This window comes from Euleptes europaea, chromosome 14 (assembly GCF_029931775.1).
Source record: "Euleptes europaea isolate rEulEur1 chromosome 14, rEulEur1.hap1, whole genome shotgun sequence".
In the NCBI taxonomy this organism is placed as follows: domain Eukaryota; kingdom Metazoa; phylum Chordata; class Lepidosauria; order Squamata; family Sphaerodactylidae; genus Euleptes; species Euleptes europaea.
Window position 1 is genome coordinate 30,826,538 of NC_079325.1, and position 124,240 is coordinate 30,950,777.

General features: G+C 44.7%; 2 protein-coding genes across 2 annotated transcripts; one reads left to right on the top strand and one right to left on the bottom strand.

Moving 5' to 3' along the window:
- The first annotated feature begins 59,673 nt into the window (after window positions 1-59,673).
- On the top strand, window positions 59,674-112,515 carry GPAT2 (glycerol-3-phosphate acyltransferase 2, mitochondrial). Its single transcript, XM_056860086.1, has 20 exons — window positions 59,674-59,787; window positions 62,610-62,683; window positions 65,446-65,556; window positions 71,237-71,377; window positions 73,375-73,474; window positions 76,690-76,826; window positions 79,359-79,458; window positions 83,111-83,320; window positions 85,115-85,225; window positions 87,037-87,122; window positions 89,508-89,626; window positions 98,715-98,785; window positions 100,157-100,418; window positions 101,256-101,404; window positions 103,092-103,169; window positions 103,744-103,875; window positions 107,835-107,955; window positions 110,141-110,206; window positions 111,304-111,359; window positions 112,390-112,515. The coding sequence occupies exons 1-20, from the start codon at window positions 59,674-59,676 to the stop codon at window positions 112,513-112,515; spliced, it is 2,364 nt and encodes a 787-aa protein (XP_056716064.1).
- A 1,041-nt stretch (window positions 112,516-113,556) lies between these two features.
- On the bottom strand, window positions 113,557-119,478 carry LOC130486972 (fumarylacetoacetate hydrolase domain-containing protein 2). The gene is made up of 7 exons (XM_056860286.1): window positions 119,188-119,478; window positions 118,151-118,367; window positions 117,342-117,401; window positions 116,743-116,905; window positions 115,909-116,017; window positions 115,017-115,104; window positions 113,557-113,701 (listed from the first exon to the last, which is right to left on the bottom strand). Exons 1-7 carry the CDS (start codon window positions 119,472-119,474, stop codon window positions 113,639-113,641), a joined length of 987 nt encoding a protein of 328 aa, XP_056716264.1. The 5' UTR covers window positions 119,475-119,478; the 3' UTR covers window positions 113,557-113,638.
- Window positions 119,479-124,240: the final 4,762 nt, after the last annotated feature.

A 124,240-nucleotide genomic window follows, 5' to 3' on the forward strand; every position in this document is an offset into this window, starting at 1 on the left:
TTAAAGGTGGCCCAAGGGAGCCTCTCCTGATGAACAGTTGGGTGCTGTTTCTGTATTAACTGAGAAACATCCAGAAGTTACAGAGTCCAAGGACAAGCCTCCCCACCATATGCCTACCAAGAATAAACTCCCAGTTTAGGCTCCTTTGCCTTTTTCTCCTTTCAGCTCTTTGCTTTTTGCTTTTCAGCGGCGCAGAATGGTTAACTCATTAAAACTTAGCAAAGGTTTGGCAGGGCTCATGCTGAGACTCCTCACGCAGTTTGCTTGTCTCTTTTGTGAAGGTAGAATATAATCAGATTTATTTAAAAAAAAGAAGAAAGGGAGTTAGGGCTTAGGGGAAAAAAACACCTTTCCCGCCCACTTTGTTATGATCCCGGATAATCAGTTAAATGCCAGCCCTTTCATATGTTCCTGTAGGGTTAGTAATAACCACTGTTGGAGGGTTTTGTTTTCAAATTGTTCAGAAGCTTTGTTAAGTTAACAATAGTTGTGGTGGGTCGCTTCTTAGGCTGGGCCAAGTACATGGTATATTTTTCACTAGCTCCCACGTGCAGTAATCGGTGATTGACATGAGGAGGGAAGGAGAGGTGCAGATCCCCAGGGGCTGAATGGTGGTTCCTCTGGCATGTCAAGTGGGGAACCCTTGAGGGACACAACAGAATGAGGGGTGACATGAAGGGAGGCAGCACACTGCCCCAGAATTAGGGGTGTATGGCCACATGGGGCTTGTGGGGGTGTGGACCCTTGGGGGTGTTCCAGTCCCCCTCTCTGAATTTTTCAGCTTTTGCTTTTAAAAAGAGATTAACCCGTCTCTGCCATTGTGTAACATGTGAAGTTGGAAGGAAATATATGTCAGCAGTGGGTGCCTAATTCTGCCTTCTGGTGTTTTACCCAAAGAGTGCAAAGGTGGTAGAATAACTAACCAGCATTGTTTCAACTTTTTAAAAGTATATGAAAATGCAAATACAAAATAATAACAGACCACTATTATTTTAAAATTATATGTTATAAAGACCTAAGATAGGGTTTGGGGGTACATGATCAGTGACCACTAGCCATAAACAATTAAAGGGAACCTCCATGTTCAGAGGCAGTATACCTCTGAATGCCAGCGCCAGGAGGCAACAGCAGGGGAAGGCTTCGGCCTCTGCCCTGTGGTTGGATGTCCAGAGGGACTGGTTGTCCTCTGTATGGGCCAGTATGCTGGACTTGATGGACCTCTGCTCTGATCCAGCAGGGCTGTTCTTATGTTCTTATGATCTAGCAGTTTTGCTAAAGCTAAGCAGGTCTGTGTCTGGCCAGCACACAGCTGGGAGACCCTCTAAGAGCCCTATATCTTGGCTTCCATAATGAAAGAAAAGCAGGAGATAAAAGAAATAGTACATAATAAAAATAATAATATGACACCTAACATGAAATATAGTCATCCTTGTTTGCTCTACACTGATTTTCCAGTCTCTTTTGGTGTGTTGTTAAGGTCCCCTTCAGAGCACAGTGTCTGGCCATGAGCTTGCTCACTTTCCCTCTAATCCACAGAGAACTGATGGAGAGCACATGGAAGAAGAACCGGCAAAAAGAGCACCAAACTCTCCCTCAGTCCGTGTGTCTTCTCCCCTTGCTGCTAAGAGGGCCAAATGATGGGTGTCTTTCCCACCCTCTCTTATTGCTTTCCTGTGCCTAGGATTAGGGTGTTCCTCCTCTTTTAGTCAGGATGTCTGTCTTCGAAAGCACACTGCCGTGCCGCGGGGAAATGCCCAAAGAGAATTCAGCAACACCGTAGAAACATGTTCCACTGGGATAGCTGTACTAGCGGTCAGCAAAAACAAAAGTTGCCTGTGGCATCTAAAAAAGGATCACATTCATTCTGGCATAAGCTTTGGTAGTCTCGAGCCTCCTTGTCAGATGCAGTGAAATAAATCCCTAGTCAGCAAGGTTTTTTCATATGTATTTTGTATAATAGGCAAGGTTTTTGTGCATCTGACAAAGGGGGCTCAAGATCACAAAAGCCCGTGCCAGAATAAATTTGCTAGACTTTATGATGCCACAGAAGACTTCCTTTGTGTTTTTCCAGTAGAAACATGGAAATGTAGGAGAAGGAGAACTGAAGAAACTTTTGAGAACATGAGAGAAAGGTGTCAGTTACTCTGAAAGCAATTGTTGTCCGTCCCCCCACCCCACCCCAGAAACTGCCAGATTCATAGAATCTGTAAAGCCCTCTTGGCTTCATCTAAGTATGAGTCTTTTGGACAGTCATGGCAGGCAGTGTCTTGAAGGTGATTTCCCCTTCCTGTCACTGTGGCATGGCTTTGGACCCAGTAAACTTGGGCTTGAGGACTGTACACGTTGCAAAAACGGATCTAGAATACTGCCCTTGACCTCCACTGCCTGAGGCAGGGTTTTCAGACCACACGATAGAGTCAGCCTTGCATGGATCTCTTTGATCCAAGCAAGTTGGCAATCTCCAGCCCCCTGCAAGGTTAAATTTTATTTTCATTTCAACCCAGATATTAATGGTTACTGCATTTGAGCTGAAGGGCAAACCTAATATTACATGCAACTGAGTGTATCAAAGCCTTGGTAGTCTTTTTTTTTTTTTTTTTTTTTTTGCAAGTGAAGAGGAACTTTGAGATGGGATCACTGGAACAGGGGAATGGCAAGATAGAAGGGCTGTGGGGAAGGGGCTGTGGCTCAGTGGTAGAGCATCTGCTTGGCATACAGAAGGTCCCAGGTTCAATCCCCAGCATCTCCAGTTAAAGGGACTAGGCAAGCAGGTGATGGGAAAGACCCCTGCCTGAGACCCTGGAGAGCCACTGCCAGTCTGAGTAGACAATACTGACTTCGATGGACCAAGGGCCTGATTCAGTATAAGGCAGCTTCATGTGTTCAAGGGCTGCCTTTTATTGGTTCTAAGTTACCCCTCTTGTGAGGAGGGTGTTCCCAAACATGTTTTTGTAAGGTTATTCACAAGACAAGACCCTGAGACAGGAAAAGCAGCTTTGAAGGGCAATTTGGATTGGATAGTGACTGCCTGGGAAATACACACACACAAGCAATTTATTTACATTATTTATAGTCCACCTGTCTCACTGGGACTCAAGCTGGATTACACAGAGTGAGCCAATACAGTCAACAAGATGGGACATTCAATAAACAACAAAATAGGATTTGGGTTGTAGAACCAACCAGGAGTCTAAAAACAGAACTGAAGCAAAACATAAGTTTTAACATGACACATTAAATGATGCAAAATTACACAATGGGATCCAACCAACAGCAAACTATACACAGTAGTACAGACCACAATCCCTAATAATTTATCCAAGTAACTTTGTGAAACCTTTTGTACAGTGCTACCCTATTGCCTGAGCAGGAAAGCCCTCTTGAATAATTCCATTTTGCATAGTTTGCCAAAAACCAGGAGAGTGGGAGCCTTTCTGATCTCTTTAGGCAGGCCGTTCCATAAGGTGGGGCCCACAATGGAGAAGGCACATGTATGGGCAATTGTTAGGGTTGCCATCCTCCAGTTACTAGCTGGAGATCTCCTGCTATTACATCTAATCTCCAGCCAATAGAGAGCGGTTCACCTGGAGAAAATGGCTGCTTTGACAATTGGACTTTAGGGCATTGAAGTCCCTCCCCTCCCCAACCCCGCCCTCCTCAGGCTCCACCCCAAAAACCTCCCACTGGTGGTGAAGAGGGACCTGGCAACCCTAGCAATTGCTGATTTTGCCCCTTTGCAGGTTGCCACTGGCAGAAGGCCTTGCTTGGATGACTGAAGCTGTCGTGGGAGAGATGGTCTTGCAGATATGAGAGTCCAAGGCCATGAAGGGCTTTGTATATGATAGCAATGAGACGGATAACTGATGGACAGTCAGTGGAGTGACTACAAAAGGGGAGTAATATGCATGCTCCATCTAGCTCCCGATAATAGCTGAGCTGCAGCATTCTGCGCCAACTGGAGTTTCTGGATGGATTTTGAGGGGAGACCAATGTAGAGTGCATTACAGTAGTCTCAATGTCACTGTGGCATGGATCCCGGTGGCCAGATCAGCCAGATCAAGGTTAGGGGACATTTTTCGAGCTATGCCGAGTTGGAAGAAAGCCCTTTTTTGCAACAGCATTAACTTGCTTTCCAGCAATAACATTGGGTCCAGTATAACCCCGAGCCTCTTAACTGAGTCGGCAGGGCTTAGCTGAACCCCACGGAAGGTGGGAAGCATTGTGTCCTTCAAGACTTCTGCCTTCCCAACCAGCATTACTTCTGTCTTTCCAGGGTTTCGTTTCAGTTTGTCCACTCTTACAGCCCATTCCTGAGCTGAGTGGGCGAAAGTGGTGTGGAGGCGGGCAAGGGCCCACGCTGGCGACTGAGCCACTTGCACCGGCACCCAGGCCCCTTGCGCCACCACGACTGGCACGGTTGCTGGTGTTGGGGCGCGTACGGCAGCCTCCCAGTGCCGTCATGGCAGCGCGGCCCCGGGACACTGTCTTGGCCTCCTGCTGGCCTCCTGCCGGTGCACATCTGTACACCATCATCAGCATTCCAGGGAGGCAGCCTCCTAACCCCCTTTCAGGCTGGGAATGCCCCCCTTGCCCTTACTTGCACTTACACCACCTTTGTAGGTGGCGTAGCCCCGTGGAACGCTATGGAGCAGTTCCATGGGGCTTGCAAGTAAGGGCAGCTTCCTGGCTTAAGTGGGGGGGGGGCTGAATCCTCCTTTGCACCGGCTCAGCCCTCCCCCTCCGGAATGGGCTGCCCGCCATTTAACCACAGCAGCCAGGCAGCAGTTTAGGACATCATCCTCAAAATCTCCCAGCAGTTGCTGAGGCAGTACTGGCAACCCTAACCTGGAAAGCGGGAAATTAAGGAAGGATGCTGTGTGATGCATTAAAAAAAAAAAAAAACCAAGGCAGCAAAAAACCTCTGAGTGGAAGCAGCCAAAACAAAAGGACCTTTTCATGTAAAGTGCAGCTTGCCCCCCAAGTAGTTCATATCTCTGTGCTCAGCCTGCTTATTCCCGTCTACCCTGTCCCATAATAAGTCTAAGCTCGCAGACTGACTGCGTTAAAACTTCCCTGGCCCAAGTTCAAGACCAGGTTGAACTGCATGCTGCAAAATCAAAAGGTCTCATTGTCTGCATTAGCAGAGCTGACCAGCCGTTGCTGCCGCTCATTAAGGAAGAGGCTGCAATTGAATCTTGATTCACGTCCCTGGCAGAGAATGTCTAGGGCTGCGTATGCGGCTGCTTCTCTCAAAGATCTAAAACACGGTGATTCAATTAGAGAAGGGCAGCACCACACCACAGACCAGTATTGCTTGCATCCTGTCCCCTCTGGAGAGCAAATTATCTGATCTGATGCCTCACCCCTACAGACTTTTGCCTGTTTGAAGCTGCACACATAATCAGATATGAGCACTGGAAATAATGGGAGAAAGCCTTGTAGAGGAAGTTGAGAGAAGCGCTTGGTGTCTTTTGTAGGGCTATAATACTGTATTGTGGAGCTGTGTGTAAAGTGCCATCAAGTCGCAGCCAATTTATGGTGACCCCAGCAAGGGGCTTTCAAGGCAAGCGAGAAGCAGAGGTGGTTTGCCATTGCCTTCCTCTACAGAGTCTTCTTTGGAGGTCTCCCTTCCAAATACTGACCCTACTTAGCTTCTGAGATCTCATGAGATCAGGCTATGCCATGTTGCCTTCCCTTCCATCTTGTGTGGCTAAAGGGGCTAAAAAGAATTGGGTGTGGTGTCTCTGCCAGGAAGCACAGGTTGCCAACTGGCCAGGAAACAAAATGTGATGACCCTTTAACAGAGGTTTTATATAGAATCATAGAGTTGGAAGGGACCACCAGGGTCATCAAGTCCAACCCCCTGCTCAATGCAGGAAATTCACAACTACTTTCCCTCCACACCTAGTGACCAGAAGATGGCCAAGATGCCATCCTTCTCATCATCTGCCTAAGGTTATAGAATCAGCATTGCTGACAGATGGCCATCTAACCTCTTCTTAAAAACCTCCAGGGAAGGAGCGCTTACCAACTCCCGAGGAAGCCTGTTCCACAGAGGAACCGCTCTAACTGTTGGAAAATTCTTCCTAATGTCTAGACGGAAACTCTTTTGATTTAATTTCAACCCGTTGGTTCTGGTCTGACCTTCTTGGGCAACAGAAAACAACTCAGCACCATCCTCAATATGACAGCCCCTCAAATACTTGAACATGGTTATCATATCCCCTCTCAGTCTTCTCCTCTTCAGGCTAAACATACCCAGCTCCTTCAACCTTTCCTCATAGGACTTGGTCTCCAGACCCCTCACCATCTTTGTTGCCCTCCTCTGGACATGTGGAAACAGATAGTTGAAACTTTTCATGACATGGAGCTAAAGAACATCACCTGTTAATTTGCTTGCAGATCAAACTGTTGTTATCAAACAGGCTATAGAACTCTCCCCACCCACGCAGAGGAAGGCAATGACAAACCACATTTGAACATCTCTTGCCCTGAAAATCCTACAAGATGGCCATAAGTCGACTGTGACTTGACCAGCTTATGTACACACACACACAACGGATCAGTTTAAAAGTTAGCATCCCTAATGAAACAAGATGTGGCAGCTGCCTCAGGCGAAAGACTCTGAGCATACTTAAGAGCAACAGGTTGGGAAAGAGATAGATCTAACCTTAGGGGCTTGAGCCATTGAGAAACTTTCCTGTGTCAGCTCTATTGTTAATGAATGGGAGCACAGCAGAAATAACAATTGGGGTACTATGTATGTACCATGGCAGATGAGATTTTCAACATTCCTAAAAGCTATGTCTTGTATCTAATCTACCTTTCAAGAATGATGTCATCAATCTGTTGCAACTTCAGGCACCTATCCAGAAGCTGAGATCCTCTGAAAAGAGGTACAGTTGCAAACACAGTCTCTTCCAGCGCTCTATCAAGAGTCATCCATCAACGGCTGGTGATGCTTTGTCTTTTTTTAACCTTTGGGCCATCAGCTGCTGATTTTGCAGTTGTGTACACAGGCAATTTGCTCAGCGGCCAGCTCTGTTATTATGCCCAATTAGTGCTGGCCAACAGCTGTTAAGCCAGGCCAGCCATTCTCCTAAGACTGTGAGTATCATATCTAGGCCAGGCATGCGGCTGCTAATTGTCACTACTTGCTGTAAGTGGGAAAGGCAACTTCCAGATTGGTCTGTAGGATTGGTAAGGCTATCATCCAATTAAAGACAGCTTAGTCTATTAATCATATTTGTTTTAATTGATTAAATATGCATAAATCTGCCTATGCATAAAGCAGTAGTTTGGAGGAAGAGAATGTTCTTTCTGGATTGGGCTGCTTGGAAGTAAATCTAACTGATTTCAAAGGGGCATACTCCAAAGGCAATCTGCAGAGTTGCAGTCTCATAATATGCTCAGCTGTCCCTAATGGGATCACTTATCTTGGTGGTGGGATGGGATAATTATTGTTTCCCCTTGCTGAGATAATTCATCCAGGAGGCTGAATGAAGGCCAGCAAAAGGGCTAGCATGTGAGACAAAGGCCTGGCTCCGTCTTGACTTCCTGAGGTGTGGTGGACAACAAGGATAGGGAGGTTCAGAGGAACATGCTGCAGCCTGATGCCAACATATGCAACACAAGAGGGGCACGTGGGTGGGGGGAGGGACTCGTTGCTATGGACTTTAATTGCTTCTATGGTTCCTGGCCTGCAGCAACCTGAAATGCGATTCTTCTTTGACTGCCAGAAGATCCATCATTGCTGGCATGACAAGGTCTGAAAATCCCAACCTGAAAAAAAATCTGCCTTTTCCCTCTTTATTTGTAACATCTGGCCTAATGAAGGGTTGTGGTGAACTTGAAAGCTTGCATACTGCTATGTGTCGTTGGTAGGGTTGCCAACTGCCAGGTAGTAGCAGGAACTCTCCTGCTAATTCAACGGATCTCCTGCCGATAGAGATCAGATCACCTGGAGAAACATGGCCGCTTTGGCAATTGAACTCTATGGCATTGAAGTCCCTACCCTCCCCAAACCCCGCCTTCCTCAGGCTCCTCCCCAAAAATCTCCCGCCGGTGGCGAAGAGGAACCTGGCAACCCTAGGGTTGGTCCTAATAAAAGGTTTTGCATGGACTGTGTTCTTGTTTTTTTGGATTTTACCTTTGGAATAACATGGCTGTGAAGAATTTGTCTAGACCAGGTTCATCCTGTGCATGTATGCATGTGTGATAGAATGGGAATATGGGTCTTGGTTTTATTGCCTTGATGAGTACAAAGTGTTGTCAGTCCCCCATGGCCACAGGTTGGGGGGGTTGAGGGATAGGGTTGCCAGATGCAAGTTGGGGAACTCCTGGAGATTTGGGGATGGATCCTGGGGAGGACAGGGACCTCAGTGGGGTACAATGCCATACAGTCCACCCTCCAAAGCATCCATTTTATCCAGGGGAACTGATCTCTGTAGTCTGGAGATGAGCTGTAATTCCAGGGGATTGCTGGGTCCTACCTGGAGGCTGGTATCCCTATGTGCGTATGTGGTACATCTTCATGGACACAGAGAGAAAAAGTCTGTGTTTCTGTTATATGTTTAATTCCTCGACCATATAGTGCTTATGTGTGGCTTAATTTATGGCTTACTTTATTTCTTACATTCTCCTGGAATTACAACTGATGATCAGATAATAGATATCAGTTCCCCTGGTGAAAATGGTTGCTTTGAAGGATGGACCGGAGTCTCTGGCCCTATACCCTTCTGAAGTTCCTCCCCAAATCCTACCTTGTCCAGGTCCTACCCCCAATAGCCAGGAGTTTCCCAACCTGGAGCTGGCAACCCTATATGGCAACCCTTTTGAAACAGAGTAATCCTCCCAGTCTACAGGAACTGGTGTCATGGTGTGATAATGTGAACTATTATAGGCAGAAGGCGGATATAGACTGAAGACGATGACATTTAGGGAATGGAAACCATTGTGAAGATACCTTAATTGTTGTGAAGTGCTTGAAATACCAGCTGGTGGGTTCTGCTCTTTTAGCCAATCAGCTTAGATTATGATATTATAGCCTTTTACGTCTCCATTTCCCATTAGCTTCCATTTTGGGAACACACCTGGATTATATTCTTGATGGCATTGTTGCCTAAGATTGTGGCATCTTTTCTTTGCTCTCCAAATAACCCAGCTGTGTAAAATGAGCTTTTATGACACATTAATGAGACATAAGCTATTTTCTTCCTGTCCAGTGTTCACGCCCCCGACAGTTAATCAGCTAAGTGGGTGCACAAAAATGTGGGCTGCTAGCAGGAGGGAAAGGGTGATTTGCACATTGCAGTTTGGATTTGGAAAGAATAATAACAGATAAATAATGCACCCATTGATAGTGAGGAGAGCTGGAAAAATCCAGTGATGGCATCATCTCCTACTATGAGTTAGGCCTGTGTGAAAAAGTTTGGTGGGATGTATAATAAATCCATGTGAAATACTGAAGTAGTTGTAAAACTAGAAAATTAAAGTAGTTGAATACATTTAAAATGATTTATTAGCAAATGGAACACATTAGCTATATTTATTTAAAACATTCATACATCTGCCTTTCTCCCAGAGGACTGATACCCAAGGTAGGTAGCAATTAAAAACAGAACAAATTCTAACAAAACAACCATGGGGGGGGGAGCTTTAAAATTTAAGGCACCCACAAAGTGATATTCTTGAGGAACCAAAGGCTCTTCTAAACAGCTCTGTTCTGCAAGCCTTCTGAGAGACATAGATACTCTAATTTCCTCTGGAAGGCTATTCCATGACATTGGAGGAAACATGGTAATCAGTTTAGTGTGTCATTGGTGCTTTAAGCAGTGCCAAATGGTGTCCGTCATCCTAGCGCTTTCACATTCATTGGCCAGAACACTGGAAGGTGGGAGCAATTAATTACCATACTGCCTGTGTGGTTTCCTTTATCTCTTCATAAATAAGATGCTAGAGAATTTTTTCTTATATAAATAAGCACTGAAATTCATGGGAAAGGCACACGGTATCTCTGGGAGCCAACATCAACCCTTGCAACTGCCAGGGTGACAGTCCTACCAATAGTGTCAGTTCTCCATGTAACTGGGTTACCATACTCCAGGTGTGGCCTGGAGTTCTCCTGGAATTACAACTGACCTTCAGACTATAGATTTAAGTTCTCCTGAAGGAAATGGCAGCTTTGGAGGGTGGACTGCATGGCATCACATCCCTGCTGAGCTCTCTTGCCTCTCCAAACTCCATAGTCTCCAGGCACCGCCCCAGATCTCCAGAAATTTCCCAAGCCAGAGCGGGCAACCCTACTCTCATATCTTCTCCATGTATCTGAAGAAGGGAGCTGTGGCTAACGAAAGCTCATACCCTGCCAGAAATTTTGTTAGTCATGAGATCATGAAGCTGCCTTATACAGAACCAGACCCTTGGTCCATCAAAGTCAGTATTGTCTACTCAGACAGAGGTCTTTCACATCACCTACTTGCCTAGTCCCTTTAAGTGGAGATGCCGGGGAATTGAACCTGGGACCTTCTGCATGCCAAGAAGAGGCTTTACCATGATCTGGACTCTTGGTCTTTTCTAATGCTATTGACAGACTAACATGGCTACCCATCGTGATCTACCTTCTCCATGTGTGTACATGGAATGAGTTGAGAGGGCTGAGATGGATTGTTGTACCAGGCTCAACCTGTGATGTCCCTCTGGTCAGCTGAAAGCATGCATAGAGTCCTTTACATACACAAAGCTGTGTGTGCATAGGATCTGTCCATGACTGGAGTTCTGGCTTTTTCGGGTTTCTCAGTCATAAGGACATAGCCTCATCTTAGGTCCATATGCTATATATACCCAGACAGGACTCGATGCACATTTTCAGCCTACCAAGTGGTGGTCAGGGGACATCGACTGCCACTGCAATTCCCCTCGCCACATGTTACTGGAAGAAGTCCTCAAGTTTCACCTTGAAAAGCCAGCTGAAGCCCAACTCCTGGCATGGGATAAAGTCAGGGACAAAAGCTTCAGCTGCATCATTCCAGCATCAGGCAGCTATTAAAGGCACAGAAGTAGGGCCAAGAAAAAAGGTGGTGACCGCACATAAGAGATGCATGTGGTTTCCAGTCTACAATTCCACCCCTCCACTGATCAAGTTGCCAGCAATTTGGAGAAAAATGCTATTCCCTTCTAAGGGAGGCTTAAGGGGATGTTATTTACCTCTGTGCCATGAAAAGCTTTAACTGCATATTAAACAGTTAAGGGGGAAATAATCAGTTTCTATCCAAGTTATTGGCAACTCTACCTCTCCATGGCAGACTTTACATTCTTTCACACAGTTTGCATTTCTGACTTGACTGCTAAGACGTTAGAGCCAACAAAATCTGAGAAATAAAGGCATGATTCAAAGAATGTTTATAATTTTTGGAAGGCAATTAATGTTTCCTGGTGGTGAGTTATTACTGATGTACCCCAACCCCATATTTCATTTGGGGAATAGAAACAAGCCAACTATAATCTTAATGTGTGAATAAAACAAAAACACTTAGTCAGATTTCTCAACTGGTTTTAAAGGGAACATTTCCAAACTGCTGTAAGGAAAAAAGATGAATTTTGGAACATGAATATTTATCCCTCCCCCAAGCATCTTTGACATTCTTTTGACTTCTACGAATATCCCTGTCAGTGAAAGCTTGCTACAGTGTAGAGTAGGGTTGCCAGGTCCCTCTTTGCCACTGGCAGGAGGTTTTTGGGGCTGGAGAGGGGCAGGGTGTGAGGGCCATCTGGTTTTGGCTCTTATCTGTTTCTATCTCTACCTCTTTGAACTCGTACAAGCAGTTCGCACCTCTGTGTATCTTCCTGAGTCCCCCGCCTCGTCCTTCTTGCCCAGGTGCCACCTCTCCTCCCCTGCTGTGCTTTCTGCCTTCACTCCCTCGGGCCGAGTCCGGCCTTGAAATGCAGATAGCCCTCACTGTCTCTCTAGGACTGTTTGATGTTTTATGCTGCACCGGTTTGTCTTGTAACCTCCCATGCCTCCCATGCGTGTGAACCTTTGTGCCCTGTAGTAGATAAATACTGTAACCCCGATAAGCTAGTCACTCGCAACTTTGTATCCATGAGCCTGTCTTCTCTACCTGAAGCCTTCAATAAATCTTTTGTTTCTGCATCCAAGTCTGAGCAATTGATTTGGCGAAGTTTGCCCAGCTAGGTTGGGGACTCTCACATTAAGTTGCGAGTCCTTGCCTCTTCGTTCTGCATCTGTACCCTACGGGACAGCCATGTCAGGCGACGAGGACAAAACTACCCCTCCGGCCTCGCCGGACGGAAGCGGTGCACCGGACAAGCCGGCCCCGAAGGACAGACCGGACCAGAAGGTGCCAGGTGCGCCCCGCCCGGGCCCGGGACCGGGCACACGTCCCAAGACCACTTTTAACACTTGGCTGGATTCGCCGAAAGGTTGGTCGCTTTCCCGGACTGAGGCAAAGCACCGCCGCTTAGCCTTAACTGGTACGGGGTTCGAGGACGACCCCGCCCGTCGGGACGCTCTGATGGATGAGGAGCGGAGACAGTGGCAGGAGGAACGCCAAGCGATGGTGGAGCGCATAGATGCCATGCAACTGGTGATGGAGGAGATGGCCGCGGCCATGGACGCGCTGAAGGTACAGCCCCCGCCGGGTAACCCTCCGGATGGGACACCGGCGGCTCCCCCCGCGCCTCCTCCCAGCACCCCGGCCCGCCGGGACCTGAAGATCACGTATGATGGGTCGGGGGACCAGTTGACCTTTTTCATGGTCCAAGTGGACATTTTTATGCGGGAGCAGGGCCGGACCTTTACCTCCGAAGAGTCCCAGGTCCAGTATGTGGCCTCCCTCCTGCAAGGCGAAGCGGCCGCGTGGATGGTGTTACAGTACGAACTCCGCTCCCCTGTGCTACGGAGTTTGGATGACTTTATGATCGCACTCCGTAACCGGTTTGAGGACCCGAATCTGGGGGAGCGGGCCAAAGCCGCTCTGATGCAACTGCGCCAAGGGACCAAGTCGGTGGCGCAGTATGCGAGCGAGTTCCAGTCCTTATCGAGTCGGATTCTGGACTGGAGCGAGGCTACCCGGGTGCAGTTGTTCAGGGAGGGCCTAAACCCGGACCTGCAGCATTGGGCCTTTATGCAAGGTAACCCCCCTGACGTTGAGGGTTGGGTGCGTCACGCCGCCGATATCGAAAATAGGAAGCAGCTCCTAAACTTGTCCAAGCAACGATCCGGCCGCGACTTTAAACCGAGAGGAGACAAGGCAAGTGGGATCCGTGACCCTCGCACCCCAGGTGGCGGCGGCCCCACGCCAGCGGAGCGCCGCAAGCGCTTCGAGGCAGGGGTGTGCCTGGTTTGTGGAGGAAAGGGTCACCTCGCCTCCCAATGCCCATCCCGCTCCGGACGCCCGGCTTCCAATCGTCCCGTCCCGAGCGAACCAGAGAAAGCCCCCGCAGAGGGTCAGCCGCGACGCCGAAGCAACGCTCCAGGACGACGGAGCACTCCCTCGGCACTACACGCGCACGCCCTGGATGGGATCGCCAGTTCGACCGGTCCATCGGGACCCCGGATTACCAGTGCAACCTCTGACTCTGCCGAGTCACGGATTACAAATACCTCGTCCCCCTCGTCCAGCGAGGAGGAAGAGTGGGATGTGCCGGCAAAAAACGCCGTCGGTCTGCTGTAAGGGGGGCTCCTCAGCAGACCGCACCGTCCCCTGTGCAAGGAGCTCCACCGATGGTAAGCGCCCAAGAAGATAATGTTTATATCCGGGTTCACCTCTCACTACCCAAGGGGGGCCCAGGTTTAGAATTCCCCGCGCTCGTGGACTCGGGGTGCGCCCGCACTTTGATTAGTGAGGAGGCGGCCCGGAAATTACAAGTCCGCCGCAAGCGCCTCCCGGGTCCCCTCCGCTTCTCCCAGATGGACGGGAGTGACTTTAAAAAGGGGCCTGTCACTCACCGGACTACCGCGATAGTCATGACTGTAGGGGAGCATTGGGAACAGTTGTACTTTACCATTGCCCCCATAGTTGCCCCTGTAGTACTGGGAATGAACTGGCTACGGGGCCACAACCCTTCCATTGATTGGGTCAAGCGGACCCTTACCTTCCCAGAGGATCCCTGCGCCATGCATGACAGGGACCGCATGACCGGGACCCCGGCGGCCGCCCTAGTGGGTTCCCCAGGACCCGTTTCCAATACCCCCAACCTACCCTCGGAATACTCCCAATATTCGGATGTGTTTGATGTGCGGGAGTGTGACGAACTGCCACCGCACCGGGAGACCGACTGTGCGATTGAAATAGTTGGAGACGGCAAGTTATCCAAGGGAAAGGTGTACCCCATGAGCCCCAGTGAAAAGGGTTTGGGGAGGGGAGGGACTTCAATGCCATAGAGTTGAATTGCCAAAGTGGCCATTTTCTCCAGGTGAACTGATCTCTATCGGCTGGAGATCAGTTGTAATAGCAGGAGATCTCCAGCTAGTACCTGGAGGCTGGCAACCCTATGTGTTTCCTTTTTAACATATGTTGCTCTTTTAGAGCACATTCAGATACCTTAATTGGGAGTGGGGCTGGGAGAAGAGCTGCCAAGTAATCAGAAAAATAAAATAAAACATGAGCTTTTCGGAGGGATGTCTGAAAAACAGCAGGTCCAGGCCACTTATTTGTTCTGTTTTTAGCTGTACTTCTTAGATCATCTTTTGTGCTGCCCCAGAGTGTTGGGCTTTGCCCATGCTCCAGAGTCTAGCACCTGACGGGATTGGGACATTGCCTGATCCACTGAGCTCTACCCTCAGGCCAGCCCTGGGTGGGTCTTGGGTGTTCCAAATCCTGTAGTCCAGATATGAGCAAGCAGGATTTTTTAGCTTGTGTCTCTCATCCTCTTTGAATATGAAGCTGGGCAAGCATTAGCTCGCTCCCCTTCCACCTTTCTCCCTCTCTTTGCTCCTGTTCCACTGTATGTTTGGATGGCACTGTATGCATGTGTGTGTGTGTGTGTGTGTGTGTGTGTTAAGTGCTGTCAAGTTGCTTCCAACTCATGGTGACCCTATGAATCAATGTCCTCCAAAAAGTCCTATCTTTGACAGCCTTGCTCAGGTCTTGCAAATTGAGGGCTGTGGCTTCCTTTATGGAGTCAATCCATCTCTTGTTGGGTTTTCTTTTCCTTCCTTTATGAGTCAATCCATCTCTTGTTGGGTTTTCTTTTCCTGCTGCCCTCAACTTTTCCTAGCATGACTGTCTTTTCTAGTGACTCTTGCCTTCTCATAATGTGACCAAAATACGAAAGCCTCAGTTTAGTCATTTTAGCTTCTAGGGTCAGTTCAGGCTTGGTTTGATCTAACCCACTGATTTGTCTTTTTGGCAGTCCATGGTATCCGTAACACTCTCCTCCAACACCACATTTCAAAGGAGTCTACTTTCTTCCTTTCAGCTTTCTTCATTGTCCATCTTTCACACCCATACATAGTAATAGGGAATACAAAGGCATGAATTAACCTAATCTTGGTGGCCAGGGACACATCCTTACACTTCAGAATCTTTTCTACCTCCTTCATGGCTGCCCTTCCCAGTCTCAATCTCCTTCTGATTTCTTGGCTGCAGTCTCCCTTTGGGTTGATAAATAATATTATAAAGGTGACATTTTCAGCTGAGGGGGTTCCGCCTTTTTAAGTGGGTTTTCTAGTCTGCTTCTAGCTTGAGGACTATTTTATGATTATTATTTTATGCTGTTGAATGTAATTCTATGCTGTTTTATGCCGCTGGCTTGTTTTGTGGCTTACTGATAATTGTGTAATGTTTTTTTATGATTTTTATTGCAATGTTTTACTTTGAGCTGTCTTGGGCAGATCTCTAGAGATGTGGCATGTACATTTTCTTAATAAGCCACCTTTAGATGCCCCTCAGGCGGACAATATATTCCTTCTGCTATTATGCTCTTTAAAGCAAAAATAGTTACCCAGTTTCTTTATGGTGTTCCTTTGTGGGCTGCTTTAGTAGGCGACCATCTTGATGCTATTCTGCAGAGGTTTCTAAGAAAGTTACTGGGTGCTCCATATTGCAAGGCGGGGATTGCTATTACAGCTGAGGTGGGGATTCATTCCCTGGAGGCAAAAGTATGGGCTTTAATTTTTAGTTATTGATTAAAATTTCTCTTTGCTCTTCCTGAGGGCAGCCTTCTAAGTTGTTATTCAAGGACTTGTATGTTAATCCCTGGTTTAGATATGTATAGGGTTGCCAAGTCCCTCTTCACCACTGGTGGGAGGTTTTTTGGGGGGGAGGGACTTCAATGCCATAGAGTCCAATTGCCAAAGTGGCCATTTTCTCTAGGGGATCTGATCTCTATCGGCTGGAGATCAGTTGTAATAGCAGGAGATCTCCAGCTAGTACCTAGAGGTTGCCAACCCTAGATATGTAGATGCTAAACTTCAGAGGCTGGGGTTGGAAAATACCTTTTTGTCAACTATGTCTTTTTCTACAGCTTGCTCTCTGGTGCAAAAAAGTTTGTTCCAGTGGAACCTAAACAGCCCTGCTCTCCGAGCCCACCGTGTGTGCTCTCCTGCTTTTTTCGGGTTTACACATTCAAATTCTTGTTGTCCGTATATTGGATTTTTTAACCATCCTAGTTTACAGAAGAACCTTCTTTTTAAGCCAATAACCCATGGCCGTTCTGAGTGGGCACTATTCTAAAAAGCCCTACTCTGTCTATGTGGATGTGGTACGGATTCTACTGAAACCATGGAGCATGTCTTATTTTATTGTAGAAGATATCAGCAATTAAAAACATATCTGATTAATCTGTTAATTCCTGATATAGACATGCCTGTGGCTAATGAGCTCCAATTGCTGCTGTGTGGTTGTGATCCAGCTATTACAGTTCCAGTAGTCAAATTTATTTTGGGTTTATTTCAATTTAAGAGACATGAGAAGAATTTAAAGAACATATATATGATCAAATAAATTACATAAAATATCAGCTAGGAGCTGTACCTTTAGAGAGAGAGAGATGCCTCTCAAGCCGTTCTTTGAGCCAGTAACACATTACAAGGTAATTTATTTGACTTCCTCCTTAGCAGCATTTGAGAACATTGAATAGCAGTGTGCTGTTGTTTCTTTAGTTGCCAGCAGGTGGCAGTATAGCAATGGAGGGCAGTGTTGGGATATACCATGCAAGGTCAGGGCCTTCAGCAGGCAGTTACAAACCCACCCAGCCACTACACACAGCAGAGTTGCTATCAGGAAAAAGAGACCTTTCTAATGCACTCCTTGATATGCCTCTTTTTGCAAAGCTTATCACCCAAGCCACACCAGTGTGGCTTGTCATGTCTGGCACGTTCTCAGCCTGAACCAAGACAGCTGCAGGCAGTGAGGATTCTTCTGACACCAGCTGAATTTTCTAAGGGAGGTTGCAGCTCATGCGGGTAGAATAGAAAGGAGTTCATCTTTTGCTCGGGACTTTCCTGATCTTTCTCTCTCTCTCTCATTCTCTCTCTTTCTCTCTGTATTTGCAAAGGATCTGACTGAACTCTATGAAATAATCATGCAGGCATCGAGCCCTGGCAGTCTGGTGTTTGCTCGTCTTCAGAAGATGCTTTTGCATCAAAAGAAAAATCCAGCTCCAAGGGGGAAAAAATTATTAACTTGTCAGTGGGAGATAAAGAGGCAAACAGATTATGGCTGAGTGGCAGGTGCTGGACTTGCCAAAAAACAAAACAAAAAACACGTCCCAAACCCAACTTTGAAGAATACATTATGGACCAAGGCAGCCGGGAGGGCTTTAAATGCTCCGCTATTGGCCATGGCTCTGAAGAAGGATGGCGAACTGCACATCCGGCATCGTTGAACCCAATCGGAGTAGGCACATCAAGGCCAAAAGTTATACTAGATGGAGACGAATGTTATGAAAGATGTGCAATAAGTGTTGAGGGTCCAATAAGGTTGGCGACGCAGGGAGGTGAAAGGTTGCATAACACTTTGCAGTGGCAACCTGCCTAGGCTAGGCTGCCTTGGCCTCTACAATTATGTGGTGGAAAGTGCCATCAAGTCACAGCTGACTTATGGCAACCCCGTAGGGTTTTCAAGGCAAGGGAGGTTCGGACGTAGTTTGCCATTGCCTTCCTCTGTGTGGGCTGAGAGAGTTCTGTGAGAAGTGTGACTGGCCCAAGGTCAGCCAGCAGGCTTCATGTGGAGGAGCAGGGAATTGAACCCGGTTCTTCAGATTAGAGTGCACCACTCTCTCTCCAACTATGGGGGAAGAGAAATGTGATATTCAAATTGGGGCTCCAAATGCATTCTTCCAATAAGCTGCCAGCTTGCAAAGATGAGCCGATCAAATGCTTGTGTAGGAGTCAGCCTTCCCCTCCCCATCCATCCCTCCTCTCTCTTGCTTGAGTCCTGTCTTGCTGCTGCTTCCTGCGCTGTTGGGGGAAAGTTCACACAGCGCCCTGCAATTGCTGCTCAGGGTGGTGGGATATTCTTCCCATTCCAGGCACCTTCCTACAGGGAGCCTTGTGGTAATATTTTGCTGACTGGACCGGACGGCAGCAAGCCTCAGGAGTGGATGGAGATTCTCAGATTTATCAGATTTATGCAGTGCCCTGGGGTTTCTCCTTCTTGGGCTCTTTCCAGGCGTTGGGAACCCTTGGCAAGACGACATCCAGTGGGCCCCATCCCAGGTGCTATCATGACACCAAGAGACAGGGAAAGCAAGCAAATGAGCTTTTAACTTGCCCACTTGGGTGCGTCTGCCTCTTGGAGAAGCAGCTGCTCATTGCTCGCCAGCTCTCGCTTTCTAGTTGGCAGCTGCTCCTAGAGCAAACAGAGGCCAGTAGCATTCCACTGTCTGGGTATCTGGCAGAGGTGGAGCCGCTATATCCACCTTTGGTGGTGCCATGCGTACCAAGGGAGGAAGGTGGGGCAAGAGGGGAGTTTAAGCCTCCCCCAGGTGCTGTTCTCCAGTCCTGAGATTCTCCCTGGGAGCTGCTATTTGTCCCATTTCAGGTTGGGAAAAGAGTAGAGAGGGGAAGGCTTTGAATTGCCGCCGCCCCCCCCCCCCCCACCACACACACACCTGATAACTGGGTTTTAAAAAATTGCTGGGTGCTTTAGCCGGAACTTCCAGCATCTCTGGTGTAGCTGTCTGAGTCTAGGGGAAAACCTAATTTAATCTGATTTTACAAGACTGGAGCTGAAAGAAATGTTCTCCCTACAGATTTTCTTCTCAAATACTGATGCTGATTATTCACCAGATTAAGAGAACGAAAATCTTTGCTGTGCCTCTGATGTTTGGGTTTATCCTATGATACTTGGTCTCAACAGACGATATTTGTCAGTATTAGATCACGGACACATAGTGGTATTTGGTGACTAATAACCAACATTAAATCATATCTGATAGATGGCACACGTTGGTCAAGTATCTGATAGCTGCCTGTTCATGAGCTCTTATATTTGATGCTTGTCAGTACAGTCTAGAGATGTCCACAATTTTATTTATTTACTCCATTTATAGTCCTGTCTCACTGTGAAAATCAAGGCAAGATGCAAAACTAAGGCACTTGGAACTTGATTTGCTGTGATAACATTTCACATTCAAAGGGTTCGCTTGAATTCAAGATTCATGCTCCATATCTGAGCAACAATATTTGAATATCTGCAAATGTGCATTTCTACTCTGCACAAGGCACGCACATTGTTCTCCTGTGTCTTTATGGTAGCATCACACAACCTGATCAGAACGAGGTAGTATCATGCCCTTAAATACCAAGAGGCAACACATGATCCTCTCAGACCGCTAGAATATGTGCAGTGAGAGTTTGCTGACCAGGAACGAAATCAGCTTTTTTTTGGCTTGGAGATTTTTGCTTTTAAAAAAGTTGTATTTCCTGCATATTAAAGTTTTTTTCCCCACTTCTGTTACAGCTCATGGTCTGGTGGCCCACGAGCAGAGGCTGCGTATAATTCCTTTTGCGGCCATTTAAGAGAACAGAAGGTTCCCTTCTCATATCTCCAAAACAGTTTATATGAAGCTGGGGATTCAAAATAAATTATGAGCCCGCTCTTGAAATAGTATAGGTCTTCCAAATATTACTTGCAAATATCAGATTGGATTACTAAAACTAGAAAAGTATGAGCTCTCCCCAACTAGCTTTCTGGTTTTTGTTTTTGGGAGCAATTCAATATTTTTAATAGATGCATGCACATATTACCCATCTCTGGTCAGAGATGCTTGCAGGTTTTTCAGGCCTGCGATCTCTGCTTCTAAAACTGTTTTCCCAATCTGAACTGACCCTGGGGAGCTAGTGGCCCCACGGGGAAAATTTACAACTCCTGTTTCTGTTAATTGGGACTGAAGCTCCCTGTCTTTGCATGCTGCTGTCGGGATCCAAATGGAGACCTAACATGTCTGGGAATTGAGTTCCCCAAAGTCCCAGACTGTGTGTGCTGAGAGTCCACGTGTCTGCCACGTGGACTTTGTAATATGCGAGTTGGCCTTGAGGTAGACTGCTGCTCAACTTGGAGAATCCATTCAGTAATCATGGCTAGCAGTTGTTGACAGATCTATCCCCTGTGAATATGTCTAAATCCTTTTTGAAACCATTTAAGCCAGTGGTTCCCAAACTTCATCGCCCTCTTGGTTCCACAAACTCAACCCCAGCGCCTCCTACCCTATCCAGCAACACAATTGAAGCCCCCCCCTCTAGTGCCCCCCTTGCCTCTTACTGCCCCCCTAGGTAATCCCACTGCCCACTTTGGGAACCACTGATTAACGGCCCTCACCATATATCTTATTACTGAATCGGATATGTTAATTGTACATTATATGTCAAGTTATTTTATTTTCCTTTGACCCAAACATGTCCATTTCAGTGAGTGAGCCTGAATCCTAGTATTACCAGCAAGGAGCCTTAATCCTAGTATTACCAGCAATTTCCAAATGCAGAATTTAAAAAAAAAAAAAAAACTTATACTAAAGGGAAATGGGGTCATCTTTCTACCACCACACAACTACACACAAACTGTGGAACTTACTACTATGAGCCATCAATGATGGCAGGTTTTGAGAGGACTGAGCTGTTATGCCAATATGGTATAAAGAGCCTATGGAATCACAGACAAAAATCCAAACAAGATGGAGGTGGTGTTGGTTGGCAAGATTGAGGCCCTGGAGGGTGTTATTTTGGGCAGGCAGGTCAGGATTGCCACTGACCATTTCAGAGATTTGTCTGTAGCAGCTCCCTCTGTTTGGAAAGGACTTTCTGTTATTATTTTTTAAAAAGGGAAATATTTTAAACATGTATTCAAAACTGCTTCGGGATGGGAAAGGGGGTAAGGTGGGATCATAGGCATCACCAGACACCATCTAATAGTTCAGCCTCGGTAGGCAAATCTCCCCCATTCAAGTGTGTTATGTTGAAAACCTGCAGAACCCAGTCCCCCCCCCCCCTGCAACCCTTCGGAGCAGGTCTGTCTGTCGACAATGCTGTGCCTCCACTATTCTCACAGTGGCAAATCTGAACGCACCCTCAAGCAATGGCACCAGAGCCCCCTTCTACAAAGTTCCCTCCGGGGATCAAAACAAACAAGCCCCTATAACTTTCTGTAATCGCTGGAAGTTTGAGCTGTTTTGGAACACAGTTACAAAAATAGGGTCCAATCTTAGTGGCTGTCTCTATGCTGAATGAAGTCACTTTGGTTAGATATGCAGAAGTCCTTAAAAGCTGCTGTTTAATCAAGAAAGGGCCTCTTTTTCCAGCAGCTCGCAGCCCTATAAGGAAAGGCCTGTCACTTCCCGGTTGACATCATCAGCAGTGTCTTTCCTACCAAAATAGAGCTTTCAAAACACAGTAATCTATACGGCCAAGGAGCAATTTCAGCTGCACTTGGTTCCCGGCTTTCAGCCATCTGTGCTTAAACTGGGAATGAGGCAGGGCTCCTCCCCTTACAAAGATGCTTGCTGTGTATGTAGAGGTGTGATTTACAAGCCTTCTAGCACCACTGATGTGAGCCACTGGGTGGACCAGCTGATCTTTACTGAGAGGAGGTTTGTTCCAGTTTCATCTTGAGCGTATCAACACCACACACTTAGGCCATTTATGCACGGGAGGCTTTGCCTTGGATTTGCTGCTCTCTAGATGCACATTTTCCCTATCCCAATTCTCAGCACTCAAAAATAAGCCCCCATGCAGAGTTTTGAGAATTCAGATGGGGAAAAGGTGCATCTACAGAGCAGCCAATCCAAGGCAACACCTCCAATGAATAAATGGCCTTAACAGTTGTCCCCTCTCCTGAAGGGATCCTGGGATCGGTCATTCTTTGAGAGAGGAGGTAGGATCTCTATCAGAGAATCCTCAGTAACCCCATCAAAGTATAATTCCCAGGATTCTGTGAGGAGGGCAATGGCGTGGCAGTTAAAGTAGAATAAAACCAATAAAAGTTTGTAGTGTAAGTGTAGGTATACTCAATGTGATTTAAGAAATAGTTTGACATGGTAACAGTCTAAGTCCATATATCTCTCAGGTAAAGTTATTATTGGTTTAAAAATCAGTGTATTGTATCTGTGACATTTTCCTATTTAGGGCACTTCTACACATTGCTGTGCAAAACACTGGGGTTATACTGACTGGCCGGTATGCATGACATAATGAACCTCTTTCTCCCACTCAGTCCCTAGAGTGGATTTACTGGTTTTTGTGTTAGGGTGAAAGCTGGACATGTGGGTGTGCTTAAACCTATATTTCTTTAAAAAAGGAGATAAAACACCTATCTAATGCACAAGCTATGTATCAGAGGAGGAATCTGATTTTACTTCATTCGTCTGAAAGTAAAAAACAAAAAACATAACAAAAAAACCCCACCAAACCCCCAGCGGAATTTTGTTTGTTGTGAGGACAGCAAATCCACTATCAAACCATCTCTGCCACTCTTGAAACGCTACATCTATTTTCACCCTTTCTAACTTCCAAGTGAGTCAGCCCATCTAGTTACAACCTTGTAAACAGATTGGCCCTCAAATTGCCATAATTATGGGCTGTGTGACGCATTGGTTCATTGGGGGCTGCATCGCACATCTGCACATACCAAGAAGCACGGTAACAGGAGAAGACAGGAATCAGGGCCCCTTTTAGGCATTTTGTTGCTGATGCTCCTGTATTGTGTACCAGGAGAGTGTGCTAAGTGTGATCATCACCAGTACACATAGTCGCTTATTTGTGTAGGACACTGTGCATATTTTGCAGCTTCAGTGTAAGCAAACCTTGAAAATCCAGGGTTTGGGTAGTATGTACTGCCATGAAAATATACGCGTTGCCTGTTCCACACAAAATGGCAGTTGCATGTACCAAGACGATTGCATGTAGCATGCTCTCCTAGAACATGAGACACGAGCACTAGAAACATGATGTTTGAAAAAGTGGCTAAGTGTAGAAGGAGACTCTGATTGCAGGTATACTGGAGAGGCAGCACAGGGCTCTCACAACAACCAGGGAGAGATGGAACAAAGCCGAAGCAGATCTCTTTGCTTTTTCACACTTTCTGAAATATGCAAAGCCATCCACATGGTAGCTTCATGCTTTCTCCTGCAATTGTGTTCATCAAAGGATAGATGCTGCACCAATGTATCATGTGAATGACAGGCATGTGTGCATGGGCATAAATCAGGATGCTATGACCCAATCAGGGTTTTCCAATGCATGCACTTGAGTGTGCTTCGATAATTCACTGTCCATTTATGCTTGGTTATTAGCTGCGCGATCCCCGTGAAACTGCCCCAGGTCTTCTTTTGAGTTGTTTATGATTTTTTCATCTTCCTGGGGTCACTGCTCGGCCACCCCGCAGTTGTCCCGTGGTTTCAGAAACCTCTTTTATCACAATTTTGAATTTAGCTTCGATGATCGCAAAGCGAAGCTGATCAAGGCAATTTCCATGAATAGTCTCACCTTCGGGTTTTATCTTCCCCACCCATTTTCGCTTGTCCTGCCCCGAGAATCCCTCCCAGAGAAGCCATTTTTTCCAGTGTTGTCTTCTCCCCCACCCCTTTCTCTGCCATGTTACTCAGACCAGCTGGTGCGTCCGGGATCCAGGCATGGGAGGTGGGATGGAGAGGGATTTCCCCTGCTCTGGATCAGGGGCAGTGCCAAACTTTGTTCTCAGCAATGGATCTGAGTATAGCCAACCAGCCAAAATTGGCTAGCCAGTTTGCAACCCTATTCTTCCTTCCCAGTCTTGAATGCTCAGTGAACTAAGGTTAGGAAAATTGGGGGGGGGGGCGAATTGCACATTTAAACTGGGATTCAACAGAAAGTTCATTTATAAAACTGTAACAAATATTTCCTCCTGAGATGGACAGCTCCAATTTCCTTTAGCTGTGTTTTTAGCCTCCTGTGTTCCAAACGGCCTGGAGAATTTCAATAAACAGCCTTGATAAGTCCAACATATATCTCTTTGTGCAACAGAACATGAAGAATGCTTTCCAACTTGAGCTTGTTTCCAGCCAAGCTTCCTAGAGCACATGCCATCCAAGCAAATGTATGCACACACAGCTTAATTGCAGCCAGGGTTTCTCTGGGCCTGAAACAGCTTCACAAGAAGAGAGGCATCTTCTTTGCCACTGGGTAATCACAGCCATCCAGCTGAGCCAGCTTTCACACATTTTGGACCAAGTACATGTCTCCCTCCCCCCTACCATTTCCATCTTATGCCAATTACCTTATGGGCAAACTTGAAAAAGTTATCCCTGCGGAGCCCACCTACAAACCATCCACCTGGAGGTGCTATATTTGCTTGTAATGTTGATCAGCAGTAGAGGAAGTTCAGAGAAATTCTAGAACTAAATCAGCTCTGGCCAACCCACAGCCTAATTTCGATGCATCAAAAATTCATGCACCCCCTTCTTGGACAATTCTCCTTCCCCCTCAAGCCAAACAAGATAACCACGGACTTTTACAGTCAGCCCACCGACGCTCACATTTGCTTACAGTGGAATTTTGTCATCCAAAGCAAATCAGGAAAAAGCTTGAGTGTGGTGCATCTCTCAGAGCTGAAACTATTTGCAAAAGGAAAATTATCTCTAAAGTATAAAGAGGTCTTTTCAGGTGCCAGTTGTAAAGGGGAAATTTTAGATGTCACATTGTCATTATAGTTACTACTAGCCCAGTTGATTACAGAACGAAGATCAAAGCTTCTGTGTCGTCCAAGATAATTTCTTGAAATGAAACAAAGCAATCATACCACTGATTTGTCTTACGGGCTCATCTCACAATGGCATCACAGGAAATCTCCTGGACATTGCCTCAAGACTCAGAACATTCTTCCTTAACATGCACCTTTTAAAGGTAAAGGTCAAAGATGGGAGGTGATAATTCTACAAGAGTTTGATTTTCATAAAGAGGAAGGACTAACAGCTAAACTAATAGCTAGAACCAGCTTTGATTCCCCACTCTTCCACATGAAGCCTGCTGGGTGACCTTGGGCTAGTCACAGTTCCCTCAGAACTCTCTCAGCCCCACCTACCTCATAAGGTGCCTGTTGTGGGGGGTGGGTAAGGTGATTGTAGGCTGCTTTGATACACCTTACGGTACAGAAAAGCAGGATATGAAAACCATCTCTTTTTCTTCATTAACAGATGTGGTGATTTAGAGGAGCAGAATTCTTCAGACTTGGAACATATTTCCCATAGAAAAACCATCCAAAGCTGAGACAAATAAGAGAGTTTCTAAATTAAATGCCCTCACATGCCTGGAAAACAGTTATACCCCTGCTTATAACTCTTGTTCAAACCTCGCTTACCTCTAGGACCCTTTACAAAGGAACACGAGCAAAAGATAGATTCCTGCCCTGGAGAGCTTGCAAATGTTGTCAAAGAAGCATCATGCTGTGTATCTCATGGCATTTGCTGGCCAAGTGACTTTTGTGTTAATCAAGTGTGTGGGGTTTTTGTGTGTGTGTGTGTGTGTGTGAGTGCTAGTTTGCACCTGGGCATGAACCCAGCCCACCCAATTGGGTATGATTCAGCACCCTCTACATGGGATGGGAGCCAGGTATTGTTTCTCTCTTTCTCTCTCTCCTGTCTTTTCTTTTCATCCCTCACTTCACAAAGTAACTGAGCACTATTTAGCCTTCACGTTGGAACAATTGGCTCTTCACGGGAACAATGGGAAGAGCGAGGCAAGGATGGGCACGAGTGAGGGGGAGAGAGGGAGGCAAATTAATCTGTTTGAAATGGCATTCAGCTCCTGAGCTTCATCAGCTGATGTTTCTCAATGGATGTTCTCATTTAGAGCCTCATGCAAGTTTTAGTTCGGAAAACACGGCAGGGGATCCTGTTTTGTGGGGAAGGAAGAAGGCCTGGAGCCAGATATCTGAAAGTGGTGCACACTTCAACATTTTACAGTTGTTGTTTTTTTAAAAAAAGAGCATGCATATTTGGAACTCCTGCTCTCACACAGGGGCTCACCGAGACACTCCTTCCCCTTCACGCCCTTTCTGTCTGCTATTTATGTTCGTCCATTTCCTTTGCCTGCCCTGTACTGGCAGGTTAAGAGTGGTGGTTTGGAGCGGTGGACTCTGATCTGGAGAGCTGGGTTTGATTCCCCGCTCCTCCACATGAAGCCAGCTGGGTGACCTTGAGCTAGTCACACTCTCTCAGCCTCACCTACCTCACAGGGTATCTCTTGTGGGGAGGGGAAGGTGATTGTAAGCCGGTTTGATTCTGCCTTAAGTGGTAGAGAAAGTCGGCATATAAAAACCAACTCTGAGTCATTCTAGGATTGGCAGTCCATGGCTGGAAACTGGTGGGAGATTGTAGGGGGACTTATGTTGTTGGTGTTGTGCCGATGCATCTGGCACAAGCCGGAAGTAATGTCACGGCGTTGGCATGACGCTGATTCTCTCCCTGTTTTCTCCAGCATTCCCCCCATCCTAGCTGAGCGGCAGCAAACAGAGGGTGGGAGGCCTGCAGCTGAAGAGGGAAACCTGGTCTCCCTACTTAGATTTATTATTACGGCATTAGCCAGAAAAGATACAAACCTCGACAATAAAACTGATTACATGATAAAATAATCTCTTTGTACAAAATACAGATATAAATATATCAATTAAAATTAACCTTATTAACACTAATAACCTTTTCCGAGGGGATTTTAATTGCTGCAGAACAATATTTTCAGCCTGCAAATAACACTGAGAGTCTAGCTCCCATAAGAGGAATTTCATTTTCTCTTCCTCCGGACTGGATTCCATTGTATTAATGAGAGGAAGAATCATAGAGAATCATAGAATCATAGAGTTGGAAGGGACCACTAGGGTCATCTAGTCCAACCCCCTGCACAATGCAGGAAATTTACAACTACCCTCCCCCCACACCCCCAGTGACCCCCCACTACATGCCCAGAAGATGACCAAGAATTAGCTTCTGATGGATTCCTTCATAATAGATACACCTAAATAGCACATGACTTATAGTTTCCATTTCACCTGACCTGCAAGGGCATCCCCACTCCGATCCTGATAACTTCCTATACTTTCCCTCCAGGATTGCTGAAGGTAAGGCCTGACCGTCTTGCCAGGGTTAGGGCTCTAGGTCTCCCTACATTTCTCTCATTATACAGAGATGAACCTGTGTTTGCAATCTAGTGGATGGTCAATGAGTAGATGCCGACATTCCCAGATTCCTGATAAATGTGCCTGTATGATTCACGTATTTGTTACATTAACAGTTTTTGCATTTTTAGGAGTATATGCTTCACACATAGCCAGGTCCCTCTTTGCCACCGGAGGGAGGTTTTTGGGGCGTAGCCTGAAGAGGGAGGGGTTTGGGGAGGGGAGGGACTTCAATGCCGTAGAGTCCAATTGCCAAAGCGGCCATTTTCTCCAGGTGATCTCTATCAGCTGGAGATCAGTTGTAATAGCAGGAGATCTCCAGCTAGTACCTGGAGGTTGGCAACCCTATTCACACACTATCTTTTTATGATGCTTTGAGTGATTGTGGGAGTCTTGTACGAGGGCAAACGTACAGAAGGGACGTCCTTCGTGCACTAGGCCTTTGTTCACCTCTAGCTGTCAGCTGCTCTCATCGAGAGATTGCTGCGCACTAAGTCACCCCTCTTCCCAACCACCCCCTTCCCACCTCCCACCCCCAGCCAAGTAAATAAGCCAAGCTGCTGTATTAATCCCCCCCAGAAAGGTAACTATTAAGGCTTGCAACGCCGTTAAAAATGTTCCCAGCAGCACTTAACTGAAGGCATTTCAATCGCATCCCACGAGATGGTTAAAACGCCTTTGAGAGTCAGGAGGCAAATTGCTGCTTATTTTGTTGCCACCGTTGCATTCCAGAATCAGAACCGGTTGCGTTTTAAAAAAAAAACCACACAAAAAAAAATCCAATACTTTTTTCCTGATAGCTCCAATTTTATTTTTAAGACTCCCTCATATTTCTTGAGAATCCCATTTCTCTACTTTATTTTGGTGACTTCCTCCCTCCCGGGAAGAAGTAAGTTTCTTATATAATGTTTTAAATAATCTTGTCACATCTAGTCCCTTACTTTTAACGAAGTCATACAAAATTTTGCAACTTTTAAAATGCTGAAATAAAAATCCAGCCCTTTTGTCTTTGAATGAAGGCAGCTATAAAAGGGGATCTGATTGCTCCTTTTTTCTTTTTCTTTTTTTTTTGCTGTCTGCACTCTTTTCTTGCCCTAGCATTCTTATTAACAAGTCCTTTTAAAAAAATAAATAAAAGAGAGACTCAGAACCAGGAACCTTTCTTTTCAGCCCTAAGAGAGCACCTTGGTGGGCGAGGGAATGGCTGCTGTTTGACCATTATGGCATGCCAAAAGTGTGATATGAGGGACACACAAAAGTCAGAGGGAAATCTCCAGCCAGAACCACATGGCGTGTGAAGGACCTCTGGCTTAGGGTTGCCAGGTCCCTCTTCGCCACCAGCAGGAGGTTTTTGGGGCGGAGCCTGAGGAGCGTGGGGTTTGGGGAGGGGAGGGACTTCAATGCCATAGAGTCCAGTGGCCAAAGCGGCCATTTTCTCCAGGGGAACTGATCTCTATCGGCTGGAGATCAGTTGTAATAGCAGGAGATCAGTTGTAATAGCAGGAGATCTCTGGCTAGTACCTGGCAGTTGGCAACCCTATTTATACAGGCCTAGCATCACATTTAAACTGTACTGTAATTGGAGCAAAGTAGCTTTGTGTGATTATTTAAGCATAGCAGTGGATTATCCACAAGGGCTGTCGATCTCTGGCATGCAAACGAAGCACATGTGCATAATCGCTATGCACAGGTTGCAGTGAGGGTTAGACAAAATGCTGAGCCTGTGCAAAGTTGCATTGGGAAGTTCCTTTGCCTCACGAGCATCTTGCTTAACTCAGGAGTTAGATTACTGGATGCAGCTCCTTGGGCTGGTCGACCCACCTAGAGCCACTACTAAGGAGGCAGCTGGAAGCATCAGAGCCCCCCAACCCAACCCCACATTGGCAAGGAGGTTGGCGGACCCCACTGGTACGTGGAAGCAGTTGCACTTGCCATGGCTCCAGCCGGCAGCATTGGAGGGCGCTTTTATGGGTGCCAGCTCCAGCTTGGGAAATCCTTGAAGATTTGGGGCGGGGGGGCTAGGGAGAGAGCTCAACAAGGATGTGATGCCAGTGCTGCAAAAACCATCCCTGGGCAAGCCTTCTTTGCAAAGATGCAGAGGATGCTGGGGCCCAGTTTTCAGACTGACAATCTTCTTGGTATCTTCCAGTAGCAGCAGTAGCTGCTACATTGGATCATACCCAGCATTTGCAGACTCTCCTTTTTTCTCTCTCTTTGTATTGTTAGCCACTTTGCGTCTCCATTGAAGAGAAAAGAGGAATAATATAGTTATAATAATATAATAAATAAGAGCTCCTACAGTTTGCGAAGTTCTAGCTCTTTTAGTTTCAAAGGAGAGCTAAATGCAGTGAGAGTATCCCAAGGGATAAGCCTGACCTTGATCAGGAAAGGGCAGGATATAAACCAATCAATCAAACAAACAATAACAGTGTTTTTTAGGAGGGCTTCAAAAATTTTACAGTTGACTCATTTCCCCATGTTCTTTCTACTCTGCCTTTACACACCTGTCCTTTCTCCCACTTCCAGTTATCCCAAGCAAACATTTCCAGTACCTACATGACAAATTCTATATTCACATCCCCAAACAGGGAAAACTTTGCATTTCTGCAACTTGTATAAAATGTGCAGAGCTGTGTAACTTGTGTTCTTCATTCTGTGGCTGCAGAATATGGAATTTGAGGGTGGTGTAGGACTTAGTTAGGGCTTCCATCATAGAATTCCTGATCTTCTGTAAAGGTAAAGGTAAAGGTCCCCAGTGCAAGCACCAGGTCATTCCTGACCCAGGGGGTGATGTCACATCCTGACATTTCCTAGGCAGACTTTGTTTATGGGGTGGTATGCCAGTGTCTTCCCCAGTCATCTTCCCTTTACCCCCAGCAAGCTGGGTACTCATTTTACCGACCTCGGAAGGATGGAAGGCTGAGTCAACCTTGAGCCGGCTACCTGAAACCAACTTCCGTCGTGAGCAGAGCTTGGCCTGCAGCACTGCAGCTTACCACTCTGTGCCACGGGGCTCTTCTGATCTTCTGTACCTGCCTCTATTTATTTATTTTTGCCATCAAGTCAACCCGTAGGGTTTTCAAAGCAAAAGACATTCAGAGGTGGTTTGCCATTTCCTGCCTCTGCCTCATGCCCCTGTTATTCCTTGGGAGTCTCCCATGCAAATACTTGCCAGGGTCGAGACTGAGAGTGTGTAACTGGCCCAAGGTCACCCAGCAAATTTTTCCATGGCAGAATGGGGTTTTGAACCTGGGTTTCCCAGATCCTATTCTGACACCTTCACCACTACACCACACTGGCTCTCTTTCACCTGCCTCTATACATGGTGATATTATAATCTGGCTGTGAACCCAGACCCAACTACCTCACAGCATCTTCTATCTCTACAGTTCCCATCATTTTTATACAGTAATAATAAATAATATTAATAATCTAGCAACTTTATTTGTCACAGGAGCAAAGCAAGTGTGTGGGAAGCTTGTTTTGCAGCTGCCCTGTTAGAGATAAGTGGAGAACCTCATTAACCAGACCCATTTCCATCAGTCAAAGCATGTGGCAGCATTACATTGCCCACTGTTTTTGTAAAATGTTAAGTGTGTTGCTTTTTGAGTCATATGTAAATTTTTTCAGAAAGATTAAAGTACCTGGGTGAACTCTGTCGGGACACTAATTTGGCCTTATATCCAGGCTTAAGAGGTCAAATTATAGTTTCACAGCAAAAGGAAATTAGGGAGATCAGAAAGGTCAGGATTGGACAGTCTTCCCCACTTTCCTAAGTAGGGTTGCCAACCTCCAGGTACTAGCAGGAGAGCTGCTATTACAATTGATCTCCAGCCAATAGAGATCAGTTCCCCTGGAGAAAATGGCCACTTTGGCAATTGGACTCTATGGCATTGAAGTCCCTCCCCTCCTCAAACCCCGCCCTCCTCAGGCTGATGGCTGGTGGGCACTGAGTGCATGAAAGTAAACCCGAAAGTGACGTGGACGCTCTGGCAATCTCGTATAAAACTCTATGAAAACCATAGAGTTTTGGCCAAGATCGCTAGAGCGTCTGCGCCGCTTCCAGGTAAACCCGGAAGTGATGTAGGTGCGTTGCGTGGGGTGTGCACGTGTGCCGCAGCCACAGTCCCGGAAAGCTCCCGCCGGAGGAGCTACTGGGCCTGGCAAGCCTATCTCTACTCCTCATACAATATGGCGGTGTGTATGAAAGTATGTGTACTTTCAGTTGAACTCTCCTAAGTGTTGAGTGATTTAATACACTGAGGAAAGAGACAACTAAAAGGCTAATGCTAAGAAAGCTTGCATGGAAATAAGTCCCATTGAAATCTGAGTACTTAGACTTGATTTGTAAACAGAGGAATGGAAATACATACTGGAATTAGGGCTGAGGCACCTAAAGATTGGGGAACAGTTGGTTAAAAATGAACTCATTGGATGAATTCATGATAGAACAGCAATTCTTTTATGATTACTACTCACGTGCCACGAATACTTATTAAAAACAATGAGTTTAGAGAATTAATTTAGAAATTATCTAATGAAAAGTTTATAATAATGTTTAGGACGATTGATGTTATTTTGATTTATTGATAGTTTAGACTGTGTAATGCCCGGAAAAAGAAATAGATTTGACCTTTTTTTTTTTTCTTCCCCCTATCCCTTTTTCTATTTTTTTGTATCCCTTTATAAAAACAATAAAAAAAAATTTAAAAAGAGAGTGGGGAACAGTTGAATGCCAAGAGTGAAGAAATTAATGGCCTACATAAACCTTACAGAGACAAACACTGTACTCCAGAAGTTATTGCACCCTCGAGGAACCACATCTGATGATTGGAATGCTTGAGAATAAGGACAAAGGGAAACCTCTCAGCTAGGATGCATGGCCAAGATCCAGCAGGCGGCACAATTGCAAAACATTTTCCGTGTGAGGAAACTGATGGAGAAGAGCCATCGAATGAAACGGATCACTAAGCAACCCATGACTATTTCACTGGGACAGAAGCAAGGGGGAAAGAAGGGGGCAAGGAAGTAAAGAGAATGGAGGAGGTAATTACCATAGCTCAGTGGTAAAGCATTTGGAGAGGGGCCGTGGCTCAGTGGTACAGCATCTACTGGGCATGCAGGAGGTCCCAGGTTCAATCCCTGGCATCTCCAGTTAAAGGGACTAGGCAAGTGGGTGATGTGAAGGACCTCTGCCTGAGACCCTGGAGAGCCGCTCCCGGTCTGAGTTGTTGTGATGATATGATGAGGGTGAACCACAAGCTTCAAAGAGGAAGGGCTGGATAAAAGTGTACTTGATAATTCACATACACATCACTAGGTGACCAAGGATGCAATCCGAAGAGCACTTGCCTGGGAATAATCCCCGTCAGAATAAAGTGGGGCTCACTTCTCAGTAGACCTATTTAGGATAACACTGTGAAAGCCCAAGGCATTACTGGCCCTGTGAAGGCAGGATGGGAGATAGGCTCACCTCCTTCCTGAAGTCAACTACAATAAAACTACACATGCTAAATGACTCGTTTTAGTAGTAATGTGGATAAATTTGCTTGATTTGGCCTGAGGGCTACAAACCTCCTACTTCCCTTCCCTTTCTCATATGAACACATACATATGAACACATAAAGCTGCCATATACTGAACCAGACCCTTGGTCCATCAAAGTCAGTATTGTCTACTCAGACCGGCAGCGGTTCTCCAGGGTCTCAGGCAGAGGTCCTTCACATCACCCACTTGCCTAGTCCCTTTAACTGGAGATGCCGGGGATTGAACCTGGGACCTCCTGCATGCCCAGTAGATGCTGTACCATTGAGCCAGACAGACTTGCTGCCCTCTCTGTAACTCATTTCTTGTGTCTCACGCAAGAGACAAGGAAAGCTTAGTTTTACATCTTTGCATACGTTTTGGGAGAGTGAGGTCGGTCAGCCTAGGTTAACTTCCATCTACCCTCCTGCCTTCTGGCTGTTTGATGCTTCCTTATATTCTCTCAGAGCAATGGCTATCTGAGCTGAGAGGCTAGAAGCTTCTGTCCTGGGTCTAAATTGGTCACTCTTGATAGTGACTGTCACTGTCACTTCCACTTCGTCTGTGGAGTAAGGCTCTACTATGTATGTGGCATTAAGTCACCAAGTTCACAAGTGCATCTGTTGTACTGTTGTACTGCTTAAAGACCATCTGTTGTACTGCTTAAAGACCAATTCTGACTTATCGGACAGTAGAATTATTTCCTCCTTACGCTGTATCTCAGAGCAGAGACCAAAAATCCCCAGACAGAGATGACCTTCTCATTTATGCTGATAGCATACGGAACACCCCGGATAAGCAATTGCCGATACTTTTCAGACTTAACTATCAAGCAAGCAGCATTAAATGTCTTAACCTTGTAGCCATGCAGTTTCGTTTATCTTAGAATGGCTTCAGTCAACATGAACTTTACCCCACATTATTGCATCAGTTCTATTCATATAAGCCTTAAAAATGCTTTTACTCATATAGATTCATAGGAAAACCATATGCTCAGGCTAATTATTGCTCCAGCCCATGACAGTTAGGCTGAAAGGGATTGGCCCAAGGTCACCCAGTGAGTTGCATGGCAGAGTTGGGACCTGAGTGTTAGGTCTCACAGATCCTAGTCCAATGTTCTTTCTTTTACATAACACTGGGTTTTAAATCAGAGCTAAGATTTAGCACCTATCACTTGTATCGTGTGCAAAAACCACATAAACTAATGGTTTGGTGGCTAGAGCTGACTTACACATCTTTGGAGGCTGTTTTCTGGTCTGCTTGTACAGTGAGAACTGCTTTATGGATATTATTTGAGGGTGCTAAATGTTTTATATATTTTTTAATGTCCCTGGTTTATTTTTATACTGTATTGATGATTCTTGCTATTTTTATTATTTTAATGTATTGCTTTTACTTTATAAGCCATTTTAATTCCTTCACACTGCTTGTCTCAATTCTATTGTATTCAGATTCTCCAGAGTAGTGGGAATGTTTATTAATATCCCATATTGGTGGGGGGGGGGGGCAACCACTGAATTCACCTTGAGCACACTAATAAAAATAATAAATGTATTCCAACAATATATACAATAAAGATGATAATACCATCAATCACTACTATAACAAACACTAAATAACTACATATAATATAAATATACATGAAAATAGTAGACAAAGAATTAAATATATGCCAGTTGAATAAATGAGTCCAATCTATCAGAAGTCCAAAAGGCAAATGTCCAGAAAAATTGTGGCTTGCTTGAAAATTCTGCTTTGAGCAGTCTTCTTCAGATAATTTGGATAAAAAGATTCCTGAAATAACTTCCATTACTATGCTCAAGGATACAGAATGCTATCAAATTAATGTGATAATTTTAAGTAGACCACAAAAAATATGATAAATAGCCATCAATAAATAAAATGTTAACAAATAACACGTCAAATAGTATTCAAAGCTGCATAGTTACTATTAAGGTTCAGAGCTCCAAATCACAAGTCTTCTCTTATGAATGCATAGGGTTGCTAACCTTCAGGTGGGGGCTGGAGTTCTTCTGGAATGACTACTGACCTTCAGACTACAGTGATCAGCACCCCTGGTGAAAATGTCTACTTTGGAGGAGGAACTCTATGGCCTTATACCCTGCTGAGGTTCCTCCTCTCCCTAAACCCTGCCATCCCCCAAGCTCCACCCTAAATCTCCAGGAATTTCCCAGCCTAGAGTTGGGAACCCTATGCAGTCCACACATAATTTAAGGTTTCAGCTGTTAGCTGACATACCTATTTATCAAGAGTTTTACTTAGAAAAACAATTCAAATGAAGGGAAATAAATCTAACTGATCATTCAAGCCTCTATGATGCATAGTATCCAGAATGCTGCCCTCTAAAGCAAGTTTCTATTAATATCATAATGAATATGTTTGTAAAAATGCAGCCTTACAGTGACAAAAAGAGAAAACTGTTAGAGCTGTGGTTCATTTAAAAAAAATGAGGTATAAGAGGTGCCTCCAGATTCCTATTTTTAAATCTTGCTACGATGTCTTGCCAGCACAGTTTATTACAAGGACACATTAATATATGAATGCCTTGTGTGGCGCTGGAATTGGAGAATTGCCTTAATTCAAACATTCTACCCATTATAAGGTGCCTAAAAGTTTTAAGCTTTAAGTTTTGAAGGTGTTTAAAGAGGCAAGGCCAGGGCCTGGAATGGATGCATGAGGTAACCTCTTCTGTGGGAAGGTACTTTAGATTCATTGGAGCTTCACAGTGTTCCCAGTGGCACACATCTGAAAATTAATGATCTATAGATTATTTTTCCTCTTTCTGAAACAGACAAACCTTTGGCTTAGCTCTAGACCAGGGGTGTCAAACATAAGGCCCGCGGGCTGGATCCAGCCTCTTGAGAGCTCTTATCTGGCCTGCAAGGCACCCACCTACCCCCCACTCTTGATCCGGGCTGGCGAGGCATGGCCCAGCCCAACCAAGTTGCATTATGTCATATCCAGCCCTCGTAACACTTGAGTTCGTCACCTCTGCTCTAGACCTCTTGATTTTGACAGGCCCATCTTTTGAACAGAAGGACCAGAGGAACCTGAAAGTTCGATTGGCTCCTACTACTGATTCAATAAGCATGTGGACAGGAATGAGCCTGTGGATATTGTGTATTTGGATTTCCAAAAAGCTTTTGACAAAGTCCCCCACCAAAGACTGCTAAGCAAACTTCATAGTCACGGGATAAGAGGACAAGTCCTCTTATGGATGGAGAGCAGGTTGAAAAATAGGAAGCAGAGAGTAGGAATCAATGGTCAGTTCTCACAATGGCGGGATGTGAGCAGTGGGGTGCCTCAGGGATCTGTGTTGGGACCGGTGCTTTTCAACCTGTTCATCACTGACCTGGAGTTGGGGTTAAACAGTGAAGTAGCCAAGTTTGCAGATGACACCAAATTATTTAGGGTTAAAACAAAATCGGACAGTGAAGAGCTCCAGAAGGATCTCTGCATACTGGAAGAATGGGCATTAAAATGGCAAATGGGATTCAATGTGAGTAAGTGTAAAGTGATGCATATTGGGACAAAAAATCCCAACTTCACATATACACTGATGGGATCTGTGCTGGCAGCGAAAGACCAAGAAAGGGATCTTGGGGTGGTAGTGGATAGCTCAATGAAGATGTCAACCCAGTGTGCGGCTGCTGTAAAAAAGTCAAATTCCCTGCTGGCCATAATTAGACGAGGAATAGAGAATAAAACTGCTGATATCATACTGCCCTTGTACAAATCTATGGTGAGACCACACTTGGAATACTGTGTACACTTCTGGTCACCACATCTCGAAAAGGATTTTACAGAGCTTGAGAAGGTGCAGAAAAGAGCAACCAAAATGATTAGGGGACTAGAGCAACTGTCCTATGGAGAGCGGTTAAGACGCTTAGGGCTGTTTAGCTTGGAAAGAAGGTGACTGAGGGGAGACATGATAGAGGTCTATAAAATTATGCATGGTTTGGAGAGAGTGGACAGGGAGAAGTTTTTCTTCCTCTCCCATAATACTAGAACACGGGGTCATCTGCTAAAGCTGGAGGGTGAGAGATTCAAAACAGATAAAAGGAAGTATTTTTTCACACAACGCATAGTTAAATTGTGGAACTCCCTGCCCCAAAATGTGGTGATGGCTGCCAGCTTGGAGGGCTTTAAGAGGGGAGTGGACATGTTCATGGAGGAGAGGGGTATTCATGGCTGTTAGTTAGAATGGACACTAGTCATGCTGCATACCAATTCTCTCTAGTATCAGAGGAGCACGCCTAGTATCTTAGGTGCTGTGGAACACAGGCAGGATGGTGCTGCTGCAGTCGTCTTGCTTGGGGGCTTCCTAGAGGCACCTGGTTGGCCACTGTGTGAACAGACTGCTGGACTTGATGGGCCTTGGTCTGATCCAGCAGGGCTTTTCTTATGTTCTTATTACCATCCAGGCCATGAGGCAGGCAAAGGGCTCCTTTCCAGTGTAAGCTGCAGGACAGGCTTTGGCACAGCAACTCCAGTTAGGTGCCCCAGCTGCTTGCTCCTATTTGCTTTGTCTGGCTTCATGCAGGGAAATGAGCTTAACGATAAAACTCTGCCAAAGCCCCAGTTGATATTCATCCTGGGGAAGAGGGAGGTAAAGATCCCTTTTTCTGTGTGCCACCTCGTGAGGGAATGGCTGTGCTGCATAAAAAAGTGTATGTGTGCAGGGGGGCAGTCCTTGGGACTGGGGTTTTTGGGGTGCCGAATTTGAATCCTAGGATTCGGTGGCATCTCTCCACTTTAGACAGTGGCAGCATGGCCTGCTGTTTCCTGAATGTCACGCCTCCTGTGGTATATACTTTCCCTCTTCATTTATTTTCCACACCATTTCACTCCATCTGAAAATGAAGAAATCTATTCTCCCCTGCCATTTGTTCAGCGAATTTATGCTAACACCAGTCCAGAAGTGCTGTTTGCTGTGCAGGCAACCATGTCAGCACTTCCAATACCTTATTGTCAAGCATCCTTTAACTTGGCTGTAATAGATTTGTTCCTGGGATCCTGGCATAGAAAGAGCTGCCAGTGTCTTTATAAAGCTGTCTTTCAATCAAGATGAACAGTGGTGTGTGTGTGTGGCGGGGGGGTGGGGTGGAGCTGGAAGTCAATGACAATTTCTTAGTTGATGGCTGGGTTGGTGAATTCCAGGTACTACCGATTTGTGCTTTTTTGTTTGTAATTAAACAGCTGCCTATTTCTGTGTTGTTGTTTTTAAAAAAAACTTTGGGGTTCAAACACATGGACGCTATTGAAGCTCTTTAAAAGAGTCACCGTACAAGCTTGCTATTTGTTCCAAAAGTTTAACAAGGGTTTTTATCTTAAAAGTGTTTGCTTGCAGTGCCCGTGAGTTGATCTCATGTAGAGCTTGATCTAGCATTTACTGAAGTCAATAACTTCTCTGATAACTTCAAAAGGAATCAGGGCTGTGGTGCTAATACCCCAATCCTAAATGCATTTTCATGAAAGCAGGGCCTATTGCTTTGAGTGGAATTAGTTCCTAAGTAAATAGGCTTAGGATCACAACTTAAAGTACCTTGTTTATAAATCTCATTTAATTCAATGATAGCAACTACTCATGTTTTTATGTTCTAAAGAATTTTGAGATGTTGGTGATGCAGATGCCTTTGGCAGGGTAGGCTTCAGGTACTTTGATGACAGAGTGGCAAAACAGACAGAAAGATCTGTGACTCCCATTGGCTGATTGGTAAGTGTATAGGCATAAAAATATGGCAGCATTTGAAAATCCCACAATGTTTCTGGTCCTTTTTAACTTTATGAGGTTGTGGGCTGAAATTTTCAGAATAAGCAAATATTAAATAGTTCTCAACTATGCATTCAATATCAAAACCTTTATTGGCATAAAATAAATAAATACATATTAGGATAAAAGGAGGTAACTATGCATTCAACATTTTGTTGGACTGGGAAATAAAGTATAGCAACTGCTCTAAAAACAGGGATTTCTTGATACAGCTGTGTTTGTAGGTTTCAGTACTGCAGTACTACAGAATTGGCAGCCAGTCCTCAGGTCTTTTAACTTTTAAAAGAAACCCAATAATCTCAAAGCAATACATAAATGTGCTATATTAGCCTTCTGAGTTTTGAAGCCTTTAAGATATGCAAAAGTTGTTTTTTTCCAAACCTTTTTTTCTGTCTTCAATTCTAAAAGCTAAACTTAACAGAAAATTGAATGTTTCATGATTACTTTTTTTAAAAGATATTTTATTAACATTTGCAAGAAAAAACAAACAAATTATATACATATACATTCACACAGTTTGCACTCCTTCGGGGAGTCTATTTCATCTTACATTTCAAACATCTTATACATTGTTCTTATAGTCTACATTTTAGATAATAAATTCCTTCTATACTATATAGTGAATTTTATAAGCTGATCCTTATATCTAACAATCTACCCTTTCCATTTAACATAATCAAAATAACATTCCCATTTCTTTTGGGATTCTTCAGTCGTCTTCTCTTTCATTAAGCTGGTCAGTCTGGCCATCACCGCAAATTCATCCATCTTTTGTTGCCACTTTTCCAAATCTGGAATATCCTCCTGTTTCCAACATGCTGCCAGTATTAGTCTAGCCGCCATTGCCAGATAGCCAAATATTTCTCTATGGTTTCTGTCCAAATTATCTGGCTCAATTCCTAGCAACATAGTTTCTGGGTTCAAAGGAAATTTGATTCTTAAAACTTTCTGCATTTCTTGATGAATTTGTATCCAAAATTTCTTAACTTTCTTGCATGTCCACCACAAATGAAAATATGTTCCATCTTTGTCTTTACATTTCCAGCACCGGCAGTCATATGATTAATTCATTTTTTTAATGTCCATTGGTGTGATGTACCATCTAAAAATTGCTTATACCAGTTCTCATGTAGATTATTAGTAGCCGTGAATTTAATTGACTTGGTCCAAAGTCTTTCCCATTGCTGCAATGTTTTTGAAATTTTCCATCCATTTTATCATACATGTCTTGACTTGTTCTTGTTCTGTTTCAAATTTAAGTAAAAGTTTATAAATTTCCCTTTTTTATCTTCCCCTATTGTTTCCCTATTGGAAACAATCTTGTCGCATTTTCATAATCATTTGATTATAGGTCAGCCAGCTAATATTTCTATTCTTCTTAATCTCATTCCACGGTTTTATTTCTTCTTGCTCATTTAACATATCTTGATATCTTACCATATCTACATTTTTCTTCTCTCCCTTGGTTAGATATGTATTTGTAGGGGACATTATCCGTGGAGGTACCGAGCTTAATCTGTTTTTGTTTCTAATGTTTTATGATTTCTGAAACCCCTATTAAAAGTGAAACTGATCAAACCACAGAAACAAATGCTCTGTCTTGTATTTTTCTAGAAACATTATTAACTTGCCTTATTATATTTTCCTTGGGGCTGATAATTAGTTCAGGCCTCAGGACAATTGTGACTACAGATTGGAGTGGGCCCTCTAGAGGTGAAAGCAATGCAAATAATAATTATTAGAAGGCTTAATGAATATTTGCAAGATGCAGGCACCTGGAATGAAATTGATTGAGAGACAGTTATTGTTTCTTATGTTCACCATCAGATATATGAGTTCATAGCATTTGTAGCTCTCAGGTACCGGTACTTTAGTTTTGTTAGGAAAGTTGCTTTCTAGAAGATGGCCACGTTTTTAAAAAGGCAGAATAAAAGAAGAGTCTGGAATAAAGAAATAAAAAGACAGCAGGAAGGAAGTCAGAACAGGCTGAGAAAGACACAGAGAAAAACAATTCTTTTTGCAGTTAAAGGAATGCCCATTTAAAAGGAGCCTGCAGGAAGCAACTTTTGAAAGGGAACTATGTATGCTGTGTCTTCACATACAGGCTGATTAGACTGGGTTAAAGGAAAACAATTAAACATCTTCCGTCTAAAACCTTAAGTATAATGGAGCTGCTATTTTTGAGGTGTGTGTGTGGGATCTGATTAAAGCACAGTAGTTTTTTCCGTCCTCAACATTTGGATTGTATGATCTTTCGTGGCAGGACCTTCCCTTTTTGCTCATATTATTTGGTCAAGTGCCATGTACCTGTAGGGCAAAAAACAATTATACTCCTTTGCTTATTGTTACTGCGCTAAATCAAACACAGCTACACAACTGTATGGGCAAAAACGCATGGGAGGTTTTTCTTGGATTTGCCGCTCTCTAGATGCACATTTCCCCCCTCTGAATTCTCAAAACCTCTGCATGGGGGGCTTATTGTTGAGTTTTGAGAATTTGGTTGGGGAAAATGTGCAATTAGAGAGCGGCAAATCCAAGGCAAAACCTCCCATATAGCTGTAGTAGAAAGGGGCAAGAGTCCAGTAGCACCTTAGACTAACAAAACTATTTTCTGAAGAAGTGAGCTGTGGCTCACGAAAGCTCATACCCTACCAGAAAATAATTTTTGTTAGTCTTTAAGGTGCTACTGGACTCTGGCCCTTTTCTACTACTGCAGACAGACTAACACGGCCACCCACTGTGAAAAATATTTTCTGGTAGGGTATGAGCTTTTACAGTCGTATAGCTGCACCATTTATTCATGGAAGGTTTTGCATTGGATTTGCCACTCTATAGATGCACTTTTTCCCCATCCATATTCTCAAAACTCAACAATAAGCCGCCATGCAGAGTTTTGAGAATTCAGATGGGGGAAAAGTGCATCTATAGAGTGGCAAATCCAATGCAAAACCTTCCATGAATAAATGGTAACAAGAAGCAAAGGGGTATAATCGTGGCGTCAGTTTCCATGGAGGCTTCATCAGATGCGTGATCATCATCCCCAACTGGCAGATTACAAATAACACCCGCCTGCAGCGTCCTCCCAAGCGCACATGCGTAGGGCTCCAGTCGTGCCACCCCCCCCCATCCTATGCCAGTTTACTCGGGAGTAAATCGCTCTGCGTTCAGCGGGACGGGATTCCAGCCCGCCCCCTATCGCTTCCCCGTCGTCTGGCTCGAATGTCCCCTTCTCCCCGCCCCCGAGGTTTGGGTTGGTCGGAGAGCGCGCGCGCGCTGTGGTGGTTGGCTGGCTCTGACCAATCCGGTAGCGTCGAACCCCGGGACAGACTGATCGGAAGAGCGTGCGAGCACGTGCTTTGGGGGAGGTAAGTGTTGGGTGTGTCTGAGATGCATTGTCCATGGCTTCGCTCCAGCGAGTAACGTGAGAACTGGGCTCTTGAAAATTTTGGGGGTGGGGGGATGGCTCATTTTGGCCAACAAGCTCTTGAAGCGCGACACTGAGCTTCCACGTAGTTCCCGGCGTTTGTGGAAGCTCGTGCGCGGTGCAATCCACCAGGTCGTATAAGAGGTATTGGAAGGCGAGTCGTGCACTCAAAGAAATAAGAGAAAAGAGCAAGAGTCCAGTAACGCCTTAAAGACTAACAAAAATATTTTCTGGCAGGGTATGAGCTTTCGTGAGCCACAGCTCCCTTCTTCAGATACAGCTAGAATGTGAATCCATCTGTCTTTAAGTAGAGGAGAGTGAATTCAGACAAGCATTAGTACGTAAATGTTAACAATACGTAAATGTGAATATCTCATACCCTGCCAGAAAATATTTTTGTTAGTCTTTAAGGTGCTACTGGACTCTTGCCCTTTTCTACTACTGCAGACAGACTAACACGGCTACTCACTGTGAATTCTCTTCAATGAAATAAAACAGCGAATTCCGAGGGTGTTTTATTTGCGCTGTTGCTTTTACAGCTGTGCTCAGGTTTGCTGGGTATTTGTCGTCGGCCTCAAGAAACGTTCAGCGTGCAATAGAGTGAAGATGATACTGACCTAAGGGCCTTTGCGTGGATTTTCCAAGAGGGTGCATGTGAAATGCTTTGGACGCTCACAAACCATGTGAAGTAGCATTGCTGTTTGTGGCAACTTTAAGTCCCAATCTTAATGACTGTAAATACAGTTAAAGTATGATATGAACAAAAAACAAACTTTTGAACCCCCCGTTGATGTCTATGTGAGACAATTGAGTAAATATTTATTTGTTTTAATCAGTGGGACTGAAAAGTGCTCAGCTTTGACTGGGCCCCGCTCTAGTTTTTTGGGGTCAAGGGACGTGCTGCAAACACAAGATGCTTTCCAGGGTCCACATTGGCATATACCAGTAATTGGATCCCTTGGCATTGTGGATCTTAATGGGTGGTTGGGACCTTTTGAGCAGAAACAACCTGCTCAAAGGAGGAAAATGTTATAAAAATGCATCAGGAAGTTCTAAAACCCTAGAGTCTAAAATATTCCAAACAATATAGATTTTTTTTAGAAGAAGATACTGAAGTGGGAGAGGCATAGGACAAAGCTGTAATGCTTAACAAGGAAGATGAACCAGATGATAATGAGAACTTTCTTGCAGTCTGCGTGGCATTCTCTATGCTTGCCCCTTCAGGGACATTCTGAAATCAGTTCAGGAGGAGAATGATTACTGACCACCACCATCCACCCCCAGTAGGAGAGAGGCATGTTGCAGCTCAGCTCAAGACCTGTGCTCTTTAGAATTCTTCATCGTTTCAGGCTGTGTCCTGGATTAGTTGAAATAAAGTTTATTTATTTAAATATTTTAATACCACCTTTGCAAGATGTTTAAGGTGGATTGTGAAACCATAAAATTTTACAACGTACCATAAGAAAATCAACGTCAACATATTAGTGAAACAACCAAATGCAAAATTGACACTGAAATCAGGAAAATTAGCTGAAGGCTGCACACAGAAAGAAAAGCTTGGCAACCCTTGTGAAGGGACCCAGGGAGGAAGCTTTGTCATCCTGTGCCAGAGCAGAGGGATGGCCACAAGGGGGAAAAGCAGATTCTCATGCTGCTCTTACGGGAAACTGTTGAAACAGGCACTGAGGTTAGGGCCTGCTGGCTAGAACTTGGCCTGTCTGTGGGCTTCTATGGGAGAAGAGGTCATTCAGGGATGAGACCCTTAGCTGAAATGCCGACAGAAAAGGTGAAATTATAAGAACTCTCAAGAACAACTGAATGAGTTGAGGACATTGGAAGAGGCCATATTTACAGCTCAGTTGAGTTAGCAGACAAGAGCAAGTTAAGCCAGTAATATGTTGTAGGTCTTGACTTCACTTTTGAGGTAGAAACAATAATGGGTTGGTTTTAGGTGTGCCCTTCTGCCATGTGGAAGATAAAGACATTCATAGAAGAGTGTTAGTGTATTGTCCGAGAAAATTGGAACCAAATCTGAAGATATTACTCCCCACCGTTTATTTTCTCATGGTTCTTTGGATCAACCCTGATACACAAGAATGGTTCAGGGTCCAATTTCAGTAAGAAAGTTCAGGAGGTTAAATTGAATGCTCCTGCTTGGGAAGCTTGTACAGTCCTTGACTTTTCCGAGAGGCTCCATGTCTTATGTGACTTCATCCGGAATGATGTGTAATTTCATTGCATGGTGCAGCATGGTTGGAGTTTGTGACAGGCATTGATAGTACTGTACCTTCTGGGGTTACTCCATTTTTAACAGAAATCCCACCCGTGTAGTGATGGGATTGGATGGTGAAATTCCTTTTTTGGGTAGAAAAGGCTATTGTTTCAGGGTTAACATTCCTTGCTGGCTATTATTGGAACAGGGATTTAACCTAAATCTTCCCAGTACCAAAAGTGTGTATCTGCTACAGTATGGACTTCTCTTGTGTTCTCATATTCCAGTTTGGATGTTCTCTTCCATTTTAAAAGTTAAATTCCCTGAAACAGTACTTCCAGTTTCTCTCAGAACATGTCCCCTTGTTACACAAGCATTGGAACATTTTTTTTGCAGGTGATTTTGTTGGAATTTAATATGACCACTCAATACCATCATCCCAGTGTAGCTGCAAAAACATTTTGGGGAGGGATGGTGAGTAGGATAGATATGTTGGATGGATGTAAAACAGACATGAGATGATTTCTATACCTTCCCACACATTTTACCTTTATAGAATGTAAATTTGGTGTAAATGGGATCTGCTATGAGGTACTGGATTTATTTTCCTAAGTTCTTCCCAGGAGAAGGATTGAGTTGCCTTTTGACAAACATGATTTTGTAAAATATTAATTCGGTATATGTTCCACTAAAATAGCCCCCTTGGTTTAGTTAATTCCCAAATAATGGCAGTTTCTTAGTGCTAAGTAAACATTAAGTGCAATTGTAGTGGTAGTAGTTATGCCCTCTTGGTTAAGATTGTGCTTTTGGGGAGGTGGGGAAATATGCTGCAGTTGACCATATAATAGCATACTAATAGAATGGAAAATATGCAGTGTCACGTTTCCCACCAGTGTTATTCACTGGATAATTGTGCTTAATTACTGCCAGTCTGCCTAGCTTGATGCCCTTTCTAAGGCAGTATCTGATTCTTCTTCTGCTACATTAAAAATATGCTTAATTGTCCTATGCTTTGAAAATAAACAGTTCATTATTTATTTAAAGCATTTATAAGCCCACCTTTCATTCAGTAACTGTCAGTATATTACATATATTCATTGCTAATTTTGCGTTCCCATCCAAGGTGCACGTCAATCAGTTACTCCACTGCCCTACCTGAAGGCTTTGTCAAAGGAGGAGGAGTGGGACATGTAGCCTGACAACTAGCTGTTTAGTATTAAGGAGCAGCACAGCACAAATTACAGAGTTCCAAGGAGGAGAAAGAAGAAAAGGTGGCAGACAGGATGTGATGTTTAAGAGAAGAGATGAACGAGGCTGGGGGTTCACACAAACCACAGTGACACTTTCTCCATGTGATTCAGGTTTATGGTTGCCTGGAGAAACTAGTGTGTGACCCAGATTCTCCCAATGAGGCAGCTCCTTTCCAAACCATCATCATTGTATCAGGAGGGATAAAATCTCATTTAAATGTTTTACAATCTTTTTTAAAAAATATAATGCTTAAAATAATTGTAATGCTTAAAATGAAACCTGAATTTAATACAAAACAGGCACGTTAAAGTCTGCACATTCTTAATATTTTAGGATGTTTGCTTTCCCCAGATTAAAAAAAATGTATTTGCAAAATGAGTGTTTCTGTAAAAAAAAGAAACCAGTGCCCTGATCAGGACTATGTTTATTGCCCTCCAGGAGGCTCAGGGTATTAATAGCTAGTAAGCATGACGTTCTGTTCCTGCAGCCTCTTGCGACCCCTGGAAAGATCATTCCTGGGGTGGGGTGGGGGGCAAGGAGATTAAATTGGCCCTTTTACTTAGGGGAGCTGCACTTGCAGGAAGAAAGAGCAATTTCACTCACTTCAGCCTCCCCTCCTCCAAACCTGCAGCTCCCCCAAACCTGGGTTTAATCTTTTGGGGGGTCAGAAGGAGAGGAATGAAGGCGTGTTCTGCATTTTATGCACAGAATGGTTGCATGCAGTGTGGTCTCTTGTTTCTTTTATGCAGCGCCAAAGGTACGTGGGCCGTATTACCCAAGGGTTTGGCTTATGCTGCCTCCTTGTAGAAAGCTCTGTTTATCATTGTTTGCAAACCAGTATGTTTCAATTGGCATAGAAACCAGTTAGTGTATTTCCTACGGGTTTTTCAAAATGGGGAAACCTGCTGTTTATTTATTGCAACATTTATATCCTGCCTTTCCTCATGGCAGCTTATAAATCATAATTAAAAATAGTACATTTTGAAGCCAACAAAATAAAACCCTCATGTAACCCCCTTCACCCCCCACAAGAGACGCCTGCCGTTTTGTACCTCGTAAAAAGCCCGGATAAAAAAACATGGTGTTGCAGTGCCTTCCCAAAATTTCTATAGACTGTGCCTCTCTCACTTCCCCAGGATCCCCTTTCCACAAAATGGGAGCTACAAGGGGGGGGGGGGAAAGGACTGTGGTTGATGCCTGGAGGGCCACCCTAAGTGGAGGAACAGCCATCAGGTGGCAGCCTAAGAGCATATGAGAGGAGACTGTGGCCTGATTATGCTATATTTTTGTCATGCATTCATTTTAACTTAAAATGCATTCTGTGTAAAGAAAATACATATGCATTCGGTGTAGAGAAAATAAGCACTGCCTTTTTTTTTTTTTTTTTGAGGTGGAGTGGCTCTTGAACGTAAGGGCAGGCAAATGGAAAGGTCTGAAATTGCAGACCCCGTGGTTTGAGGCAGGAGGCCTGTGTTAGGCCTATATGGAGAGGAGTGACATTGCCATAGCAACGTAAAGAGTTTAATGTGAAGTTGGTGGTGCCAGACATGCAAGAGTCCTTGAGTGTGACTCAGGAATTGGAATCATTCAGGCTCCTTCAGGGTCACTCTTTTTTTTTTTTTTTTATAAATTTTTATTGATTTTTTAAAGCTATAAATTCTCCATAATTTTGACAACAGCGTAAAAGTAATATCACAATCGCAATTATATTGATTGTTGTCTTAATTACCATTAAACATAAAAAATATGACAACTTCCCCGTCACCTCCATCTACCTCTTAATAAAGTATTATTAGCCTTCGTTAACATATACTGATCCTAGCATTAATTTCATTCTAAAGTTTCATGTTTTATAAAGTTTTACATTCTGGATCAAAATAAAAAGTAGCCTTCCATTATTCCCAGATCTTGTACATTATCACAATGATTCCTTCAATACTCCCCTTTTCCCCAGTTTCTCCAACTCCACCAGTTCTAGCGTTAAAATGATTTAATCCCTTTATTCTGAAACCTTTGTCCCTTTCCATTTAACATAAATTTAAAATAGCCATGCCACCCGTCCACACTGTCAAAGCCTTCCAATCCAGCAATCATATTTAAGTCAATCCTTTAACCATGGTCTAATACTTCCTTCTGTAACTGAAATAAGTCAGTCAGGTATGGGAACAAGATTTCTTTGTTTTCTCTCATTTCCTCAGGCAAGGTGCATATCCAAAAATAATTCTTTCTGGGCTTAATCCCCATCGTGGCTTCAATCTGTGTTCCTTGATCTGCTCTCTTCTTCCTTGTATCCACACGTCCTTCCATGTCTTTTTTAAATGAAAAGTCCATTTCTTGTATGTCTGGTCTCTTTGTCGCCGGCTGGTTACTTTCTTGAACTTCTGTCTTCTTCTTTATATCCTGATATTCTTCCGTAACTTTTTGGGCAGAAGAATCCATTGCTTGTATGTCCATATTTGTAGTCATCATTTGAATTTTCAAGACTTTTATGTCTTCTGTAACCAGATTCAACTTCTGATTACATACCAGTGATGATTGGTCAAGAGTCATCATCACTGAAATCAATTGAGCCATCTGTGTAGAAATCTGTTTTAATTGTTTAATTGTCGCCTCAGAATATTTAGCAAACATGTCCTGTACTTTTTTTTCCATGGTTAAATTCAGTAAAATTCCCTTTGATTTCATAAGAGCAGGGCTATGTATTTAGCCAGATCAGGGAGAGGCTCCAGAGTATGTAACTTAATTAAAAATTTGATGGTCATCTAGCAGGAGTCCAGCATGTAGTTAATAGAGAATACTTTATTGTCCAACTTAATATCTTTTTCGGGTTGAAAAAATAAGTATTTAAACTTAAAAAAACTTTTTAAAGTTAAAAATACCAACGAGTTTTACCAGACGCTCTAGATCGGCTGAGCCAGGAAGTATTCCAGGGATTACCTAATCGTAGACCTTCTATCGTCTCTTCTCTATGGTTATTACCTTCAGGAGTGGTTTTGGTGTAACACGAGTAAGACGAATTTCCGGTCTTACGACCTTCTTCCTGTTGATTTGTAGAGCAGTGGAGAGGTAAAGCACAGAGTCTTCCGGTCAAAGGATCCTCTTTGTTGTACACGTGGCTGGAGGATCTTTTTTTCCTCATGTAACTTCTCAAAAGTTCCTCCCTCCCCTTCCTTTAAGAACGCGTCGGATTGGCAGATCTTACATCAATCATTCAAGCTCGTTGTTTTAATTTAAGTTGATCAGTTTGATAAGGCTCCTGCTGCTTTATCTGATGGATCTCATACAACAAAATCATCCAGTTCAATTAAGGGAGAAAAACGGTTACCAGGAATATTTTCTTCAACCCCCTGTTATTCGATGACGCCAGTGAAAGACGAAGGATTCTTATCTACTCACTTGGGCGCCCGGAGGTGAGGCTTTAATCTTAATGTAGTCCTTATGATGTTTATAGGGTGCTGGAGGGTAGAGTCTAAAGCCGAAGTTGCGCGCTGGCGATTTCAATCCCTTCGTGCCCACGGGACCAAACGTCTGAAACTCCGGGGGGCTTATTAAAGCTACCTCAGAGTATTCAGGAGGTCAAACCGCATATATGGCTGCAGGGAATTCCTGCCTCTCAGCCCACTTGCAAGGGCTGGGTTGGGGTGCAATAAAACACCCCAAATCACACGCAAACTTGGATACTCCCCAGGAGCCCCTGGGAAGACGCAGCACTCAGCCCAGCTCAGCACCGGAAGTTCACCTTCAGGGTCACTCTTAACTCTGTTGCCGGTTTTGGTGGAGGGAGGTTTCTTGCAAGACTGGCGGCTTTTGAACACGAAGGGGAGAGTACATCGGATGGAGCCAGCGTGGGAGGCTCGGGTTTGAATCCCCACTCTTCCAGGGAAGCTTGCTTGGGCCGGTCACACACACTGAGCCTAACCTCCCCCATATGGTGGTTGTGAAAATAAAACGGAGGAGAGGAGAACAGTATAACTCGCTTTGGGTCCTCTTGGAGGAGAAAGTTGGGATGTAAATGAAGTATGCACAAAGAGATGGATGGACTCAATAAAGGAAGCCACAGCCTTCAATTTGCAAGATCTGAGCAAGGCTGTCAAAGATAGGGCATTTTGGAGGACTTTCATTCATAGGGTCGCCATGAGTCGGAAGCGACTTGACGGCACTTAACACACACACACCCATGCACAAATTAAAAAAGTAATAAAACGGCTGGAGGTGGGACAGGGCTTGGGCTTTTCGAGTGCATTTGTTACCCCAGTTTGGCCTGGGTGGTGGAGAAGGCTTCCTTCCTCGGTATAGTCTAAATAAATTTTACTCTGCTTCCATGTTGCATTGCTGCTGCGGAAGTGGAGTGGAAAAAGCTGAAAGGTTTTTTTGTTTGTTTCTTTGGGGGGAACAAACTTGCTGCAGAAAGTTCACAGTCAGTCCCTAAATTTGGAGACCTTGTTCCAGTTAGCCGTAGACTGCACACCTTTGAGCATGTTCCGGGGGCCGTCGGGTTGAGCTGCAGTTTTGTGTTAAGGGACTGGCTTACGTCTCTGGGCAGGTAGAGGCTGTGGGAGGGAAAAGTCAATTGTAATGATATTGGAGCAGTATTAGAAAGAGAATAAATTCTTCTTTTCCCTGGAGGGCTTTGGCTGCATGGGCTGATGGGTTGTTTCGTTCACTTTTCTTCCCCTGTTTTTTTCTTCTTATTCTTTGTGCTGGATATAGCCTGTAGAACAATTGATTTCTCTAGCAAGGAGTTAAGTCTCTCTCTCTCTCTCTCTCTCTCTCTCTCTCTCTCTCTCTCTCTCTCCCCCCCCCCAGTGCCTCAAGTTGCGAGAGGAGTTTTCCTCTGTCTTAAGAAAGATTGGAAGGATTGTGAAAAGGCCTTGCCCCTTCTTTTGACTAACCCAGGTTTCTGTTGCCTCTTGGGCCAAGGGTTTAAGTAAGTATAGGGGGATTAAAGCAACGTATTTCATTGCTTGCTTGCTTGCTTGCTTTGTGGGTGCGTGCATAGGGAACGCTAATTGTATGTAGGCGGCACTGCGCAAGTAGTTGCTTGCAGCTATTATGAATAGAAGGGCTCCCCCATCTTTTCTTATTCCACCACAAGGTGACTTGTCCTCCTTAGTGCTCTCAAAGATTTTTGCAGCAAATGTAAAACGGATGGGCTGAAGGTACAGAAATATGTGCGAGTGGGTGGAAAGGTAAGATTTTTCTGTCTACCTCGCAAGCTGGCTAAAGGGATCTACCAATCGGTCACTGGCTAGTTTCCAGTAGGCCTTCTACTGCAGAGGTCCCCATGGGTTCTATGGTGCTTGCCAACATCTTTCCTGGCACTTGCCAAGTGTTTTTAGAAAGTGGGTGGGGCCAAGTGGGACTTTTGCCCAGCAGGGCTTCTGATTGGCTGTGCAGATTTTGTAAAAGTTGCTTTGGCAGCAGCTGCCACAACAGCACAAGGACCTTGACTGCACGCCTGAAGGTAAGTTGTGTGGATGCAAGAAAATGTTTGTAAATGATACGTTCCTTTTAAAAGGCGTTAGGCTTAGCTTCTGCCTGAAAAGCTGATTAACTATTAGTGTTATGCGTGACCTCACTCCCTGTCATTTTGTGGTTGGCAGTTGGCTCTGCCTAGTGTGACAGCCATTTTGTGGTTGGCTTTGCCTCCTATGGCAGCCATTTTGTGGATGTGTCCACTGTATCAAAATTCCAAAGGGGCCCACAGGCTCAAAAAGGGTAAAGGTAAAGGTCGCCTGTGCAAGCACCGGGTCATTCCTGACCCATGGGGTGACGTCACATCCCGACATTTTCTAGGCAGACTTTGTTTACGGGGTGGTTTGCCAGCGCCTTCCCCAGTCATCTTCCCTTTACCCCCAGCAAGCTGGGTACCCATTTCGCCGACCTCGGAAGGATGGAAGGCTGAGTCGACCTTGAGGCGGCTACCTGAAACCAACTTCTGTCGGGATCGAACTCAGGTTGTGAGCAGAACTTGGACTGCAGTACTGCAGCTTACCACCCTGCGCCACCGGACTCTGTCGGATCCCTTATCTACTGCCTGTTGGTTGCTAGGATTCTTACAGAAAATGCTGGCGGTTCTTGGTCTGATTCTACAAATTGCTTCTTCGGCCTATTTAGGATCACAGTATTGAGATGAGTTATGCCTTAACTGTTAAGAGATGGTTCACATGCGCTCCTGATGGACCTGAGGTTTCTAGGCTTTTTTAATTAAAATGTTGCTCATGCAGGACCAGTCCTACAATAAATACAACAAAGGTAGACTGGCCTTTGGAGAGAATATTCAGAGGCATTTAACTTCTGAAAACCAGTGCTAGGTAGTTGGCACCTGTGTGAAATACAATCCCAGTGTGCTTAGATGCATTGAGTAGCTCTGGCATCAGGGTCCTAGCTAGCTGGACAGCTCCTGAGGTCTGTAACCAGACAGAGGGCTGACCTTTAAGTGGAGAACTCTAGGTGAGTTTCTCATTTCCCAATGGGAGACATGCTGGGAGACAATGCAAAAAAAGTAGAATGTAAGAGCAGGTACCCCTTCCAGCTAGCCCAGAGGCCTCTGTAACAGTGTGGTGACTCTTTCTTGCTTCTTTCAAACCCACTGGTATAAACAGGGCTTAACAAAAGTGTGATAAAGTCATGCTTCACTCTTTGCAGCATTGCTCAGTTGTGGAAGAGGAGACTGTAGTTGTGATGGGGGTAGGATGAGGGTGGCTACAATTGGGGAGGTGAGGGGAAAGAAGGTGTGATGGAGGGGGCCATCAAACCTTGCTGCTGACCTTGGCGGTGCATATTGGTTCCAAGGTTGATGGGCTAACAACCTCCAACATGACTAGGGACAATGTTTGGCACTGTGTGTGCCTCTTGGCTTCCCCAGTGAGTCTCGGTCATTCTCTAACTTCCTACTGTGTAATCTGATTATCTCTGAGTGGGTTGTACAGAATCTCTTTTACCATCTCTTTCCGGGTGTGTTGTAGTGCTTCATTCTCTATTAATTATTTTTTGTGTTTTGGCATGTTCTTAATGTTGTGCTGATCTTGTCTTCTGTCTCTTATGAATTCAGGAGCACAGAATAGGATTTGTGTCTGCCTTTGACCTATCGCTAAGCCATAGCTATGGTTTATGGAGGCTTGCCTGGAAACAACATGCAAACTGAGCGCAAGTTACAGCAACTGAAATACGTATGTAATTATTTGGAATGGCCTGAGCTAAAGGTTTCTGGTTTCTTCTTCTGTGAATTTTGGGGGTTGGGATAAAGTACAGAGATTAGATATTTGCGACATCAAAGATCTTAAAGCATCCAATTCCCAGATTGTTGATAAGGTTCAAGAACATGAAAATTGGAAATCTAATGCAGAAACTAGAATTGAGATCTTAGAGATTCAGAACAGAGGGGCTGTCAGGTCCTCCAGCCAACCTAGGTCATCTCAAAAGTCACTCGCTCAGACAGACATGTCAGAAGCAGGTAAACGTTTATTGAGAGCATCTAGTAAGCATGATACACTGCAGCTTCAAAGCTGCCAATAACGAGCTGGACTATAAGGCATAACTTAAAGCATGGTTACATGATTACATCACAGGTGCAAGATCAAACGGCCTGGGAAACAGCGAGATAGCGGAGCACAGGAGGAAGGAGGGAGGAAGGAGTGAAACAGGAGTCTAAACACGGCTGGGCCGTTAGCTACTCAAGGTCGGGGCGAGGAACAGGGAGTGGGAATCACAGAGCAACTGAACATCAAACGCAGGCCTAAAACATGTCAAGAGCCTGAACCAGGGCCTGACCGCTTGTACGGGTCAGACCTGACAACAGAGTTGAAAGAAACAAACCAGCAGACTTCCTCACAGGAGCCAGTCTACGTTTTCTTGGCCTTGAAGAAGATTTCCGGAAAGATAACTTGTTGGAGACTTTTACTGAACTGATCCAAGATTATCTTCAGCTAGAAGACGAACCCTGTTCAATCTACAATATTTATAGACTCAATTCCAGATACGCAGCAAGGAACAACGTACCAAGAGATATCTTGGTAAGATTCATACAAGAAATAATGAAAGACTTGATACTAAGATTGCAAAGAGACAAGCCATTGGAATATAAAGGCAAGAGAATCCAGATATTCCAAGATTTACCGAGTTCTGTTGTGGAAAAAAGAAAAGAATTTAATCAATTAATAAAATTCTTACTATGCAGAGGTATCAGATATCGTTGGATTGTTCCTGCAGGACTGGATATATCTTTACCGACAGGAAGGAAGATTGTAAATCAGGGCTGGGGAACCTTTTTTCTGCCAAGGGCCATTTGGATATCTAAAACATCATTCGCGGGCTGCGCATTCTGGCCCTGTCGCCACTTCCATCCCCAGCTCTCTTGTAGTGCAGAGGGAATACGTTTCTCCACCCCCTTGGTGGGAAAGGGTTAAAACAGTTTCTTGGGCAGTCCTAGCAGCTTCATAGCTAATGACTCTCCTGCAAGGGGGAAAGAAGGTTCCTTTTCTCGGCAAAACAAACATCCGCCTTGAATAGAGGCTATTCCTGTCCGTGGGAGGGGGCGGATCGCCAGTTTTAGATCCTTCTGAGCTAGAGATCTGCCAGGCCCCACAAAGGGCCAGACCAAATTATTTCGGGGGCCTTATATGGCCCCCGGGCCTGACGTTCCCCACCCCTGTTGTAAATCAACAACAAGCAGACAGACTTCTAAGAGAGTTGCAAACTGAAGACAGAAACGGCAGAGAGAGATCCCCAGGGAAGAAGAAAGATCAATTTGTAAAATACTTTGAAAACCTATTCAAAACTCATAGAAATCGACACAATCAAGAAGAGGAGATAGATAGATTTATCAATGATTCCAAACTAAATGTATTTGAAAAAGATGACCAATGGTGGAACCAGAATATCACTATGCAAGAGATAACTACTGCTATTGCTAAGCAGAAAACGGACAAAGCGCCTGGACCAGGTGGCCTAACAGCGAGATACTAGATGCTTCGAGGAAGAATCAATTTTTGCAGGTGCAAACCACCTCTGTTAGTCTCTTGCCATGAAAACCCCAAAAGGGGTTGCCATAAGTCGGCTGCGACTTGACGGCACTTAACACACACACACATTAGCTTGAATAGATAAAAAAGGCTCCGCGCAACTTTGTTCTTAGCACACACAGAGACAGATCAAGAACATAAAAACATAAGAAAGGCCATGCTGGATCAGACCAAGGTCCATCAATTCCGGTAGTCTGTTCACACAGTGGCCAACCAAGTGCCTCTAGGAAGCCCACAAACAAGACCACTGCAGCAACATTGTCCTGCCTGTGTTCCACAGCACCTAATATAATAGGCATGCTCCTCTGATCCTGGAGATAATAGGTATGCATCATGACTAGTATCCATTTTGACTAGTAGCTATAAATAGCCCTCTCCTCCATGAACATGTCGACTCCCCTCTTAAAGCCTGCACCTGCAAAAATTGATGAATGACATTCCAGAAAGCGGCAGATGCCCAGAAACGTGGCAAGAAGGCCATATCACTTTAATTCATAAAGAAGGAAACAACCCTCAAATTCCAGCTTCGTACTGACCGATTTCTCTGTTAAATGAGGATTACAAAATTTTTGTTTCTATTTTGGCTGATAGATTAAAAAAGAAAATCGGACAAGTAATACATCCTGACCAAACAGGTTTTATTCCGAAAAGACTTATGCGGGACAATGTACGTTTTGTAAGCAATGCCATAGAACATGTAAAACAAGAAAAGTAAAGCAGCTTTTATCTTTTTGGACGCGGAAAAAGCTTTTGATAATATTCAATGGGACTTCTTATTAAAGACGATCCAAAACTTGAACTGTGGTAACAAGTATTTTAAATGGATTCACAGCATATATCAGAGTCAATCTTCAAGACTAGTTATCAATGGGAAACTATCTGAAAAAATTGAAATCAATAAAGGAACCAGACCAGGTTGCTCACTATCACCACTTTTATTCAACTTGGCACTGGGAGTTTTAGCTACCAGAATAAGGCAAGATAAAAAAATTGGTGGGCTGAAAGTTTCAGAAGAATATAAATTGAAATGTTATGCGGATGATGTGGTGTTAACATTGGAGAATCCAGCAGAATTGATAGAGCATCTTATGGAGGAAATAGAAAACTATGGTCGACTGTCGGCATATAAAATAAATAAAAACAAAACGAAGATTATACCAGAAAATGTCGATAACTATGAAAAACAAAATATTCAGCTGTTGACGGGATGTAAGACTGGGAAAAACCAAACACTGTTTAAGGACAACTACCAAAAGATATGGTCGGTGATACAGAAAGATTTGGAGAGATGGACAAAACTAAATTTGTCTTGGATGGGGAGAAGAGCAGTAATTAAGATGAACTTGTAACCAAGATTAACTTTCCTTTTTCAAATGCTTCCAATTCAAATAGAAGCTAAGACGTTGATGGATTGGCAAAGACAAATTAACAAATTTGTGTGGGCTGGGAAAAAACCAAGAATTAACTTCAAAATCATGCAAGATGAGAAAAAGAGAGGTGGATTAGCATTGCCAAACATCAAATTATATTATCAAGCGGCAGGACTATCATGGATAGTTAACTGGATAAAGAACCCCGAGCAAAAAAGCCTGAAGATCGAAAAAGGTCTGTGGAACAGTGGATTTCATTATTACCTCTGGAAGGCAAAGAATTCAGAGATCTTTCGAGAGAAATATATTATCAAGGATGGACTGATGAAGATTTGGGTCAGAAATAAAAGTAGATTGAGCCCCTCATCTCCGTGGATAATGTCTTTAACTGATACTTATTTAAGCAAGGGAGAGAAAAAAGACATAGACTATATAACATATCAAAACATGCTGAATGATCAAGGAGAAATAAAAACTTGGAATGAGATAAAGAAGACAAGGAAAATTAGATGGCTGATGTATAATCAGATGATTATGAAAATATGACAAGACTGCTACCAACAGGGGACTATAAAGAAGAATACTGAGTTTGAAAATTTAATTAGCTAAGAATCTGACCACATTTTGGGAAAGATATATAAACTACTACTTAAATATGAAACCGAGCAAGAGTCATGCATGATAAAATGGATGGAATACTTTAAAAAGGAGATTACTATGCAACAATGGGAAAGACTGTGGACTAAGTCAATTAAATTTACAGCCAGCAACAATCTACGTGAGAACTGGTACAAGCAATTCTTTAGATGGTATATTACTCCAATGGACATTAAAAAGATGGATGAATCTTAGGATGGCCGTTGCTGGAAATGTAAAGATAAAGATGGAACTTATTTTCATATGTGGTGGTCATGCAAAAAGGTCAAGAAGTTTTGGATACAAATACATCAAGAAATGCAGAAAATACTCAAAATCAAATTACCTTTGAGTTCAGAAATGATGTTGTTCGGGATGGAACGAGAGAATCTGCAAAGTAACCATAAAGAACTATTTGGATACTTGACAACGGCGGCCAGATTAGTATTGGCAGCTCTTTGGAAACAAGAGGACATTCCTGATTTGGAAAAGTGGCAACAGAAAATGGAAGAATTTGCGGTGATGGCCAGATTAACCAACATGATGAAAGAAAAGCCGATGGAAGAAACACAGAAGAAATGGCAATGTTATTTTGAATATGTTAAATGGAAATAATAGATTAAAATTTAATAAATAGCGATAATATAGATAATGTTTAGGTTATAGAGATACAGGATTTATTAAGTATATTGTAAAACACTGAAATAATTTTATAAGAGGTATTAGATGTAAGAAGAAATCTATTCCCTGAAGGAATAGAATCTGTGTGATGGTAAATGTATGTATGTGTTTTTGTTTTTTTTCTTGTTAAAAAATTAATAAAATATCTTGGGGGGGGAAGAGATTAGATATTTGCTTGGAGTAAGCAAGCATTTTTTTCCAAGCAGGTAGCTTGTGAGAGGTTTGCTTTGCAACCTGCCATTCGACTTGGAAAGTTTTGATGATGGGTGAGAAGGTAATGCTTGTCTACCTATTTCCAGGTCTAGGTTAAAGGGTGCATAGAAAAACTCTTATGTGCTTAAATAACAGCAACAAGAAGTATGTGCTTGCATGGAAACAATCTTAAATTCTACTTAAAGAAAAGCTGGATTCTGTGATGTGTGTCAAAGACCCCTTGTCCCACAAGAAGGCTTTGGGTGAAGGTCAAAAGCAAAATGCACAATACTAGGGAGTGAGTCCTCACTGTCCAGCCCCTCTAAGCTAACTGAGGGGCCAAATCTCCACCCCTACCAGCTGCTGATCAAGAAGTCAGCCCTGCAAGGTAGGACTCTTGCAAGTGGAGTTCCACAAATAATTACTTGGTAGCTGTAGCCAAAATAGGCCAAGGTACTGGGTTTAGATTGAAGCCCCAAAACCCAGATTGAACCCCCAAAACCCAGAAAATGCCACAGGCGTATAATTAATAAGGTTGATTAAAAGAAATGTACAAAAGTTTACAAATATAGAAGCAGTGCAAAGCAGGGAAGAAAATAATAAAACTAAATAACTGTCCTAGAAAATTATTCAGGCTTTTGTACTCTGAACCAGATGTCCTGACAGAACTGCAAAATCCAAGAAGCGGGTATTCTGCCTACACAAGGCCCAATCTATGGTCAAAAGGGTGGCCGAAAGGAAGGAAGGCCTGAAGGTGCAAACTACGACGAGTGGTCTTGCTTTATGCCAGACTATCTGCAGCAGGTCTGATCCTGTTTGGCCTATCAAGTGTGTTGCTAAGATATGTGACTATGTACCTCTGCAGCTGGCAGGTACTCACAGTCACTACACACCCATGCCCAGGGTTCCTGACGCTAATGAAGTGGAATGTGAGCTCAAAATGCCCTCTGGGTCTCTGGTCTTGAAACTCCCAGGCTTGTTATCTCACCTGCACTTGTGCCTGGCTCCATCTCATCCCTTATCTCTTCTGAAACTGCAAGTCATCCTGACATTAATTTCTCAGAGAGGAGTCTTCGGTAACTTGACCAGGCCCAAAAACCTGAATCAAAATTTGGAAGGCCAAGAAACGGCTAGATAAGACCAGTTTCTTGATGTGTTTAAAATGTTGAAATGAAAAAAGGTGCAGTTTTGTTTATTTTTGAATAATTTGCCTCTTTCTAAACATCAAGCTATGTAGCTGTGTAGATCAGTGAAGCACGCATTCGCCAACCAGTTCCTCTTGAGGTCCAACAACAGGGCATAATGGCCTTCTCCTGATTTTGGCTGCTGGCAGTGGAGATTCCCTTTAGTCACCATGGCTAGTAGCCACTGATAGATCTATGCTTCATGAATCTGTCGAATCCCCTTTTAAAGCTGATAACATAAGAAGAGCCTTACTGGATCAGACCAGAACCCATTCTACATATGAAGTTCTGTTTGGTCATGACCATGAATGCACTTCCCTTTTGGGTTTTTTGGCTTTGGTGGAAGCAAGCCTCCATTTGTTTTTATTTTACATGTTCATACTATTACTATCATAAATACCTGATAGTTTCCAACTTATCTGTACATAGAGTTGCTACAGGCTGTAGAAAAAAATACCATGTCCTTTTAATAGATACTTAATATTTGAAAATGGGCAACTGAAGCTTTTCATGGTATAGAGGTAAATAACATCCCATTAAGACATTAAAGGGGCAGGATGTCCAGGCAGTTGTATAGTGTTTTTCCCTTAAGTCCACAAAGGAACCCCACTCTTCCATTGGCTGTTATTAGACTTGACTTTTGCCCATCTCAGTCTGAGGGATCTGCTTGCTTGCTTTCTGTTTCAACATGTCTTCGGAAATGTTGTTTGCCTTAACGCTAGTACCATGAACCTCATTTTTCAAGTGGGTAGCTAAAGCTGTTTGTTTATCCCTTCAGATGAAGACCTGGCCTGTGGATTTGGGGAGCAAGCTGGAAGTTGTCACGCCATTTCTGGGCAAGCACCGTCCATTTGTCGGGCGCTGCTGCCAAAGGTGCACTCCAAAAAGCTGGGTAAGTAGCTGGAACTTTATGGAGCGTTTGTTGCTGGTAATGGGTAAAGGAATGGGTCAGTCTGCTTTTGGTTTAGTCTTTAGTGAGTACTAGCCCTGCTGGCAACCAAAACCAACCCATAGAAGTTCTGCCCTTCCCTTGGCATACATGTAGGAAAAAAATGTTTTATTTCTGGACGTGGCATGGTTCTGGGAATCTGGGAGCCTCTAGGCAAGAACATCCACACAAACCTTGCACCAGTTAGGACTGAAGAGTGTGCCAATATTCTCTGCCATAATATTCATGCAAGTGAGTCATTTTTTTAAAAAATTACACTTACCAAATGTTCACGGTATAACTAAAAAGTGGCTTCTGTGTTGCCCATGCTAGTGTTGCCTGGGAACACTTCATCCCTGTTCTCCCAAATCTCTTATCATCTTACAAAGGCAGCCCACCTTGAATATTGTTCATTACATCCAGAACAGCAGCCTGGATCTATTCTCGCCATCTTGAATAGAGACTTGAGTCCCCAGTTCGCCCACATGAAAAGTCTGTTTTTTAAAAAAAAAGTCAACCCTTTTGTCGCCCTGATTGTGATGGGTGCAGAATTATTGCTTCGTAGCAAGCCTAGTTTAGACAAAGGTGAAAGCAAAGACCAAGCGGGCCTTTGTTTGGAATTCTTTTTGAGTGCTTCTTCGCATCTCCTGAGGCTCACCATGGAGACTTGCAACGGGATGCTAGCTGCGAGTTCCCTGTGGGAACTCAATTCTGAAGCTCTGCAGGGGTACAGTTCAGATTGGAACTGTGGCATGGGAGGAGGAGGGGCTTCAGCCTTCCCCCCCCTCCCCATGCCACTTTCTTGACTTGAACCCCACACCCCTGGAGCATTGTCTACCCTCGGGGGTGGCAGCATGTGCAAGTATTCAGTGCATGTGCAGCCCGCCAGTGGAACAAATAATGTGACCTGGTGCCAGGTCAGGAAAACAGCCTGGGGTTGGGGAGGCTGAAGCCCCTCCTCCCCCTGCTCCACACTCCTAATCTGAATTGGGCCTCTATGGTGGTTCAGAATTGACTTCCCACAAGGAACTTGTAGCTGCCATATGGCTACAAATCCCCATGGTGAACACATGTTACATGTAACGTGTAGTTTGGGCCTCACTCAGCAGGACTCCCATTAGTCACAGGGTCCTTACATCTGTCCTACACTTCCAGGTTGTAGAGCTGGCTATGCATAGTTTTTGGGCTACTGATACGTACTCTGTGTGCCTCTGATTTTTGGCTTATAATGCATGGTCTGGTCGTCCTACTGCACTTTGTCAATGAGTTGGCTGGTTTCCCATGGTAATAATAATAGCTGGGTGACCTTGGGCTAGGCACACTCTCTCAGCTCCACCTACCTCACAGGGTGTCTGTTGTGGGGAGGGGAAGGTGATTGTAAGAAGGTTTGATTCTTCCTTAAGTGGTAGAGAAAGTCAGCATATAAAAAGCAACTCCTCTTCTTCTGTATTGTGTAATGAATCTGGACAAAACAGGTAAACTGAAGAGCTGATGCAGTTACAGTCCCATCCTTAGCTGTTACACCCTCCTAAATCCATTGAAATCCTTGGGCTTAGAAGGGTGTAACTCTGCTTAAGGTGGCACTGTGAGTGACCAAGATTGTGAGCTGTGCCTTGGGAAGTCCCTGGTCTGAATTTCACCATGACCATAAACTCACTAGAGCAGCTTTAATGTGGAAATGTGCTTTACATATAGTTCCATGGTCAGTTTTTGTCTTTACCAAATGCAGCCACCAGGGCTGCTTTATGGGGGAGAAAATGGCATGGGGGGGGGGGAGAGGCTGTCTTTCCTTCCTGCTGTTTACTAGCTGAAATAAGGGTAAATTTCCCCCTGTACCTAAAAAAAAGCTTTGGTGTCTTGAGCTGTGGCCTGGCTGGAGATGCTGCCCTCAGCATCTGACTGGAGGGGGGCCAGCCTAGCGGTGCCAGCCAGAAAGGTTTGAGGAGGAATTGCAGGGGGCTCTGATGGGGCTGTCGCTCTGTGGAAAGAGCTGGAACACGAAGAGAGTCCTGTTGCCAGGGAGCAGGGAGGGCATGAACTGGGGAACCTCCCACACAGGATCCAGAAAAAGCTTTAGCTAATTTACATAACCCTGCCTATAGAGCGAGCGGTAGAATGCCTGCCATTCCACCACTGTGGAGAAACCCTTACAGTAAGTCAAGGGTTTATTTTATTCACACACACAAAATCTACACGTGGGCTTTTAGCTTTCGTCTCTGAATGTGGCTGGTTGAAAGAGACTGGCAATGAAAAAGCAAGCTTCATAATGCCATTATATAAGTTTATGGCGGACAATCCTGGAACATTCAGTGAAGTCTGCCAACAGTAGGTTCAAGGAAGACTAAAGTACGTACACTGTATGTAATAGTGTAAAGTATGTGCACTGTTGTAAGCCGCTTCAAATTCTGTAAGCGAGAAAGGTGTCTAATAAATATATTAAATAAACAAACAATGCATCGTCACAAAACATTTTATTTAGAAAGTGGAAACAAATTTGTGGAAGAGTAATCCATCACTGGCAGTTAACAGTGATAGCTGAAGGGAACCTTTGTAGCTGGAGGCAGTGTGCCAGATTATTAGCTTGTGAACTTCCTTGAGCCATTGGACTGGCTGCTGTTGGAGGCAGAAAGCTGGGGCTGCTCATGTTGGCAGACAACTTTGGGTCTTCAAGAGGTGATGGACTGGTGTCCTTCCTTGTTAGCTTGGACAGAAGGCTGTTGAAGTGAGATGACAGCAATGTGTAGGAAATGCTGCTGGACTTGAACCTTTCCTCTTTCTGTCTTCAGAAATCCTTCTTTCACAAGCATCTTACCTCTCTGGGATTTTGCAATGTGATCAAGATAACAGAAGAAAACACCAGGTAAGCGGAGGGAGGGGTGGAAAGGTGGCTTGGGCAAGAATGCCCAACTTCTGCTCCACTTCTGCACACATTTTTTCAGCTTGCATGGACATCTGGAGTCTGCCTGAGTCTTATCTTCCTCCTATACATATTCCATTTTGTTTGGGGTAGAGGAAGCCATATTCATTGGCGTTGTTCATTGCTTTCTTCTTTGTTTATTCATTTATACCCTAGTTTTCTCCCTTATGGGGGCCCAGAATATCATATTCTCCTGTCCTCCATTTGATATTCTCCTGTCCTCCATTTTAACCTCACAACAGTCTTGTGAGGTAAGTCAGGCTGAGAAGGAGTTAGTGGCCCAAGGTCAGCCAGCAAGCTTCCACGGAAGAGTGGGGAATCAACCCTGCGTTACCCAGATCCTAGTCTGTGACACTAACCACTGTACAGTGGTTAGTGATGACATGACTCTCTTGTGATGACATGATGCAAGTTTATTTAGCTGCTTGCGCAGGAACACCCAGAATTTGTTAGCAATACCACAAGGTTGGAAACTCTGCTTACCCCTCTCTACTGTGTGAATTTTCTCTCTCCCTCTAGTTCTCTTGGTGTACGTGTTTCCTCCTAGTGCATTTTGCCTTGGTGTTGGATGCAGTGGAGCAAATGGGGGCTGCCAGTTTTGGGGTGGTTGACCAATTCTGCTGTGGTATTTTGAGCAAAGTGTGCCATGGTACAATGTGTGGGTGTTGTAGAGGAAGAGTGAGAATTGTGGGGTGAGCATCCTGAGAACAAATCCTTGTGCAGAGGAGGCCCCTTTGTGAAGCATAATGTAGTAGATTTTCTACGTCATTAAGGATAGCAAAATGGGGAAAACAAGTCTGATACCTATATGCAAATCCATAGGGCGGTCCTCTGGGGCAAGTACTGTTTAAATGAACAATAGTGCTTTTGTGCGATTCCCATATATTTCAATGGGACTTGCTCAGGAAAACCTCCTGGTGGATTTTGTCCCCTGTTAATTGTGAGGGGAGCACAAAGGATTTTGATTTTTCTCTCCCTAGTATCAAAAAGTCTTAGGTTGGTCCTTCAAAGAGTGCTGTGTTGGCTTAGTTATTTACTCTGCATGTCTTGATGTCTCTTCTTTCTCCTTCCTCCCCATCCCTTCCAAATTAAAAAGTAGATAACAAAGCTTTTTGCCTCATAGGAGTTGTGTGAGGATTAAAGGCTTTATTCTCATTAGCCTGATTACTAATTACTTTAATTGTAGTTTGTAAAGTTCTTTGAAAACTGAAATCCCAAAAGCACTAAGTGTTATGAACAACAGGGAAGAAAGTACTTGATTAATATCACAGCTGAAGCAAATAGTCATGGTTTTCTGAAGTGCGACAGGACCAGGAGTGTGAAATCAATCACTGTACAATCTGGATAACATAGGCCTGCCTCAGTTTCTATCATATTGTATAGCTCTTTTTTAGGAGTAGGAAAATTGGAGCAGGGTAGCCTCAATTCTGTACCAAGGATAAACATTCTGCTCTGTAGGTTAAATTATGCAAATATTATGCCATTTCCCCCTAGTAATGGGCACTTTGGATACTGTTTGTGTGTGTGTAAAGTGCCGCCAAGTCGCAGCCAACGTATGGCAACCCCTTTTTGGGGTTTTCATGGCGAGAGACTAACAGGTGGTTTGCCAGTGCCTTCCTCTGCACAGCAACCCTGATATTTCTTGGTGGTCTCCCATCCAAATACTAACCAGGGCTGACCCTGCTTAGCTTCTGAGATCTGACGAGATCAGGCTAGCCTGGGCCATCCAGGTCAGGGGGATATTGTTTAGCTCCTTTTAAAAAAGCCAAAACAACAAGAATTTACAAATCATGTTTTATTGACATTGAAAGCAAGCATGGAGCTTAAATACAAGAAAACAAAATTACTATTATCTGAGTGTAGCATATCCTGAGCTGAGTATGTATATGTAAATACACATGCATGTAGATATTGAAAGAAAAATGGAATGTTTACCATCTGTGATGTGCTCTTGAGCTTCTGGAGATATCTGGGGAAATTACTACCAGTTGTGGGAAAGGCCACTAGATTAAATTAAAGGCCACGAGATTAAAGGACTAGATAAATTCATGGTAGGCCAGTTTGTCAAGAGAATCTCCATGTATGGAGGTAATATACCTCTAATTACCAAATTTGGGAGGGAGAAAGCCGCAAATTTGGGAGAAAGCTGCTGTTTCTTTCATGCCCTGAGCCAGCATGGTGTAGTGGTTAAGAGCAGTGGTATAGAGCAGTGGACTCTTAATCTGGAGAATTGGGTTTGATTCCCCACTCCTCCACATGAAGCCAGCTGGGTGACCTTGGGCTATTCACAGCTCTCTTAGAGCTCTCACAGGGTGTCTGTTGTGGGAAGGGGAAAGAAAGGTGATTGTAAGCCGGTTTGGTTCTTCCTTTAGGGGTAGAGAAAGTCAGCGTATAAAAACCAACTCTTCTTCTTCTTGTAACAAACTTCTTAGAGACATCTTGATGGTCACTGGTGGAAACAAATTGTTGGGCTACAAGGGCCTTGGTCTGATATGGAAAAGCAGCTTCTGTTTACCAAAGAGGAGGCATGGCATATTGTAACTAGTGAGATATGGGGAGTGAGCTTTAGGCCCTATTTTGGGTATCTGTTCCTCCACCATCTTTTTTTCAGCTTGTAGAAGAAATGAATCGTAGGAATATCATAATTCTGGAAGTGCTACCATTTGTTCTTCCTCAGTTTCATATGGATTTTACTTCTCTCCCAGGTACAGAGGCTGGCTGGTAAGGAGACTCTCCTACTTCCTGACAGTATGTGACTGGCAGTTCTGCAACGATACTCCTGTTAATATGCAAGAAAGAATTTTTCACAGCAAGAGGTATTGCTTTTAGCTGGGTATCCTGGTTGAGGATCACAGCAGCTGAGTTTTGTTCTCAGAACTATCTGACTGATCCAGGTTACTTGAGCAATGCCTTGGAAGGTTTGGTTTGCCAGAGGATTAGCAGACTCTATGTGTGTCAGTGAGGAATAAATCCTACTGTGCTTTGAGTGGCTGAGCCTTTGCATCATCTGATAATGGGCTTCTCATCCAGGAGATAATGTTTCACCACAGGTTTGGAATAGACCTCCTGGATCAGTAGTAGGAGAGATGTCTGAGCTGGATGGATCCTAACTGTACCACTTTTGGGGCGAAACTCCCTGCATTCTGCTTTAGAGTGAACTTTAGGGGTTGTGTTGGAGAAAATAGTTCTGGAACTTTTTAATGCATTGATCAAAAGCTGCATATGATAGATGGTTACTGGATAGCATCCGTGATGTTGTCTTGTCTCCCTGCACAATTCACAAAGCAGCTATCTCTTTTTTGGTTGGTATAGGAATATGTCAGCACTCTTCATTAGACATAATGTTCCATCATGTGTCATTCAACTATCAGTCGTTTTTGAAGTGTTAATGGGTTGCTGTTTTTTTAAACTGCTAGATGTAGACCCAGCCTGTTGTTTTTTTCTGGTTTGCCCACCTGAAGCAAAAAGGGAGGGGGCAAGTCTGAGAATTGATCTAGTGTTCCGCTCACGAGGCAGACTGTGAGGCGCGAGAGAATTATGTCTGTCCTTCTTCTGTCTTGGGCAACTGTATACCATATCCCCCGCTTTTAGAATGCAGGAACCTTGGAATCTCCCACACAGACACACACACACTGTATACTCAACATTACATATGTGTGCACTACATGAATTATCCTGAAGTCGTTCCAGTCCTGATTCCATACACACAATCCCCAATGCAGATTTAAAGTCCCCGTTCATCAGTAAGCATGCACTTCAAGAGCAGGTCACATTCACCCTTTACTACTCTGACTCTCAATACAAAGGGGCCCTAAGAAATATCTGTAATCCATTATGTTCCTTTCTAGGCAGCCCATCAGAGCAGCAGACTGTGTGCAAGCCTTGATCCCTCCCAGTAGTTTTTTTCTCTTGTTTAACCCTCTTTCATTTTCGTAACTTCTAATTTGTACTCATGTACCACCTCCCATCCCCTCACCCCAGACATCCTGTTCTTCAATTTGGGAAATGCTGCTATAGTGCTCCATGCTTGGTTCTTTAGTTTGGGGAAGGGGAAAATGGTCTTTGCAAGTTGGAAGCTCTCCATTCTGCTCGCGTGTGTGTTTTATCTCAATACACTCGAGGTGTCTTCACATCTGTTTCTCCATCTGTATTCTCTGGCTTCGTGAGCCATAATTCTCTGGTTTAAAGGCCGGAGGAACGATACCTGATTTGTACCAGGCAATCGTGTTTTGGCTGGCTGTTTGTCTGAAGCTCGTTTGAGTTACTGTGACGCTACCAGGCGCTTTAGAAAAGGCCATTCTTGCCTCGAGAGAAGCTCACCCGTTTTGACTGATTCCTTCCATCAGGACCTACTTAGCAATTCTCCTGCACATCCCCTTCTTCCCCTCCCCAACACCAGCCATTTTGCTCTAGTATGTTAGCCAAAGCTAGCTTTGGTGTCAGGCTGCTGGATTTAGATGACCAAGTTGATTTGGCATCCACAGCCGATGGGCAGAATGCCAGGCTACAGCACTGGCTTAATCAGCTCGCTGATAACAACATGTGTAAGTCTCCAAAAACACATTGACACAACCAGAACTTGTTCAGACAAAAGCTGCTAGGGATCCCTTGGAGACGGAGTGTGTTTTGACAAGTGATGCCAAAAATGCTTTTAATTCTGGATTGTGTCCCTTGTGAATGGTTAATGTACCACAGAAAATGGGAGAGTGCCTTCTTTAAAAAAAAAACACGGATTGTACATTCCAGACTGGTGCAGTTTGATTCAAATTATTAATGCAATAAATGCAAAAAAAAAAGTTTAAAGGCTGTTTGTGGGAGAAACTTGGCAGATTGTGACATGGGGCTCTGTAGGTGGGAGCTTGGGTAGGTGTGTGGAGTAAACCGTTCTAGGCCCAAGCATCCTGGAAGGTTAGGCAAGAAGATCCAGGTAGCAACAGAAGAGCCCGTAGGACTGAGGCAAGGAATGCTGAACTGAGAGAACATAAGGACTGTGGCTGGCCAGGGGCTAGGGAGAGACAAGTGAGGCCTAGAGGGCCAGCTGAGAGAATGGGCAGCAGGAGGAAAAGGCGTGGGAGCAGCAACAGCAGTAGTTCTTGGGATCTCATTGAGGGGAGATGGATATGGTGGCACAGTATAAAATATGTTTTAGAGGCTTTCTGTCAGCCTCCCAATTAGTCTTATCAGGCCCAAAGCCCTTACAACAAGCTGCACCCAAAGTTTAAATTGTGTTTCCTGACCCTAAACTTAACAAGGAGCCTTATGATAAATAAATATAACTTTTTCTCAGTGGGCTATTTGCAGATCATTCCTTACACTAAATTGGCCATATGCCGTCTTTTATTAAGCCGTCCTGAAATCCAGTAGTCTCAGCCTACGGGTCAGGGTCCCCAGGTGGGCCATGGAGCTCCTCCTGCTCGGTTATGAGCCTCTCTAGAGCTGCAGCTTCTTCCTGCTGCCTTTGGAAGGACTTGCTGAATAAAGAGTACTGTTGCGGAGCCTCCTGCCTCTTTTCATGCATGCAGAGAAGAGCAGCAAGGGGGGGGGTTGCTCTGTGGTGGAGAGGATTCCACCGTAGTCCTGACCCTTGGCTTGGGTTCCTGGTGCTTGGCTTGTGTCTCTTGTCTCCTGAAAATATTTAGTGGCATCCTTGCCTGCCAAAATAATGAAGTGAGAGAATGGAAGGCAGAAATGCACTACAGCCATATGTTGAAAGGGAAAGGGCAGCATTTGTGTGGGATATATTTGGACAGCCCTGACCTGGATAGCCCAGGCTAGCCTGATCTCGTCAGATCTCGGAAGCTAAGCAGGGTCAGCCCTGGCTAGTATTTGGATGGAAGACCACCAAGGAATACCAGGGTTGCTGTGCAGAGGAAGGCACTGGCAAACCACCTCTGTTAGTCTCTTACCATAAAACCCCCAAAAAGGGGTCGCCATAAGTCGGCTGCGACTTGAGGGCACTTTACACCCTCACTCACATGCACATACATGGTCAGGGCAATTTCAGGGTCATGTGCTTTCATTTGATCTAAGTGTCCTGCTAGTTGCTGAAAAAAGTGAGAAAACAGGTGAAGGCAGTTCTAACGTTTTGAGCGGAGGCCGTACAATGCCAGCTCTGTAAGCTAATGTGCATTTTGCTCTACTGTGGAAAACTATGGAAAAAAACTGGTTCTGCACGTCTTCAGAGTGGTTCAGCTTGAAAGTTGGCTGGGGAGAATGCCTGTAGGCTAGTGACTGTGACATTGCCAACCCCCTCTTCTGAAAACAGGCTTTAATTGTTCATAAAAATATTTTGGTTGTGTGTGGAGGGGTGGGGACGGGTAAAGTGAGAAATGAACATAATGAAATGAATAAACATGTGCTGCACCAAAAGCTTGGACCTCCCCCCCCCCCCAGCTGAGTGGATGTGGTCCAGCATTTGATTTACCGGAATGTACATCTGTTATGCTATTTATAAAGCTTACAGTGTAAGTGAAGAACCTTCTGTTAAATGCTTTGCAAATATCAAAAGGTGTCCATAGAAGTAATTCTTTGGGAGTGGGGGGGGGGCGGGGAGGACAGGGTGCATAAATTCTAACTACAGGGCATAAGAACATAAGAAAGGCCATGCTGGATCAGACCAAGGTCCATCAAGTCCAGGAGTCTGTTCACATAGTGGCCAACCAGGTGCTTCTTGGAAGCCTACAAATAAGATGACTGCAGTAGCATTATCCTGCCTGTGTTCCAATGCACCTAATATAATAGGCATGCTCCTCTGATCCTGGAGAGAATAGGTATGCATCATGACTAGCATCCATTTTTAATAATAGCCATGAATAGCCTTCTCCTCCATGAACATGTCCACTCTCTTAAAGCCTTCCAAGTTGACAGCCATCACCACATCCTGGGGCAGGGAGTTCCACAATTTAGCTGTGCGTTGTGTGAAGGGCACTTGTCGTCTTCTCTGCAGTCTTTACACCACATACCTAATCCCCCCCACACATTAACGCAGAACAATAAAACAACGTAATTCTTGCTCAGCAACTCTCAGAAGTCCACAGGAGCCAGGGTTTGTGCTTGTATAATGTTGGTTTGGTACTTTATGTTGTATTATTTGTTTCAGAACTAACTTGTAACAGATCGCTTTTAATATTCCCATTCAGCAATAAAGTTTAAGAGAACAAAATGGGTTACTCATTGAATATAATTTGGAATCTTTAATGATTTGGGCCTAAAGACTCTAACTCGTTTTATAAATAATATGTCACCTGTAAAACAGTTTCTACTACATGAATGGAACCATCTGAAACTACAGCACTCATTCCCACATACCCACCATTCTTTTATAATTCTCTGTCTGTTTACAGCAAAGTTGCCTGTTTTATATACTGCTGCAAATTTTAGTGTGTCCATGTGTAGTAATCCTCCCCCCAACCAGGCCCCAGGAGGCTTACCAAAATACATTAATAACATCATTGAGAACCAACAATTAAATTCAGTACAACCAAAGCTAAGCATCGGTAGATTGTGCTTTGTGTCGATGCAAACTTGTGTGTGTGTTCGTGTGTCTGTCTATGGGGTGTCCAGATACTTCTGTAAGATCTTCTCAGTTTGAGCGCAGCCAATGAGAAGCAGCACCGGAGCAGAAGAAGCAGTGTTCTGAACAGTGAGCTGCTGACCCAGGCAGGCCCTTTTCTAGAAGAGAGGTTCTTGGCCTAGCTGCCTTCTCCTGTTCTCTCAGGCTGGGAAGGGTCTTGGAGGCCTCCCTCTTCTCTCTCTGCACTGACAAACGTGGGTGCTACAGATCAAAAACATTTCAGTAAATTTGGAGTTCTGAGGGAGGAGAGCACCCCGCTTGCTCTTCTTGATTAGGTCTTTGTGTATAATAGAGGTCTTCTCAGGGAGTGTGGCCTGTTAGACAAAAGATCACAGCAGGGCAAAAGGAAAGAGCGGCGTCTACTGCAGGAAGTGATATTTCAGTCAGACCCTTTTCAAATTTTTTTTTAAAATCTGTAGCCTTAAAATCACATCCAGTTTCAAAGAGTGAATTTTTGGATGGCAAGGAGAGATTTGTGTGAATGTATTTATTTACTTCATGTGTACCCCACTCTTCTCCCCGACAGAGACACAAAGTGGTTTAAAACATTCCCCCCTTCTCCATTTTATTCTTACAACAGCACCTAGGGATGTTAGGCAGAGAGAGAGAGAGAGAGAGAGAGAGAGAGAGAGAGAGAGAGACACTAGCCCAAGGTTACCCAGCAAGTTTCCATGGCGGAGTGGGGATTTGAACCTGGGTCTCCCAGATCCTGGTCCAACACTGTAATCGCTGCACAACACCAATGTTCGCCAGTGTTAACTGGCAATGTTTGCTTTACTTTAATCTGGCCACTGACTGCAGCCACAGCATATATACTGCTGGTTCCCGTCAGTGTTCATCATAATGCAAATACACACTGAGTGGCAGGCTATGACTTTGGTCAGGTGTCTTTCTCAGATGATTTTGTCTTTTTTTCTCCCTAGGGTACAGGACATTGTGTCTCAGAAGGTGTCCCAAGGGAAGGGAGATGCACCAGTGGCCAGTGTGTCTGTAGCTCAGTGGATGAAAGACATTCACAGAATTCTCGGCCAGATACAATCAGCTCTCTCCCCTTTCCTACTGAGGTATGGTGTTGCGGACAAGAAGCTCGCTCAGTGGTCTTGTAGAAATGGGCTGTGGGAATCAGATACAGGTGGAGACTGGAATAGAGTAGGAATCATCTGATCTGTATGCTGGAGCAGCCGACTCCAAATATTCCACCTTGAGGGAAGCTTTTCAGTGTCAGCTAATCTCTACATCTGCCATGGAATGTTGGCATACTATCGACGATTCTGAGATCTTTTCTAGGGTCTAGCACTTGAATGCTGGCCTAGTCGTTCGGGTGTCGTTTATTTCACCCTCTGAACTGCCAATAAGGCGTAGAACTCAACCAGCGTTCCTCTATCTTTGCTCGTTGTAAGGCAACCAATCTTTGGTGGATACTTATCCGCCATGACAGTGCTTCCCATGGTGGAACCCCACACTAACAAACTTATAACAAAACAGGGTTCTCCACAGCCCAATTTGAAAAGCATTAATGGGTGGTTTTCCCAGTTATGTATGTATGTGTGTGAGTGTGTGTGAGAGAGAGAGAGAAAGAGAGAGAGAGCTCATTTGCACAGCGTTTGACTTTTTCAGATCATGTTGGGAGTCTTTAACCAAAACTAATTGATCAGTGTGTTTGATTTAAATAAGCCTTCCTTGTCGTAACACTAAGGATTTTAATGGTAAATTGTGAAGAGCTGTGCTGGTGTATGACTTTTTTTTTTTTAATAAAGATTGATTGATTGAGCCTTGTCCCCACCTATACCAAAACCATACATGTGAATACGTCAAATGCATGGTTGTCCCTAATTCACAGTGCAGGTGTATGTTTACTGCTTAATAATGGAAGGTGGGGATAGTAGTCTTTCTGCCAACTGGCTGCAGGGCATTATCTGGGAAGAAGGGTGAGGCAGAGATCATAAGGGGTTTGGGGAGCCAACTGCTTGTGCCCTTGGTTAGGTCTTGGTGGGACCTACATCAGGATCTTTTTGCACTGGCATGTTGTAAAGGGCTCATGGGAAGGCTAAAAGCATGGCAGATTGCAGACAAGTGCATGTTCATGCCATCCTGTTGAGTGCATTGGCTCTGCAGAAGTGTGCAGACAACTTATGGATCTACCTTGTGGCTTGAAGGCAGAGCTGAGCATATAACCTGGTTCCATTGCCAGCAAATTGGCTCTGGGGGTTTAAAAAATGGCTCATGACGCTGTGGTTATGTAAACTGATTATAGAACCGGATCCAGGATATAATTTATAAAATTATTGGTCTGCAACTACTTTTGGCTATTCAATTTCTTCATTTCAAGAAGAGAAATTGCCTACTGTGACTCTTACAGTGGCTGCTAAAACTGTTCTAGCCAGAGAAGGGATAAATGTAGGGGGTCCCAACAGTGTCAGAATTGTGGAGGAAAGACTTGGAGGGAGCTGATATGGAGAAATTAATTGAGAAGGACCTTAATATCTGGTATATGACATTGTAGTTAAATGGTTTCCATTTATTTGTTGAAATTAATTTAGTAAAGACTTCTCATCTTTCATTTGTAATTTGATGGCGTTGTCTTGGAAGTATTTAAAAAATGGGAACATCTGGGATAGGGCAGAAGGGAAGCAGAAGCCTCAATTTTCTTACCAACCTTACAGAAGTGACCTTTTGCCCAGCCCTGGATAAACTCACACACTCTCTCTTTCCCCAGCAGTTAAACAAAAATGAGAGATAATGACAGTGAACTTCTTATAGGAAGTGATTTGAGACCTACAGATGAAAACCACAGCATAAGGGAGGATTCTTATTAACCCAGTACCTTTTCATCAGCTTCAAATTAACACAATTTAGGAACTAATAGGAAGCCAAGAGGAGCACGTGTGCCGTTAAGTCAGTGGAAGAGCTGATTAGCGCGAAAGCTCTTGTTCCCTGGCAATATCTGAGAAATAGTGGCTGAGTGGGCTGGGTTGATGATGGGGGAGCAGCTTTTTGCCAGGTTCCCATGTGACTCTTTTTAAAAAAAAGTGATTTCTTTAAAAAACCTTTCTCCCTTCAGGCTTTGCAGCTGGGCTTTACTAAAACTCCTGAATCAGATGTTCCTCAATGTGATACTCCACAAAGGGCAGCTGGAGATGTTGCACAGGGCTGTGAAGACGGTAAGAAGGGACGCAGGGTTGGAGTGGCATTCCTTGAGGGAAGGTTTCCCGTGCCTGTGGTTCTGTTGAGGGCTGCAGAAAAAAATGGAGTAATGCAGCAGCAAAGTCCAGTAGAAGAACAAGTGGGCTTGTTAGAAGGCTGGGAACACGAGAATGCCTGTGTTTATTCCGGCTTACTCTGAAGAGCTGCAGTTTGCATCTGCTGATGTGTGATCATCACTTAGGTACTCAAGTGATGAGAAACAAACCTTTTGACTTGCAGCTTGAATGTGCCAATGGCTGATTGAGTGATGAGGTGTATGCATAAACTGGCACTTTCTGAGGAAGGGGGACAAATGGATGCAGCTTTTGCTTATAGTCCTATGCATAGTAAATTTTTACAAATGCTATTTACAAGATTGCTTCTTGTACTCATTTATTTCGTTTATTTTAAAAGCACATCACATATTTCAGTGATATTGGCAAGGCACCTTGTAACAGTTTATAAGTTCAAAAACTCCCCCAAAAGGCTGCAAGTTAATAAAGGTTGTACAAAAGAAAGTTGTAGGTAAAAATAATATTAAACGAACAATAGTTGTTACATGACTTCTGAAACTCCCAGGGGAGGGAGTTCCAGAGTCATGGTGCCACCACAAAGAGGTCCTTACCACGTGTGCCAGCTGAAGGGCCTTTCCAGATGGCCTAAGTGTGTTGGTAGGTTCATGCTGGATGGGAGGTGACTTCAGAATGTGTATCTGGTATATCTGGGACTTCAGAAGGCATGCATTTCATCATAGGTTGAACTTCACCTCCTACATCAGCAGAATCGGAAGCACCACTTCCATCTTGTCAGGATTTTAGTTTTAGTTTGTTCATCCTTATTCAGCTTATCACTGATTCCAGATACTGGTGAAGGATTTGATCTCCTTAGGATCAAATGGAAAAGAGGGCTAGAGCCAGGTACCATCTGCATATGGATGACACTTTATGGAGGACCTCTTAAGCTTCTCCAGCAGTTTCTTATAATGTAACTAGCAAACCAGCAGGATCGTAAAGGCCATTGGGAAAAGTATTAATTTCATCTTACAACCTACTGGATCCAACTCTCCAGGAAGGACTGCCACCTCTGCCACATGGTGTCTCCCAATCCCATCTCATCCAGGCAGTTTAGAAGAGTATCATGGTTGATGGCGCTGAAAACTGCATCTCCAGGCTCAGATAATCATCTAGGACAACTGGAGCCTTTTTAGTGCCAAATCCAGGTCTGAAATGAGATCGAGTTGGGCTAGACAATCAGTTTCGTCCATAAATCACAAACTGAAAATCCATCACATTGATCACCTTGCCCATAAATGGAATTCTGGAGATTTATAGTTATTAAGATCAGAAACTTTGAGGGGAATTTTTTTTTTACAAAAAAATATCCCAGTAGCATTTGCACCACAGCCTTCTTCAGTGGAGATGGAGCTGCCCCTTCCCTTAATGAGGTATTTGCTCCTTCTCCCATATAGGCAGCCAGTCCCCCTCCTCTCCTTGGCTGGTTTGAGCAGCCAGAAACAGCAAGGGTCAAGCACACTAGTGATTGTCTTCTGCTTGCCAAGAACCTTGGTACAATCCCCAGGTTGTACAAAGTGAAAAATATCCAAGTTGAACAGATGGAAGGTCTGAATGAGTTGGCCTATCCGTTGTAGTGTAGGTTGTGTCCATGTTGGAGTGGATATGAATCATTTCATCTGCAAAATGTTTAGAAAATTAGTTACAGCAAGCTATTGAAACCTCTCTCTCCATTTCCTGTGGGCAAGTATAAAGCAGATCTCTGTCTATTCAGAAAATCTTCTGGCAACAGTGAGCAGATGCAGAAGAGGCAGAGAAGAAAGATTGCTTTGCTACCATCCCCACCACAGAGCAGACCTTATGATATTTTGCCTGTAATGAGTTGGATTTGGCCAAGTCTTTGGTTGCCATTGCTGTCACAGTCAACTGGACTTTCTGTTCCAGGACTTCAGAAGAACTGCTAGTCACATGTACTAGAAAGTCCTCCAAAGCTTCCTGGAAACCATTTGGATCCATTTGGATCCAGGTAGGAAGGCTACTTAACATTTGAAAGAAGAAGAGTTGATTTTTATATGCCGACTTTCTCTACCACTTAAGAGAGAATCAAACCGGCTTACAATCATGTTCCCTCCCCTCCCCACAACAGACATCCTGTGAGGTAGGTGGGGCTGAGAGAGTGTGATTAGCCCAAGGTCACCCAGCTGGCTTCGTGTGTAGGAGTGGGGAAACCAACCTCATTCACCGGATTAGCGACCGCCACTCATGGAAGAGTGGGGATCAAACCCGGTTCTACAGATCAGAGTCCACTGCTCCAAACCACAGCTCTTAACCACTTCACCACGCTGGCTCTCAATCTGGCCTGCAGAATCCCCAATCCGTCCCCAGCTTCCAGCACCAGGCATGAGCACTTGAAATTGGGAGACTGCTGATGGAGTGCCTGAACAAGGAGATGGACTTGTGGGGAGAGGGGCTGCTTCCCCCTCATACCTCATTTTCTCATTGACAATGTCCCCCTGATGCTGTGTTGATGCATGTAGGGGGAAAGACGCAGCTGTCCCAATCTTTGCGGTCACAAAAATAAAAGCTTATCTGAAGTGTGGGAGGAGTGAGGATTTTTAGCACAACATTTTTTAAGAGAAAGGGTTAAGAAGTCCCTCTCCCACTTTCAGTTCCAATTACAGCGTACAGTTCTGTCGTCAGATCTCTAGTTTCTCCACCTCCAAACCTCTGAGAAGGGAAGAAGATTGGATTGGACTCGCTTTCTTTCTAGCTCTCTCTCTTTGAGGTCTTGGATAGGTCTGTTAGTAGTGCAGAGGTGAAAGAGAAGCTACATGTAGCAGTCAGGTGTACATTATGTGGCCCTGACAGCAAAATGTGAGGCTGAGTACAGGCATGGCTGTGTTGTGCACGCGCACGTATGCTGAGTCCTTTCACCAATGGTTTTACAGGATCCTTTTAAAGGTTAACTGCAAGAATATGTATGGAGGAAGCCTTTTGAACAGTCTGCAGTGCTATAAATGCTATGTATTGTTTTCTCATAATAGGGCTTCTTTGCTTCTTGGAGGAAAAGTTGAAATGTTCATTTTTTTCATAGTTTTGTTGAACTCTGTAAGGACTGTGTATACTGTCAGTGTGCTTCCAATGCTAGGCTTAGTCTTTGTTGCATCTTTTCCTGCCCCCAGGCTGATGTTCCTGTGGTTTTTCTATCAAGTCACAAATCTGAGCTGGATGGTCTGTTGCTTCCACTTCTTCTAGTTTCTCAGGGCTTCAGCATGCCCAGAGTTACTTGGGACTATAAAGCCTATACCTCAAAGCACAGGTAAGGTTTAAAGTGGATTGTAACTTTAGGTAACTTCTGTGGGATTCCCCCCCCCCACACTCCTCTTCACTAACAGTCTTCTTTAAAGCATTCAGAATCAGCTCCAGTTAGTCATTTCTTAATCCTTTGCTTTAGCCACCCCAATCCTCTGCAATGAGTTGGAAGCGACTTGACGGCACTTAACATATACACACGCACACACACACACACACATCCTCTTCAATATGGGATTGATATAGACCTACTTTGCAGGGTGGCTGTTGGGATTACTGTTAGAATGGTAGGTTTGTCATTGTGGTCTTTTCAGTCTCACGTGGAACTGGACATGCGCAGGCCAGCTTCAGAAGGTTCCAGAGCCCATAAGAGCACAAGTTATTTTCTCCCTCCTGAATTATTTTTTCCTGCCCACGGGGCATGTCTTTCCCTCTGTCCTCTCTCAGCCACTACAAGAAGAGTCAGCTTCAGAGTTTTCACCCCGCAAAGAATAAGAATAAAAAAGAGAAAAGAATTATAACAGAAGAAATGGAATTAAACCCCCCAACATAAATTCCAAATTCTGATATCACTAGGGCTGAAAAAAACATTTACAAAAATGTAGAGGAAAAACAGCTCGAATGGATGACTATTTCCTGTTCCCATATTTGCCTCATGGAAGGCCATAATGTCACCAAATGACATGCGTGCAAACAATTTGCATCTAAGACAAGAAGTAATGGAGGTTCCAGCTTTAAAAGGCACCCTTTGGGAAAAGGCTTTAGCAGCTAGCAAAGATGGAGACACTTCTAAATGAGGGGATAAATAAAACTCCCTCAGAGAAGCATTCAAGACCTTCCTGGTTTCTGGTGGTTCAAGCCTCTGAATTAATTAATTAATTCTTAGCAGTATTCCAAAGGCACATCAGTATTGCCTAAGGATAAGACAAGGCACTGTACTAGAGCCAGTCAGAGCCACCAACAGAAAAGGTCCCACAACCAAACTGAAACACAGGTAAATCTCCTGAGAAGAGCAAAGGCGGCAAAATCCACAAGATGAAAAAAGTCCCACAACCAAACTGAAATACTGAGGCAAATCCCATGAAAAGAACAAAATTCACAAGACAAACAGGGCATCCCCACCCTACATTACCTGTAATGGGTCGGGTTTGGGTAAGGCTTTTATTGCCATTGCTGTAGATGTCATTCCTGTCATTTCATTTCCCTACTCCAATCAGGGCACAGTTGGCCATCTAATACTAGAGAACATACAAGAAATTATTCCAGTTCTCATAATTGACTCTTCTCACCTCCAAAACAAGACAAAAATGTGCAGTACCCTCACCATCTTGTGGAATTTTGGGAAGTCTCTAGGTTAGAGCCAACAAGCAACATTGCCTATGTGGTTCCAGGAGGTACTGTGAAGAATTCATCTCATAAACTAGACATGAATGGATCTCACATTTTAGGCTCCGCTGCTCTCCAGGGTCTCAGGTAGAGGTCTTTTCACATCACCTTGACTTGAACCTTATAAATGGAGAGGCTGGGGATTAACCCTGGAACCTTGACTTTCCCTCCTCACTCCACTGTGGGCTCTCCTAGCACTACAGCTGGGGAATTTTTGCGGTGACTCAGGAGATGTGAGGGAACTACGTGGGTTTCTCCCTCTTGGGCAGGGAAAACCATTGAGGGAGGAGAGCACCTTGTACTCTGAGTCTCTAGACCCTTCTTCAGCTGTCCCATGAGTGACTGCACAGGTGACCACTTGATGAACATCAATTACAGGTATGTGCAGGACTTATTTGTGAAGATAAAGGGAAAGACCATTCTTGGACATTGGTGTTTGTGATGGGCTTGCAGTGACTGAGCGCAGGGACTTCTCCACTTTTGATTTTTCTTCTCCCTGCCCTTTCTACAAGTCCTTGGATTTGCCAACTGTTTGATTTCTCATGGAAGGTTCTTCCACCCCTCTCGCACAATTAGCGTGGGTGGCACTGTCTTGAAAAAGCTTTTACCAGTTCTGCTGATAGTGAATGCCATTTGTGTCTAATAAATCAAATTTCATAAGAGTTATTAAGTGAAATAACAATATTTTAATAATGTGCTAAATTTACGTAGTATGTTCTGCACACAAGGAACTTGAAGATTTCAGCTTTTCAGCTGGCCAAATATGACTCCCCTCAGGTTTCAAAATACTCTAAATGTAAATGCAGTGATACATTTAATTCTGTCTCTGCAAAAGGATCTGCAAACTGACTAAAATGTGCACATTAGTCTACTGTTACATTTAATTCTTATTACTTACATAACTCATTCAGCTGCTAGCCACCTGGAACACTGAAGCTATTGCTTCTTGGTCACTAGAAGATATTTTTGGCTTCCTTCCGGCCAGTGAGATTTTTTACCAGCCACTGTTTTCCAAATTTATCTCAAGGCAGGCAAGGCTTAAAACTTTTCTTCACTTTCTACAGTATAAATCTTGTTCTTGCAAGTGCAGAATACACATAGCTGATTTTGATTAATAATGAACTAAGGTATTTCTCTATTCGTATCTGCTTAGGGCTTTGTTGACTCACTTAGGAGGGGTGTTTCTTCCACCAGCAGTGGAGCAGGTATCAGACAGCAGGATGGGAGTGCTGTCCAGAGCTGTTCTAGCTTCAGTAAGTTGACTTTTATCTTTGGGAGAAACAGAAGCCCTGATGGCTGTTGGGTGTGAACATGTGATTCTGAAACTTCATTTTGGTGTCGATGATGGATGAAGCAAGGGATTGTGCTGGAGAAAGGAGAGAAACCAGGAGGAAGAGAATGGGCAGAATGTTTTGAAGTCAGTTCTAAAAATGCTTGTTTGTGGGAGAGTTCATATGACAATTCATTGTCTACTTGGGTTGATTTTTTCCATGTGTACTTCTTATGGTATTTTTTGACTATCCAAATATCGACTCTTCGTATTTTTTTGGTCCTTGGCCTGGCTACACATTATGCCCCCTTGTGTCAAAATGTAAATTTGGCTGTGACTGAGACTTCTGAAACTTCTCCAGAGCTAGCCAGAGAAGAATCGAGGGGATTGTAGCTTTGTCGCTCTTTAAGTACCAAATGTAAAGGGAAGAGGACTGGAAAAAAATCACCACTTAAACAGACATTTATGCAGAGAGGCACCCAGCAGCTCCTCTTTCCATGCGTTCACTTACAGTGTCTGTCTATCTGAGGAGCTTCTGAATTCCAAACCATCAGAGTCTGGCTTACCCATAGATACTTCTGGAACAGATACAGTGAGGGCGAAAACACATGGTCGCTTTCGCCTCCTTTATTCCATTTCAGCCAGGATTCAGCCAGGATCGAACACTTGTTTTCGCCAAACGTGCGTTCGATCCTGGCTGAACCCTGGCTGAAACAGGGAATAAAGGAGGCTAAAGTGACCATACTGTACTCTGGACAAGAGGCCACAGTTAAAACAGTATATGGAGAAACGGAATGGTTTCCAACTGGCAAAGGTGTCAGACAAGGATGTATTTTATCTCCCTATCTCTTCAATCTATATGCAGAACATATAATTAGGAAAGCAGGATTAGATTTAGATGAAGGTGGGGTGAAAATTGGAGGGAGGAACATTAATAATTTGAGATATGCTGATGACACTACATTATTGGCAGAAAATAGTGAAGATTTGAAACGACTACTGCTAAAAGTTAAAAGAGAAAGTGCCAAAGCAGGACTACAGCTGAACATCAAGAAAACAAAAGTAACGACTACAGGAGAATTACACAATTTTAAGGTTGACAATGAGGAAATTGAAATTGTTCAAGACTTTCTATTCCTTGGCTCCACCATCAACCAAAAGGGAGACTGCAGCCAAGAAATCAGAAGGAGATTGAGACTGGGAAGGGCAGCCATGAAGGAGCTAGAAAAGATTTTGAAGTGTAAGGATGTGTCCCTGGCAACCAAGACTAGATTAATTCATGCCATCGTATTCCCTATTACTATGTATGGGTGTGAAAGCTGGACAGTGAAAAAAGCTGATAGGAAGAAAATAGATTCCTTTGAAATGTGGTGTTGGAGGAGAGTGTTACGGATTCCGTGGACTGCCAAAAAAACAAATCAGTGGGTTCTAGATCAAATCAAGCCTGAACTGACCCTAGAAGCTAAAATGACTAAACTGAGGCTGTCGTATTTTGGTCACGTCATGAGACGACAAGAGTCACTGGAAAAGACAGTCATGCTAGGAAAAGTTGAGGGCAGCAGGAAAAGAGGAAAACCCAACAAGAGATGGATTGACTCAATAAAGGAAGCCACGGCCTTCAATTTGCAGGATCTGAGCAGGGCTGTCAAAGATAGGACGTTTTGGAGGACTTTCATTCATAGGGTCGCCATGAGTCGGAAGCGACTTGACGGCACTTAACACACACACACAAAGCGACCATGCGTTTTCGCCTTGAGTGTAACATATAGGCTAAATTGCATCATGGGTGGATTCACACAGACTTGTTGAGAATATGGATTGGGTGGATCCATCGAGAGATTGGTAGCTGTTGAATATTTGATGACAGATAGTAGGTCAAATTCAATTTAATTGTTTTCCGAATTTGTACTGCTTACGGTGAGTTTGCCAAATGTAGTTTTCCTGAGGGCTAAATTTACATCATCAAGTAGAGTTCCGCTGTAACATCTTGGAGGTTTTTGAACCATGCATCATAATTTTGTTGGTTTTCTTAAATTGTTTCCATTTTTAAATTTTAAAAGCAAAAGGCTTATTGATCCTAAATGTTTTGCCTTCTTCCCCCATACGTGATGAAAACCGACGTTATGTTCCAAAATTGGTCTTTTTTGCAATCTTGGCATAACTGCATATGATATCATTTCTATCTATTATGTTTCATTAGAAAGGAAATGAGACTTGGTGAAGCTGAATCTCTCAGACTCCCTTGTGTGTGTGTGTGTGTGTGTGTGTATGGAGGGTGCATAATCTATTATGATTTGTTCCTGTTCTTCGGCAGGAGATGCAGGCAGTGGGAGGCCCACGGAGTGACCACAGTCACTCAAGAGATCAGCCTCAATTTAGTGTGCACGCTCTCTTCCGCAAAATGCAGATCAATTTGTGTTTTTCTCTGCAAGGGAGAGCAGATTGCGAACTTGCATGATTTGCTGTCTCAGCCAGAAAATGACAATTGTGTTTGCAAATTGTGGGTATCATTTCCTTCTCCCCTGCTAGACGCCTTGGGGAAAGCACAAACACAGCCACCCACTCATGGCAACAGCCCCCCTCGCGCAGCCAGGCTCCTGCCACGTTTTATCAGCCTGTGAGGCCTGCTGATGAAATCCTGTTGGCAGTTCCACGCAGTAGGCTGATGGGTCCTGTTGCCTGTGTATTGGTTGGCACCCCGGGATGTGTGCCCCAACTGCTCCCCACTGCTTCAATCTTTATGGATAAGATGTTTTCCTCTTTACTTGGGTGCTAAGTAGGAAGGCTCATCCTCAGTCCCTGGGAAGCTAGGAATCAGAGTAAGATGGTGACAGCACTGCCATGATGGGGTAATTCTTTCTTTGTTGGCCATATTTGGAGACAGGATTGCAGTAGCCTCTCCTGAACATCTGGGGATGGTCTGTGGGCAGCTCTGTGTGTGTTGGTCCTTCATGCCAAAAATGTTACACTCTTGCGCCCACGCAGTCCCAAATTCTTTGCCAAGAAAAGCCAGATACTGTGGATTGTGTATAAATAATGCAAATTAAGTATCTGTATAATATTATTCTGCTTCGTTTGGCATTTTTAAAAATCCATCATAATCCTTGTTTTGGGAGAGGGCAAAAAGCTACGGAAGGCATTAAACCCCCTCTGCCAACCACTGTTTAGGCACCCCTCTGTCTTCTAATATTTCAGCAAGCACTGGCCACATATCTTCACAAGCATCTGTGTGGTTGTTGTGGATGTCGGAGATTCTCAGGGAGCTAACTTGTGAGCCCAGTAACACATTCTGTATTTCTTTTCTAAGTGTCTAGTAGTGAACTCTTGGCTAGCCTTGGCCATCTGGGTCAGAGCCAGTGTGTTACATGTATATTAAAAGTATATAAAATCCAGTATTTTATGCATCTTATGAAAAGGACATCCAGGTCCATAAACATGGATGCCATGATAAGCCTTTTAGTCTTTAATATTCCACAAGACTTGGTTGTTTTTGGCTCTGGATTTGGCCCCGACGATAAAGAAAGAAAGTTTCTCACCGTCCCTACCCAGTGCTTGTTTGTCTGCAAGAAAGAGTGATCCTGCCTTGTGTTTTCTTTGATTGTGCTCTCACAAGGTTTCCCCTGTGTCCCCCACAGTACCTTGAGGAGCTGCTGCTGAGCAGGCAACGATTGCTGATCTTCTTGGAAGAGCCCTTCTCTGGTGTACCGCAACTCTCCGCCTCTGGTAGGGAGTGGCTGGCCCTGGTGTTCAATGCTTTACAAACAGGAAATGTCCCAGATGTCCTAATAGTGCCCATGGGACTCTCCTATGACGTGGCCCCCGGTTTGATTCGTAGTGGACGAGCGGTAAGAACTATGCTTATGGCCAGAAGAATCTAGGAAACCACATGTCAGTTAATTATGAGGCAAGAAGGGAATTATGGGTTTAAGTAGAAAATATTTTATCTTCCAACAAGTTTGGTTGTGAGCTCATTCTCTGTTTTATATATCAACTGTTTGCTTAGTCATCATAAGAACATAAGAAAGGCCATGCTGAATCAGACCAAGGTCCATCCAGCCCAGCAGTCTGTTCACATAGTGGCCAACCAGGTACCTCTAGGAAGCCCACAAACAAGACAGCTGCAGCAGCATTATCCTGCCTGTGTTCCAAAACACCTAATATAATAGGCATGTTCCTCTGATCCTGGAGAGAATAGGTATGCATCACGACTAGTATCCATTTGTACTATTAGCCACGTAGTTACCGTCAGTCTGTACAGGGTGTTTTTGGGACGGGGAATGTAGGAGCCAATGATTAAGAGCCCCCAGTCCCTGTAGGTACATGGTGCCTGATAAACACAAGCTGTGCATGTCCAGTGGTTTCCACTGCACATTGGGGGTGGGGGGGAATGTGGAGTCAACCCCATACATTAATGTTCATCCCCCACTTCACTATCTAAATGCAGAAAAGGCCAGCAGTCTCCCAAATGTCTGAGAATCAAGTTCTGAGCACAGAACTCACAGACCACATTTGTCAATTGGTCCTGGGGACATACCCAGGAAAAGTGTATCATGTAGTTTGCCATGACTGATATAGAGCTCCCGGATATTTGCGGGGGCGGGGGGGGGGGAGAGAAAGAATTTGCTGCTGGGTGAGGTTGTTGGGTCCTCTGAGTCACCATATTCAGACTCAGGACCAAACTAGAAGTTATGGCAGCCGTGGGTCCAACCTGTGGCCATTGACACCATTTTAGAGAAAGACCTGGCCATTTTAAAGTGCTGTGGGCCCTTGCAGCATTTTTAAATGGTCAAATTATTCTCTAAAATGGTGTCGTTGGTCACAGGTTGGATTTATGGCTGCACAATGCCTAGTTTGACCCTCAGAGGTTTGGATTCTATGTTGCTGACCTCCTGTGAGAAATATTCTTATCAGTGTAATGTGGGAAGGCAGACACAGATATACTTGTAATGTGGGAAAGCAGATACATTCAGCCACTTGATGTATTTGGTAGTTGAACGATGAAGAGGGTAGAGGGACATATTTTGGGTCTTTGGTAATGCTTTATCTATATTCAGGCCTAGATCAGGTTCCGTTTTGTCTGGGGAGCATTCTTCCTCCCTTTCATTTTTGCCTGTCTGGTCTTTGCATGAGTTAAAATTGCTCTGTGTCACATGGATAATCTTGTGTACACACACACACACACACACAAAGTGGTTGACAGAACTGCAGTTTGAAGGTTCCTTTCAGGGTTTAAGCACTTAAAGAGCCCAGAAACCATCAGTGGGGAATTCTCAACATCTTCACAAAAAATTATGGCTCCCAGGACCAAGAGCTTGGCCATTTAGATTGCTTAAGAGCTTTTCCTCACATATCTGTTTAATGGTATATGTTGCCTTCCTGCATCTGTAACTGAAAGGTAAAACCAACATGGAATCTGTATTAGATCTAAAAAATGATGCTGTCCTACTTTCTAGTTCAGAGCGACAATAAAAGTCCATTGTATGTTGGTTCTTATTAGTATTTTTGTGTCCTCCCTCTAGTGTCGTGTCTCCCTCAGTGCTCGCTGCCATGGCTCTTCAAACAAGTCAGTTGTAGAAATTGAGACCAATGTAATTGCTTCAGCAGCCCATAAAATTAGAACCTTCTCTTTGTCTTCCCAGAACCACACCCAGCCTCGTAGTCTCTGGATGTCGCTGAGGACCATCTGCCGAGCTGCTTGTCAAGGGCTGGGTTGCATTCGGGTGGATTTTGCTCAGCCCTTCTCTTTGCAGGTACTGTGTATGAGCATGAAGTGTTGAGCCTCAGAATCATGGGGATAAGCCATGTTAAAGATTTATAAAAGCCTCCTTAAGGGTTGGTCCAAGGCAAAACCACAAAGTGGTGAGATGTGACTCCTCAGGGTAACACTACCACCAGTCCCCTTAACTAATCTGCCAGGAGAAAAGAGCAAGAGTCCAGTAGCACCTTAAAGATGAACAACATTTCTGGCAGGGTATGAGCTTTTGTGAGCCACAGCCCTGCAAGGTATGACACAAGGTGAGTTCCAGAAAACAGTTATTCTGGTATCTGTAGCCAATATGGGGTAAAGTACTAGATTCAGACTGAAGCCCCAAAACCCAAGAACTCCACTAGATATAATTAAAGTGGTTTATTAAAAGAATGTGCAGGAATATGACATATAAGAGCAATGAACAGTGAGGGTGAAATAATAGAGCTAAATACCTAACCTAAGCACATTTAGAATTATAGAGTTAGAAGGGACCATACAGGCCATCTAGTCCAACCCCCTGCTCAATGCAGGATCAGCCTAGAGCATCCCTGTCAAGTGCTTGTCCAGCCTCTGCTTAATGACTGCCAGTGAGGGGGAGCTCACCACCTCCCTAGGTAGCTGATTCCACTTTCAAACAACTCTTCCTGTAAAAGTTTTCCTAATATCCAGCCAGCACCTCTCCACATTTACAAGCATTGGTTCTCTAGATCCAGGTGCTACCTGGCAAGACTGAGTCCAACAGAGTTCCAAAGTCCAGAACAGGGGCTCCAGCCAACCTGGCCCACCCAGAATCAAGAAGTGTCCCAAAGTTAGAAGTAATTCAGACAAAGGGTGAAACTAGAATGAAAGATCTTTCCTTTATGCCCAACTGACCAATCAAATGTATCGCCAGTGATATAACTTAACCAGGTGACCCAACCAATCAGGCGAGTTGTTGTCATGAGGCCATGCACTCTGCAGCTGTGCTGGGCCAGATTAAGCAAGCACCTTCCCCCACCCATGGGTCCTTGCACTAATGAGATGGAGTGCGTAGACCAAACGCCCTTCCAGATTCTTTGGCCTTGAAACTGCTAGGCTTAATGGTCTTATCGGCACCTGTGACAGCCTCTTATCTCACTCTTTGAAGCTACAGTCAGCTTGACCTTGGGTTCTCAGAGAGAGAAACTTCCAAGATTTCTGCTAGGCCAAGCCTGAACCAATGTTTCTGAATTGTCGCCTAGTAGTCTCTTGTCAAGTGGCTTGCATGATCATGAACTACATGTTAGGATGCCAAGGATTACGAACCAACCAGTGAACTGTTCAGTAGCTGGATGTCCCTGGTGTAGACGTTCTGACCTGGGATGCTGCACGTTCTGTGGTGTTCTGCAATTTTGGGTATTCTCTTTTTTATTATAGTGCTTAAAAAATAAAAAACTAACCAGTATGAAATACAGCCTTGCTTGTTTTAGTATAAAATTTGAAAGAAAGTCACCATTTGGATTAAGGAGTGTTGCTGTACCCTGTTTGCCAACCAAATGCTTGTGTGTAATTTGAAATTGGAAGTGCTGATCAAGCCCTGTTAGCATGGGGACAGCTTGGTTTTTGAGAGTTCTCTTTCTGCATAAGTTGTTTCTTTAGTATCCCATGTCTAGCGATTATCACTGTTCTGTCCCTTCTCCGGATGCAGAGGGTTTTTGTTCCTTCCCTGTTAATGAATGGGGTGTTACTTGTCTGTAGAGAATGTTCAGTGTAGTAGAAACAAGAAAAGAGCCTTCTGTCTCTCTCTGCCAGACCTGGCTGCATTTCAAACAGCTTATGTTCTTTTATTCCTAGGAGTATGTAGCAAATAGCGCCTTCAGACAGAGCAGTTCAGGGAAACATCTGGAGGAACTCCTCCTACCAGAAGTACTTGGCAAATGGTAACTATACTCTCCATCAGGGATACTCTAAGCCTGGTGCCCACAAAGTAATTTTACCTGGTTTTTGGTGGCTGTGTGAAGATGTGGCTAAAAACAGGAACCATTGTGTCCGCTGGAGTGAAAGTAAAGTTGAGAGGAGGCGAGGCACAGTGTCCTTACATCTCAGTCTCTAAGCTTTGTATACAGTGACCATGACTGCCTCACTGCAAATGCTCCGTACCTGTGAAGCCTTTTCTGGTAAGTGATGCTAACTTACAGAGCTTGACCCACCTAGAAAGAGGCTAGATTGTGTGGCAAGATCCAGTGTCTGGAGAATAGTGGGACTTCTAGGAATACAGGCATTGGTCATCTTAGGTCTAGATCAGGTTGGAAAGGGGTATTTCTTTACTGCGGGATGAACTAGCAAGGAAAGAAACAGAAGACCCACAATAATGGAGACTAGAAAGCCCTGGGCTACCAAATGCTGCTTCAGCTACTCCAGTTAATTTACCTTTGGAAGGCTGCTCTGAACTTTTGCATTAATCTTTCTCATTTTTAGCAAGTTCATGGGGCAGGGGTCCTCTCATGCAGTATAGAGCCTTCTGGCTGCCTGTCTTGTGGATGATTCACATGTGGCTGCCATGAGGGCTTTGGATAAGACATGTGTCTGGAGTTTCATGCTGGGAACTATTCTCAAGCATGTGGTGGCCCAGCCTGAATTGGGACTGTGGTCTTTGGGAGAGGGGCTTAAGGCTCTCCCCCACTGCCATTTTCCTGACCAGAAATGGCCCAAGGCAGGTGGCTTGTTGGTGAAACCTACTATAGCCATCAAATCAAGTAAGTTTCCCCATTGGGGCACATTGCTCCTGAAACTATTTCAGGTAGTGAAAACGGCACATGGGAGAAGGCCGAAGATCTGTTCACTGCTATAGCAATATGAATCAGGCTCCTGTGCACCTAGGAATCATATTCCCATCTCAGGACTCCAGACATGCATCAGTTGACAGCCCATATGTGACTTGACTCTTAAAGATGCATGGGCTGTGGGCCTGAGAAGGAGAGAGGCTGTGGCTCTGTGGGAGAGCATCTGCTTGGCACACAGAAGATCCTAGGTTCAATCTCCGGCATCTCCAATTAAAGGGACTAGGCAAGTAGGTAATGTGAAAGACCATTGCCTGAGACCCTGGAGAGCCACTGCCGGTCTGAGTAGGCAATACTGACTTTGATGGGCCAAGGGTCTGATTCAGTATAAGGCAGCTTCATGTGTTCATGGTTCCCTCTTTGTGACCAACATGCTTCAGATGGTACAAATGGTCCTGCTTGGTTTATTCAATAGACTGTATTTTGGAGAATGAGATGAGAGTTAATAGTTATTTTTACAGATTTGCACATCCCACAGAATCACAAAAATTGCACATGTCAGCTTTCCAGTTACATTTTAAAACTGCACGCATGAGCTTGCAGGAAAGGCTAATTCACAAATAATAGATGTTCTTGAGCAAGAAATTTAAAATATAGTTTCTGCTGAGCAGCATCTTGATGTACATTAATTCAAGGATATATAGTGAAAGAGTCCTCGACACTTTGATCAGCTGAAAGAGTGGTTTTATGGGGAATAGTGTTTCTCGTGGCCTGTGCCCAAATATCCCTTTGATACCAGTGATTGACGTAAGTAAAGGTTTGTGGCTTCCTCATGACAGCAGCTTCTGCAAGGACGGTCTCAAACAAAGTGCTCTCTCAGTTGGAACGTGCTTCGACTATAGCAGGCGGTACACCTTGTGTGCTTGAAAGAAACTACCACTTCAGCCTCCTGTATCCTTCTGCTGACAGGCAAATTACAAGTGTCTGCCACTTGTCAAGCAGCTCGGGCGTTTAGCATAGAATGTAGTTTGTCTATAAAGAATATATTCTACAGAATATTGGTCTGAATCCACACTCCAGGGGGTGGGGGGGGTCTTCTCTGTGGTAATTCACAGGAAGCAATTTTTAAAAATCTGTTTGCAGAATTTCTGTGACTTCCAAAAAAGAAGCCGGTTAAAGGTGAGAAATAAGGTGGAGTTAAAACCTGTTAGGTGGCCAGCCTGGTACTCTTTGAGGTTGTTTGGTGGAGTCTTCAGGCTACCACACAGGGCTGTTGTGAGGACAAAATGAAGGAGGGGAGAACGATGTGAACTGCCTTGAACTTCTCGAAGGAAGGATAAGATTAAAAGCATGATCAATAGTGGTGTGATAGAGGGAAAGAAACAATCTGTGTGTGCCCTGGGGCTGGAGGTCCTTTATATCTGAAAAAGGAGAGTGGCCAAAATGGGAACGGGGCATAGCCGGAGAGAAAAGGATAGAGACAGTAAGACTAGCCAAAGTTTTTTTCTACATACTGCACTTTTTAAAACGTTCTGCCTCTTCTAGCCCCATGAACCTGGACTGTGAGAAATTGGAATACCGGTCATCAGACTCCTATGGTGCTGTTGCGCTGAACATGAAGCAGCAAACCTTGATGGACAATTTGAGCCTCCATTCTCTGAGCAGTAGGTGCTAATTCATGTGACTTGGAAAGAGTGTGAGTCTGAGCTAGTAATCCCCACACTGTGTGCCATGAGAGAACTTGCTGTTGTGCCACCGCGAAACAAATGAATTAGGTGATAGAAAGGTTCCCATGAGCCCCAAGACAAGTCCACCACAGACTAGGCTGATTGCTTTGTGTCTGCATGAGTTGCTGCCAGGGCCTTTTCTGGTTCTGTTCCGAGGATGGTAATTGTGCTCTAACTTTGTGTCATATGCGCTTGGATCAATCAGTCCCATTGCAGAGATGCAGCAGAACTAGTACCTGCTCCCGACACAGGCCTTTTGTGCCTCTGCATGAGTTGCTGCTCTGGGCAAGTCTGTCCAGTTGGAAGACTCACCCACAACAGTGACTCATGCATGAACACAAAGGATAGATTCCCCTTCAGAACAGAAAATTCGTATTCCTTACAGACTTGGGTTGGGGTGTATGGGTAAAGTGTGTTTGCAGTTTGACTCAGAGGTTGAGGAACAGGATGCAGGAGCTCCTAGGATCCCAAGCCAGTCTGCTGAGAGACATTAAATTAAGAATTTTTCAGGTGAGAGCTGCCAGCTGTAAAAAAAAATTTTTTTGCGGTCATTGCTCATCTTACTTTCTAATAGTAAAGTTGGCCAGATACTTAGATCAGGTGACCAGAGCTGTGAACGAGCAAGACAGATCTTTCTGCAAACCTGAAAAGGGTCCTAGGTTTGCAGAAAAATATGAAATCTAAAACAAAATATATTGGGGAGTTTTAAAAAAAACTGCTTTGGTCCCTACTATGAAGAAAGGTGTGGGGTAAAAATGAAGTAAATAAATATAGCTGAAGAGGGGAGGTGATAACAGGTAGGTTGGTGAATGACTGATGAGAGAATGAGGCAGAGGAAAGGAAAGAGGAAATAGTGTGGGGAGGGGGATAGAAGGAAAGTGAGGCGCCACCCCACACTAGGGTTCCCTGCCATGCAAGTGGCTTGCACCACAAAATTAGTGGCTGGCACCACAAAAATTGGCCACAGTTTTCCTAGGTAGAGGCTACTGGGTGCCAGGGCAGGGGGAGATAAAAGTAGGTTGGCTGTTGTTTGGGAAGGAGATAGGGTTACCAACTCCAGGTTAGGAAAATACCTGGAGATTTGTAGGGGGCAACCTGGAGTTTGAGGAGGGGAGGGACCTCAGCAGGGTATAGACTCCACCTTCCAAAGCAGCCACTTCCGCTATGGAAACTAGTGTTGCCAACCTCCAGGTGGGGGCTAGAAATCACTCGGAATTACAGTTGCTCTCCAGAGGACCGAGATCAACTCCCCTGGAGAAAATGGTTGCTTTGGAGGGTGGACTCTATGGCATTATACCTTGCTAAGATCACTTCCCTCCCCAAACCTAACCCTCACAAACCTCCACCCCCAAATCTCCAAGTATTTTCCTTCTTGGATCTGGCAACCCTAAGGGAAACTGATCTCTGTAGTTGGGAGATCTGTAGTGATACCAAGAGATCTCCAAGTCGGCAACCCTAGAAGGAGAAAAGGAAGCAGGAGCAGGGGAGAGGCTACGGGGGCTTTCAGGAAAGGCAAAGAGGAAATAATGGTGGAGTGGAAAATGAGATGCCTTCCCGCAAATTTTACGGGTTCCCACTTGTTGTTCGTAGTATTGCAATTCCCTTCTAGAAAAGTAGGATATGGAGGAAAATGAAGAAAGGGTACTCTGTTTTTAACTAGCTTTGGCAAATTATCAGGCACATATTTGTCTTTGGATTGCTTGGATCACGTGGCTGGCTGTATGTGCTGCTCATTTTGCCCATGCACCATCTGGGTTCCTGTCTGTATCACTGTTGGCAAAGCAGAGGCAGTATTTTTTTTTTTTTGGTCAGGGCCACAGACATCCTTGCATACAGAACGCAAGCCATTTTATTCTTGTGTGAGGTTCCTTCTCCAGATGCATCAAAAAAGCAGTATGGCTGTAAATATGACATAGACTCTGAACATTAGTTGTTAGTGACCACGGAGGTGTTCTTGTAACTCTGAAGCCCAAATTCTGGGGTAATGAGCTGTGTTTTGTAAAACTGTCATGAATTAAAGAAATATACAGACACACACATATACCGTATTTTTCGCTCCATAAGACGCACTTTTTTCCTCCTCAAAAGTGAGGGGAAACGTCTGTGCGTCTTATGGAGTGAATGCCGGCTCGCGCCGTCTGGACACGCACGCGGCCAGCCAGCTCTGTGCGCCCCGCCCGCCTCCCAGCTGGCCGTCGGGGCGGGGAACACCGGCTGGGTTCGTGCTGGGAGGCGGGCGGGGCGCACAGAGCCGTCTGGGCGCGTGCTCGTCCGGACGGCGCGAGCCGGTGTTCTCCGCCCCGACGGCCAGCTGGGAGGTGGGCGGGGCCGCACAGAGCCGGCAGGGCGCGTGCGCCGGCTCGCACCGTCCCGACACGCACACGCCCAGCCGGCTCTGTGTGGCCCCGCTCGCCTCCCAGCTGGCCGTCGGGGCAGGGAACACCGGCTTGCGTCGTCCCAACGCGCACGCGCCCACCCGGCATTCGCTCCATAAGACAAGTTTTTAGAGGAGGAAAACAAGATTTTTTCTTGTTTTCCGCCTCTAAAAACTAGGTACGTCTTATGGTCAGCTGCGTCCTATGGAGCGAAAAATACGTTGTGTGTGTGTGTGTGTGTATATGTTTATATATTTATATATATATTTATATATTTTTATATTTATATTTGAAAGAAACACCACTCCCTGCCAGAGGTCAACACATTTGTGGTTGTTATGACCAGAGCCTTCCCTGATGTGAAGGGAGGGGTAGAATCTGTCTCTCTGAGCTTTGGAGTAGCTCAGAGTGCCTTTATGTCAGGGATTATCGTTTCCATTTACCAGCTCAGGAGAAGGACAGGAGCTAATCACTGAGTACTTGGGAGATACTTGAGGAACTCTTGCGCAGCATGACTTCAGGAGCAATCTTCTACCTATTTAGAAAGCTCCCAGTTCGGGGGGGGGGGCCTTATTACAAAAGAACATAAGAAAAGCCATGCTGGATCAGACCAAGGCCCATCAAGTCTAGCAGTCTGTTCGCACAGTGGCCAACCGTGTACCTCTAGGAAGCCTAAAAACAAGACAACTGCGGCAGCATTACCCCACCTGTGTTCCACAGCACCTAATAGACATGCTCCTCTGATCCTGGAGGGAATAGGTATGCATCATGACTAGTATCCATTTGGACTAGTAGCCATGGAAAGCCCTATCCATGAATATGTCCACTCCCCTCTGAAAGCTTTCACCACATCCTGGGGCAGTGAGTTCCACAATTTAATTATGCATCATGTGAAGAAATATTTCCTTTTGTCTGTTTTGAATCTCTCACCTTCAGCTTCAGCAGATGACCCCACATTCTAGTATTATGAGAGGGGTAAAAAAGCTTCTCTCTGTCCACTCCAGTCTGATAGCAGCAGTTTTATTCTCTATTCCTTGTCTAATTATGGCCAGCATGGAATTTGACTTCTTATAGAGCTATCCACTACCACCCCAAAATCCCTTCTTGGTCTGTCACTGCAGGCACAGATCCCATCAGTATATATGTAAAGTTGGGATGTTTTTGCCCTAATATGCATCACTTTACACTTGCTCACATTGAATCTCATTTGCCATTTTAATGCCCATTCCTCTAATTTGGAGATATTTTTTCGGAGCTCTTCACAATCCGTTTTTGTTTTAACCACCCTAAACAATTTGGTGTCATCTGCAAACTTGGCCACCTTGCTGTTCACCCCCAACTCCAGGTCATTGATGTACAGGTTGAAAAGCATTGGTCCCTGAGGGACCCCACTGCTCTCATCCCTCCTTTGTGAGAATTGACCATTTATTCCTATTCTCTGCTTCCTATTTTTCATCCAGCTCTCAATCCATTAACCCATGACTGTGAAGTTCGCTTAGCAGTCTTTGGTGGGGGACTTTGTCAAAATCCTTTTGGAAATCCAAATACACAATGTCCACAAGCTCATTCCTGTCCACATGCTTATTGACACTTTCAAAAAGCTCTAAAAGATTAGTGAGACAGAACCTACCTTTACAGAAGCCATGTTGGGTTTTGCTCAGCAGGGCTTGTCGTTCTATATGCTTGACAATTCTATCTTTAATAATACCTTCCATCAATTTACCTGGAACAGACGTCAAGCTAACTGGCCTGTAATTTCCTGGGTCCCCCCTGGAACCCTTTTTATAAATGGGTGTTACTTTGGCCATTCTCCAGTCCTCTAGTACAGAATGGTTGTAGGGACATGTTGCATATCATCGTTAGAAGTTCAGCAATTTCCCATTTGAGAACTCTAGGATGAATACCATCTGGTCCCGGTGACTTGTTAATTTGCAGTTTGTCTAGATGTTCTAGAACTTCCTGCCTTATTACCACTATTTGCCCCTGCTCCTCATTCTCCCCTCCTCAAATCATCTGTTCAGAAAAAGGAATCTGCCCTATATCTTTGACAGTGAAGATAGATGAGAAGAATTCATTTAGCTTCTCAGCACTTGTTTTATCCTTCCTTAGTGTTCTTTGATTCCTTTATATCAGTTACTCCTCACCCGAGGGAGACTCTCCTTTGGTCTGTATCTTTGGTAGTCAAAATGTTCTGCCAAGCAGAAAATGCACCAAGCCACTCTGAGCTGCCAGCATGGTCTCCCTGTTACATAAACGATGCACCTCACATGTCAAGGTGTGTTTTTTAGTTTATCACTGTTCTTCCTGACTGTGGATATAACTTTCCCATTATCGGTTATTTTAGTATAATACCTGAACTGCTCTGTCTGCTAATGCACAGGCTGCGTGACTTTCTTCAAATGGCTCATAAGCAGGCTTTAAAAAAGAATAATCTGGAAAGAAAAGAACATTGCCTGGGGGAAGCCTGCCTTACTGAGGCACATCCCTTTTAGGATGAAAGGTGATCGGTGGAACAGGCCCAATCATAAGTCAGGTTCAGCCATCCGGGCACCCCTGCAAACATAATCTTATGTGTGTTCCTATTCCTTGCAGGGTATGAGTACATTTTAATCCTGTTTGTGGACTCCCATTTTTTCATTGGTCATAATTGCCCGTGGCTCAGAGTGGTAAGCTGCAGTACTGCAGTCCAAGCTCTGCTCATGACCTGAGTTCGATCCCGACCGAAGTTGGTTTCAGGTAGCCGGCTCAAGGTCAGCTCAGCCTTCCATCCTCCGAGGTCGATAAAATGAGTACCCAGCTTGCTGGGGGTAAAGGGAAGATGACTGGGGAAGGCAATGGCAAACCACCCCATAAACAAAGTCTGCCTAGTAAACGTCAGGATGTGATGTCACCCCATGAGTCAGGAATGACTTGGTGCTTGCACAGGGGACCTTTACCTTTTTTAAAAAATGTGTTTATTAGATTTATATCCAGATTCTTGGGAGGAGTCCATGAGGTAGCTCGTGACATTTGTAAAATGCTACAGATTCCATTTCAAAGAAATAAAATACATATTTAAATTTAAAATTTAAAGCTATAAAATAAACAGTGCGAGGAAATTGAGAACAGTTCTGAAATACTAAAAAGCATTAAACAACTTGTTCCACAACTAGTAGAAAAAGTTCCTGAAGGATACTCTGTTGACTTCTGTTAGCCTTGATAGCTACATGGAACCTCTGTTATCAGAGGCCATTTGTTTTGGAGAACCAGATGCTGGAAACAAAAATGGTTGTGTTGGAGAGCCAGATGATGGAAACAAAAAAGGGAAAGCCATCGTGGGCTTCCTGAAGGCATCTGGCTGGCTGTTGCAGGAAACTGAATGAGAGATCATTGGACTTATCCAGCTGAGCTTTCTTTACGTTCAGATTTCTAGCCCGTGTTGTTCCACCATAAAACTCAAGCATAATGCTGATAAGGCTTACTGTTGCCATGCTGAAGAAACAAGCAGTGGAAGAAAAGAGTATGAAGGTTCCCTTTTGAGTCTACAATAAAGAACAACAACAAAGTGGTCCCAGCTCTGGTTCCGTATTCTCTCCGCGGGTGACCTTTAACAAAGCGCAGTTGCGTCGTTTTGTGCTTTGCAGTTTTCTAAATGTTAAGAGCAGCCCGAGGGCTCTGTCACTGATCTCATTCTCTTTCTTTCTGACCCTTTGAAGCCCCCAAGTGTCACACCCTCCCCACATGCTCCCCTCTTGGACCTGCCATTTGGACGGAAGGTTGGAGGAGATCTAGGTGACAGGACAACAGGGACAATTAGACAATGAAAGGCCTCACTTCTGAGCCATGAACTTTCCCAAGGAGGAAGCGGCCCTTTCAAGTTCCCCTCTACCAGCCAGGGCTCCTGCAGGGCTTGGTTTTAATCTTCATCTGCCTCACTGCCTTCATTTATCTCTGCCTGCATGATCCAGTCTGCTTCTCTCTCTCCCCCCCCCCCTCCACCAGCCAGACTCCACCACCTGGTTGTCATTGCTTCACCTGGCTTACTGTGTGAGTTCATAGAAGGCAGTTTTACAGTCTGCACACTGTGGACTTGTGAGGTATGGCTTCGAAGGCTGCCAACTGGGTTGTGTTTTTTGTTTTGTTTTTAATATTGCCTTGGTGGGACCAAGTTGGTATATCAGCAGCTTTCCCAAGCCAGTGCTTTGGGCCTTGATCTAGAGTAGAATTCCTTCTAGAGGGGGTTCTTCTTTGAGGTGCAGACTGAGGCATCTGGGGGTACCATTAAGGGCAGCAAGTCTGACCCATGGGTCATGATCCACTGGGAAGTTTTTCTGTGCGAAGCCTGGAAATGGACAGGTACTGCCCGAGGACACAGTATCTGCTCTTGCAAAATTCCACTCTGTGCTGGTGAAGCTTGAGCAGGAGAACTACTGGCCAGATGATTTAGTGAGTGAGAAAGGTGTTAAGCCAGCCTTGGTTCCCTTTGGGTTCAAAGAAGGAGATTGCCTTTTATTGTTTTGACTCTTTTTGAGTAGTAGTAGAAGAAGAGTTGGTTTTTATGTGCCGACTTTCTCTACCACTTAAGGAAGAATCAAACCAGTTTACAATCACCTTCCCTTCCCCTCCCCACAACAGACACCCTGTGAGATAGGTGGGGCTGAGAGAACTCTGAGAGCTGTGACTAGCCCAAGGTCACCCAGCTGGCTTCATGTGTAGGAGTGGGGAAACCAACCTGGTTCACCAGATTAGAGTCCGCCACTCATGTGGAGGAGTGGGTAATCAAACCTGGTTCTCCAAAATTAGAGTCCACTGCTCCTAACCACCACTCTTAACCACCACACCACGCTGGCTCTCCACTTCTCTCAACAAAACTCTCTCCACTTCTCTCAACAAAAAGCTGAGGATAACTTAATTGCTGGTTTTAAATGCCTTCACTGTTGGGCAAACCCTGCCCTTGCTGAAGCCTTAAATATATGTAGAGGTTTCTTATTACCATAAGAGAAGAATCGAACCGAAAGTTCACACATGGTTTCAGGCTCAGTCTAGACTGTTCCTTTGCAAAATATGAACTATTGAATTCAGAGAAAATCCAAGCGTGCCTTGCCTATTCTTAGGGCTGGGTATATGCTCCATAGTTGAAGGAATGCAGGAGGCTCAGAGTCTTTTACTGGCTGGAAAATTCAGCTTCCCAAGGACCTCCCCCCTACAACATTACGATGATGGGGCTGTGGATGTGAATTGTTAAAAAATGTAAAATAAAATATGCAAAAGAACTGCCAGTATGCTCAGTTATGTTACGGAATTGGAGTCGCCAGGACACAGAATGTTTTGATATATGTGTTTCCAAGTTCATAGATGGGATATATAATAAACACCCATTAGAAGCACATAGATGCATATGCAAACGTGATGCTCTTGAAACCACCCAACACGTGCCATTTGAGTGTAAATTATATGATCTTATCCGCACAGGTTCATTGATTCCATTATTAGTGGACTGCCCTAGATCTCTGAGAAAACAACGTCTAGCGCTCCTCCTATCAGAATCAGACACAATAGCTAACTTATCTGCAAGCATGGCCAGATTTGCTTGGTTAGCAATGAAAATAATCAAAGATTGCTTAAGTCAGTAGCTGAAGAAATTGAGAATGAGTAGACCTATTTCTGATAGACTTATTTTACCAAGCTCTTGCTATTATTAAGCATACCAATTTTAATAATATACAGCTTTCGTTCTCTTTGATATTAACTAGCTACGTACCTCTGCATTTTTTTTTACATTTTAAGCATTTAAATTTTAATTGTATTTTGTACTTGTTTTACTCTATATTACACAGTGGGTAGCCATGTTAGTCTGTTTGCAGTAGTCAAAAAGGGCAAGAGTCCAGTAGCACCTTAAAGACTACCAGAAAATATTTTTGTTAGTTTTTAAGGTGCTACTGGACTTTTGCCCTTTTTGATTACTCTATATTATTCAGTAATGTAAACTCAATTTGTTTGATGGTCTATGACTGCAAATAAATGACTTGGCTTTCTGGTCAGTTTTCATAGCAGCCATATATGTGTTTTAAGTGCAGAGTTTATCTGGCCCTATCTGTGTTCACATCTCTGTTGTTTTATATGATGGTTAGGCGGGTGTTCCCTTTTTTGTAGAAAAGGTGGTTCTGTGTACTGTTTTGTACTGCAGCCCACCGATGAGGGCAAGGGACATACCTACCCGCACGGCTCTTGGTTGAATAGGTACAATTTGTTTGCAAATGCAAGACATTACAGAGTTCTGTTGTACTGGCGCCTGAGTCCACTGTTTCACTCCCAAAGTTGAGCCAGCGTGGTGTAGTGGTTAAGAGCGGTGGTTTGGAGTGGTGGAGTTCTGATCTGGAGAACCGGGTTTGATTCCCCACTCCTCCACATGAGCGGCGGAGGCTAATCTGGTGAACAGGATTTGTTTCCCCACTCCTGCACACGAAGCCAGCTGGGTGACCTTGGGCTAGTCACAGCTGTCAGCCTCACCTACCTCACAAGGTGTCTGTTGTGGGGAGGGGAAAGGAAGGTAATTGCAAGCCGGTTTGATTCTCCCTTAAGTGGCAGAGAAAGTCGGCATTTAAAAACCATTTCTTCTTCATATTCAGCCCTAGATTCTCATGAGCTTGCACCCCTTTATCTTCTCTTAGCTGCTGTGTCCTGCTCTGCCATAATGGCTGTGGGGATTACCTCTGCGCTCCTGCTGCACAAGCACCAAGAGGTAAGCATGGAAATGGGGCATGAGGACCTGGCTCTTTCTTCCTCAGGAGAGTTGACAACGGAAGCAGTTTTCCAGCTTGGGGTGTTTGTGTGGTGTCTGAGGGACAATTCTGGCAGTTATGAGAGACATCTAGCCTGCTGCAAGACTGCAGACTCTGCCTGCCTCTGAAGCTCAGGTCTCGAAGCGGGGTGGTAATTTCACTGTTATGTTGTACTTTCCAATATGTATTTCATTTGTCCTTCCTAAGACCCTGTTAATCCATTTTATAGATGCAGTAACTGAGGTCAGGTGAAGGGCTCTTCCACCTTAGTGATACACATATGCTTAAAAATGTAATGTGAATATAATTAAATGCACCCTTGCAAGCATGTGTATTGTACAGGTGTGCTTGATGGGTGAACGGGATTGTCACATGAAGCTGCCTTATACTGAATGAGACCCTTGGTCCATCAAAGACAGTATTGTCTACTCAGACCGGCAGCGGCTCTCCAGGGTCTCAGGCAGAGGTCTTTCACATCACCTACTTGCCTAGTCCCTTTAACTGGAGATGCCGGAGATTGAACCTGGGACCTTCTGCATGCCAAGCAGAGGCTCTACCACTGAGCCATGGCCCCTCCCCTAACATGAAAAAATATTTGTCCCTGGCTCCTTTCAGTTGTCCTGGGTCTATGGCTACGTAATGTGTGAACTGATGACCTGCACAGTTTCTGGGGTGCAGCTGAGCTGGGATTTGAGCCTAGCAGTCTGGAACAAGCCGGTTCTCAGGCAGCTGGAAAGATGCGCAAGCTCCCCGTACTGCTCCAGCATCCAGAACTGAACACGGTTGGAGGGGCATAGAATTTATGTATACATTTAGCGCTTAGGGTGGAGGTCACACCTTCCATAAAATAAAGAATTGGGAAGAAAGACAGTAAAAGCGAAAATTGTTAAGAAATTAAATAATGTGTTAAGTAACTAAAAATTATATATATATATATAGTGAAAAAATCATACCTTATAGCAGAAAAAATAGAAAGATATTATATTTTTCAATACGGATTTAGAAATATCAAACAATAACATATAATAAGCAAGATAGCTACTTATGGTGATTGTCAAAAATACTAAATATTAACCCTGGAAAAAGCACAATCTGTATGTGAATGGGAATGTATGCTGTATGTGTTATGTATTGTTAAAAACTAATAAAGTGTTTACAAAAAAATAAAAATAAAGAATTGGTTAGAAATAGCTTGTGGGGCAGCTCTGACTACCCACACTACCAGTTCCGGAGCCACCTTTTTTGGGTCGTACTTGTGGGAGTTTTTCCTTCTTCCCAATGCTGACAACCCTCCTTCATTCTGGCTCTCTCTCCCCGCTCCCCTCGGCCAGGGAGTCTTCCTGTCACAGCTGATGCAGGACTTCGTCTGGCTCACCGAGGAGATCCTTCTTCGCAACTACGACGTGGGGTTCTCCGGGCAGGTGCGGCACGTGGTGCTGCACACCCTTTCCCTTCTGCGGCGCTGCGTCTCCCTCCACCGCCTCTCGCTGGGGGATGTCCTGGTGGCTCCCAGGAGGACAGAGGCTGCCGTGACAGAGCTGAGCAGGCACAGTGCTGCCCTCCTGCCTGTCTTCATCCAGGAAGCTGTTGGGGGTGAGTGTGAGAGAAGGGGACGGTCTTGGGAGCACTGCAGAAGGAAGGGAACAGCCGTTTCTCAGAAGGCTTCATTTTGCTCCTCTCTCCTACCAGGGCCCTGTTTCTCAGGCAACCAGTATCTTAAGACTAGCCCTCTTTCCCTTGCCTCAAGTGTGTGTGTGTGGGGGGGAGGGGAGGCCCCCACACAATAGGCAGTCCTTTGCCTTTCCAATCACTTCACCTTGTCTGCTGAAAGTTGCCCTGTGTAAAAAGGAGGGGTTGGGAAGTGACAACTGTGAAACAAGAATAAAAATCTCTTGTAATCGCTATTCTTGGTTTCCTCGCAAGGGGTAGACTCTCAGCCAAGTGGTGTCAGCTCTGAATGGGCTTTTCTAGCTCCTGTCGGCTTACGACAAAGGCCTGACTTGAGAACTCCCTGATGTCAACTTCGCCAGCCCTTTTAAGTGCCTCCTGCTTCTTGTTCCTCCTGCTTCCAAGATGTTTTGCTGGCTCCTCTGGGAGAACTCGGTTTTTCTGGGGACTGGGGGTCTTGCTCTGGTGTGTCAGTGGAAGGTGGCATGGTGTGTAGTGGGAGATGGGAAGATGACTCCCTTATCAGGAGCTGGGTAGCCGTGTTAGTCTATCAATAGCAGTAGAAAAGAGCAAGAGTCCAGTAGCACCTTACCTGAAGAAGTGAGCTGTGGCTCACAAAAGCTCATACCCTGCTAGAAATTTTGTTAGTCTTTAAGGTGCTACTGGATTCTTGGTCTTTTCTACCCAAATACAATTCTGGAAACTTGTGCGTAGTGTCTATAAGGGGTGTGCATTACATGGTTGTCTGGTGTTTCTCTGTAGCCTGTGCTATCAACGCCCTCCTGGTGGAGCTGCTTCCCTACTTAGGAAGTCCTGAGCAGCTGAGGGATGCTGTCTTTGTCCAGGAAGAGCTGTATAACAAGACTGCCTCGCTGGTCCAGTTGCTGCCCAGAGACATCATCCTGCGCCAGGTGGGAAGATCAGTGTTGCTTGTGTCTTTTACCTCTGATGGAGACTTTGAAAATGTAGAACCGTAAGACTGGGTAGGCAGACCCCTGCCTCTTTACTGAGTTCCCACAAATCACCATGAGCTAGCAAAGAGAGCATGCCTGCCAGTGCATATAGATTTTGTAAGGAAATGTGAAGGTTAAGCAGAGGATGGACAGGCACTTGTCAGTGATGCTCTAGGCTAATCCTGCATTAAGCAGGGGGTTGGACTAGATGGCCTGTGTGGCCCCTTCCAACTCTATGCTTCTATGATTCTATGAAAGTCACTGGGCCCCACAGAGGGGGGTGGTTTCCGTGAGAGACGATGACAGAACTCCTATCATTGTCCTTGCCACCATGACTTATCTGGGTCAGATTCTTAACAGTATCCCGTTCCTCTGCTATATTGAGGAGGAGGAGGTTTTTATATACCGACTTTTTCTACCACTTAAGCAAGAATCAAACCGGCTTACAATCACCTTCCCATCCCTTCCCCACAACAGACACCCTCTGATGTAGGTGGGGCAGAGAGAGCTCGAAGAGAACTGTGACCCAGCTGGTTTCATGTGTGGGAGTGGGGAAACCAACCCGGTTCACCAGATTAGTGTCCGCCGCTCATGTGGAGGAGTGGGGAATCAAACCTGGTTCTCCAGATTAGAGTCCACCACTCCAAATCACTGCTCTTAACCACTACACCACACTGGCTCTCTTTCTCTTAAGAAGTGCAAAGGCCCTGCTCACCCTGACTTTCCTCCTCATGGCAAGGACTCATACCTTTACAGTGTCTGTGTGAATGCCAGAGCCATGTGTGTGAGTCTGACTTTCCCACATGGTCTTCATCTAGCTTTATGGGAGTGCCTCTATAGCAGCCTTAACAAACTGCCAGGGCTGGCCTGTATCTTCACTTGAAGCATGGAAAGGCTGTGAAGTAATGGGGGCTATGAGAGAGGGGAGGCCTGTCGAAAGTGCTGAGTAGGCCTGGTGTGGCCCATGAGCCGCCTATGGGGAAAAAATCACAGGTAACGGGTCTCACACATGCAAGTGCATCTCTTGACAGCTGCAACACTGAATGATTGCATGTGAATGACTCATTGCAGGTATTGCAACATAGATGAAGATTTCCTAGAATGATGTCGTGAAGGTGGAGGGCTCTCCCTCCCTGGCACTCTTCAAGCGGAGGCTGAAAAGCCATCTCTTGAGGATGGAAGGTTTCCTGAGTGAGCAGGAGGTTAGACTAGATGGTTAATAAAGACCCTTCCAACTGTGATTCAACGATACTGCATCAGATTCTTCATTGGAGTCAATTCACACATTTAAGCTACATCCTATCAGGTATTGTAGGTGCATGTATGGTCTCTAAAATTGTATACAGTAAACAGAGACCAATCAAAGTTAAGCAGTCTTAAGCGCCAGAAGATTTCAGTGACAACATTTCTCTCACCAAGATAAACGTACTCTAAAAGTGTTTAGCTATGGCTGGATTTTGTCTCGCATATAAGCACTAAGAGGGGTCAAAAGTGAAAGAACTGCCAAATCACAGAAACGTTCTAGAAAGGCAATCCAGAGTCATCTTGAATGCAGTTGGAGCCTGTTCTGTGAATCAGACCTGTGTTGGGGCTGGATCACAAACCCCTTTCCTGCCTCTGCTAAATTTATTTTGCTTTCTCCTAGCCGTGCCAGTCTGTGTATTACTACTGTCAGGTTGCCATGGACAAGCTGATCCAGGATGGCTTGTTGGTCGCTGAAGAGGTAGGAAAAGCCATTCTTTGGGAAAGGGAGTGAGCATAGTGAGAAAAGCCGCATCACCATAGCATTTCAGCTTCGCACAATCACAGCTCAGGAAGACTTTGCAGTGATAGTGAAGCCAGCATTTCCCCAAGCTTCAGATAGCAAAGAAATACTTTCTCCCCTGTGAATTAGAATCGGAGAGGCATGCTCTTGCATCTGAATAATGGTTGTTTTCTGAGAATGCAAGAGTAAGGATGATATCCTTAGAGGACCTCACCCTGTGTTTCGCCAGGAAGCACTGATGTGCCAAGAAGGAGATAAGCCCAGAGCAGAGCATGCTTCGAGAATTATTGAAGAGGCACCCCCAAAAACACACTGGAAGGAGGCCAGATCAGGGAATCACGCAGAGATGTAGTAGGCAACATCTGAGCTCACAAGATTCTTTAATAAATGTACTTATTCGGTTCATACATTTTATTTCTTTATCTCATCACACTGTTTGGGTGTTACTAGTCTAGTCCTAGTGGCTGCAGCAGGCTATCCCATCCCTTCTTTCCCCCTGTTGAAAAGCTGTGGGTGTCTGTCCTGCATGCAGGTGACCAGCGACCGCTTGGCGTGTGATGCCGCACAGAAGAATTTCACCAAGAAGCTGCTTTGGAAGGCCACGGATGGCTTTGAAGACAGTGACAGCGACTATGATGAAGAGGCTGGGAAGCAGTGCTTCAAAGTACTGTGAAGCCATTCTGAATGCGGTGCCTTCGCAGAACCCCTTCTGCTCTCAGGGAATCATCCTTGGCTTCGCCAGCTAACCACTCCCCCCCCCATTACTCCAGTAGCAGAGGACTGTCTTAATTCTGGAGGCATGCAAGGCCCAGTGGCATTTTAAACAAACCATTCTGGATCCAGAAAGTTGAATTATGCAGCCCGACTACAATAAGCAGATATTTATAGTTGGCTGTGTTGTGTAATTCTATGTGTGTCGGTCCTGAGGAAGAGGAGCTAAGAGAGTGAAGTAGGGTACTGAATCATAATCCTTGGAGATCTTATAGAGCCTGTCCTAATGCTTTCAAGTCTCCTTCCATCCAGAAGGCCTTGTAACTTTTATCTGTATTTTACCAAAATGCAGGGGTCAGATTTGCCACTTACTGTGCCGTCTTGGATGCAGGAAATAACTGAAAGGAGAGGGAAGGAGAACTGTTTCTTTGTGCTTACCCTACCAACCGCAGGGTTAGGAAGCGGGTCTTGCAGGTCAAAGTCAGGGGTACAAATAACTTACCCAAAGTTACTTTGCTGCAAGCCTAAATGTAATTACGCTAAGCCCCTTTGTAGCACATTGCCAGCCTGAAATAGAGCCAACTCCCTTCCTGTTCAGAAAAGTGTCTCATGAACTCATGAAGCTGCCTTATACTGAATGAGACCCTTGGTCCATCAAAGTCAGTATTGTCTACTCAGACCGGCAGCGGCTCTCCAGGGTCTCAAGCAGAGGTCTTTCACATCACCTATTTGCCTAGTCCCTTTAACTGGAGATGCCAGGGATTGAACCTGGGAGTTTCTGCATGCCAAGCAGAGGCTCTACCACTGAGCCATGGCCCCATCTGGTCACCTGGAGGTGGGTTTTGCTTGCCAGTGGTGACCAGGTAAGTGGCCTGGACAGAAGCTGGAAGCCTCACAAACTCCCAAGATAGCTGTGGTTCCACTACTTCTGTTTCCTACCAGATACCCAGCACACCTCACCCCACACTGCTCTCCCGCTGGCCCATGTGCCTGATAGGAAACCGTCAGCCAAGGCATGGTCTCCAGTATTGCTCTTCAGCTGATAGATCAGGACTCTGAAGCAGATTGTGCCAAGGGGACAGAGCTACGTGTGTGTGTGTGTGTGTGTGTGTGTGTTAAATACTTCCGATTCATGGTAACCCTATGAATCAATGTTCTCTAAAACATCCTATCATTAACAGCCTTGCTCAGGTCTTCCAAACTGAGAACTGTGGCTTCCTTGAGTCAGTCTATCTCCCGTTGGGTCTTCCTCTTTTCCTGCCGCCTTCAACTTTTCCTAGCATTATTGTCTTTGCCCTGACTCTTGTTGTTGCATGTGACCAAAGTATGATAGCCTCTGTTTAGTCATTTTAGCTTCTAGGGACAGTTCAGGCTTCTAGAATCCACTTATTTGTCTTTTTGGCAGTCCACGGTATCTGTAAAACTCTCCTCCAACACCACATTTCAAATGAAACTACTTTCTTCCTGTCAGCTTTCTTCATTGTCCAATTTTCACAACTATATGGAGTAATGGGGAATACTATGGCATGAATTAACTTGATCTTGGCTGCCAGTGACACATCCTTACACTAGAGAATCTTTTCTACCTGGTTCTTGTAGGTTATCCGGGCTGTGTAACCGTGGTCTTGGAATTTTCTTTCCTGACGTTTCGCCAGCAACTGTGGCAGGCATCTTCAGAGTAGTAACACTGAAGGACAGTGTCTCCAGTGTTACTACTCAGTGTTACTACTCTGAAGATGCCTGCCACAGTTGCTGGCGAAACGTCAGGAAAGAAAATTCCAAGACCACGGTTACACAGCCCGGATAACCTACAAGAACCAATGAACTCTGACCGTGAAAGCCTTCGACAATACTTTTCTACCTGCTTCATGGTTGCTGTTCCCAGTCTTAGTCTCCTTCTGATTTCATGGTTGCAGTCTCCCTTTTGGTTGATGATGGAGCCAAGGAATAGAAAATCTTGAACAAGTTCAATTTCCTCATTGTCAACCTTAAAGTTGAGTAATCGCCCAGTAGTCATTTGGCACTTTCTGTTTTAACTTTCACCAGTTGTCATTTTAAGTCTTCGCTGTTTTCTGCCAGTAGTGGTATTATTGGCATATCTCAAATAGTTAATATCCCCCCCCAATTTTCACTCCACCTTCATCTAAATATAATCCAGCTTTCTTTATGATATGCTCTGCATTTAGATTGAAGAGACTGGGAGATAAAATAAATCCTTGTCTGACTCTTGCCAATTGGAAAATATTCTGTTTCTCCATATTCTTTCCTAACAGTAACCTCTTCTCCAGAGCACAGGTTGTGCATCAAAACAATCAGATGCTATGGCACACCAATGTCCTTTAAAACTAGCCGTAGCTTTTCATGATCCACACAGTCAAAAGCTTTGCTGTAATCCATGAAACACAAGCTGATTTTCTGAAATTCTCTCGTACACTCCAGTAACCAGCGTAAATTTACAATATGATTTTTAGTGCCTCTTCCTTTTTATGAATCCAGCTTGAATATAGATGGTAACAGTCTTTGTTCTTTCTGGCCCCACATGAGAACCTGTACCTGCTATAATTTGTTCTTTTATACAACTGTTAAAAGGTACGAGAGCCCTCTTTGCTGTCCTCCTTGCCTCTGGAAGCCTGATGTGTGGGGAGGCTAATACAGTGTAGAAAGTTTAAAAATAAGGCAAGACCTGGGTGTGTGAAGGTATGACTGTTGCACATGTCTTCTCACTGTGAACACAGTGGAATCAGTCTGCTGTTCCCAGGCCATTACCTACATTCCTAATTGTGTTCCAGGACCTCAGCTTGGCTGTGCCTTTGTATAGCGGTCACATTTTGGGGTAGGAATCTCCATTGTCCGCCTCTGCCAGAGGTGCTTCCCAAGGAAAAAGATACCCCTGTGTATCCTGCCGGCGATGGTGGGTAGAAGAGTCAGTTGCTGGGCTGCCATGCTTCCCTGCCATTTGGGGAATCGCTGCACCCTCCTCCTAGGTCTGACTTGACGTGGGAAGGAAGCCTCCCCTCCTTCCTTCCCCATCCCCATTGTAAAAGGGAACATCCAATTACCATATAAATTCCTGCTTCTTTTGTTTCTCGGCACTCACATGACACATTCCAAGTTCACAACCTGTCTCTTCAAATGCCAGCTGTGTGGGCTGCAGCTCTGGAACCTTTCTCATGCTTTTGAAAGGGGAGCAGCGTTCTCTGCAATTAGCCGGCTGGGGCTGAGGACGGGCCCGCGAGCGTCTCTTGCTTGTTGCACTGAGACTCCTGTGTGGCTCTTCCCTTATCTTTTTTTCCCATCTCAAACTTCTGGAAGCGCACTGCCATCTCCTGGGCACATGGATGCTTCTTCAAGGTTGTCTTGCGCAATGTGCATAGTTTCCTCCAGGGATGTGCAAAACTTGCCTTGTTTTCATGGCTATTTTCCCCCACCCTGCTGCAAAGTGGCGCTTCATATTCAAGCACATTTACCTGCATTAGCCTGCACCGTATCAGAACCACGTATTGTTGTCTATTCAGAGTGCTGATAGCTGGCCTATTAAACCAGCACTGTACATATTAGTCAAAAGAATGGTGTGTTGTACACGTTTCCTCATGTATTGGTGTGGGCTCAATTGCACAGCTTGTGCTACAAGTCACTGCTCTTTTTCGTGTATGTTTGTTTTCATGAATCCACAATAACAGTTTAGAAGCCTTTTTACATTGTTTGGCATGCCAGATAGAAAGTTAAGGGGGCGACATAATCATCTTTGATGACCAGAAACAAACGTCACCCACAGAATGGGTGTGGCAGGTTGGGTTTTGGTGAACCACAAATAATGTAAATTCCCAGTTGTTATGAACCTGTTTTTCTTTGGAGTTCTTATTGGAAGCTCTGTTTGCCTGACTCCCATCCATTCTTCTTCACCCACTTCAGCTAAGCCACCTGGAAAACTGCACCGATGTCTTTATGTTTCTCTGCTGCCTTCTGGGCCCCTTGCTGAAGACCATGAGGAGAGCTGTGGTCTTCCTCGAGGAGTTAGAGTGCCCTCAGCCAGGTATGGCCTTTCGCTTGTTGCGAAATTCCCCTCTTGCAACATTAATGTTTTATGACAAGGTGGTTCTCACAATCTGTCCAAACTCTTTTAGTCTGCATTTCTCCTAGGGTTGCCAGCCTCCAGGTACTAGTTGGAGATCTCCTGCTATTACAACTGATCTCCAGCCAGTAGAGATCAGTTCGCTTGGAGAAAATGGCCGCTTTGGCAATTATAGCACTGAAGTCCCTCCCCAAACCCTGCCCTCCTCAGGCTCTTCCCCAAAAACTTCCTGCCGATGGCGAAGAGGGACCTTTCAACCCTAATTTCTCCTCTGTGGGGACTCAGAGCAGCTTACAGAATACAAATTAAATACACAAATGAATCCAGACCAGTGTCTTCCAGCATTTGGATAAACTTTCCCCCTAAAAATAACATATCTGGCTCAGAAAAAAAGTATTTTTTAGGTAGCTTTGTTGGCGCAAAATATATCTATGGCTATCTATGTAAGTGTCTGATCTTCCCCTTGAATATTTCATCAATACGTGATTTTCAATGTATTTCAGCTTGCTTTATGAGGTTGCTACACAGGACAGCTGGTATTTGTGTTGTTCTCCTGCTGCGCGTCAAAATTCTTGTATTGATTCTCGGGGTGGGCACTCAGATATATCCAAGCCAAAAACAAACTGGAAATTAGCTGTTCTCTGTCTGCTGGGGAATATCCGAAATGACCATAACACTTCCAAATTCCAGGAGTAATGAAATTTATCTCCCAGAATTCCAGGAATGCTTCAGATGCCAGGAGCCAAGAGGGAGAGAGAGGAAGCTGGTCCAGCAAACAGCTGCTTGGGGACGTCTCCCTCTAGGGCCATTATTTTCTGTGGGACTATATGGCTTTCTCTCTTCCTCCCTGCTTCCTCTGGGCAGGTGGGGGGGATGGGAACAATTGCTAAAATGGACCTGAATTCCTCCCCCCCAGTATCTGAGGGGGGGGGGATCCCAAAATGGTAGAGAGTCTTGAAAACCTGGGATAACAAAAAGCATGTTCTCCCCAATACAGTTCCAAAATGAACCCATTTTTTTTCCTATGTGCATACCCCTAATTAATTCTGTACTGGCAAAGTCTTTGCATGTTGTTCTATGGTAAGGCGATGGTAAAAACAGGTTATAGACCAGTGGCCTCCCATTGGACCCTTAGAGCAAAGCTATCCAAACTTTCTGTCTTAGGGCAAATACTTTCTGCACATCAGCTTATCTGCTACAGAACCCCCTGTATGTTGTGTAGAGGATTATAAGGTACATGCCCAATTCATGTGGAATGGGTTTATTAGGATACTTCGTTGGTCTTTGAAAAGTGAGAGCACAGCCTGGAACACACCTCACAAGGAACTGTAGTGGTGTCAGACATGTAATTCATCGGGGATGTTTTATACATGACCAGCAGCTGTTCTGCATTCTCATGTTTAATATAATATGTGGTTGGATTGTTCTTCTAGCAGTTTTGAATGGTATATTTCTAATCATTTTTGTATACAGTACTGGTTCCTGGTTTTATCTTCTTATTTGATGCTGTATCCCACTTCGTTTGTAGTGTTTAGTAACTCTTATGGTTGCCATTCAGGAGTTTGTTGGTTGGCAGACTATCCTGAGGCTGTTAGGCTGCATAGAATTTATTTTCAAATAAAGGAAAAATGCAATCTTGAGATCCTGCTTTCCCCTCCTTTGATGCAATGTCCTACCTTTGCTTTGCATTTAAAAGTTGACCCAGTATGACATTTGGGGGGGGGGACGACAAACAGATGAAGATCGTGCATTTCCATTCTTCTAGAAAATGTACATTGCAGGGTCATGCAACTTCAATTTGCATGGTGACCATGATAGTTTTTTTTTGTTTTTAAAAGATACTTTCTTTTAAATGCTATTAGCAGAGTGGGGAGATGGTTTCAATTAGTAAAATCAAGCATAGATTGATGACTTAAACTCCCTCTACCTTCTGTGCATAGATTGATGCAAACTGAGGCTGCACAAACCTAGTTTGCATTTTATAGACAGGCAGAGTTGTGTGATATTTGTCCTACCTGTTTTTGCCCATAGATCTTTATCAGTGATGTTAGAGACCTGTTCATGACATCAGAAGGAGCTGGCCTGCCACTTGGAGGATGCTCCCTGGTGCTTTTCTAACTACATATGCTTCCCCCCCCCCCAACAGAATCTCAGTACATGGAGAAGCTGCACCAGTTCTTGCTGAGGAAGGCAAATGAAGACTGTTCTTTTGGTAAGTCTGCAGGCATGAAGAGGGTCCAATGGCAAGACAGTTGTCGGCGGCTCATAGCAGTTTTGTCGACCAGCTTAAAATGTTGGCATTTGATCCCAGTTCTCTCAGCCACCTTGGACCCCTGTCCCAATTTGCCCTTCATAAGCCCTGTTTGCAGTTTTTTAAAAGTCTTTTCAACATTTTTTTTACTGTCTGCTTCATAGGTGTTATTCTATTGTCACATCCTTTTTAATTGTGCCTGGTCCTGTGTTACTGCCTGAAAAGCCAATTTTGGTTGAGAAGCACAGGATAGAAATGCTTTAAAAATGAGTTAGATCCCCACTAATTGGCTAGGTGGAGTGGATGTTATTAGAAGTCCCCCCTCAATTGCATATCAGTAGGACAATGAAATAGAACTGGTAGAACTGTCAGAGTTTCATTTAGGGGGAAGCATGGGAACTGTAGTGCAGTAGGCAGAGGAGAATCTCTAACATGGTCCTAGCAGAACTACGGTTACCAGGGCTACCTTAGAGAAACCACTATAGTAAAACCACTTATGTCCACAGTGCCAATGCAGTCTAATAATTTGGAGCAAAAAGAGTAGCAACTACCCTTGACAGATAAGGATTTTGCTTTAACACAAAGAAAAAACTTTATCTGTCAACAGGGGTAGTTGCTACCCTTTTTGTTGCTCTTTAAAAATTGTTTTCTCTTGAAAACTGTTGGGTTCAATAAATGAATATTATATCAAGTTGTCTTTCCACTGCATTAACGTTTTCTCACAGTGAATCTTCCCAGTCCCTTAAACTTTCCTTCCTCTTCAGAATGTTTAGAAATCTTTCTATTTCCCCCCTCCTTCTGCCATATTTCCAGTTTTCCTTAAAATGTAGCAACCTTACCTTAAGAACATAAGATGTTCTTATATGGTGTTGGTGATTTAACTGGTGCTATGTTGGCTGTGCTATGAATGACTCTCTGGATCTAAACAAGTAGCTTATGCCGGCCAGCGTTGTCCTCCTTGTGCCACCTTCCCCCCACTTGTTGCCACCAGATTCCTCTGGAAAGCCCAGATCCTTGTCTCTCCCCCATCTCATTTTTAATGGTTCCTTTCTTTTTAGACTGTGCCAACAAGACTCTAGCTGCTGTCTCCATCACCATCTATAAGGAACTGGGGGTAAGAGGTCCTGACACACTGGTACTGTCAGCTGTAGGAATTTATTCCCTTGAAAACTCCCTGCTGCTAATGTTTCCTTCCCTCTACTTCTTAGTCTGCATGGCTCTTATATTGTGTGGGCCTAAGAAGATGAGCTCTGGAAGGCAACATGGTATAGCCTGATCTCGTCAGATCGCATAAGTTAAGCAGGGTCAGCCCTGGTTAGTATGTGGATGGGAGGCCACCAAGGAATATCAGGGTTGCTGTGCAGAGGAAGGTACTGGCAAACCACCTCTGTTAGTCTCTTGCCATGAAAACCCCAAAAGGGGTCGCCATAAGTTTGCCAGTGCCTGCAACTTGACGGCATTTTACACAAGATGATCTGAGATCCAGGAGAGGTAGACTGAAATCTCATCTCTGCCACCAGAATCACGAAGTGGCCTTAAAGTGGCTTGCCTGCTTCAGTCTCTCTCCCTTCCCCCATTTGCAACATGGTTATAGTATCAGTTTGCTTTACAGGACTGTTGTAAAGATGATATATGCTTGGAACACTAAAAGCACGGTTCAAATGCTGGTTAGTAATTAATTCATTAGATTATTCCATTTTATTCTAGAGTGCATTTTTAGAATGGGCCTAAATTACCAAATTCAGACTCCTGTCTGATATTAGTACTTTAACCCCATCTCCTCAAATCCCCAAGAATCTCAGTGTTGTATAAAACAACAGGTTTCTAGTCCTCATGGTAGCATTAAAAGGCATAGGCAGTTCTTGATTTCCAGGACTGCTTCCTTCCCTTCCCTGTATTGTAAAGGTCTAATCACCCTAATCCTGCCCTCTAGTGTATCTTATCCAGTTAATGTTGCATTCAGCCTCTTCACCAACTTCCAGGATGACCTTTGATACAGCTCAGAACACCCCTTATCTGTGCTGCAGCGTTCAGGCAACCCTGTGGGATCGTCACTTGCAGTGCATCTTGGACCTCTGTGTAGTAAGGCCTCCCTTACACAAAGTATAAAGTGCTCCCCATTCTTCGCCTTGATCTTGTTCCAGGTGCTGCGAGAACTGCCAGGGCAAACGGGACCCTTTCTCCACCTCTCTCAGACCTTTGCTGCCAAAGCGAACCAAGAGAAACTGGAGAAATTCATCGAGCAGTTTATCTGGCAGTCAGCCTGCTAGTTCCTGCTTCCTTTGCTCCAGCAGAGGCCACCCTGCCCTAGAGTGCGGCAGAACCTCCTGCCCTCTCCCTCCTCTTTGTTCTTGATGCCTGTTTTGTTATGACCCTTTTGAAAACCCCAGAGTTGAGTAGTTGGCAGATCCTGTAGAGCAGTGGTTCCCAAAGTGGGCAGTACCACCCCCTGGGGGGCGGTGGGATTACCTGGGGGGGGGCACTAAGAGGCAAGGGACCCCTTCAACTGTGTTGTTGGATAGGGTAGGGGGTGCTGGGGTTGAGTTTGTGGAACCAAGGGGGCAGTGGCCCAAAAGGTTTGGGAACCACTGCTGAAGAGAGCCCAAGTAGAGGTCCTCACTGAATAAAACATGTTACTGGTGAAGTTTTCTGACTGGTGTGATTATACAGCTCACATGGTGATGTGTCTGCAACTTCTTAGGCTTGACCACCTGCTTTTTCCCCCTGTGGACAAAACTTCCACCCAGCATGGATAAAAAAGTTTTTAGCTTATACGCTGGAAAATAGGAATTGTACCCTCCCTCACTGGGGTAGAAATACTTCCGTAAACTCCACCAGCTGCCCTGGTAACGGGACCACGTAGAACACAGGCTGAAGCAACTGGGGGAGAATCGCTGCTAAAGAAGGAGGGGAAGGTTGGCTGTTTGGGGTGTTAAGGGCCAGGGTGGTGATGTGGAGCATGTCCAAATTCAGTCGGATCTATCTGTAAAACCTCAGACTGTCCAACATGCCCTACTGTCTCCCTCCCTCTTGTCTCAGCTCCCTGTTTCTTTTATATGGACCTATGCAATCGTGCCATAGCTTTTAGGGTACCAAAACAGAAGACTCCTCCCAAGAACCTGGTTAGAAGAGGGACAGGCAAGTCCACCATGAATCATATGTACATGCCTTCACATGTACTCTCTTTAATCTCTGCTATTCATGGAAATGTCCAGAAACTATTGACTGGGGTTTGAACTCTGACTGGCTCCCCAGTCCTGTGGCTATGAGAAGTTCCAGAAGAGGCAATCGATCAGTTAGGATGTTTTAAGGAAATTTTAGATCAATCTGTGCTCTTGATTAGAAATTAGTATTAAGGCATTTGTAGCTGCAGCTGTTCAGGATCTGAAACAATCACACCACCTTGTTTTGGATGGTTCCCAGCTCATCAATCTCGCACTGTACTTCGTCCCCTCTCTAAGGGTACAGGAGAATTGGGTTAGTCTCTCTTGGTGGTGGTAGCACGTCTAGAAATCTTAAGAGCAGGGTTTGGCAAAGCCCAATTGGTTTATATAATTCGCCTGCCTCCCTCCCCCACTCTTCAAAAACATTCAAGAGATATTGAAAAACATGCACTTTCAAGGGGATAAAAAAGTTACATCACAAAATAAAAGTCACAGGAAAGAGCATTGGCAGTGGCCATGTTTCCACATAGGAATAAATCACATGTGGTCTGAACTGAAACTGTTCCTCCCCTAAATGGTCGTGGTTATTCAAATTCAAAAACCTTTAATGGTATAACAATTATAAATTTCACTCAGATATCAAACAACCATAGAAACATAGTTAAATATCATGGTTATTCAAAAGCATTGAAGTGCCATTTCAGTTTGAACACAGATGTGTACCCCCTATTAAGGTTACTGCCATCTCTTTTGGTGCTGGTTAATTTTTTAGTTTAGAAAAAGCAGACTAGGGGACTGCCTTCTGAGAAAATGGGCTTAGTATCACCATTAGCTCAGCAAAAGCACCAAAACAAGCCTTTCCTTGCACTCAGCAGCCCTCTCTACCTTGTTTGCCACTCAGTGGGCATGCCATTTCAAGCATGGAAGGAGGGAGGACGTGGAAGTACTGGAGACTGCTCCAGAGCCAGCACAGTAGACACAAGGAACCCCTGCTGCTCCCCAAATTCTTCCCGCCTTGGATCAGCTAAACTAAGGCAGGCTGGAAAGTGGATCTCTTCCTGCACTTTGACTGTGAATGGCTGCTGCTCCCAGAAAAAAAGCTGCCCAGGAAAGAGTGAGAAAACTGGCTGGCTGCTGGAAAATCAGTGGGCAAACCCATGAAATGATGCCCCCACACCCCAAGAAGTGTTCAAAGAGAGGTTATTACTATCCCCATTTTGCAGTTGGCAGGGAACGTGATACTGGGAGAATAAATGGGTGGCTGAGGAAAAAACGGGCAAAAATGAGACTTCACAGCTTTTGTAAGTCACTATTGTATGCCATTTGGATCACTTATTTCCTCTAAACTACAAAGCTCACACTATTGGTTCTAGTGGTAGCAGAAAATGCCCCCACCCAACCTTTTACTTACTTAGCTCATGCCAAAGTAATTAATCTTTCAGGAGAGGACCAGTACCAAAAATACTTATGTCTCGACTGATAAGAGCAGGCTATTTAAAATATACAACTACTACAGGAAAGTAGTAAGCGCTGAACTGGCCTTAGCAGTGGGACTAAGATTCTCCACTGGCTAAGGTCACCCGTGCTCCACTGAGAACAGCACTCACCTTCAGGAACACCGGAGGCTTCCGGAAAACTCCAACACCTGGAGGAGTCCCTGTGAGGAAAATGTCTCCTGGGTACAGGGTGACAAACCTGCCAAGAACAACACGCTGTGACATCAAACCATGCTTTCCCAAACATCCTTGTAACCATAAGAACTAGAAACTTCTGTTTGTATGAAAGCTAAATTCTGTGCCACATTCGGTGCTCCCAGCATACATGTGGCCTAACCCTGCTTCAGCCTACATTCAAGATGGCTTCTAACGTTCAAAGCCTGAGACATATAAAAACTACAACAAACAGAACAAGTTACACAGAAGCAGACAAATGTGGACACAGTATACAGCTGCATGCAAAAGACCCCGCTGAGGATCAGCAGAGCTACGCTTTCCCTGCCTACTTGTCGGACAGGTCTGTAGGGGGCCTCGATGGTCTTTCCATGCATACCTTCTACGGCCCTATCCTCTCTCACCCCACCCCCTGTGCCCATAAGGATAGGGGAAGATGGAAAGCACAGCTCTACTGACGTCCTTTGTCCATAGACAACGAGCAGCAAACTACCAAAGTTCTCTTAACGGACCAAGCACTGTTTTTAGATGCAAAAGGGAAGTATATTGATGCTCTTCAGAGAGCACATCCAAGGGTCTTGAGGCAATAACTAACAAGGCCCTGCTCCTAGCCGCTACTGATCTTGCTTCCTTAATTGAAAGGCGTTGTAGGAGAAAGGCCTTCACACTTGGTGTGGTAGGGGTGCATTAAGAGGGGAACTAGGACCTTGAATTGGGCCCAGAAACTAACCCGCTAGCAGGACAATTGCCAGATTTCACCAACAAGCCGGCCTGCAGACTGCTTTATACAAACCTGTGATTAAAGAGACAAGGACCAGGCAGCACTTACTTGGAGACCCATGCGATGAGCGCCTCTGTTTTGAAGATCATCTGGCTGGTGCTGCTGTTTTGGACAAGCTCCCCATTCACTTTGCAGCGGATCCCCAGGTTATGGGGGTCTAGGCAGAAAAAGCAACAAAAGGTCTCAAATGAAATAGAAACATGCCACCCCGAAGCAAGCGGGGAAGACCTTTGCGTGTAGGGGGTGGGTGCCCTCTGATCAACATAGACCAGAAGTCCACAGCTAACGAATCACTGCACTTTTGTAAAATTTCAAAATGCTGCAAAAAAATTCAATTTCAGCATCAAGAAAAGCTGAAAATTAATGACCTGTATCAATTATTTAAAACAAGTAAATTAATGCTGGCCAGCTGAGCTGGTGAGAAAAGGAGGAAGTGCTCCTGCAACGGGGCCTGTCACTCAGAGGGAGGGTTTAGTACTTGTTCTGCTTATTCATCTTAATCAATAGATCTTGCCAACTGCTTAACTAAAAGTTGCAGTCCTACGTAATTGGCATCCTTTTGCCCACTGTTCAGAGGAAGGAGTCGTGCAGAACAACAGCCGGGAACTCTGAGCATTGGTGCCTAAACAAGAGTGATCAGGATTGGTGGGCCTTGGGAGGAAACAAAAAAATGACCCCCCAGCCACAGAGATGGGAGCAGGTAGGCTGGGGTAAGGGGAAACAGCTTGGTGCCTAAGCGTCTTGGCAGGCCTGCAGGCTGCCTAAAAGGATGCAGGGAGTTCCTCTTGTAGCAGCTGGCCAGGATAGCTGCCCTGAGGCAGCCTGGTCTTCCCCACCAGCATGGAAAACAAAGGAGACAAAAGGGCCTTGCCACTTCCACACCTGACACAGAGTTCTTGGTGACCAGAGCTGGTCCCAGAGGGCAGAAGGTGTCAAACGTTTTCCCCAGAAGCCACTGCTTCCCATTCTTCGTCATCTGCCAGTCTCTGGCACTCACATCGTGGGCAACGGTGAAACCTGCAACGTGGCTCATGGCATCCGACTCCTGGGGAAGACAGATACACATAACCAACAGGGTTTCTCTCTCAAGCAGGTGCCTGCTAGGGTCGCCAAGTCTGGGAGTCTGAAACTGGGGGCCAGTTGGAAGCCCAGCTGGAGCTAAGAAACAGGGCCTAATCCTACATTTCCATAATTGTTCTTATTCCTTACCTTTCCTCTTGGCATTTTGTTACCTTTGATCCCTCCCTCTGCTACTCCCTTGATTGCCCTCCCTGCAACCAAAATTTAGAGTGTCAGCTCCTTGGGGCAGGAGGCAACCTTTTCATTAATGAAACATTGTCAAGTGCCACGCACACTGGTGGTGCTGTATTCATTGTGGTACTATACTTAGATCTGATTGCTGTATCCTAAACACTCAGGACAAGATAGGTTACAAAATCAAAACAAACAAAAAATGGCTGCATGTTTTTTGATGAGACTACCTGGATGCGCTTTCCTTTCTTCCCAATGACAAAGGCCAGCTCCACTTCCCAGTCCACTTGCTAGAGGAGAAAATAAAAAGGTAAGGCCCCAAAGACCAACAATTAAAACCCTCCAATCCTGCACAGTCGTACAAATTTCCCACCAGAGTACAATATGCAGAGCAAGCATGTGTCAATATAATAGCTGTTCTTGCTAAAGGCAAAGGGTGCCGTCAAGTTGCAACCAACTCATGGTGACCCCATGAGTTCCACCTCAGGGTTTTCAAGGCAAGAGATGAGCAGACGTGGTTTGCCGTTGCCTTCCTCTGCATACCAGCCCCGGTCTTCCTTGGCGGTCCCCCACCCAAGTACTGACCCTGCTTCGCTTCCAAACTGACGAGATTGGGCTGTTAGGGCTGTTATATTGTTCTTGTTACAGATCTTGTTTCCCCAATCTGTGTTATTCAGTAAAATATCAGTGAGTGGGGGATGAAAGGAGATGAACTTGAGTTACACAAGCAGGGCCTGGTAGCCATGGGTAGAGAGGCAAGGATGTAAACGAAACACTGAAACACTGACCCTTAGAAATTCCTTTTCGAATCCTGAGATTTCACCCATACCATCCATGCTACTATAATGACTGGAATAGTAATGGAAAGTACAGACAACAAGGAATCTGACGCCTTGCTTTCAGACTAGGGACTCACACACAGTTGGCCATCTTGAAGGTAGCAGTTCTGGCTAGAACTTCCAACATATAGGCTACATCCTGCTTCCTTGAGAATAGATCCCTGCTAGAGGAATCAACCCAGAACATTCGCAGCATTTACGTTGCTTTCTTCTGGAAGGATGATCTCATCGTAGGGTCCCACAATGGAGCTGGGGAACTTGCTGAATATGATGGGCTCCTTGGGGATTTTGACATTCTGCTCCAAGCAATGGTCCACATAGTTCATTCCCACACAGATCACTTTATCAGGGTTAGTTATGGTAGCCAAGAGGGAGACTTCGGCACGGGGCAGGACATGTTGGCCAGACTCTTGTGCCCTGCAGATACAGAGAAGAGGGAGCCATGAAAATCGTCCAAGGGGACCCATAACAGTGTCACACTTCAAGATGGAGGATGGAGACAGACTTCAGTTTTTGTGTGGTCTAAGACAGGGGTTGCTTCTCTTGCTATTCTACTTTTTGTGGCTGGTTTTGAAGCCCTTTTCTTTTCGGAAAAAATCTAAAACCCATGAAAATCTAAAACCTGCAATGGACAAAATGTGTATATAACCTCTCAAACAGCTTCCAACTCTCTAAAATCTGTTATTTCCAGACAGGAAGGCTCCAGTCTGAACCTCTGCCATAAACCCAGGAGGTCTCTCTCTCAGCCTCACACCTCCATCTGTAACATGGGCATAATACTGACCTACCTTTCAACGCTGTTGTAATGATCATTGAAGTATCATATTTATCTAAGTTCCAAAGATCAAACGCTCAGGAATTCCTACTGCAATACATAACCTATAAAAAAACTCCTGTATTTAGCCTTGGCTTTAACTGAGAGATTCCCAGAACAGTTGAGTTTCGAGGAACAATCTGAAGGAAGAGAGGGAGGTGGGACAGTGAAGGAATTCTGGGAGGGCACTCCAGTCAGAAGGGGCAATATAGGCAAAGGGGTGGAGTGTTAATGCTCCAGCACTCCTGAATCCTCCTCATTAAGCTTTGACTCCTGGGCTCCTACTTCCTATTCAACTCTGCCCTTCCTTGGCAAAATTACAGCTACCTTGAAAGTGAATTTTTTTACGCTCTTCATTGCCTCATTTTATTCTGCCCGTCTGTGTGCCATCCAGCAGTGCCTTACTTCTTAATGCCCCCATACCTCTCAGCTACAGCAAATGCAGCCTCTCCTTCCTCCAGAAATGCCCTCATGGTCCTGGGCAGAGATGGATCAAAAGCGTTCAGATCTATCACGTTGCCTCCATCTTTCTCTTCCAGCCCTATCCGGGGTGTGGCTGCTGATCCCTTGGCTTGGAACTGGACCAACCGCATGGCCCCACACAGATGGGAAACCCCCCTGGATCCTAGCTTCCAACAGCTCTGGTTCCTTGGCACTGCCCAGCCCAACCCGAGACCTACTGGAAGGGCTCTTTGCAACAGGACCCACATTAAAATCTGCAGGGAAAGAGAGAAAGGGGGGCATAGGTACAGCGATCAGGATGGAACTTTGCAAAGGAAGAAAAAACAAGACCACCAACCAACAGGCAATATCACCCAACTTGGCTTCACATTGATTCTGTCAGTCCATTTCCTTAAATTGTCTTTGAATCTGCTAATGTAAAGATTAGCAATTTCCTCTTTGTTACATTCTTTGCCTTACTAGGAGCTGCAATGACCAACATAAACAGACTCAAATTACTTCTGCTACGGAAACAGTAGCCAGGAATTACCCACCCCAAAGGCAGGGACAGACTCCTGTCCTTTGCCCAGATGGTCGAAACCAAGGACCAATGGCACAGACACATGAACTGCTGTTTGCTGGACAGAGACAGCAGCACAACTGTCCTGCCTTGGGGATCTTTGCCAGACCATTGTAACTAAGCATTTCACAGATTCCTCCCCCCCCCCGCCACTCCCCAAGTGAATTACTATGGAATTTTCTGCACTTATTTGTCACAGACCTAACACAGGAGATACATGACCTCTATCAATGTATCTCCTACTTCAGGGTTCACATTAAAACACCATGCAAACATACAATAGGGATGCAAAGCACAGGCTGAAGTGTTTAGAGTGCGTAGGGAGGAAGGGCCTTGGAGACCATTTGTAATCTGAAACAAAATTTTTGATTTGACCTGCACAGACAATCAGAAGAATTCATAATTTGTTTTTTTTAAATTGGATCATTATAAGTATTTGTGCTTTTATACACCCCCCCCCCCCACCTGGCCTGGTTTGCAAATCAATAAAACATACATGTGGTGGTGGTGGAAAGTGCCATCAAGTCACAGCTGACTTCTGGCGACCCCGTAGGGTTTTCAAGGCAAGAGACTTTCCTTTCTCCCTTAGAAGCTCCTTGATTTATTGATCTTGAGCAGTGTAAATCTAACGTTTGAGGGATATAAGGACTGAAATAAATCTTGTCACTGACAATGTAGCCTTGGGATCCCTGTCACTTAATAAAAGCAAGAGGCATTCGGAGGTGCTTTGCCCTTGCCTGCCTCTCCATAGCAACCCTGGACTTCCTTGGTGGTCTCCCATCCAGGGCCGACTCCGCTTAACTTCTGAGATCAGGCTATCTTGGGCCATCCAGGTCAGGGCAAAAATATACAGGTACTCTCTCACAATTCCTGCCAAAATTTCCTAATGTTGTTTCCTAATGGCATCTCGTTGATATTAATTTTATTAAACAACGAATCTTTAAAAATTGAAAATTTTTCCAGCAGAATAGCCACTGTGATGTAGCGGTTAGTGTGTTGGATGAGGACCTGAGAGAGCCAGACTCCAGTCCCCATGGAAACTCGTTGGGCGATCTTGAGCTCATCACTCTTTCTCAGTTTAATCTACCTCACAGGGTCTTTTTTGTGAGGATAAAATGGAAGAGGGGAGAACAGTGTTGTAAGCTGCTTTCGTCCCCATTGAGGAGAAAAACAAGGTTATAAATTTTCCAACCTACATCTCTGAAATGATCAGAAGAAGAAACTGATCAGTTCCTTACAAAGTGCAGTCCCTACATCCAATTGGATCTCTCTTTCTTCAGCAAGAGTGTGGTGGGGGGGAGGGGTTGATCCCAGGACACATCTTCAGGCAGTCACCGGGGAAGTGAATTATTTCCCAGGTAGGGCTACCATCTTTGTTCCAGGCCCAGCTCCTACATTTTAAAACATTTCTCAAATTTAGAAATGCAGCAGAAAAAAAAGTTGGGAGATAAGGTCAAGCGGGGAGACTTTTTCTTGTACTTTTTTGTATTTTGTGTAACCTGCTGTCAGAAGAACAGGCCTCTCCCAAAAAAGGTGTCAGCCAAAGGTTGGTTTATTTAGTAATGGCTTTCTTCTTAAGCAGCCCTGGAGTCACACGCTCAGCAACCTTCATGAAGATCTGGACCCTGGTCTAAGTCCAGTACTCTACACCACACCAGCTTTCTCTGAAAGCCTCTGGAATAGAGACAACAGAGTCCTGCCTGCTGTGCTCTGCAGCAAAGTTTGCTGGGTCATCTTGGGCCAGTCACACACACTCAGCCTAACCTACCTCATAGGGCTAATTTGAGGATAAAATGGGGAAAAGAATCACACATGCTACCGGGGTTCCAGCACAGGTGGCAGGCGATGGGGTTGTGACCCAAGCACAGATTTACAAGTGTCTGGGAGTTCAGGCTCGAAAACACAGCTAGTGAGACCTAGTGGCGGCAGGGATGACATCTGATGGGCCAGGGAGCAGAGCCAGAGAGGACTGGATGGGCAGAATAGTAAATACTGTCACCAAGTCAAGCAGGATACAACCTTGCTTCCACTCAGCTGAGCTCAATCTGCATGAATTTGAATCCCTCCCTGGAAACTGAGAAAGGACACCCCTCCCCAAGACCTGCGTGGCTACCCTTCTTGACATACAGTACTGAGTTGCAACTAGTTTGTCCTCCCAGCTTGCAGGGCTGTGAGTACAGTAGGGTGACCCAGAAGATGGCTGAAGTCGCTTCCCAGTTCCTTATTCCAGCCACAAGTACTAATGCCACAGTACTCCTAAATAAGTTTTAGAACACCCCAAATCATACACTGTATGACTGCGTCCACGAACCGGGGCTCAATCCAAAATCCAGTTTGGGGCCCTGCTTCAAATTGCAATGCCCAGGAATCCCATATATTGGCATTGCTAAGAACTGTGACAGCTGCACTCCCAAATCACACACTATGACTTTGGGGGCTCTGTCTTGCAAGGTAATGTACACTGTCTTGCAAGGTAATGTACACAGTCCCAAATCTTGGATGTCCCCAGGAGAACTGAAAATAAGCAAGTGAAGGCTGCTGCTCCACATAATAAACTTTGGAGCAATACAATCATGCACCTCCCGGGTCTCGAGGATGTGCCTCATAAGGTGACCATACAATGAAGCCAGTCCAAAGTCTGGTCTTTGGGGCCAAGCACTTCAAAGTGGGGCACCTGCAGGAATCTCACAAGAAGGTGCCAGGGTTGTATGATTTGGGGTGGTCCAAAGCAGCTAGCCTGATCTCGTCAGATCTCAGAAGCTAAGCAGGGTCAGCCCTGGTTAGTATTTGGATGGGAGACCACCAAGGAACACCAGGGTTGCTGTGCAGAGGAAGGCTCTGGCAAACCACCTCTGGTAGTCTCTTGCCATGAAAACCCCAAAAGGGGTCACCATAAGTCGGCTGCGACTTGAAGGCACTTTACACACAAAGCTTATTTGGGGGTGCAGCTGTGCCCAGCTGGTTATTCTGCAGTTAGCAAATAATGCAACTCGCCTGGGTTCCTGGGCCCCGATGAGTGTCACCTTGCAGGGCAGAGATCCAGAGGCAGAGAAGAATGCAGGAATTGGTGTGGTCCGAAGCTGTTTCAAGTATCATCAATATTCGTGGGTGAAGAATATGGAACGGCAAATAAGGAACTGGGAAACAGCTCTGACCTCCTGAGCCCAAGCCCACCCCAGCTTCCCTGCAGCTGCGTTACCTGCCAAGCAGCTCCTTTATGTCTCTCCCTGCAGGCTCAGCACAGCAGCCAGCGAGCAAGGGATAGCGAACTACAAGTCCCAGGAAGCACCGCGGAAACCATCCAATCAGAATCTGCAAATGAAGATTCTGGCGGCTGCGCCTATCGATTCAACTCGAGCTCCTCCTCGACCTTAGTCTCATGCCTATGGCAAGAGCGAAGAGATAGGCGGCGCATGCGCAACCTATGGATTCGGGCTGGCTTTGGAGTTCGGCCCGAGTGGGAGAACTATGACGTAGTTTCCTGCGCGCGAATTTTGAACAGTTGAGCGAGAACCGCGTGCGGATCCAGCAAGACGTGGCCGAGCGCCGGGGAAATTTTTAGATAGCATTTTAAAACGCTCCTCCACCGTACATTTTTGGTGCAGGCGGAAGGTGTAGTTAGGTGTTCCTAGGGATAGCCTCCTGCTGGACTACACTGCAGGGTTGTTGTGCCGCCTCTCGCTTTTTTTTTTTAATTCCCCGCGTGCAATAGTGGACTACATCTGCCCGAACTATGAAATGCAGAAGAAGTGAGCGGTGGCCCACGAAAGCTCATACCCTGCCAGAAAATATTCTTGTTAGTCTTTAAGGTGCTACTGGACTCTTGCCCTTTTCTACTACTGCAAACAGACTAACACGGCGACCCACTGGGAATTATGAAATGCAGAATTCTCCACTCCACCGATTCTGGAAGGAAAGCAGCCGAGACAAAGCGCCGAACCGCCTTCCCGATTGCCTATGGCCAGCTGCCACATCCACTCCGCACGCCACGGAAGAAAGCCGCGTCCAGTTTAGGGGGAAGCCAGCCTTGGGAGTTGGGGGGAGGAAGCTGATCTAGGACTTCAGACTCTATTCACAGTGGGTCGCCGTGTCAGTCTGTCTGCAGTAGTAGAAAAGAGCAAGAGTCCAGTAGCACCTTAAAGACCAACAAGAATATTTCCTGGTAGGGTATGAGCTTTCGTGAGCCACAGCTCACTTCTTCACTTGAACATTTTAAAAAACATTTAATTAATTAATTAATCAATTTTAAAAAATAAGAAAGGGTAAGAGTCCAGTAGCACCTTAAAGACTAACAAGAATATTTTCTGGTAGGGTATGAGCTTTCGTGAGCCACAGCTCACTTCTTCACTTGAAGATTTTAAAAAAAATAATTTAATTAATTAATTAATCAATTTAAAAAAATAAAAAAGGGCAAGAGTCCAGTAGCCCCTTAAAGACTAACAAGAATATTTTCTG

Bases quoted from the DNA above. Each gene is read 5' to 3' on its own strand.
- GPAT2 (XM_056860086.1), top strand. From the start codon at position 59,674: ATGAAGACCTGGCCTGTGGATTTGGGGAGCAAGCTGGAAGTTGTCACG. The intron at 71,378-73,374 runs GTATGGTGTTGC...TTCTCCCTTCAG, and splicing joins CTCTCCCCTTTCCTACTGAG to GCTTTGCAGCTGGGCTTTAC. The intron at 83,321-85,114 runs GTAAGAACTATG...TTGTCTTCCCAG, and splicing joins TGATTCGTAGTGGACGAGCG to AACCACACCCAGCCTCGTAG.
- LOC130486972 (XM_056860286.1), bottom strand. From the start codon at position 119,474: ATGTGGGTCCTGTTGCAAAGAGCCCTTCCAGTAGGTCTCGGGTTGGGC. The intron at 118,368-119,187 runs GTATGGGGGCAT...CTGTATCTGCAG, and splicing joins GCATTTGCTGTAGCTGAGAG to GGCACAAGAGTCTGGCCAAC. The intron at 115,105-115,908 runs GTAAGTGCTGCC...TGTTCTTGGCAG, and splicing joins CTCATCGCATGGGTCTCCAA to GTTTGTCACCCTGTACCCAG.